Below are 121896 nucleotides of genomic sequence, written 5' to 3'. Positions count from 1 at the left end.
CTCAAGTCTCTCTTCTTAGCCTTACCTTTCCAGCTGGCATGTTGCTTTTCCCGCACCTTGATTTGTTGTGACTGAATGGTCCATGCTTTTGCTGATTGTATAAACCAGACTGAATCTCTGTCGCTAACTTGAATGGGCGGCTCACCACTTAAAAGCATAAGATGTAAAGGCCAGTTACTGCATTTATTCAAGTGGAGTAAAAAAGCAGGTTTTATTTGACACGTATAAATCTACTTTAATTGGCTTTCCCACTAGCTCTTTCATTAACGTATTAATTAGCCATCTCAGGGCTGTTAAATTCTTTGTTGCACCAGCATATTGAATATAATAATATAACATCTTCTATTTTTTTAATGCCCTTAATATTTTCTGCTGAGATATGTCCATAAATATCTAGTGCTACCTTTAAAAAACAAAACAAAACCAAAAAGTAGGCCGGGATGTTTTGATGTACCAGGGAAGAAAGCAGCCATCCTACTTCGGAGTGACTCACCTTCCTTTCAGTTTGTTGAATTGAGCACTTTAATAACAGACAGGCTTTTAAAGAAATGTGCTTGGAAAAGGAAGGGGGAGGGGAGAGAAATGATTAGATAAAGGAAGCGCTGCTTTGTCTACCGAATGTCTTTGCTTAGAATTCAACCCCAGAGATGAGAAGACTTAAGCAAGTCAGGCTATTAATAGCAATGAAGCAGTCGATTTTACAGTTCCCCAGACAGCCAAGAATGGACTAAACCAATTCACATTTCTTAGAAAAGAAATTTTAATTGACATAATTTACAACAAAAATAAAGTTTAAACACAAGCCACAGACTTCTCAATTTTGCCAACTGTTTGAAATTATTACTACCCTGAAAGGGACTCTGTTCCTCTTTCAGTGAAATTACTATGCCTGAATCGAAAAAAGCCTGGTGTAACTTGTAATTGCCGACTTGTAACAGGCAGCGTAAACACTTCACAAATTTGTCCCCAGTTGAATTTCTGTTTTGGGATTGGAAGACCATATTTGATGTTGTGGCTATAATCTCAGGTGTTTTGAGAAGCCTGAATGTTGGACTGGCTCCAAATCAGAAATGTCGTTGCTGCAGTGACCTTTTCTCCCTTGATGTAATGTATAGCCTCTGGTGGGCTCCCCACAGTAACTAATGTCCAAATGGAGCATTGGATAAATATAAGGGAAAAAAAGAAAGCAACATTTGGAAGAAGATCTAGGACAATTGGGAAGATCTGGGAATGATGCTTTTCCTAGGCTGATTATTTCTGCAGCTAGAACTATGGTATTCTATTTTTATTCCCTCACTTTTTCAAGTGTTGCAAGAATCTTTAGGTAAAGGGCAGGCTTGTGGAATGTGCATTATCCAGCCTGGCTGGTCTGTGATCTCACACAGCATCAATCACTAAGAAAACACTAATTAAGAGAGGAATCGGATGAATTCTGAATTTCCTTTCACAAACTATTCCGTTAATGCCCCTCATAAAATGCAATCAGTTTTCCATAAACTCTTGTTTTACAGCTAATCTTATGCAATGCGGCAACATATGAGCAATAACTGTATTTGAGCATATGAGCAATGACAGGCACTCTTATTCTTCCACACTGACATCTTGCTCACTGCACCAATACTCTGCCTTTATGTTTGAGAGACAAGTCTGGTAGAACTTGACTCCCAAGCCTGTTCCTAGTTTTATGTTCTGGTCCCTGATTATTTCCCCACTTGGGATCTCACTGAAATGTAGTTCTTGGCTCACGTTTATCAGATTTGCCTGTTCATTTGATGCAGCTACCAATGTCTCTCTTCTCAAAATGGGTGAGAGGAATTTTAAGCTGCAAAATGCCTGATGATATTAAGGGAAGTCAGAAAGCTAGCTCCTGCCATGCTGCTGGCTGCTCTACCAGTGATCAGCTGAAGTGAATATGGAGGTCAGTAGGAGGGTGACAGTTGTACATACAACTCCCTCTACCAGTTTTGTTTGTGAGACGACAGTCCCTTCCCAACTTCTCAGCATCGGTATTAATCTTTACCATCAGCAGCAGAAGTAAATTTAATAATCTGTAAGGCATGGTCTGCCCCTGTTATTTGTGCCCTGCCTCTCAGAACTGACGGTCTCAGTGAATACTCAACACAGCTCTCATGTACATGTACAAAGCCAATTTTTTACTTATCGGTGTTTATTATATCATTAGTAGTGAAGAATGAAGATGATACTTCCTTGCCACAGGGAGCAAGACTGTGACTAGTGCATAATCTTTCAGGATAAGAAGTTACATGCTTACGTCCTTTGTAACCAGCTGGGCCCTGCCCCTTCTCTCACCTGTGACTCTGTGCACAGTAAGTAAAGGCCACTGGAATGCACCTGCTAGCCTTTCACATGCGTGGTCCTTCCCAAAGTGCCAACCACTTGTCCTCTGTGCTGTTTGGTCCGTTAGCTATTTAGAATATGAAGGGGCTGAACAGAACCAGTTCAGAATGGGTGTTTTCCAAATGGAAAAGGAAATAACCGGAGGTCGCTTTTAAATATGAACATACCTCACATTAAAAGAAACCATGCCCTTGCAGAATAGCTGCCTGAGGTATAACTATTAGTAGTTCATACACTTGCATGGGATCCGTCCTAATCCCCTGTAGGTGCATTTGGATGTTTTAGATTAAGAACGAGAATTTCCTTCAAAAGAGGGCATCTACTCTGCAACCTCCTGACCACTCACCTAACACAAAAGGGTGGAGGAGTTTGGCTAGTGGGATAAATACTAAGAGATTCCAAACCTTGTATCCAGTTAAAGACCACAAGAAAGATGCATTTTAGGGCATATCTACGCAGGAACATATATTACTCTGATATGAATATATTCATATAGTTACATCAGTGAAGCTCTCCATGAGGATACACTTACTCTGCAATAACTATAGCAATATAATTATTTATACTAAGGCTTACTTAAAATGATAGAAATTGTGTGGATTATAAATTACACCTGTAAATGTTTTTCTTGAGGGCTTTTCATGCCTCATTTGCCTCATTGCATGCTCTTAAATATTATCTGTACCTGATATAATAATTTTTCAGCTGAATAAAAAAATAATTTAGGATAAAGTATTTTAGCAAGCTGTACAGTACTGCTAGATGTTATGCACTTGGTTTATTTCCTGGGGGAGTATTCTTTCTTTAAATGCAAAACTCATTTAAAACGTGGTTTTGCCACACTCGAGAATTCTTAAAGTAGACCTCTGTATGCAAAGAGAGTTGTATTTGTACCTAAGGTTTCTATAAGAGGAAAAAAATCTCAACTCTCAATTTGTATTCCTGTTCTTCAAGGTATTTCCATTTTGTTCTAAGACAAGCAGTGTGTTCAGCGTCTCTGCTAATGTGCCCTTATCTTCATCATCACTAAACGTAACCCAGTGACTGAAATCTGAGCCGGGGAGTTTCAGATCTTTGGGAGTGTGGACTGGAGGAGTACTTGGTACAGATGGTGTGGGATGAGGACAGGGAAAATCAGTGTCCAGGTCCAGAAGATTGGTATCCTCTGTAAGGGAGCTGGTGTCTAAGAGTGGTGGCTGCTGACTGCTTGTGGCAGGAGGGCCCTGTAGGTCAGCAATCAAGTCTGAAGGTGTTGGTGTCACACACTTGGTGCCATCGTTTTGAGGGCTGGCCATGGCCATCAGGGCTGAAAAATCGGACTGCCTGGGAGAGAGGATGTCTGAATCCTGGATGGCAGAAGGACTGTTGTTGTTGTTGAAATTGAGTGATAAGCCCCTGAGAAGCAGACTGTTACTACTCTGGAGCACGTGCAGGTGGATAGCAGCAGGGGCAGACTTCTTCCTTCTTGGTGGGATCTTCGGGGCAAAGGAGGAGTTGGGTGAATGCAGCATGTCTGCCTCCAGACTGTCTGGCGAGGGAGGTGGCCTCTCACTGCTCTTCCTTCTCTGAAGAATTTTCCCAGGCTGTGTTGTTCTTGGCTTAGGGACTGGAGTGACTCTTGTGGGGCTTGTGATGGTGCTGGCTTCGAGACAAGGATCTGGCAAGCCAAAGGGAGGGTGGTTTGTCTGCTGGTCAGACTGCTCTTCTGGAGACATGGTCTGAGAATGGAGAACAAAAGAAAGAGCAGTGTTTTAAATTCAGGCTTGGTGACAGCATGAGACCTGCCCTGGGGTTGGGAGGTTAATCCAACAGGGAGTGCAGTAGAAAAGACCTGAGTTCTACTGAGTGACTTACTGGGGGAAGCAGGGGAGGTTGAAGACACTGAAAAAGATATGGACCCAGAGCAGGCAAAACAGCAACTGCTTTAGAACAGATGCTGCTCAGTTCTCTTCTTCAGCATCACTCTAGCGTACCAGTATTTAATGTTTTATGTGGGGAATTAGGAACGTATGTCCTGTTCACTCTGTGTTAAAAATACATCCCTTTGTGACCATTCTCTTTCATGTTAAGTTTTGCTTGGGGGCCAGATCTTTAGTCCCTACAATTCTGATGCACTCTAAATGTCAGATCCTTTTACTGGCTCTACTATTGAAGTGCTAAATCATAAGTAAGGCTGAATTAATGGGCATTAGCACAGGCCCTCATGGGTCTCAAGATATGTGAGGCTTAAGGGCAATTAGTTTCATCTAACCCAGAGAGTGCATCAGTGGCTCCTCGTAATTCTGATGCTAGGGTTTAAATCTAAAAATACATTCTCGATGTGGAGTTTATCACTTTTTTCAATACCACATATCCCTCTTAGATAAAACCTCAAGCCCAAATTACTTTAGTTCCAGCTAATTACATCAGGATAGCTATTATTTCAGACTTCCCAGTCTCGATGTTGCTAAGTGAAACCACTTTAACTCTTAACTAGTCTCCTGCTGCATAGAAGGGCATGAACTCAGATGTTGTAATGTGATTCGAAATGCATCTTACATTGAATTCAGGATAGTTCTCCTTTGCTATTACATTGCTGTATTTGACTCGATGCGTTTCCTCCTTGGGTAGAAATGGGGAAGGGGGGAGATCCCTTTATAGTAGTGTAGGTGCTTTCACATAACTAACCTTGAAATACCGGAAGCTTCTCTCTGTGCTCTTTCAACAATGCTTGGTTGATGGGGACATGGGGAAACAAGACTGTTCCTTAAAATGTATGCATAGGGGAAAGGGGATGTCTGTTTCGTTTCCACTTCTTTTTTTTCTCTGTGGCTGTGTGCAGTGGAAAGCTGTTTGAATTCCATCTCTTAGGGGATGCTGTATGGTATCCTTCAGTGTGAGGTGAAATAGGAGCCTAAAGACTAACTTTCTGGCAGTGGGCCAGAGAGAAGATTGTGAAGGAATCTACCAGTCCAGGGGTTGGCAGCACTTTTGGCTGGATTGGCCAAAAACACCCCAAACTTGACCCACCTCAACTTGATGTGCCAGAGGCAGACGGTGGGAGAGCCGCGAGGGGCCTGATTCTCAATGCTGGATGTGGGTGCACGCGTGCCTCCGGGTGGATGGCACAGGAGGAGCCAGGGTTGTGCTGCCCCAGCCCCTTCCCTGCCATGCACCCCGAGTCATGTGTGCATCTGCTACTGCTACGGAGCTGGTGCTTGGGCTCTGGACCCTGGTGTGGGTGTTTGCAGCCTACCTGCTGCAACTGCCCAGAGCCCATGCCGACTGTGGCAGGCAGCTAGGAGGCTGCAAATAACTGCACCAGGCTCTACAGCCCTAGCACCAGCTCTGTGGTGGCAGCAGCTGCACACACACCTTGGAGCGGATGGTGGGGGAGGGACTGGGGTTGTGCTGCCCAGGGCCTTTCTCAGCTGTCTCCCCCAAGGCACGCATGCAGCTGCAGTCACCACACAGCCTGGTTGGGGTTCTGGAGCCTGGTGCAGCTGCCTGCCAGTGGGCAGCTGCTGCCTGCCACAGACACTGGACTGCTTGCAGCAGGGCTTGCAGCCTCCCACCTGCCTGCTGCAAACAGCCTGGGCTCTGTGGCTGGTGGCAGCTGCCTGGGGCGTAGGTCAGCTGTGGTGTGTCAAACAAAATGACCCCATGTACCATGTTCTGGCACACGTCCTGGGGGTTGCTGACCCCTGTACCAACCTATAGTATTTATACTGTCTTAATTAGTGTGGCATCAGGGCACACTCTCATGCTTTAATAGTCCTCTCAACAATGCTGTGAGGTGAGTGGGCATGTTTTATCCCCTTTTATGCTATTTTACAGGTGCAGGTCTGGGGTACAGCTAGCCTATGCAGCAGCTTCAATAAACCCTGGAGCCCAGGCTCCTTATATGGTGCATGGGGACAGTTAAATCCAGAATGGCCAATACGTGAGGCAAAGAGCTTCAGGGCAGCATAGTCAGCGAGTGGGTCCCTACAACTAGTTAACAGGGAACTACCAGGGATAGGGATAAGTGTTTACATCCCATCTCCTAGGTACCTCAGTCAGGGTTTCTAGGAGGTGCTGCCACCCACAGGGGGCCCACAGCTCAGAGGGCAAACCCACCCTTTCAAAAGACTAAGAGCAACTCTCTTCTTCCTTTTAAAAAGGTGGTGGCTGGGGAACCTGCCGCTTGTATAAAAGCCTCATAGCTCCTAGAGCACTTGCTGGGAAACTCTAGCCTCATGTTTAGGGTATTTGCCATGGGACAGTAGCCCTGGTTTCCTATCCCCTGTTGTTCAGGGTTCAGACCCAACCCACAGAGTCTTGTTTTGAAAGGGACCCTTTTCCTTACACAAGAACAAAATTAGTTGTGAGAGCTTTATTTTGAAAGCACCTTCTGCCAAAAATCCTCCGAAGATTTCCAAGCACCTTTGTCTTCACTTTGCATAGAGGTGAGAACTATTAAGATAAGATTCTTCATATGCCTCAAAACCCCCCTAAATCTCACTATTTTAACAGACTGAGAATTTCCTCCTGGTCTGTCTGAAAGAAATGCACTTATGGGGTGTTTCCAGATGTGGTGTGATCAGTAGAGCAAAATCTAGAAATGAACACAGGAATGAGGAGTCACTGCTTTGGGAGCTGGATCCTAATGGATTACCTCTGAAAATAAAATAGGGAAATGCAGAGGTGATGTAATGTCAGAGAGGACAGCAACAAAAAGAGGGGGATGGACTGAGGAAGAGCTTAATAAGGGTAGCTCCATTTAGTGACAGCTTGTCGAAGTGCCTGATGCTGGTCTATGAATATCTCTTTTATATGGGGTTCATTTATTGTGTATCTAGGTCACAGTGACTGCAATATGCAATGACAGTTTGGCAACATCTGGCAAGAATCAGTTTGAGCTCAAATGACAGGACTTCATGCAAACTGTTAAACAGCCTCCCTCTCCTGTGCATAACAAAAAGCGGGATGAGCTCTGCTGCAGCTGTCTTACATTTTCCGATTTGACTCCTGTCCTTTGCAGAGACACTGGCTTCTTAGCAGTTGGAACTTTGGGTGGTGGGCGATGGGGCACCAGTGCTGGTCCTGGTTGTGACCCCTGAAAGGATGCTGACTTTGCAATGCTGGGAAGGGGTTTTGGTTTAATGACAGTTTGGGTTCTTAGTGGAACAGGCTTCAGTGCTTCCTCTTGTACTCCTGAAATGGAAAAAAAGACAGCCAGTTGTTTGAAGCCGTCTGGAGTGTAGCATGAAGAGCTTTTTCTTTGATATGTGTGTGTGTGTGTGTGTGTCCCCTCACTATTAAAGGCTTGTTCTTCAGTCTGAAGATGAAAGTTTTGGAAATTAATGTGTAACTTTACCATGCACATCAATAGGAGGTTTAAATTCATGAAACCAGTTAGCAAAAAGCTTGTGTGTCCCTGCCCACAGTACTTCAAGCCCACACATTGTGTTATGCTGGTGTGTGTTGTAGCACTTAAGATGTTGCAGCTCGGGAGAGCTAGGCTCAATACCAGAGTCTGCCCCAACCTTGGTAGGTGACACTGAGCAAACAGCTTCTCCTTGTGCCTTAGCTTCTGCAGGAGATAATTCGAAAGCATGTGGAGATCTATGGATGAAAAGCCCTGTGTAAGAGGTAAGTGGTTGTAGAGCATGAAAATCCTAAAGTGAAGCCAGACAATTTAGTTCTCTTATCCAAGCCCAGGCAAAATAAAAAAGACTTCTTTTAACTTAAATGACAACCCTGTTCTGACCAGTCCACATGCCAGCAGCATCACAAGGTTCCACGACAGTGGTCTCTCAGTGACTGCAGATTACATTTGCTCAGTTTTACAAATGGGGAAATTCTCACTGCCAGCAATGCATATGGAGGACAGGATCTGGGAGTCATGCTGGAATCCTTCTGGTTTATGCTTCCTCAGCAATGGAAGCCTTTCACTTGCAAAGGACTTAGTTAATACTTTAGTTGCTGCGTGAGCTCCCTTAAGGGTGTGCTGGCTTTGCACTGCTGCCTGGCACAGTGAATAATCCTGTGATTTAAACCCCTCTGTGAATTCCAAGTTGCAGGTAATGCAGCTGTTGAGGAGGAAGGTGCCACTGGTACCCAGCCATTTCTCTGAGGACAGCTGGACTTAAAGACAGCAAACATGAAACAACTGTGTCCCAATCAATCACATGTTGTTTCTACAGTGCAGTTTCTTTCCAGACATCAAAAGGGAATGGGGAGCATAACAACTCAGGAGTGCATATCAGTTGTGACTGTTACCTATAGGAGCATGTAGAGGTCACAGTTAGAGTATACAGTTATTGATTGCCTAGAATAACAGAGAAGTAAGGCTGGGAGGGATCTGAGGCAGTCACTTGCTCAGGCCCTTGCTGAAGGCAGGATCATCTCTATCCACCTCCCTATCCAAACCTCCCCATACAAGTGCTTGTCTATCCTACTCCTAAAACTACATAACCTTGCTTTGCAATTACTAGGCATGTTGCCAAAAACATCAAGAACGCTCTCCCTGCCACAGGTAATGCAGGGGAGATGGGCATTGCCAATGTCCCACTGCTGCAAGGGCTGTTAAAATACACTTGAGAGATCCAAAGAAGAGGGCCATGTCCCCTATGTCCCCCTTACAGGAAGCAAAAACCCTTGCAGTCCAACCCAATCTGACCATGGGACAAAATCCTTCTTGACCCCAAGATGCGGTGATTGGTCTGAACTGGACAGGGTGAAATGCTGACCGGGAACATTGGGGCTTTAGTCCCAGCAGAGGGATTGGCAGAAAATCCCCAGCCTTGGCTGCAGCCGACACCCAATGTTTCTGATGAAGATGAAAAAAATACCCTTGACACCTGTAGTAACAGGAGGGGGGAAAAATTCCTTCCTGGCCCCATCTGGCAACCAGCAAGACCTCCACATCTTCCTAACCACAAAGGGGTGGGACCTGATTAGTTTGGCTCACTGGCATTCAACTATACATATCTAAGGTGTTCTTATCTACAGATACTGCAAGGAGATATTTTAAAGAGTAGATCAGGTCACTTTATACAGAAATAACTAAATCACCTTGAAACCAAAAAGGCTCATGTTATTGAAACAGACAATAACCCTTCCAAGGGAAATCTCACTATAACCCAAAGGCAGGGTTTTTTGTTTGATTTCAGCTTTTGAAAGGAAATGAGTCTCTTATCTGGGTGGTAGTTGAGGGAGGATGGAATAAACCTGGAGTTTTTGTTCTTTGGTGATTTTAAATTCCTGTTGGATAGCTCTGCTCACCTCCTTTTGCTTCCATTAGACATCTAATAGCTTCTTCTGCTTCCTGAGCTGTGGTGGTTTTGATCTGCTTGACATTATAAGGCTTGCTTATTCCAGTCCGGACTTTGGGCTTATGAGAATAAAGAGAGGAAAAAGAATTAGAGTCATCCTGCTGGAAAACAATGGTTCCGGGGCAACCCTCAGATCTGCAAGCTGTGCACTGTAGTGTGCCGTGGACCAGGGATCAAAGCAGGGTGTTTTTCTTTTTGGCACAGAAAATCAGCTTCCCTGCTTGATACATGCACCCCAATTTTGGGAGTCTGATTGGGGGGGGGTGCATGTTGTATGTGAAAAATACAGTATTGAAGTACAACTTCATCATGCCAAACTCAGGCTGCATCAGTTGTAAGTGATATAAAACTTACCTGTCCTGTATGGGTTTTAACCATGCTCACCCTCTACTTCCCCAGCCATCTGAACCATTGGGATTTCAGTACAATAACAAGTTAATTTGGGCCAGCTGGCCTCACAGCCCCCACCTGCTGTGGCCTCTCTGTTGGATGATTTGCAGGGGTGCCGTGTCTTGTCTATAGAGGCTAAATGTCTGCACAAAAGAGAAGCCACTGGCAAAAGGTTGCAGTGACTAAATCCAGCTAGTAGCAGGTAGTATAAGCATTTTAAGGACAGGAATGTTTGGTTTTTGTAATGTATGAATCTTCAAGTTGTGAAGGAACCCATCATTTTAACAGCATGTGGCCTGCATGTGGTGTGCATATGCATGTGCAACATGCTTTCTCTGGGGTCTCTGATTCTATCTCAGAGTTTCTGGGTCATCCCAAAACTCCACCTTTGCTGCTTTGCTCAGCCCACCTGCCTTAAGTTACATCACCTGCTGGCTGGTGTGATCAGACTATCTTTAGCAGATCATCCCCTTCTAACTGAGGTGTTTGGAGCTGTGATGATGGAGGACTCACTGGTTGCTGAGGTGCCCCTGGGAGAAGTTTTGCTGTTGCCAAGATGGAGCATAGGGAGTGTCCTCTTGAAGAGGTGGGACTGTCAGATGGTGATTTTTTGACAGATGTTCCAGCTGCAAGGAGAACATGAATGAATTTTCAAACTTGGGAGCCAGTGTGGTGCTTTCTCTGTAATGGGATGAAGTGTGTACCTCGTTTTAAACAGAGAATGAAAGAACCTCTCACCCTAGAATGACCTAACTTAACACCAAGAAGACAAGAAAAGCTCTGTTTCATTCAGTTTTATTCCAAACATGGAGAAGGGGGTGAAAACGTTCCCTGCCAAGTGGAAAAGGGTAAGATCAGACAGCACAAAATCCTTTTAAAATATCCAATAGGAATAGTGCGCACTAAAGTTAAAACTAGCAAGTGCCATGGGAAATGCCCAACAGATCATTTTCTTAAAACATTAAATCACTGAGAATAAATATGAGGATACCTAATAAATACTAGCCCCCAGGAAGCCAATGCATTGGTAAGGAACTTTGTATGCCATTAGGATTTGATTAAAGCTAAGAAAGGACTTTCATTTCAAGCATACCTTTCATTCCAGCCTATTTCACCTGTCATCGTACTGCAGCCACCTCCAGGGGGGAAATGCAGAAAGTGAAGGCAAATATGCCGCTTGTCTTAAAAATAAAAAAACACGGGCCTGCGTATTCATTGGTTTGACACTGGCAGCAACAGTGTGGCCACTGGGTTGTGCTGACAGAGGGGTGACTTTAAAAAAGAACGTGAAATCTTACCAGGAGGGGGAGGGCGCTGTGGGGGCGGTGGTGGGCGAAGCCTGTTTGGAACAGACAGAGATCTGATGGGAGAACGATGCCGGAAATCCCCACCCTCTTCCAACTCCTGCTTTAATTCAGCCAAGTCAGCATCGTCTAGGGGACAGTTCATAACAAGAAAAGGCTGTTTTTTAACCATCTGAAAAACTATGGTAGAGATGACCTAACTTGAAGGGTCAGGAAAAAGAGAACTGTGATTCAGATGCAAGACATGGTTACCCAACTAGAAGGCTCCACCTTAACAAGCCAGTATGACGCCCCTCTTTCATCTCTCTGTTTCTTTCTGTGATGCTTGCCCCAGGCAGCACACTCTCCACCTTAGAAACCCCCCCACTCCTCTTCTCAAATATGTTCCTGTCACTGTAACTAGTGCCATTAATAGCTCAAGCTGAAACAACCCACCTCTGACTTCAGGGTTGTTCACCCTACTAGCCTGGGTGCCCTCTAGGCAAAGCCTTTAGTGCCACTATAGCACACTGCCAGCTCCCAAGAGCCAGCCACACTGATACACTGTGATTCGCACACTCTGATGAGCCGTTAGTGATGACTGCAGGGATCCTGGTTTTCTCTGATAAAAAAAAATCCCCAATTTTCAGGTTAAAAAAGTAATCCAAAATCCACATTTTTCTGTGACTGAAATGAAACACCACTAATATACAGATAGCTATATAGTGGTGTTTTGTTTTAATCATGGAAAAATGTGAATTTTGGGTTACTTTTTTAAACCAAAAATTGGGGATTTTTTTTTTTTTAAATCAGAGAAAACTAGGATCCCTGGTAATGAGGACTAGTCACAGGCCAGTTCCTATGGCCTTTCCCAAGCACCTGAAGGCAGTCATGCTCTCAGGAAAGGCAAACTTGCCCCACTTGCTAAGTGGTGACAGAGCTTTCTCTGGCACAGAAGCAGGCCAGTCTCGTGGCTAACATGGAAGAGAACAACTGTCTGTTTTTTGGCTCTGTGCTTTTTAGCAGTGCTTTGGGCCTAGCATGTCTGCCTCTGCTTTATGTCCTTGGACTCTGCTATCAACGCCTGGCCTATTAGACCATCTTTCATCCCGCCTTGGCCTCTCTTTGACAGCTAGAAAGGTCAGAAGCAGAAACTGACTTTGTCCTGCAGGGAACAGCTAGCAGAAGCAGGAGCTTTCATTTCACTTTCCCTGTTTTTCTTTCTTGCCCAGTCAGGCAGCCAGTCCCAAAAGCTTTTGGTCTTCAAGGGGCATCTGGTTCAGTTTTGCCTTTGCTGGCTGCAGATGTGGGGGGAGGAGAGGAGGGGAAGAAACAAAGCAGAAAGTGCTCTCTCTTCAGGCATTTCTGCACAAACCTAACCTCCTTTTGTTTTACAGAGCCCTGCTCTGCAGGGAATATTGAGCTTCCTCGTGATTTCTTGTACCCATGCAATACCAGAGAGCAGCCTCAGCGACACGGCTGGGAAGCTGTGCTATCTTGCCAGATGTTCAGAGCCAAGACCTGAATAAGGAAGGGCTTGCCTGGGGAAGACAGAGGTATGTACCAGTACCGTGACTGAGGACAAAAGGCATGGTGGGGAATTTTGGCAATAATCTTCAGGCAAGACAATCACTCAGCAAAAATAAGATGATGGCCAATACTTTTTATTGGGCAGGCTTAAGTGAGATCAGGCTGTGCCTTTGCTGACCTCAAAAACACAGACTGCACTGGTGCTTCCACTGTTGCTTTGGTTTCCATCTGTTTCCATAGTACTTGTATACTGTTGGCATCCACTGCATTAGGAGCAGCACAAGCATACTTGGGAGACCTTTGAAATGTCAGAGGCTTTCAACCCACATGTAATGTGTAGCCAGCCTGGATTTGGAGAGAGTCGGGACCCACAAAGCCCCAGCTGCAACCACCTTCCCATCAAACTGTGCTTTGTTTACTTCATGAGTTAGTCAAGTGTGCCTTTGTATGGTTGAAAAGAATTACTGTGGTTCCCTGTGGTTTAATGAATCACCTGCACGCTGACCAGGACAACTCCCCGTGCAATGTGAAATGTCTGGTTTGATGGCATTTAATACATTGAGGCTATTTCTTGGCTCTAGGTCAGGTCACTAGGACTGACCAAGCTGCACTCAAGATAAGTGAAGAGAGCTATAAATCACTGAGCACTTAGAGCCCTGGTCAGCATGAAGTTATGAATTTCATTTGATTTTTATTAACTCTTTCTGACTGTCTTTAGCATAGATTAAAACTCCCATTTTATACTGGAAGACAGACCATGCCTCTGTAGCTGAAAGATCATCCTCTTCAAATGAATAGTAAAGAGGGGGACAGAAGAGAGGCAATGACCAGACTGTTTACTGCTGCACTGAAGTGTTCAACTTCTGGCCCAGTCTTACTGTGCTTGGCCACTAAAGTGAAGCCAGATCACAATCCAGGAGAGCAGCATTACCAGCAAGGCTAGGTCCAGATGTAATTGAGACCAGTGTTTTCATAGCTTCATATGGTTCATTTTAAAGACTTATTGCATTATAACATTACAACAAAACAGATGGACAGGAAGAAAAATACTGCACATTTGCGACGCTGCCTAAGGTGATCACTCCAAAAGCAAACAGACACAGAGCATCTGTAATTTTACATCAGGATGGTTATCCTTTAAATCAGTCACTAAGATAAATTTACCAAGTTATGTCAATAGCTTTAGGATCCCAACACTATGAAGGAAGAATACTGCACATATCCAAGGTAACACTGTAGTTATCTTGGGCAATGCGCAGGATTTTAAAGCTCACCATGCTTAACGTCAGAGGGTGACTGAGCCTCAAAATTGCCCCAAATAAGTAAAATGGGAGTGAAGCAGGGCAAAGAGGTTGGCTAGTCTTTGAGGTGACAGGAACTCCTTTGCAAGAGTTCATTGACTATATTTCCATTTTTTCTGGAAAGTGCAGATTCTATTGGCTGTTGTGGGGTACATAGGTCTTTGTAGAGATGGAGAAAAGTCTTGAGGTTCCCCCTTGCCCTGGATGTGGGACACATGAGTAGGTACATATTTGATAGTCCCAGAGCAAATGGTGACCTGGGGCAATCACACTTCCTGCCCATTGTGGATCTTCCCTGACTGTTAGCCATGCCTATTGCATTAGGGCCTGTTCTAAAGCCCACTAAAGTTAAAGGAAACCTGTCAAATGCCTCCCAGATCAGGCCACCATTAACAAGAACATAAAGGACAATAGGGACAATTCTGTGGAGTATGCTTTAGTTCTATGTGATACAAGACCAATTTAAAAATGGCAGTAAGCCTACCTCTGTCTAATATGTAATACAGATAGCAAGGCACCCCTTTGAGGCACAGCTACCCTGTCCCAAACAGGACAGAGCAAAGGTGGCTAAAGTTCCTAACCCCTTCTCGGCACAAACTAAAACTTTGACACGGTCAAGAGCTTCAGGACATATAACTTGTGAGATAAATACCCCGGAGTCCATAACATGAGTACAGTGCTAAAATTCACATAATTTGTCATTAAATTACTTTTTTTAGGAGCCACATACATATAAACTGCCCGGGAGCTACCTTGCAGCTTGCAATCTGCAGGTTGGCCACTCCTGGCATACAGAAAAGTTCAGACTAAAGCTTTATTAACTACTACTTGTATTGCCATAGTGCTTGGGAGTCTCAATCAAGGACCATGGTTCCATTGTCCCCGATGCTATTTGAATACACAACAGAAAGGTGGTCTCCACCCTGGAGGGCTTACAGGTTAAACACAAGAGATGATGTAACAGGTCAACAGGGCAATGCCCATAGAGAGAAACAAGAAAATAATCTTTCAGGCCTGCTTTAAAGAAGCCATGTGAGTTACCTTTACACAGATGTGAATTCCTTCCCGTCAGCATCAGAGATTTGTTTGAAAGTACTACAGAGGCAAAATGTTCAGGGCCCTCAGGAAAGTCTTCTGATATCTCTGTTACTAGATGCTGAGGCAGCACATCATCCAAATACTCCTCCTCATCATCTAATATATCACCTGAAAAAGATTTGGCCATAGATATTATGAAAGGCACAGTCTCTCTTTCTTTTTACTTCAATTAAAATGATTTTACTATGCAGGAGAGTTAAAGCTGAGCAAACTTCTAACTGATTACACGTTTTCACTGTTCTTTGTTTTGTATAGGGATCGTTCTAATGTACAGTGACTTTGATAGTTCATATTATAACACTGAGCACATGTGGCCAGGTGATATCCTCTCTCATCATCAAGGCTCTGTGTGATACAATGCAGGGTGAGGGTTTTAGCTATGAATGTGTTGTTTAGAGTTATTGTTTCATTAGAAATCATACAGGTCTGTGTCCCCTCCCACAAAATGAGAAAGCTGAATTCTCTTAACTCAGACTATAATTGTGCTGCTGACCTTCTGATTCGTAGTCTAGACTTGAGAAGTCAAAGTTTTCCTCTAACAGACAGGAGTTTGCTGTAGGTGACATGGGTACAAAACTGTCTCGTTTTCGAGTGATTTCCTCCTGAAGACCCTTCAGCCAATCTTTAGTCTTGGGCCGGATCTTCACAGCTCTACCTTTAACCTAAAGCCAAGAAGGAATTGTTTCATTTTTAAGGAAATAAGAATAATGCAGAAATCTAGATGGCCTCATATTTACTTCAGAAGCTCAATGAAAAGGAAGCATTTCCCCTAGCATCATCAGGAAAAAGACCATCCTCTAGTCTTACGAATTAACCTTCCATGTATTGACTGAAGAACTCTGTTTTTTATTGGGCACACACTTACATTGTGGCTGCCTTTCTTCAAAGCATTTGTGTTGACATAAACCTTGCAATTTCTAGTGGCTCAGCACATTATTTATCATCTGAGAGCAAAATATAAAATATCAGAGAAATGATACTATACAGCTTTTAAAATGACTACAGAGATGGAATTTTCAAAACTGCTTCAGTGTCTTGAAGCACAAAGCGTGTGTTCATGCAAACATTTTGGAAATCTCACCCGAGACCTTGTAGTCTGATAACTAATGATAAAGGAGCACCCCAACTACCAGAAAAAAAACAAAGCAAACCAAATGAAAACTAAATGCCCAGCTAACAAAAAAATGCAGCTACAGTCTTTATGGAAATATGTCATGAAGTAGATTAGAATTGTTGCTACTGATCCATTTCATACTCAAATCACAATGGCACCATGATGCTTGATGCCAAAGAGGTTTTGTACTATATTAAAGAAGCATAAAGAGGACTTGGCAAAGGTGTTCCCCAGAGTACTACTTCAAATGACTAAATAGTCATAAAGTCCACATGTTCTGTAGCGATATCGCAGACTGGCTCCAGAACTTTGTTTCTGAGGGAGCTCCATAAGAAGCAATGTCCTGTCTTCCTAATAAAGGACAATCTGCAAAATGCTAAGCCTCATGGCTATGGGATCCATGAGCACTGGAAGTCTTCAGTTTCCTTGAAAACAAAACTACCAATTTATAGTGCCTCACTATAATCTTAGAAACCCACCTTTACATACAATGCATGCAAATTCATTAAAACAAACATGATATAGTTGTACCTTGATGCCATCTATATCCAAAACATTAAGAGCTGACTTGCTGTCTGCAAATGTTATCAGCATCTGTCCTCCATTTATCCTAACAGGAACAGACAGAGAAAACAACAGTATAGTTTGTGTTCCAGAAATACATAGTAGGCTTCACAGTGATGCCAATAATTTTACATAGACAATTTTTTTTGCATTTAGCTTTTACTTACAAGTATGTTTTCTTTGTAGCAGGTAACACTATGTTGCCCAGCATTGTCTCTGTCTTTATACCCCCACCTCCCTCATAAAGACCCAGAGTGCATTTTAATGGTACACTGTTCCTGAGACAAAGGTTCATTGGTATGAGCAGAGGTTTAGCAAATATTGCATCCATCCTTTCATCTGCACCATTTCCCCCTTCTCTCTGCTTCAGCTGCTCTGGGTTAACACTACATAGACTGCATCAGAAAAAGCATGCATTCTCCTCAACCATTACTACAATGTCCTAAAGGTAACCACAGTGTCCTAAAGGTAAGGATTTCTGTGATATCTTTTATGGGACCAGTTGTATAGTTGGGAGAGCTGGTGAACAAGCTTTAGGGCACAAAGTGCCTTTCCTGTGGCCTGAGAGACAGTCTACAGTGTTTTGTGAGCTACACAGAGGTGTGAAAAAGAGAAGCCTGCTGCTTTCTCACTCTTTGCTGCAGCTGTGTAACACATCAAGCCTTCACAGGTCATGTGGTCCTGAGGTCCTAAGACCACTCCAGAACACTTTTCTGCCTCTGGGGAATGTGTGAAGCTATAAAGCAGTGTCAAGATGATAGATAATGTTTACCAAAAATATTCCCAATCACAAATAGCTCAACTGCCAGGCAACTTATTTCCAGGACCTGGTGTCCAACCATGTGCACTGTCACCAGGAGATTAGATTTGTTATATTCCACTATGGATGACAGCTTTTGGTGACCCAGCATGATCCTAGTTAATTGTACTCTGTAGCTGAAAAGTACTGTGTAAAAAGCCTTCCATTTCAATGGCACCATGCAATCCTGCTAGCCTTCTCAAGTTTCTGCTGGGTTCTTTTCTCCTGTTGTCTTTCACAAAAGGTGCTGCGAATAAGGTAGTGCCAAGCTATGGCTGTTTTCCTTAACAAAGAAGTCCAATTGCTACCCTGTGCCCTTAAAGTGACGCCACTGGATTGAAACAAAACTTCCAGCAGGGTGCAGAATTAAACACCTGGCTTCAAGTTTAGTAGGTTGAGGGGTCACAAAAGCCAGTCCCCAAAGACGAGCTAGTCCTCTGTTTTGGGCAATTTTTTTAGTGGGACAGTAGGAAACTGAGAGGTATCTGGCAAGTAATTATTCATCTCTTCTACTAATGATAAGACATTACAGTTTGAAATTGTTGTCTTTTTCCCCAGAGTTGATTTTATTTTAATTAGGATTTTTTTAAACAGACTGAATGCATCACAGAGTAAACACTTACCTGACAAGAACAATGATGCCATAATTCTCAAATATCTGCATAAGCTCTGTACGCAAGTCTTCAGGAAATTCGTTTTTCTCTTCAGGGGTTGGTGTCTGGAGATTGACCACAACGGTGGCATCCAGTGGTCCCTGGAAGGATGACACTTCCTGGAAAACACTCTCACGGGCAGCCACATTCACTTCTTGGACTTCCACTTCTACAATAGCTAACACGGGCCTAGATTTTGTACACATGTACACACACATACGCACAGATATTTACTTTTGCATTATTTCAAATAAACTTCAAACCACAGGATGTGCAAATGTTTGGGTGTATGGACATTAACAAAACCCCCTTTGATGTGGGTAATCCCCACATTATACAGCCTGTCCAAGGTCACACAGTAAGGACCTCTCACAACTCACTTGCCTCTGAGGGCAGTAGTTCTAGCACCAGGTAGTATTTGCCATGACCCGGCAGTGATAGGGCACAGCCAAATCTATGCTTCTGGGAGCTCCTCCTCACCAGCTGTGCTGCCCAAATGCCAAGCGCACCCTTGGGAGGTACCAGCTGTAATGGTGCCAGGGTAGCTGACAGAAAGCATGGGAGTACCTACATGTGCCCAAGCACCCTGACTCCCAGTTCATTGCTCCATGGGATTATTATACCTTTTTTCCAGCAACAGATGAACCTGCCTCATGTGATCTCCCAGATACTAATTCCCACAATACTTAGCTAAAATAGAGTTATGACAACGTGCTGGAAGAGAGAGATCACCTGAAAGATCATCCATCTAAAAGGCACCAGAATGCTTAATACAATCGATTTTCCCACAACATTCCTGCGTAGTATGAGAATGCAGTTATTTCCCATTAGGATTAATGGAGGTTAAGTGTTACATGATTCAAGGTCATGAACAATGTTTTTCTTTCTGGCTCCTAGTTTTTTTGCTGTAGCCCCAAGAGCAAATACCAAGAGGACAATATACCTTTAAGTATGGGCAGCTCTAGGATTTTGAGAAGGAAGGTACGGATGGTATGGTGCATCATCACATATAACACAACAAACAATTATCTCCAGGTAAAAAGAAACTAGAAGCTTTACTAATGTGCTAGGGGCCTAGAGCTATATTATTCAGTTTAAGATCAAAGCAAAAACAAATGCCAATTTATTGGCATGTGCATTAATTTGCTATATCTTACAAATAAAAAAAATACAACAAACGAGGCAAAAAATAATCAAAAGATGTCCTGTTGTAATTAAATGCATAAAGTAAAATCTGGCCTTGAACGTCTTAACAGTACATCCAATGCTTCCTGAAAGTTATTTCCATACCTGAGTTGATGTTCACCTGAGTTTAATTTTTGAAGCCTGACTTAACCTTTTTAGTTAGACTTAAAAACAGCCTGCGGTGCTGTGAAACAGGAGCTACATAAAGAGGAGCAGCTAAGGGACAGCAGAACTGCAGAAGGGTAGTTTGACTAGTGGAACATCAAGACTATTTAAACAGGAGAGTGGTATTAACACCTGAGGAATGAAGAGTTTAGATGGAATCAGGTAGATTATAATGAGTCATGAAGTCAGGTGATTTCCTCACTGCTGCCTCAATAGAAATGTTGCTGCCTCTGCCAAGCAGTTGGTTTTAAATTTTTGATGGACCACAAATCAAAGGGGGGAGGGGGTGCAACTGCACCATTCCACCCCCCCCCACTCCCCCTCACCCCCGCCTTTAAGTATAAAGTGCTTATGTAGTACAGACATATCAACCATATGCTCTTTGGTCATGAATCATTTCTTATGAGCTAGCTCTCCCTGTGTCATACTTAAGTTAACCAGAACACGCTGTCAAAAGGGCCAAGGCTTCACTTCTCTTTGTAGATGCAATCTGCATCCTCGAGATTATCCCTACAAATAAACTGTGGGCAGTAATTAGAACACTTGCACTTCTAGGAATTGCCACCTGCTACTTGCAATGTGGCAGGGGCTGTAATGTGCATTGCCAGCATGTAGAAAGAACACAAAAGTTGAGATAAAGGGAGTAGCGAAAAGGAAAAAAACCCAAAACCTTTCTGCAGGAAACGTTAATTATTTCTGAAAACAACGTTGATTAGCGTATTTTGGTATGCTGAAAAGATACCGTGGAGCCTCTTTTGATAACATAAGCTTCAGAAAGTAAGCCTACTGAGAGTAATTAAAAAGTGGTGTTAAAAGCCTAGTTATTGTAGTAAGGTTTGCTGTAATTGGGAACTAAGGTACAACAGCCTTGCTTCAAAGAACACTGCATCAGATTCTTTTATAACGAGTGTGGCAGTTCCATTGCGAGCTGGAGACCCCCGCGGTGCCAATGCCTTGACACAGAGAAGTTGTTTGTACGAAGAATGTTCTTCCATTGCTGGAGGAAAGCAAAGCAGCTCTCCTGTGTAACAATGCTGAGGAAGCACAGGGTCGGCTACTGTGATTCACTGAACACTGCTTGTTCAACAGTCTCTGCAAAGAGCATGCTTGGATACTGACAGAAGCTTGTTTCAAAACAGACAAGCTTTTGAGGCACATTTAACATAGCGAAATAATACCAAGACACCGAGCAAAGGAAGGTGATCTGCAATCACGCTGACTCCTCTGAAGAAAAGTTAATAGTGTAGACCAAAGAGCGGAATTCGCTGTTGCTTCCTCTCTCTTCCCTTCTTCCCTTTTGCAGAGAAGCAGGGAAGATGAGGTCCTTCAGGGTGCCACTGCGTTCATTCACATCCACATCCCCAGCGTCCTGGCCAGATACAATGTAAGCCTCCCAGGCTACACATCTCAGTTGCCTTCATTTTAGCAGAACGCTGGATTGGAGCCTTTCAGCAATGTGCCTTTAATTGACCAGAACTGTCAAAAAAATCCACTATCTGCTGTCTCTGCAGCTCTTCCTCACAATCACAGTACAGAGCAGAATTAGAATCAGGCCATTGGCATTGCCACCCTCCTATCAGAGTAAGCACATACCATTCATCAAAAGGAACTGTTTGCCTTTCACATCAAAGAGGCATTTCAGCATGTCACACGCTAATCGGAGAAAGCTCATCTTAACTTAAGCCCTTACCTGTGATCGGAAGCCTGAAGCTCTGCTCTTCCATAATACATCAGGGCACCAGGAGTCCAAGTGTGTTTGATTTTAGTTTCAACACTCAGATCGCTGTCTAGGAGATTGATCTCTCCAGCTATATAGCACAAAACATCATTAGAGTTTACATTGCTGTAATAATGATTCAACCAATTTCAGAAAGCTGCATTTCACATAACTCCTGAGTCCTCTACCTAAAGGATGGCTTCTACCCTCAAGACCTGAGTTACAAAATATGAAAAAAAAAAGAAAGTGAAAAAACAAACAAACAAAAACTATTAACTTGAACAAGACAAGGATAAAGCAGTAACTCAAGGGTCAGCTGATAAGAGACCTTTATAACTAGGTGTGAGAGTGTCTTATTAAAATATGACCTTTTTCCTCATTCTATCTAGCAAATGGAAACAGACCTAGTACCTATGAAGAATCTGTATTTTCTAACAATACACATGTAGTTAAGGGACACAAAAGAGAAATCCTGTGTGGCCCTAAATGCTGGTTGCTTCCTCAAATGTTTTCAGGAATAAAAATAAGCGCTCAAGACAGGACAAGTACAGTGAAGAACAGTGAGTCTGAGATAAGAATTTATGCAGAATGAGGAGGGTAAGGAGATGGAGCCCCTAGTTGAGTTACAAGTCTTTTACAGCTAGTCCAAATGTTGGATTGATTGTGTAAGCAAATTGTAATATACCTGTGTGACAGCAGGGGGAGCTGCTCTACTAGCTGTATTGAACTGTAAAAACTGCTGGCTGTATGAAAACTACAGCTTCTGGAGATTGTGGGAGCTGAGAGACAAAGGAGGAAACTGGAAGTGGCAGAAATCACAGGAGCATGGGCTGAACATGGGGGAAGCTGCAGCAGAACAAAGACACAGTAGCAGAGGCTAGCGTGGCAAAAGTGTAACAGAACCAGGACTGTTGAACTTAGCAGCAGAACTCGGACGTGCGAACAGCAGTTGAGCGCTCTCAGGACTGGAAGCTGGTTTGAGGCACTTCTGTAGGTATGGGAGGGTACCAGTTTCTTTGAGTGAAGATACCACAATGCTATTACTTGTTATCTGTTATTTGGCCATTAAGTGCATGCACTTTAATCTTAATGTGTATCTATTTGTATTTATCTCTCCGTATCCCATTGACTTGTGACCCCCAACATTTAATATATGAAATTGGGAATTCTCCTTTTTGCTTCCTATGCCAGTTTCTGAAGTTGCAGAGTTCAGTACACAAGTGTTAAGATTTTAAAAAGGGCATTTGACTTCATTCCTATCTACAACAAACTCTTTGGCCCCTGGCAGACGTTACATTTGTAGCACACTATTTGCGAATATCACACAACAAATCATAACATGCCAATTGGTCACGTTAAAAATATTGCCAGATACATCTGCACCACAAAGAAATTGCTGTTCAGTGTACACTACAACTTGAAAGAAGGGGAAAAGGAAATTTTTGAAAGAGTTGAGGGACAGTTTTTGCAGTCCCTCCATCTCTCCATAATTGAAATGATATAGCAGTTATTTGATAGTCTGCAATAATCCTAAAATGGCTGGAAAGTATGGAAGGAGTTATTAAACATATACAGGAATGTAGAAATATGGAAAAAAGGCTGAAAGGATGAGAGGTAGGCTCCTAAAGCAGGGATGAGTTTACGAAAGGTAGATAATACTAGATTAATAGCTGTCTTGGACAAGATAGCTGATTCTCTAGCTACAGGAAGGCCTCTCTCATCTATGTGGAGTTTACCAAAACATCTAATATGCTGCAACATGGGAAACTACTACAGAAGCTCAAGAAAGTGAGGATTTACTAGAGGAACAGTAAAGTGTTACAGGGGGAGACAGAAAAAGGTAGTTATGGAAAAGGAAGGATGAGGCTGGAGTAAAGTTACTAGTGGGTCTCCTCAAAGAACTGTCTTGGGTGGGCAAGATTATGTTTAGTATTTTCATTAATGACCTTGGTGCAGAGTATAGGAGGCTGCTGATAAAATTTGCTGATGATATGAAGTTGGGGGCTTCACTCACCCATAAGAGGATCAGCATAACATACAGAAAGGAATGGAGGCTGTTGAGGATTGGATTAACAGACACAGCATGAAATTTAGTAGCATAATATGGAAGGTCATGTACTTGAGGCCTAACAACAAAATCTTCTATCAGCTGAGGTGGAGAAAGACCTCAGATAATCAAAGGATGATAATATGAGCCTCCAATGTAATGCTGTGAATGAAAAAGGCAAATGCAATCCTAGAGTGCATCAGAAGAGGGACTTCCAGTAGAGGGAGATAACAATGACACTGCATAAGGTCCTGGGATACCCCCTCTAGAACAGTGTGTGCAGTGCTGGTCACCCGTGTTCACAGAAGATGAATTCAAACTGTAACACGGGTAGAGAGGGCTACTAGGATGAGAAGAAGAATGGCAAGCCTGTAAGATAAGAGGCTACAAGTACTTGTTTAGTGTAAAAAAACAAAGGCTAAGAAGGGGTAAGATTGCCAGCTATAAAGTCATTAGTGGGAATGGTGAACAAGGGACAGAAAAGAACAACCCTTTAAGCTCAAGGACAAAAGTGGTGCAAACTAACCAGGAAGAAAATCAGGCTGGAAATGAGGAGGAACTTCCTAATCATTAGAGCACTCAGTTTTCAAGGCAGCCTTCTAGTCGGAGCTGCAGGGGCAAAAAATCCAAATGCTTATAAGACGGAACTCATTAAGACTGTAAAAGGTGCTCTGTGACATGATGCCTGACTTAGGAGCAAAAGGTCTGGAAGCAACTATCAGGGTTTCTGGGGCACATTGGCTCCTTTCTCCTCTAATCCAAGTGCTATTTACCTGCTATCTATTTTTTGACATTTCCAGGAGGGCACTTTATGCTCAAAACTTGTCTAACATCTCTCCTGACTATAAAGTCAATCTAATAATTTGTGTGGTAATAAAGGTTATTACCACACAAATCATGCTTCTTGCAGGTGCCCTGCATTGTGCAATTACAACAAAACTACAATACAACAATTACAAAACCTCAATTCCTAGGTGTAGGCAGCCTTGCCAGTATTTGATCTTATCTCTCTCTCAAACTGAAGTTCACATCTCACTACCCCTTGTTTTTAGCCTTACTACAGTTGAATTGCTTTATAAGACCATGTCTCTATTTACTGTTCAAGTTCTTATTTATTATACTACCAATTTTTCAAGTAAACAGGAACTCTGTGATGTTACAATGAAGTGAACTTTCTCAGTAACCTAGCTTTGCTTCATGCTATTCACCTTGAGTTGAACCTTGTACTTCACACAGGCACAGTTCACCTTTGCATGTACAAATTGGAAGGCGTCTCCTGCCACACCTTCTTTTGCAGTGCACATGTAGTTTTTACAAATACTAATGGATACATATGCAGATTTAGAGTCTGGCAAAAAAATATGGCTCTGAAGGCAAAGAGGTTATTCGTTTACTGCCTTAGTTATTACAGCTTTTAAATAGCAGGCAAAATAATGTGTGGTATTTCTATGGTACTTTCCACTCAAGGACCATGAAGTACTTTACAAGCATGAATTAATGAAGCCTCACAACATTCAGTAATTATTATGTATTCCCTGTTAATTTATGGAAAAATCTGAGGCATGAAAAGCTTTAAGCTTGCTCACAGTCCACACTGAAATAAATAGGAAGAGGAGCAAGTTATGCTTAAGGAGGTATCTGCAGTGTTATGGAGAGATATCTGAATCAGCTTTCAATAAGCTACCTCAGGTACCATAAGCAGTCTAGCTGTGGCAGCACAGAGCTCACCTTTGGCTAATTTACCCTGCTTCTGGATTTTGCAATGTATGGTGAGTCTTTGCTGCTGTGGCTAGGCTACTTGGTTATCTCTATGCTAAGCCTCAGTCAGAAGTTCAGACATACCCAACATAGTATGTTTAGGACTAATTACAAAGAATTTCTTTGCTCATAGATGCCAAAAGCAGTACCTGACCTGCACAAATGAGGTGTCTGTACTTTGAAGAAGGAAAGAATGAAGAGAAGAACCAGGAATCAAGCCTCTACTTCTTCTTTAGCTACTTTACTAAACTCTCCCCCACTTAGGTCCTGTATGGTCCAGCTACTCAGGAAAAGTAAAAAGCTAAAAATGAGAAAGACCCTACACACCTGTTTTATCAAAAGGCAGTTTCTTTCTCCACCAAAGCACTCGGTCTGTCCAAGCAGGGGTTCTGCACTTATCGCTTGTATCATAAGCTTCTGAGCCAACATCATATTTATAGGTTGGTCCAAAATTGATTGTTCCTTCATGAAAATCTTTAAAAATCTATGAAAAGAAATAGGTTCCTGCTTATGGAAGTGTTGTTATGACATAGTTACTTGCAGGAGTGTACTATTTTGATTTTTTTTTAAATGAATATGTATGTCCACAAGCAGACATCTGAAAATTCCCTCATTCTCATTCTTAAAGCCAATTAGCTATTGACTTGGATACTGAGAAAAATGGTGATATTGACAGTAGAGCAAATGGACAAAGCCCCTTACTCTTCCACTGGATTTCTGCTGTTGTAGTTGATCAAATTCAAGGAGTGTTTTCCAATCTTGTCGTTTAAGAAAATAAAAGACTTCTTCATATGTCAAATCAATGCGATAGTTGAAATCACCACACCAGAACACGTAGTCATGGGAGAACACATTTCTTCCCTAGATAGGAAAGAAATCATGTTAAAGTCATTATTTTGTACATTTTTGTTTATCAATTGTATGCAATTTGTATACGTTTTATACAACTGAAATAAAGAAACCCAGTCTTCTTGAAGTAGTAAATATTAGACTGCTTACCAAATGTTGTTTGTTACATGAAATTCATGCTAAAGAAGTGGTGCCTATATTTCTTACTGTGTTCCTTTACCTTGAAATTTATAGATCAGATTTTCAAATTACAGCCTTTATTTTTGCAGGCACAAATGGGGTTTTCTGAAAATTTCAGCCACACTTTATTAGATTTACATATAGGTATTCTAGATGTTGAATCCTCTGGTTTTCTAAGACATTCAGGGACTGATGTGCCTAATTATCTAGACTGCAAATGCAAAATGCTCTTGCTATTGTATGAACCCAATGAAATGGACATCTTAGTTAAGGCCAGGCTAAAACATCTCTTCCATATCTATATATCATATTTTTATAAATGTTTAAGATGTATTATAGGTAACTGCATTTTTTCCAATCAAGTTATAAACCTTGTATATGGAGATTCATAAAGAAAATGCTCCAAACCTGTAGATATAGTATCACTAGAGGGCACTGTTTATATATATATAAAACACAGTGTGCACAAACACTGTAAACGTACAAGATATAAAACAGTTAACAAGCTATTAGAAGTAAGGACACTATAAGCATGACTTTATGGCTATTTAGAATGGATATTCTATGCAGAGCTTCAATACCATCAGTATTATTTCTAACATAAACTGAAACTGATTGATATGCTATGAGCGTGAGGCTTTTTAAACCTTGGAAACAACAGGGAGTTAAATTTTATGCTCTTCTACCTAAATGCTTTGCTGACTTAACAGAATGAATAAACACTCTCACAAACTGGTCTTCTCTCCCTGGCTTATGGCTTCTCTGGAGATGCCTGAGAGAAACAGCAGTTATGGAAATCTAAAGCAACCAATACTAATACTGGAAACAAAGAAGCACAGTGACAAAAATCTCACAGATCACTTCCTGGCCTTCGACAAAGGCAAGTATAAAGTACTAGTGTGACGGATGGATAAAATACCCAGCCAGAGAAGATCATATTCAATATTAATTGTCCAACTGTCTTCGAACATCTGCTTTTTTTCACCTTCTGGCGGCCTGATCCTGCCACACCTAGTTCTCTAAATATAACCATGGCAAACCAACGTCTGGTGAAGTATGCTTTCAACCTTGTTTGCTTTCTTTTTCTAATTAAGTTCTTTTATGTGGCTAGTCCATGACTTTGAACCGAGTCCTGAAGAAACCTGCCAAGACAGTATAGACCGCAATTGACTCTCACACGGAAGAACTTAAGGACATGGTTTTTGCTTCTTGTTGGGATCAATTCTGGTGTAGAGTCAGCCTGGTCCTTACCATTGGGAAGCTGAGTTTTTGTGTGATCTCTTTGTAGTCTTCATTCCTCTCTTTCACTTGAGACTGTCCAGCAGTTAAGTGACTGCAGATGAAGCAAAAGCTGGTACTGTAGAACTGGAAGCGGATGCCAACTGCCCCTTTATTTCCAGCTTTCCCTCCCATCCCTGTCTTTACTGTGTCTATTGCTATGTCCCTGGATTTAAAAAAAAAATAGGGGGGAGGGGAAGGGAAGGAAATGTTAGTTCATCTTCAGTTAAAAGTGGAAAGGAAAACGTTGTCTTAGTAAGAACAATGACTTTCTCTCCATTTACTGAAGAACGTAAAGGGAAGAGAGCGTGGTGGTGTCCAATGAATCTGTTAGTAAGCTTTTTGTTCTGATAATACTCTCAACTTAGATCCACGTCCTGTTGTTTCAGACCACCAGTTAGACATTAATGAAGAAATACAATAATAGCTTTTAAGTAACTTTTCTCTTACCATCCCTCTTGTGAGACAGCATACTCTGCATGACCACCTGCCTGGATCTTTCGTAAGATTTACCTTTAACATTTGCTTTTATTGCTAGCTTTAAAATGGCGACAGTAATTAATGTTTACATTCCAGTACTAACAAGAATCTATATGGCACAGTCATCAATTCAAGCAGCATTACTAAGGGTCTACTCCATTTGAGATTTTGCAGAAACAACAAAATCCAGAATTGCCTGCAAAAATGATTTAAAAAAAACTTAATAAAAATAACATGCTGGATCCCCAGTGGGAGCCAGCAGTCCTCTCTGCCATGGACCAGCCTACTAGCCTGCCTGGGGTGTCAGGGGGAAGGCACCAGCTGGTAGGGCAGCGCAAAGGGCAGCAGATGAGATGGTGGTTGCCCCCTCATCCCTCCCCTCAACAGAGCCTCTCCCCGAATCAGCGCCAAGGGGCAGGGCCGCACAAAGGGCAGCCAGCAGATAAGATGGCAGCTGAACCCACACCCCTCTTCCCCTGCCAGGACCTCTCCACCAGTCAGTGCTGAGGGGCTTGGCTGACAGAGTAAATCCAGGAAATATTGGTGAAATTTGCTCTTTATGCCATGACCAATAAAAAATGTTTAGTCTCAACACAATTTAAGTAGGTCCCTAAGCATTAGCATGCCTTGAAATAAAGCTTTTTGGTGGATACAAAGTTCATGCATCAATGAAAGTATCTATCTAGCTAGCTGGGTGCAATAAAATTGTAGATGGTTTCACAAAAAAAATACATGTTGTATGTGAGAAAATATGGTATCTTCTCCCCCAGAAACAGCTGCTGGGAATTGGAGAGCACATTATATGCAAGTAACATGGTAATAGAAGATTTTGCTGCTTACTGTGTAAAACCACAAGTAAAATCTCCAGCGATTCAGATGGAGCAGAAGAATGAGCAGGCCTTACTCCCTAGCTGCTGCTACTCAGTTAATAGCTACAAGGAATTATCGTTTTTTTCATTCTGCCTTTCAAAAATAAGGCGCACATTATATTCCAGGGCATTGTCTTTTCTCACATACAGTACTCATACCTTGTCTACTGAACTGACTTCTGTTTTGATGACATAACCAGCTTGTTGCATCCATATTGTTAACTATATGGTATTTCAACTGGTCCATTGGTGTACCATTGTTTTACATTAATCTTCAAAGGGTCAACCTACTGGGCAAAATAACCACCTACTAGCCAGATAATTACACCCAGAAACACAGTCTCCTCTGAGAATATTCTACCACTATCTGGTCAGATAAGTAAATGGTGAGGTCACAGGTCATGTGGTCATTCTTCACTCTAAAAAGAATCCCTTTGATACCACCGATCTATTGCATTATTGACTTGTATCCATCTAATATTCCATTTTTAGCTAAGGTCATGGGAAAGGATGTTAAGACAAACCTCAGTGTATTTTGATGCCTCAGATTTCCCTGACCTGCTTATTGCTTCAATATAGCTCAGTTATATATATAATATAGTGTTAGTCCTCTCCTCTCTAACTCAAGTCCTAATCTTTTTCATCTCTTTAGCAAAGAAGCCTTTTTATACTCTGGACCTGTTTAAACTGCAAAAGCACGTGGCTAAGTTTGGCTGTGCTCACATATCCTGTAACAGCACATTAGCATTAAATAATGAAATCAGCCACCAGAATCAAAACCCTCCCTTCCTTTCCTGATTTTCAAAAGGCCGCTGCTCTATAGCGGAGTGCTAACAGGTTGACAGCTGCAAATGAGCCAGTTTGCTGACTAATTCTGCTTTTGATGCCTATTTAATCACACACTTCCTCCTGGATTACTTCAATTTCTAGGTCATGGAACCCATAATCCAGGTGGCAAGTCAAATAATAAAAGACATATTCTTCTCTGAACTATTTCTCACTAACAGAGAGTATAACTGGAGGAAAAAAACAAGAATGTACTTTCTTCCATTTTGAAAAAAGATTACTGAGAAGATTGCAGCAAGGAAACATTTATGTCATCTGCCTGCCTGCAGAATTTAGTATGACATGAACTGATCTTTTAGGTGGATATCAAGGTAGTGGCAGAGAAAAGGTAAGCATCCCACCAATCTTTGACAGCTGGACTTAGGTACCTAGGCTAGGTCAGTCCCTTCGTGCAAAAAGAAGAGGCAGGGGTGCCCATAAACAGCCAATGCCTGGTGATTAGAGCAGTCACAGGTGACCTGCGAGATCCAGTATCAACTCACTCCTTTCGCTGATTTGGAGAAGGATTTGAACCCAGATCTGCTACCACCTAGGAGTGTGCCCTAAACCCTTGGCAGCAGAGCTATTTATGGGCAGGTCTCTCTCAGTGTCTCCTGTTGAAACTATTCCTTTTTGTATCAAATAATGAAATATTGACTGGAGCAAGGAATGGGACCCAGGTTTCCCAGGCAAATGCACAAACTACCAGGCTTTAAAACAATTCATGCTGGCCACACACCATAATTAGTCATTTGTGAAGGTGTCACACTTTTGTACCTGATAAAAGGAACATGATAAGGTCGCACAAAGATGAAGAGACAAACACCAACAAGCTGTGCTGACGTCAGCTGGATGTACCGGTGAGTCCTAGAAATTGCTTTCTGAAGCTGCTCCCCCCACATCTTCTTATTAGTTGTACTAGAACAAAAACAATTACTGAATGGGCTAGACAGAATCTATTACATAGAATAATGATAGTAAAAAATACTTTAAAGTCGCTTTCTTTACAATGTTTCTTCTCTCTATTCTTACACCATGAGGCAACAAGATGAAAGCCAGAACAGACTTTCTGAGTAGGAGGTGAGAGAGAACCAATGGATAAGCTTCTGCCACTCTCAGTTGATGGTGAGGTTGCTGCATGTACAAAGACTTTTCTCTCCAGACACCCTTATTTTTCTTGCCCTCAAGGTCAGTTGATACATGCAGATGAATAGCTAGCTCACCAACCATGTTAAATGCAACTGTAGCTTTATCTCTCCTAAAAAAGACATCTCACTGGTATGCCAGAAGAATCATTAAGTGAAACACCACCTTCCTGAGGTCATTTTTGTTCCTTTCCCCTTGAGCCCTCCTTCAGATTTAAACAGGCCTATCATTGACAAAAGCCAACCTACATATACTGACAAGCAAAGTTCAATCCCTGCCTTTACCCTAACAATACTGCTCATGAATACACACATATGTACATACATACTTAATCACTGAGAGAGAGAGAGAGAGAGAGAGAGAGGGGAGAGAGAGAGAGAGAGAGAGAGATGAGCTCCCATTATAAAATTCCACACTAACATTTTAATTAAATGTACAAACTACAAGAATTTAGCATTCCAATATGAGAGAGGGATATCAAAAGCAGTGTTAAAATAGTGCCCTGCACAGGAGTCCAGTTCTGTTATTCCAGATATTGTCCTAAAAGGCTTAGAAACACAGAAATACATGCTATACACATATACATACACACACACACATATATACACACACACATTATATATAGAAAAGAGAGAGAGAGAGAGCGCGTGTGCGTACGCATTTTAGCAGTGATCACTTCAATTGTTAATGCTGAACACATCTGCATGCATAATGCCTATATACAAAGGTCTCAGAAGGAAGTAAACAGCAGAAGACATAAAGCATCACTCTGCTTTTACCTACCTGGCATTTACAATATTCCCTGCACTTAGTTCCACCATCTCTTCAAATCCCACAGCAAATATATCAGGAGGGCAGGACTCGTCATCTGTAGGGAGCGAAGCAAAAATCATAGAAGATATGTTACTTTCTTTCATTGTGTCATCTAATTGCATGCTTTCCATTTCTAATTAATATCAAGAAAATCCTACAGTTCATCTTCTGTATCCCCCACCAAACCATGTGTATTTATAGCTCTTTTATTCTATCCTAACAAGGAAGCCCCTGCAGTTCCTTTATCCTTATTTTGCTTTTTTCCCTTCAGTGGGTCTTCCTTCTTGGGGAAGGGCCTCTGAACAGAACACTATGCCCTCAGGGTGGTCTCAGCAATGCTAAGCCAAAGGAGACAGTCGTCCCTGATCTATCAGAAGGTAACAATTGTGCATGAATCCAAAGAGTTAATAATGGCTCACCATACTCAAGAAAATCTTACACATTGTAGGATAATACCCTTAGGTCTTTATCCAGCTGTTCCTATTGTACAGAGCAGTATGCTCCTTCCTCCTCCCAATCCTCTGGTAAACTTTTCCAGTACTTTCAGAAAATCTTAGGAGATTCTTTGCTAACTTCTTCTGCCCTCTCAAGAACTTGCATCAAGGCTCTCCATATTGCCACCATCAATTTGTGAAAGAAAGAACATATGGATGAACCCTTACCATTATGCTCTATGTCCCATAATGTTCTCTAAGTACATGAGCTGAAGGGGAAAGCAGCAGTGCTAAACAACGTACCATATTTACTCAAATCCAAGATGAATCGTCTCCCTTCCTCCCATTTAACACAGTGGCACACACACACACACACACCCACCCACACACCCTTGTCTTGGATTCGAGTACAAGTGGGGAAGCAGGCAGCTGCTGCAGCTCTGACTCTAGCCCTGACCTAAGGCTGGAATCAGAGCTCCAGCTGCAACCTATGCTACTGGCTGCCTCTGCCCTCTCACTGCCTCCCCACCCACACCTGCTTGCCCTCTTGCTATAGCCCCACTCCAGCCTAGAGCACAAAGCATGTGGTTCCTCCAGCCTCAGCTCTGGCACCTGGTTGGAGCTGCTGCTGATGCAACAGCTGCTGCATGGCTGGCCTAAGGCCTGACCAGACAGATACTCTGGAGGTAAGGGGGGAAGGCAAAAGGGAGGCATAGGCGGTGAGGAGGTGGCAGGGGGCTGAAGTGCTAGAGGGGTAGACATAGGGAAAAGGCACCAGAGAGAAGGTGGGGGCGGCAGGAGAGTGCAGACATGGCGGGGGGGGAGGGGAGGGTGTCACTTGCCAGGGTGTGCAGGTGTGGGGGTGAGGGGGAAGGCCACTTAATTCCTCCACCACCTGCCTGCCGATCCCCTACCCCCTTCCAATGCTTGTCCCACTGCAGTAGTTAGGGGACAAATTTAAGACAACCCTTCAATAATTGGATTCTATACCCAGAACATTATAACAAATTTATAAATTTTCCATGTCTAGAGTCTAATTATGGGGTGGTCATCCTAACTTTAGTGTTCTCTTGGATTCAGGTAAATACAATAATATCACTTCTCTTATCACCCAAATTCTGATACAACTCAAAAAGTCAAACAGTTATTTCTCATATGGTAGCACAGGGTGCATGCACCTGAACACCAGGTTCATCCTATGTTTAAAAGGTTTTCATCTATCACTTAGCTACAGAGACCAAAACACTCAGGCTGCTTATTTTATAGCCACAGAGATGTCTATGACCTCCTATGTCGGGGCAACAGATGAAGGCAAGATAAGGACAAGCGGGGGGCAGATTCAGCTCCCTTAAAATTCAGAGAAAATTCCTTATCAGATGAGGTAACAATTTTGAAAGGTGTGGCTGGCCCAACTTGGAGTCTAAAGGGATGGACAGTTACTACAATCAAAGCATTTCAAACATGTGAAATATTTCAAGGGCCTTTAAAACATACTAAAAATGGCTGAAACATTGCAAAACAGACCCCCTGGAAATGAAATACTATTTCAGAGTGGTTCACTTTTGGTTTCATCAGCACAAGGATGATGCCAGGCAGGGAGAGGGAGCGGGTGGACAGCCTGCCTGCTGTCCAGTCGCTGTTCCTGCTTTGGGGAAGCCAGGTCCCCACTGGCAGCCCATCACACCCAGAGTCAAGCTTACCTCTTCCTCTCCTAGACACCAGAGGACTCCAGAGACCTCCAGCCCATCCCCTCTACCTCTTCTTTCTTCCTCTCAAACAAGTCCCCTCTATCTCTTCATGTGGCTGAGAGGAGAAAAGAAGAGGTAGAGGGGAGCGGAGCTGGAGTGTCAAACTTCTGGCAGCTGGACTGCGAAGCACACTCCCACCCCTCCACTCGCCTATCCCCTCTCCTCCACCTCCCATCCCTGAGGTGAGGGGGAAGGCAAAGGGAGAGAGGGGAGCAAAGAGCAGAGCCACAGGTCACTGCAGTCTGTTCTAGCTTCCTATGCATCTCAGCCAGGCAACATTTCAGCCAGAGTTGTACAGGTGTCCCCTGGCTGAAAAGGTTCTTTTATGAAATGTTTCCAGGCGTGTTTCACTTGGAAATGTTTCAGTGGATACATCTGTCTGCCTCCTAAGCTACCTGGCAGTTCCTTTAAGACATCAGCAAATAATACCTATTTAAACACACAAGCACTGCCACTCCAAGTCTTACCCTGAAATTCGGAAACTCCAGAGAGCTTGGGAGAATCCAGCAACCAGTCTGTTAATTCACTGGTACCCAGGATGTTGCTTCTAAACTGCTTGCCTCCATTCACATTCCAGGTCCCCATGGCAACACGAATCCGCTTGAAGTTTGTAAATTCAAACTGACGCTCTGACATGGCCTTCAAAATACTGGGGGTCACTGATGGAGAGAAGTGGCAAAAAAAAAAAAAAAAGGGATTTGCTGCAATGGAATAAAAGGGACTACAGACCACAGCCACACGCAGAGTCACTGTGAAATAATGGAAATCACCCTAGTGGCACCAATGCAATACCTAAATAGTAACTCCAGTGGAAACAAGCATAATTGCGTGGTAACTGGAGTTGACACCATTGATTGCTCTTCTGATAACTGTTCAGTCACTGAAACTACTGTTTACACATGGAGGTAAACAGAGGGGGAAGGGAGATCAGGCCTTTAGCAGTTACAACTTCGAAAGCAAGAATATGTACACAAAGTCCTTCAACATTTCCCAACACCTCCCCTAATAAATAATAGTATATTAATAATAGTGTCAGATTTTTCTTCCTCAGGATTTTTAGTTTGATCCATAGTGATGGACACAAATCCAGGGCTAAATCCAAATCTCGTGTGTTCTTTTTTTCGGTGCAGCTACACACCAGTTTAGCACCAACATTGCTCTATTCCATTTGGGACCCCTCTTAAGATCCCAGCATGTTGTTTATTCCTACGGATCTCCATTTCAGCCTGACTTTACCCTGCTTTTCCTGGTGAGTGCAAGTAATTATGAATGTAATTTGCACAACCAACGTAATTTGCAGGAGTTGCAATTTGCAGCTGCAATCAGATACTTGGAAATACAGGCAGCTCCCACTTAGCGCTCTTAATTGTTTCCTGAAAAAAAGAGCATCGAGTGAAACCAAAAGTTTTTGATGACCCACGATGGTGACTGCCAGTGTTTTTAATGACCCAAAATGGAAACCACGAGCATTATAACAAAACTTGCTGAGTGCTAAGTAGTATCAATTTAAAATGAGCGATATAGTGAAACAGCACTAAGGAGGGGTTGCCTATGTATTTACATGCCTCAGCAAATCACAAACCAAAAGTGGAGGTCATTTTTTTTTTTTAACGTTGACCTCTTAAGAATTGCCTAAATTCACAGAACTAATGAGGGCCACAGCTGAGAATTTTCTTCTCCCATCGACTCCTTTAAGAGAAAATAACAATTTCCTTCAGCTCAGCCCTTCAATAAATGAACAAACATTCTAAGCAAGCTGATGCAATATTTTGGGGAAATAAAACCAGTGGAATGAAAACACACTGACATATGCTATGCTGGCTTGAAAGCACTGCTTCTAAACACCAACACATTGGTGCAACCATCAGTTATTTCTTGGTTTTTTCAACGAATGAGATTGGGTACTGCATCTAGAATATTTGGTAACAAGCAGAACAGTAAGATAACAGATTTACATCTGACCTACCCAGCAATGCAGTGTTGTCCATAAGCATCTTTCCTTTGTCTGCATACTCCTCACTGAAAAAATCACCCATGAGCAGCAATTTGATGGCTTCCTGTTTCACACTGTCAAAGAAATTTGACTGAATGGTACGTGACACTGAACGGGCTCCATCCTTCAGTTTTCCTACCTGTATGGAGAAAAGGTATCAGCACAAATGACACCTTGAATAACAGCCTATAGGCTTCTGTCACTTACACATGAACAAACAGATCTTACATTCTCCTTTACCTTGTGTTTTCCCTCCAGGGCACGACTGCCTGTGAAAACTCTACTCAGATTGTGACCGTTGACAGTCCACATTGCTTTGTAGGACTCCACAAAGCGCTCCACTATAGGCTTTGAGTTCAACCCTAGGCTCTCTAGCTGCGTGTGAAGAACCTGAATTGGACACAGGAAGAAGAGACCTGAAAAAATACTTTCCATATTTCCTCTTCTTTCCCCATTTAGGAATTTCACCTGGCCATTGTTTGAAAATTCAACAAGTGAAAATATCTTAATGCTGGCAAGACAGAACTACATCACCCAGAACCCCCCACTTGCTTTTTCCTGCAGGATATAAACTAGGTGGTAGAAGACTGTATTTAGAAAAGGCCTTTGATAAACTTACCTCAAGTGCAATGAAGGACTGCACACTATTAGTACGATCCAGACAATCCAGGCAATTCAATCGGAAGGTACCTGTTTGCAGACTTTGGTAACCAAACAAAGAATAAAGAGATGTATGGCAGGTTATTAGGAGTCCCCATGTCAAACAAATACTGACAAACTTTCTTATTTGCCAAGGGAAAGCTTTACCAGTCAGCAGGTCGACAAAAATTGCATCTGACCTACACGTAAATGAGGCCAGGTTCTCTAACACTCTGCCTGCATTTTTCCACCCACACTTTGCATATGTGAGTACTTGCCAACATGATTTATCTCATTTAGATGTCTGAGGAGCTGACTATAACTGCAAAACCACACCAGCAATTACTTATGCTAGAAATTTTCCAGGTTCAAAAAATGGAAGCCTGGCTAAGGCCAGCAGCCAAAATTTGGCTCACAAATTGTACATGACCTCAAAACAGATTTCAAGGAGCCCTGTTAAATTCCCTATAATAATATATTCTATAAAAATACAAGAGCATATACAATGGGACCATTAGACCATGCATTCAATTTTGATTCCAACTGTGACCACCATTTCATGCTTTAAAAAAATATATGAAAAAGGCTACAAAACACCAGCAGAATAAATAGAGGAGGGAAATAGGGGTTAATTCTTCCTGAGTCCCAGCAATTAGCTTACACCCTTATACGCAACATTTGATTACACTTATTGTATTTTGCATACTCAGAAATGTTGTCAGTAGTCATGAAAAGAACCCAATACAGAAGATTAATTAAACAATGACATTTTTACTTCGGTTGATTTCTATCAAAATAGTTTCTTGCTCCTAAAATTGTGGTGGATTATTTATTAGAAGGCTAAATTCAATAGCTCACTCCCAGATCTGACTATATACCGAAGGCACTTCTTTTTTTGCAAACTCTCTTCACATAATCAACAAATTAATATTTTCAGCTGCATTTGCAACAAATGCTTTCACATCTAGGTGGATCTTTCCTATCATGATAGCTAAATAGGTTCTATAAAAGGTAAAACAATTCAATGGACAGGAAATGAATGCCCTAATAGAAGCAAATCAAACCTGAAATGAATATGGTGCTAAGTCATCTAATGAAAATGATTGTGAAGAAGAGAACACTGCCTATGCATAGATTGTGAGAATCAAAATTCTAAGAAATCGTTTTAAAGGTGGGAAAAAAACCGAGATCTTAAGTTATCAAATGGTCTACGTAGTCTGGATATAGAAAAATTGGCATAGAAAGGCAACATATTGGTACAAAGGGAAGTCACATGAAAATCTTGAATCAACACCTTTTAAAATGTAAATAGCAGAGGAAAGTTAAAGCAGCTGCCAAACAAGGGGATAAATGCAGTTCAGCATGTGACACAATCTGTGCCTCCAAAGGGAGTGAGGGGCAGGAACACTCACCGTGGACTTACATTCTTGCTCTTGGTGAAGATGCCAAATTCATCCCAGTGCAACTTTAGCTGAGGCCCCAACAAATTTTCCAGCTTCTCTATTTTTCCACCTTTTGCAAACTGATGATAGTCAAAATTGATCATGGGTGTGTCTGCTGCATGGGAAGAAGCCCACAGCAATTTCTATTTGGAAAAGGAGACGAGGAAAGCAAAGTTATGGCTGACACAACACCTAAATCCACTGCACTGTTAGTAAAGTTAGAGAAACCTAGAAGGAAGTACACAATTTCACTCTTCTTTTTAAAATGTCAACTTCCTGTCCTTTCCTTTCTCAGAGTAAATTGGACTGTTAGAACCAAATTGCTATAGTGGAACCTCTGTGGCTGCAAAATAAAGGTGGGGGCCTGCTGGCATGTATAGATCAATGGCAAGGCATATAAATGCTCATTTATAGCTTCCCCTGCAGGAGTCAGACCATAGTGCATGCAGGGAGCTGACATGTAGTTACTGGAGTTCCATGCTGGCCAGCCCCAGAACTCAACAGAGCTTTGAGTGGGTCTAACCATGCAGCCAACATGAAACGAGATGCAAGACTGGGGCCATAAATTCACCAGAATAAAACCAGTCCACACTTCTATGTTACAGCTATCCCTATTACACATAGAAACGTGTAGCCCTGACAAGTTCAAATTTGAGAGAGGAAAAAATTGTGAAACTGTATCCTAAAACACACCATAAAGTGATGTTGGCAGTGAATAAAGCAAATGAGAGAACAGGCATGAAATGCCCTTCATTAATCTGATTACCTCAGATTTTACTAAAATAATTCCAATGTATAACACACATTGTTCAGAACTAAAGGGCAAAGCAGTGAACTAGAGAGTTACTGTTTTAACTGTCAAACACTTGGTCTACCTCTATCTCCTAGTATGAGGAATAAGAGTGCTTTTTTCCATTTGGCTTATGCCACTTAGGAAGGGGTTTTGGCTAAACTGAAAGAAGCCACTCAGATACCAGAATGCAAGTGGCTACATGGAGGCTGTGCCATTAAGACTAATATCAGTATGACCAGTATAACTTCTCCACATGGACAAAGCCAAAGCTGTTTTAGCTCAGTTAGGGATGTGTTTCACTGTATTGTTATCAGACTCAAACACTTACTTTCTGCTTTTCTATCCACACTGCAGGGCACATTTATAGCTGTATCAGGGACAAAATCTGCCCACTACCTCAGTGCACATCAATGTCAAAACTACTGAAACCTGGACAGCCGCCATGCTTTCATTATACACATAATTACAGTTAGTTATAGTGGTTATTGTAAGGCTTGCAAGATGAACAGCTTTACTGGGAACAATACTTATTTCCATCTTCCTGTTCCAGGTAACAGTGGAAGTTCAGAAGCACATTACTAAATTAATAACAAAAAACCCCTCCTTCATACACTAACAGTGTTGGTAACTGACCTACTTGGTCAAAATGAACCAGCACTGACACCAGCAACTGTAATGAACATATTTTAAATCAATTTCAAGAAAACTTCAAGACTGCAGCAAGAGATCGAAGAAATTAACATAGGAAATTAAATTGAAGGGAGATGAAAAGAAGTAAACTTAAGAAAGAGGAGGAATAAGGGAAGAGTTCCACAATTTACATCTTTCTTAACTGTTAGCCTATTTTTAACTTGAGCATTTTGAAATGCATCAAGTTAAAAACTATTCATACAAAAAGCAGTACAATGAAAATGATCCAAGATGTCACTGTTCTGGATAAATGTAATTTTTGATGGATAATACCAATTTCTAATGTCGTTAATCTAGTTCCGTTTACCTTCACAAAAATCACTTACAGTTTTATGAGAGGAATAAAGCTTAATAACAAAAATCCCAAAACAGCTCTTTATTGAAAATACATAAACAAACACACCAATGTTTATGTGATAGGTCCCTGAATTCTGATTTAGTTGCGATTCCCTGTTCTAAGATAATAAAAAAAATGACTACATTGAAAGGAATTCCCAGAGAGAGAGATTCCATACGAAAAATAAAATCTATTATTTCTGTGCCCAGGATAATAACAATGGTGAAAAGATCTCTGAGAATGTTGATATTTTAAGTAAACTACCTTGAATAATCAGTGCCAAAATTCATAAGGGACATCTGCTTTATATTTCTGTACTTAATACTTGACACTTGTGAGACAGTGTAATGTGATATAATTATAACTTTGTTCAGCTTTTATCCATAGGTTTCAAAGCACTTTATAAAAGGGAATGAACATCATTACTCAGGAATGAACATTATTATTTCAGTTTTACAGGCAATGGAACTAAAGGATTGAAGTCACACAGAAATTCAGTGGCTGAGCTGAGCATAAGCCAGGATGCCCAACTCCATTTCTGCGTGCCTTTTGTCTTGAACCACAAACTTGGGTTAGGACCAGCTACATTCCTACCAGGGGAGATTGTCACTTTGCCCCTTCTACTACCCGTTCAGTCCCTCTGCCACCAGGGGAGGAGAAAGGAGGGATTGGTTACCAAAAAGAATACAACTTCCCTAGTCTGTCTCTAGCACACTCTTTCCCCACACTGGCTCAGGACTGACAGAAGTAAACCAATGTGGGCTTTTTTTACACCCAACCAAACAGAAGCCTTTCACCTTGTCTAATTTTACATGATAAATATTTAAAAAGCTGAGCCATCAGGACTTTCACATCATTCTGACCTCTTGCTTGCTTGGTCAAAGCCTCTGTAGCATGACAACTAAAATGCATTAAACTTTACTAAGCATAAAAATATATATATTCAAAAGCATCCAAATGACTTTGGAATTAGAGTTCTTTTTTCCAAGTGACAGGCACTTATGAGCAAATTTCCCATTGACTTTCAGTGGGCACATCTACATGTGCAATTAATGGGCACAAATAATCTCTGGATCTTATTGCTCCAGAGTTTTTTGCTCCTGGGTATGCTGTTTGAACATACTCCTGGGAGCAAAAAACTCCAGACCATATTGTTCTGGAGTTTATTTGTGCACAGCACGTGGAGCCTGGTTGGAGTAACCTGGGCTGGCAGAGACGCCAGGGAGTCAGCCTGCCAGCCTGGACTGCCCTGACCAGGCTTCACATGCTGCAGAGGGACTGGCCGGGACACAAGGGTGCTTCAGTGCAGCAGGGCTAGCCAGCAAGCAGCCCCCATGTGGAAGCACCCTCGTGCCCCAGCCAGCACCCCCCACAGCACATGGAGCCCCATTAGAGAAGTCAGCCCAAGGTCCCCTTTCCGGCTCCACATGCTGTGGAGGGGACAGCTGGGGCACAAGGGTACTTCAGCATGAGGGCTGCCTGCTTGGCTAGCCCCACACTTAAGCACCCTTGTGCCCCAGCCAGGCCTATCTACATGTGTGCTGCAGAGCATGAAACAATGCCCCACTGGGTAGTACTTGTGTTTAGCTGGACTACCCTGCGGTGGCGTTTATTAGTCTACTGTGACCTAATAGGGTCACACATAATTAGTCAACTAAGACTAATTTTAGGTTTTTAAAAATTAAAAAGTCAACTGAGACTTAGGCCACATCTGGTCTAACAAACCAGTGGGGGCCAACATTTTTGGCAGGTGTGCCACAAATAAAGCCCCGTGACCTCCCCAAGTGCTAATCTGGGCCCTTCCCCCTGCCTGATCTGCCGCTCTGTTCCCTGCCCTGCCTGCTGCTATGCTCTCTGCCTGTTCCTAGTTCCATTTTTAAAGATAGGCATATTATATTTACTCTTTTCCTGCAGTCCAGGACTTTACTTATCTTTGATAACTAATTGAGGACAACAGACAATGGCTCTGCAATTACCTCAACCAATTCTTTGGAGTACTGTACAATGAATCGCATTCAGCCTTGCTGGTTTGAAAATATCCAGTTTTTAAGTAATATCTACCATCCTGATATTTTATTCATGAAATGTTACACAAAAAGGGAAAGAGACATGATAGTCTAAGAAATCAAACTATCTAGCTTCTTCAGATATGGTGCCTATTAACTAGCCTGAGAAGATTCTCCCTCCTTGAGAAACAAGACTGAATATCTCAGCAATTTAATTTGAATTGATGCTGGCTGTTTTTACCTTGAAAGCCCTGTTGAGTACCTCTTCTCCTCCTCTGCTTCCCAACAGGTTAACGATCACTTGTTTTCCATATTGCTCTTTCAGAAGCATCATATGCCTGCAACAGCAGCAGCAACATAGTTTGGTTTAATAACTCTTGCATAGCAACTAACCTTTCCAAAGTGCTTGCAGCACTTGCAGAGGTGGCTTACATGAAGGTCTCAGCACCAATAGCTGCACAAATATACCTTGGTTTCCTTTTAACAAACATTTAAAAAAACATGCAGTCTGTCACTCCATATTGTTGTCATAATAGTAACTGTAGAAATTGTAAGAATAATACTTTGCTTTTATTGAGTGTAAAGAATGGAGGCCCCAGTCAAGGAAACACAGCTTAGACTATTAATAACTTTGCAAGTTTTGATTTTGTAACATGTGCAGCTCTTTTATGGCTCTGACCCTGCAAGATCAATGGTAGGATAGGTATCTACCTAAATTGTGCTGGCTATGATTATTTTTAGGTGGCCACTGTGCTGGCAGCCACTGATTTCAGGTGCTTTTTGCATCAGTGGCCACTATTTTTTTTCGCTCCCCTTCATACCACTCATTGGCTGAGCCCAGCAGTGTCTCCGCCCCTCACTACTTTTTTTTTTTTTTTCTGGTAGCTGTGGGAACATTCAGTGCCCAGAAACAGCCACTGGAAAAGAAAATGAAAAAGAAAATCTTGCTAGGGTCAGGGGGCTAATCTGAAGCAGCAGGAGCTGGTGGGCAGGGCAGAGGAGATTGGGAGTGGGAGGCAGGACGACTGGGGACAGATTATGGGCATCAATTGCAAGGCACATGTGCAAGCATGTATATTATACAAGCTGTGTAGGCTTATCACAAGCCAGACATTGAAACTTCTGAATGCAAGAATATCCTGCAACAGTGAATGGTTTGTAATGGCAGGAAGGAACATGAAATGTGCTGCTAGGGCCTCTGCCCAGGGGGACAAGGCTACCCGGGGCAGGTCTGAGGCCTCCACCCAGACTGAGCCCATGGGGGAGCTGATGTCCCCCTACCTCCTGGCCTGTGGGGGATCCCCAGCAGGGCCAGGGGGGGAAGAGATTTGGGGCCCCCACACCTGTCCAGCAGGTGCCCGTCTTAGGGCTCTGGAGGCGCAGGTGAGGGAGCTCCGGGAGGAGGTTAGCAGGCTGAGGGGGATTAGGGAGGCGGAGGAGGAAATTGACAGTTATTTTCTTTCCCTGCAGGCCCAGGCACCCAAGGAAGAAGCAGCCCGGGGAGTGCCCTAAGCAGCAGAGTGGCAGACAGTCACAGCCAGGACCGGAGCAGCTCGCAGCGAACCAGTACCAGCTTCTCCAGTCCGACTGGTGAACAGGTACGAGGCCCTGGCGACCCTGCAGGAGATGGAAGGGGAGGAGGAAACCCTTGGGCAAGAAGAAACACCACGTTCTTCACACTCCGAACAGATCAAGAGATCCACGAGGACCCAGAGGAGGAGGAGATGAGTGCTCGTCATAGGCGACTCCATCCTGAGAGGTACGGAAGGACCCATCTGTTGCCAGGACCCCTCGGCACGAGATGTATGCTGCCTCCCTGGAGCAAAGATTCGGGATGTGACGGAGGTAATCCAGGCCAGGATCAAGCCCACCGATTACTACCCCATGGTCCTAGTCCATGTGGGTACTAATGATGCGGCCAGGAGAACCCCCGATCACCTGATGGCGGACTACAGTGCTCTGAGTGGCGTGCTGAAGGAGTTCGGTGCACAGGTGGTATTCTCTTCCATCCTACCAGTGACCGGACGAGGAAGACGGCAGGAGAACTGCATCCGAGAAACCAACTGGTGGCTTCGGCAGTGGTGTCTCAAGGCAGGCTTCGGCTTCCTGGACAATGACCCGCACATCACGACGAGGGACATGCTCAGCTGGGATGGGCTTCACCTGTCCCCCAAAGGTAAGCGTGTGTTTTCTACTAGGTTGGCGGATCTCCTCCGGCGGGCTTTAAACTAGGCTCATCAGGGGGAGGGGAGTACGAGGGCAGGGGAAGCTGTGGACCACCAAACCATGTGGCACCCACAAGGACAGCCCAGCCTGAAGAAGGAGAACATTGGAAACCTGAAAGCCATGGGGAGACCAGCACTACAGAACAGGTAAGAAACAAGAAGGTAAGAAACAATGGTCCCCTTGGGACTTGGAGCGGGGGGGCAGCAAAGGCACCAGTCACAGGGCTCAAGTGCCTATATACTAATGTTAGGAGCATGGGGAACAAGCAGGATGAACTAGCGCTCCTGCTTCCACTAAACACCTATGACTTAGTGGGGCTAACAGAGACCTGGTGGGATTCATCCCATGACTGGGCGGTACATATTGAGGGCTATAGATTGTATAGAAAGGACAGGTCGGGGAAGAAAGGGGGGGGGTTGCACTTTATGTCAGTGAGCAATATACATCAACCCTCATCAAGACAGAATCCGAGGTTGAGGAAGTAGAAGGATTGTGGGTTAGGCTACATGGGGGGCAAGGAGAAAGGGATTTGGTGGTAGGGGTCTGCTACAGACCCCCACACCAAGGGGAAGAAATAGATGCGGGGCTCCTGAGGCAACTCTCGGAGACCATAAAAGCTAAAGAGGCGGTAGTCATGGGGGACCTAAACTACCTGGACATCTGCTGGGAGACGCAGACAGCAAGGTCCCATCGCTCACGCAGGTTTCTAACCTGTGTACAGGACCTCCACCTGACACAGGAGGTGCATGGTCCCACTAGGGGGAATGCCATACTGGATCTGGTATTGGCAACAGGGGATGACATGATAGGGGACCTCCAGATCGGTAGCCATTTGCGAGACAGCGATCACCTAATAATAGAATTCAACATAAGACGTTGAGTGGGTAAGGTAACTAGTAGGGTGAAAGTGCTAGACTTTAGGAAAGCTGATCTCAATGCACTCAGGCGATTAGTCAAGGACACACTGCAGAGTAGGAGTTTTAAAGGGATGGGAGCCCAAGAAGGGTGGCTGTGCCTTAAGGAAACGATCCTTCGGGCACAAAGCAAGACGATCCCCGAGCGAGGCAAAAAAGGGAAAGGGGCCAGGAGGCTTCCATGGCTGACCAGAGAAATCCAGGGCAGCCTAAGGGCCAAAAGGGGAGCCCATAAAAAGTGGAAACAGGGTGAGATCACTGAAGATGAATATACCTCCTCTGCTTGTGCTTGTAGAGAGGCAGTTAGGCGGGCCAAAGCTACCATGGAGCTGAGGATGGCAACCCAAGTAAAAGACAACAAGAAATTGTTTTTTAGATATATTGGGAGTAAAAGGAAGGCCCAGGGAGGAATAGGACCCCTGCTAAATGGGCAGAAACAATTGGTGACAGACAGGGGGGACAAGGCTGAACTCCTCAACGAGTTCTTTGCCTCAGTGTTCCTAAGTGAGGGGCACAACAAGTCTCTCACTGGGGTTGTAGAGAGGCAGCAGCAAGGCGCCAGACTTCCATACGTAGATCCTGAGGTGGTGCAGAGTCACTTGGAAGAACTGGATGCCTTTAAGTCGGCAGGCCCGGATGAGCTCCATCCCAGGGTGCTGAAGGCACTGGCCGACATCATTGCAGAGCCACTGGCAGGAATATTCGAACACTCGTGGCGCATGGGCCAAGTCCCAGAGGATTGGAAAAGGGCTAACGTAGTCCCCATTTTCAAGAAGGGGAGGAAGGAGGACCCGGGCAACTATAGGCCAGTCAGTCTCACCTCCATCCTTGGTAAAGTCTTTGAAAAAATTATCAAGGCTCACATTTGTGAGAGCCCGGCAGGGCAAATTATGCTGAGGGGAAACCAGCACGGGTTTGTGGCAGGCAGATCGTGCCTGACCAATCTAGTCTCCTTCTATGACCAGGTTACGAAACGCCTGGACACAGAAGGAGGGGTGGATGTCGTATACTTAGACTTCAGGAAGGCCTTCGATACGGTATCCCACCCCATACTGGTGAACAAGTTAAGAGGCTGTGATGTGGATGACTACACAGTCCGGTGGGTGGCGAATTGGCTGGAGGGTCGCACCCAAAGAGTCGTGGTGGATGGGTCGGTCTCGACCTGGAAGGGTGTGGGCAGTGGGGTCCCGCAGGGCTCAGTCCTTGGACTGATACTGTTTAATGTCTTCATCAGTGACTTGGACAAGGCAGTCAAATGTACTCTGTCCAAGTTTGCAGATGACACAAAGCTATGGAGAGAAGTGGACACACCGGAGGGCAGGGAACAGCTGCAGGCAGACCTGGATAGGTTGGACAAGTGGGCAGAAAACAACAGAATGCAGTTCAACAAGGAGAAATGCAAAGTGCTGCACCTAGGGAGGAAAAATGTCCAGCACACCTACAGCCTAGGGAATGACCTGCTGGGTGGCACAGAGGTGGAAAGGGATCTTGGAGTCCTAGTGGACTCCAAGATGAACATGAGCCGGCAGTGTGACGAAGCCATCAGAAAAGCCAATGGCACTTTATCGTGCATCAGCAGATGCATGACGAATAGGTCCAGGGAGGTGATACTTCCCCTCTATAGGGCGCTGGTCAGACCGCAGTTGGAGTACTGCGTGCAATTCTGGGTGCCACACTTCAAGAAGGATGCGGATAACCTGGAGAGGGTCCAGAGAAGGGCCACTCGTATGGTCTAGGGCCTGCAGACCAAGCCCTATGAGGAGAGACTAGAGAAACTGGACCTTTTCAGCCTCCGCAAAAGAAGGTTGAGAGGCGACCTTGTGGCTGCCTAGAAGTTCATCACGGGGGCACAGAAGGGAATTGGTGAGTATTTACTCACCAAGGCGCCCCCAGGGGTCACAAGAAACAATGGCCACAAGCTAGCAGAGAGCAGATTTAGATTGGACATTAGGAAGAACTTCTTCACAGTTCGAGTGGCCAAGGTCTGGAACGGGCTCCCAAGGGAGGTGGTGCTCTCCCCTACCCTGGGGGTCTTCAAGAGGAGGTTAGATGAGCATCTAGCTGGGGTCATCTAGACCCAGCACTCTTTCCTGCTTATGCAGGGGGTCGGACTCGATGATCTATTGAGGTCCCTTCCGACCCTAACATCTATGAATCTATGAGTCTACGAAAATTAACGAACAGCACCAATGATAGGTTTGCTTCTGCTGCCTGTTTTGCCATGCCCCAAGAATGGTGCTGAAAAGTGACAGTAAACCATCAACACAAGTCACAGACTGCATTAGTGAGACCCATCAGCAAGAAATCAGCCACACTGTAAAACACAGTATACATTTCACAGCCCTGCCTTCAAGAAACCTGGCTATAAATCCAGATCAGCTGGGTAACAAGCTACGGCCCCCAATTCTGCAACTGGATTTGTTCAGGCAAAACCCTGCCCAATGCAAATAGCCCTTTCATTTAAGTGAAGCTAGTTGCAGCAATAAGGCCTATTTTTGTACTAATATTGTTCTTTTTATCAATAATTGGAAGAATAATTAAAAAGGAAAAAAAACAAGGGCCTTGTCCACAGAAAACAGGATTTTTTAAAAACAAAGAATCGAAACACTAAAGTTAAGGCTTGCCATGTGAACACTGCACTGGGATTTCTCAGAGAAAATAAGGTTTAAAAAAAAGGTAAATTTGTATTCACTTCTCTCAGTGCCTTTTCAACATGTCAAAGCATCAGGTGTGAAAAAGAAACAGACTGTGGCCACTCCAAAACAGATAGAAAAGCAGCTGTGACTTGTTAGGCTCCAGTGACTTTTTCTGCACACGTATTTGATTGCCTCTTGTCAAAGAGCCTCTTAATACAGTCCTTTAAAGATCTAGTTTGGGATGGATGGTCTTGCACAATTCTGGCAGCAGAGAAAACCTGACATCTGGACTGTGATGTGCATAAGGAAGAGGGACAGCTCCAAGCCATTCCATACCTCCTTTGTGCTTGTGAAAAAGCTGCTTGGTAGCTCTTGGGATAATGACTACAGATTCTGTTGGGTAGGTGAGACGGTGAGCTTACTTCCCCCTGGCTGCATCTACACAAAATGTTGACTGCATAGTAGCTCCTTACTACTGCACAGTAGCATTGTGTGGTAAAAAGTGTGATGTGACGCTACCGCACAATAGTAATGAGCTACTGCACTGTCAGCATTATCAAGAAGCCATAGGGGGATGCTACTGCACAGTAACTCCAAGCATTTAGTATTTGTGTATGCAAGTACTAAATTACTGCGCAGTAACAACTACACAGTCAGCATTACGTGTAGACATGGCCCTTGACACCTTGGGGGTTGCACAACATAAGGTGATGTTGACTGAGCTGTGATTATATGTGCAGATTCCTTCTCTGCTGAGCAAAAACCCACAAATGTGAAGGAGGTTCAAGATAGTTGGGCACAGCTCTGCCAGGAAGCCGGAAGACAGCAAGCCCCAGAATCTCACAAGTGTTCATGTATTTAAAATCAATGGGATTTAGGCACCTTTAAGAATCTACCCCCAAATTCTCTGGGGTATGGACTCCTTATGAACAACGAAGCCCTAATTCCCAATCATTGACCAAAATTATCAGTAACGGCCATTTTTTAGGAAAAGCACAATAAATAACACAAATAAAATACAAATACCTACAGACAAGCAGGCATTTTGCTTGAACATAAGTTTTAATTTGTTAACAAAAGTCACATGATTAGGTTAGTCAAGGGCTTGGAAATTCACAAAACAAACCCCATCATATTATTCTGAGACAGTGTTCCTGCTGAAGTCAATGAGAGTTTGCCCAAAGAGGACAACAAGATCTGGCAACCCTTGAAGATCAAGAACTGAAAGCAATCAAGTGGCCATGGACTTTTGGCAGGTTTTAGCAGAGCTATAGCATCTTATGGGGTTAGTCTCTGGATAAGGGCAAAGAAAGTCACCCCCACAGAATCTTCCTGTGTAATAGAGTCGCATGCTGGCAGTTTGGTAGAGTAACATGAACATGGAAAGGAAAAGAAATCCAGATTGTAAAGCTCTGATATTTTATTTTACTTGAACAAAAAGTGAAGAAAAGTTATGAAGAGTCTAATGTCAGTGATTCTCAACCAGGGTGTTGCAGTACTCTGAGGTACTATGGGATTCTTTTAAAAGTGTCAGAGGATGCTGAACAATATTAGCAGTTTTAGGAATGCAAACATCTGCACTGGATTCACAAGATAAACCCAGTGATTTCAAGTAGGAAGCCATAGTGTCAAAAACATTCCAACCTGTTGTGGTCTTTCTGAGTTCTTTGCAACAGAAGAATTGCTGTGTTATTTTTTCTGTAGCCAAAAATTAGCGAAATTTAAGAGCTGACATTTTCCAGGGGGGTGCCTTATGTCTAACAAGGGGTGCTGAAAATCTCAAAAGGTTGGGATCCACTGGTTTATGTGCAAGTACGTTTTCAGCCCTCAAAGAGCTAATTTGGATTTTAACTATTTTAAGCAGCATTCAGAAGTTCTTAATTCCTTTACAAACAGGCTGAGAGATCATTTTAATCCAATTGCCACTGAAACAAGAATGGGCAAAGCACTAAAAAAAATTGATGGGAAGGAACAATTCTGCAACAGCAGGTCTAGGTCTAATAGGTGCTTTTTGTCTCTAACACCACACCTGTGGTTCACTGACACGGTATAAAGCTGTGGAACTTTGGTTAAATGCCTAGGGGTTGTGCTACTATCACAGTCAGATGCAGCCTACCTGTCAAAAGCAGGAGCATTAGCTTCCAAGCCTCTGTTAAGTCTCAGATGATGGGAACCAACCTAAAAAAAAATAGAAGGAAAAATATGAAGTAATTCTCTAAGCTACTGAAATCCTAAATCACTAGATGTCTCCCTCTCTCCCTCAGAAAAAATGCCTGCTTACTAGCACCACACACCTACACATAGAATGTCCTTGCGTACAAAGGCTGCGGCTCTTATGAGAGAGCAATATTTACAATTACAATTGAAAACATGAACAACATTAATTAACAAGATACCTCCACCCCTTTTATGGCCAAACAAATCTTTATCCAAATCTCTAGCCAATACTCTCTTTCAAGTGTCTCATAAGCTATACCACATGAGTGCACTGTGTACCCAACCTTCTTTTCTCCCTTAGATAGTCAGAAAGCATTGGGGAACTGCCAATTCCAGGGAGAAAGCAGCCTGACTTGTTTGATCTTTTGTTATGCAGATTAGCTGATTAATACAGTGCTTTGTTTTTTTTCAAGGACTAAATCCTGCACCACTAAACTGAATGGGAGTTGTAACACTGGCCCCAGTGGCACTGGGTTCAACCTCTTACTAAGTGCTAAGTATTGTTATTGCCTTACAGTGTTGAAGACTGTGCTGAATATTTTGCCCAGCGAATGTCTGGCTCCTGTAGAAAGAGCATTAATGACATTTTCAAAACACATCACGTGTTCCTTCCTGTTCTTCTTTTTCTTTCCTTGTTTTTCTGCCCAGGGTAGATTGTGCAACCCTTTCAACAGCAGTGCCAGAGCATGCACATCCAAGGAGTAAGTGCTCCTGTGAGCAAGCCTCCGTTATGGTGAGTAAAGTTTGCGTAATCTAGCCCCAAAGAAACAAAAATATATGCCACTGTCTTCTTGAGAGAGGAGAGTATGTCCAGTTAGAAATGATGCCCGTTAGCCATAAATATTTGGTTCAGGGATAATCCCTATGGTTTCACAAATACAGGTCTGCTAGTATTTTTGTCCAATGAAAACTTTAGGGATTTATTGAATTTCAAGAGAATATTAAAAAAAGAAAGCTTTGTTTCAATTATAAAAGCTATTGCATGACATATACATGCAATGCACACATATTCATAGGTACGTGCATTCAAATATACACTCTGATTGTCTTCCCCTATTCTGAGAATGCAAATCTATCGGGCTGCCTCTTGCCTGAACTCTTCCATGATGTCTCACTGAGGGGGCAGCCAGAATGAACAGCTGAGTAGAAACAGGTTTAAAAGACAAAACAGTCATCTGAAGATGTGGCCTGTGAGTTCTCTGATTGGACTTGCCAGGCTAAATCCTACTTGAATGATTTATAAATGATTCCCAATGTAAGCCTGGCATGATGAGGGCAGATAAGTTCTGACCCAAATGTTGAGAGCTGTTCTTAGTTGACAGCTGTCTGATGCTGTTACTCAGGGCTATGCTAAGCAGAAGAACTTGAGGATAGTTTGGAAGTAAAAAAAAAGTCCTGTAGACTGAAAGGAAAGTGTGTAGAGTGAGAGGGTAGACAACATAGCATTTATAGGTTGTATTCACCTTACTAGACAATGCAATAATCATTTGGTAAAATTCTATGGTCTAAGCTGTGCACTAGATCAGAGTAGGTGATGATAATGTTCCCTTCTGACCTTGAGATTGAGCACATACACTGCACACCAAACATGCTTCCTTTTAAGTTAAAGAGCACAAGATCTAGATCCTAGGTACAAGTAGTGAGAGAACACTTAATTTTTCATTTTATTTACCTGAAGTCCTGGTTGCTCCCAAAACAGTGGAACGGACCCTCTGATCTGAACAAACGAAGAGATGTCATTGTCCAAATAAATTGTCTGCAGCAACATCAATAAAGGGAAAGAGATTCTTCAGTTAAATGTGCTATCCTGTCACTCTTCAATCAGGCAAGTGAATTTAAGGCAAATCCCAAAGAAATAAGTGAACCATAGACATCAATTCATCCTCAAAGACTTAGCTCCATAGGAAGGGAAACAAAACATGGCTTGCTTGCTTCCATGCCACCTCCCCAGGTTTAATTTCCTACTACTCACTAGAAATAAAACAGAGGGTGTTTAAGCTACCACCAGCAATCAGACAGAGCCTTTCAGTCACACTGAAGATGCAATAGCTGGACTGGCAGATCCACTCAAACAGGCCTCTCTCTCTCAAGAGATTTAACTAGGGGAAATGTCACTGCTCCTTGTGACAAATGATGGCTAATGCCAGGTGTGGAGTAAACTTATCTGCTACTTCATTAACTATTTTTCTTTGACCACACATTGTGTCTTGCCAGAGTGTCCGATGAAAGCACTGCAAAACCTTCAGCTTCACCACACTCCTTAGGAGATGCAATGAATTGTCCTGTGAATTCTATTTCTTTTCCAGGAGGTTCATAGTAAAATCTCTCTGGTTCTCCATTGCTGCCCTATCCTGCCCTCCCATGTTTTTAATCTGTGCAAACACTAATAGCAAGCAATCTTACAGCAAACCACTGTTGGTGCATTAGAAATACAAAGGGTGCGTTCCCTCCTGTCCCTGGCCCCAAGAGAAATGTTATATTTTAAATATGCTGAGGGTAAAAAGTGTTATCTTCAGACACAGTATGACCACGCAGCAACTGTCTAAAGCCAAGCTCACCAAATTGGCCTATGCTTAGCAATGGAATCCTGGCTCTTTTCCAGCTGTGATATATAATACAAGTCTCCATTATCTCATACATCAAAATGAGCCCTCCATAGCCCAGCAGAGGGATGGTTTAAGGTAGGTCATCCAGGTAACTGCTTTTTTAACTGCACTGTATCATTTAGCATATCAATTGCCTGGTTGGGAATAATCCCAAAATGGAAGGAACAGAAGGGATACAGAACAAAGCTGTATAAGAAAGATCAGCAGGGAGTATGGCATTCTATACCCTGCCCTGCCACTGGCCTGCTGGACAACCTTTGGAAAGTCACTTTACCTTCCCCAATTCTAAAATTGTCTATTCTAGAAAGCGCTAAGTGATCAGCACAGGAAAGTCACTAGATAAGAGCTTGGTATTATTGTTATTATTTTATTTTTTCAGGGTCAAATATTAACTAATTAATCCTCATGACCCTTTTGCAAAGCAGGTCTCCCTTTTTGCTGACTGAGAGGAGGTAAGCGGCTTCACCGAGACCACAGAAAGACTTAGTGCTAGAATTAGAGTTAAGCTGATGACATGAGATCATGATGTAAAATACACCTTGACAAAGGTTTTCAATCAATGCCCTTAATCATCTGCAATGTTTAGTTACCATGGTGACAGGGACTATATAAAACCTAAGATAGTTGCTGCTTCCTTTCTGTTCCTGCCACAGGAGCTGCTTGTTGCTATGTGGTAGAAGCCACTCCTTGCTCCATCTTTCTCTTTTCTCCCAGTGTGTTATAATATCAGGTGAGTCAACTCGAGCCCCCCAATTATACATTAAAATCACAAATCCAGAGCGCCCGAATTGAGTCTGGTGTAAACTTCACTGACCTCTGTGAAGCTAGATTGACTCACACTAGCAGATAACCTGGCTCAGATTCTGAAAGGAAACTTGGAGTCTAATTTTGACTCATTTTAAGATTTTGGAGGAAAAAAGTGATTGAGCAATAAACAAGAGAAGTTAGGGAGTGCCATATACTGAAATGAAATGTCACAGCTCTGCAAGGTCACTAAAAATCAAGACTCCCATGCCGGGTCAGGATTTTAAGAGGGGTATGTTGTAATCTTAACTGGCACTGCAAGGGTGGCTACACCCCCAACCACCACTCCCATCTTTCCCCCCAGCCCCCATCACCTGGGCAGGCTGACTGCCCCAGGGGAGCAGCAGATGGGGACCATTTTGAAGTCCTTCAGTTAGGTAAAAATCTTACCTTCTCCCTTTCATCCCCTCTCCCTTCCTCTCCATGCTCAGCTGCACACATCTCATCCCCTACCCTCCGTGGGGAGGCTCCAGAGCCATTCCTGTTGTGCTCCACCTGGGCTGCACGGGCTCAGCAGTGCACAGGTTCCTCCTCCCTGAGCCTACTCCTTGAGTTGGTAAGGAGTGCTTGTGGGGTGGGGCAAGGAGAAGAAACCTGCCCGCTGCCACTATCTCCAGCTAAGCCTGGCTCCCTGTGGTGCCCAGCTGGAGCACAACAGGAGCAACTTTGGAGCCTCCCCCTGGATAGTTGAGGACAGCAGCAGTGGTGGGTGGGGGAGCAGGGTGGTGGGAGGGGGAGGTGCTGCTGAGCACAGAGGGGAAAGGGTGGGGGGTGGAATTCTTGCTTTGGTGATTTTAAAAAGTCCCCAACTGTGACATCACTTGAAAGAGGGGGCTCTGGATCCACCCCCCCTTGCATGTATAGGGGAGTCACATATATCTAATATTACATGTACAGGCTAGGCAGTCTGAACATATGAACAGCTTTACACTGTTTATAGGAGGCAGAGACTCTGCTTAGAATACTAACGTTAAGATTATGCTATGCCACAGGATGTTTTGTCCTCCATAAATTGCTCCTAAACTACTTTCTCTTGGGCTATTAAGGAGTTCAAGGTCATGCCACACTCTTGAAAAAAAATTTCCCCTAAGGGTGCAGACAGAAGTTACATTGTTCATGTGATCAGGCTCCTGAAAGCATGCTGCAGCCATGCTGTGACACACATGCATGCCTGCAGAGTGCTTTTAACGTGGCCAATTGCATGAAAAATTAACCCTCCTCAAATGAGGTATCAGATGAAGGCATTCTGCTTTAGAGCACCTTAGGGAACTTGTGTTCCCTAGTGTTAATTTTTTCCTTGTTAGGGGCTGGGGCTGTCAGCAGGGAGGGAAGTGGAAGCCAGCAGCAGCAAGCTGCTGCTGGGGGCTTTGCCTGGCCTGAGCTGGGGGGGAGAAGAAAGGTGGGGAGGTGTGGATCAGAGCCCCCTTGCTTAGCAGTCTTGGCCTGGTTGCCCCCAGTACCCCAGCAAGAGGGGCTGAGGGAGGATCCACAAGGCAGAGGAGCTCCAATCCACCCGCCCCCCCTCCAGTTTAGGGTGGCAAAGCCCAGAGGCAGCTCACTGTTGCTTGCTTTCCACTCCCTCCCTGCTGACAGCTCCCCCCTGGGGAGAGGGGCAGCCCCTGCCTGCTGGACAGGAGGTCAGTACAGGCAGGCTCAATCCCCCCCAGCCCCCCAACCCAATAGGTGAAATGTCTGCTGGGTTGGGGTGGGAGGGAGGAGCTCTAACTTGGGACCCTTTATGTAAAGTGCCATGAGTTAGAGCAAGGGCTTGAATGCCTATCTGTGCCCTAAGTGTTGCAACAATGTCTCTGACTTCCCTGAAAACTGGCAAAAATTATTTACCTGTAAACCCACCATGACCCCACCCAAGTCGTTTTACAAGTTTTCTGGGAAGCAAAAACTCTTAAGTAGGGGCTTGCAGTCTTCATTCCTAGACAAATGTTTTACTTAACCTCAATAAAGCACATAGTGCTTGACTTCCATCCAATTTACCAAGCAGCTCAGGCCTATGATCAGTCTTTATCGTTATTTGCCCCCCTACAATCTGTGTATCATCTACAGACTTATAATCTTATGTTTTCTTCCTGGCCATTGAAAAAGCAAAGAAATAAGGCCAAGATTATAGTGGAATCTTGCAGGGATTGAAAAGAACCCATTTAATGACACTTTACCACTTCAAAGTACATTTTAAAACTAGGCATTTTTAAACAGCTTAATATGATCTGTGTTGGATTTGTAACATTCCAGTTTCTTAATCAAAATACTATGTGATATCAAATCAAATATCTTATACAAGTCTCAGCATATTGTATTCAGTCTATTACTTTTTAAATCAATCAAACTTGTAGTTTAATTTTTTTAAAAAAGGGATTAAGCTAGTTTGACGAGATGAATTTTCCACAGATCCATACTGACTGGCATCATTCTCCTCTTTATTCTTTGCTAAAAGTCTTATATCAAATGATCTGCTATTTTTCCTGGGATTGATGCAAGCTTTATATGTCTCTAATCACCCACCCTTTTCCCAGTAGGTGGGTGATTTTTACCTGTTTTAATTTTAGGCATGACATTTACCTTTGTACAATCTCAGGCAATTCCTGCCTTCCAGGACTTATTTAAAATTAATGCAAACAGTCTAGATCAATAGTTTTCAAACTTTTTTCATTTGTGGGCCCCTAAAACATTTTGAATGGAGCTGCAGACCCCTTTGGAAATTTCAAATGGAGGTACAGATCCCTCTGAATTGTAAATGTGGGTATTCACATACTTTTGATTGATAATAAGTCATCTTTTGAGAACCCTCCAGGGGTCCACAGACCACAGGTGGAAAACCGCTGGTCTAGATTAGTGGTGTTCAACCATTTTCCCCAGGATGCTGGATGGGCAGTGTCCAGTTGATCTGTGGGCTAGATCTGACCAATGGTCCCAATCTGGTGCCTGGAGCAGACTTAATGAGCACCATCCCGGCCCCTTAGGGGAAGTGGGTTTGACCTGGCCCTGCAGGATGAGGAAAGGGGCATGGTTTTTCCCTTTGAGGGGAAGAGGGTGTGGCCTGGCCCTAACCCAGCCTTGTGGAGGGAAAGTGGGCATGGCATGGCCCCAAGTGGGGAAGGGGAGTAATGGGTCTAGCTCCACTCTAGCCTAGCCCTGCATAGGGGGCAAAGGGGTGTGGTCCGACCCTGCAGGAAAAGGTAAAGGATAAGGATGTGGCTCCACCCCACAGGTAGGAGGGAGTGCGGGCTGGCCTCAATACAGCTGTGGGGTGAGAAGACGTGGCCCAGCTACATGGGGCTTGGGGTTTGGGAATTTGACAGGGGGGACGGTGGCTGTATTAATGGCCACCCCTCCCCTGCCACCAAAATTTCCTGACCTCCAGGGAATCCCGTGGGCCAGATGTGATGGCTCTACTGGTCAGATATGGCCCATGGGCCAAAGTTTGAGCACCCCAGGTCTAGACCATTCTTGGCTAACTCTCAGGCGCAAATCATTAAGATGTACTGACTTAAAAATAATTTTGGCAGCTGCTATTTAACATCCACCTGAGTTCCTACTGGAAGTGAGAATATTTCATCACAATCAGTGTATGAATTTACCTTTCACCTTTCCATCTAGTAATGAACCAATGCATTATTAAGGTTCATCAGTTCTACTCCTCCCACACGTCACACTACAGCCGTGGTGGTTCTACAGAGGCACATTCGGTCCCCTTCCCCCCCCCCGCCCTCCTGCCAACTGCCCTCTGGCACTGAGCAGCACAAGGTGTGGGTGATCACGCCAGTATGGAGAGCGTGCGTCTGGCTCCGCCACTGCAGCTGGTGATGCAGAGAAACCAGAAGAGCAGCTGGACTAGATGATCTCCTGAGATCACTTCTCACCCTTACTTTCTATGATCGTGTTCCTAATATACCATATCTATTTGCATACCACATGCAGCTTTCCCCCCAAAATTAGTCCTCCAAACTCAGAGGGAGCATGTCTTAGGTAGGGAGGATGATTTTTGCACTAAAATAGAAGCATGGAGATGATGCCAAGACCTGTGCTTCTCTCTGGCTAGCATTTAGCAGGGGCAGAGTCCAGTTTTAACTCTGTTTAAAACTAACTTTCCTCTCAAGACCAGCGAGTCATTCCATGCAATCAACTTTCAGCTATGACTGTGGAAAAACCATTTTTCTTCATTCCGCCTTCCCAAAACAATGTGCTGGTCTTGGTGGAGGGAAGAGGAGGCATGTGGTATGTGAGAAAATACAGTACTAGGAAAACTGTTTTATTGTCCTTAACTCTCCTGGCTACTGACTTTCCATTCTGTAGTTTCCCATCCCAATTTCCTACAAGTAATAGCTACTAATCTATACTCTATTAACATTTCTTCTTCCCATTTGCCAGACATTTCAGTTTTATAACTGTTTTTGCTTCCTTCCTAAACCAGACTGGTTATTTAACCAGCATAGCTTACCCTCTCAAGTGCAGGTTATGGATTTGTAGGTATTTAGTAGGATATTTTTAAACAGTTCTCAATCATCATTCACATTTTTCTGTTCAAATTCTCTCCCCCACATAACTTTGCTCATAAGTGTTTTCAGTTTGTGAAATTGGCTTGTTCATAGCATCCAATATAAATATATTACCAGTTTGAATTTTAACCTATTTGTACATAATTTACATAATCAACTAAGAATCACTTGCATCTAAGCAACTACTTATTTTTAGTTCTGTGATCAATTCCTTTGCATCTGGCAAAGTTAGGTCTAACACAGAATTCCCCCATGTTAGATGCAACACTGAGTTAAGAAATTGTCATTTATATTTTTTTTTAGGAATTCAGAGGTTGACAACATAAGCTTTCCAGCATGTCATCTAGACTGAAGTCCCCCAAGATGATGCAATTTATTTCCAACACAAGGAATAGGTGCTTATGGAACTGGTTGTCCTGGCCTCTAGTAAGATTATGTGGTCTACAACAAACCAATTAGTACCCTATGTCTGGACACTGACATGGTAACTTTCAAGATAATTTTCTTCCAATATCTCAGTGACTTGAAAACACAGTAATGGGGCACTGGGGCAGATCCCCAGTCCCCATTCTGCAATCTACCCAGGCAACCACATTGACCTGGGAATCCACAGGGCTCACTCCTTAAAGGACATCTAACCTGAAGCCAGGCTCAATCAGGAATGAGAATCCTCCCCCATCTGAGCTGGCTTCCCCTTTTATACCACTCTTCCAAGCCTGACATTAGCTGCAAGCATACCAGGGTGGGGCAAACACAACCCAGCAACTCTTTAACCCCTTCCTCATCAGAGACTAGCTAGTCCAGGCCATCACAAACATGTAATGCTTCCCCTCTTTTATACCATGTATATTGTGTGTGTGTACGGTGGGGTGGGGTATGTGTGTGTGTGTGTATGGTGGGGCATGGGGGCTGTATATGCAGGGGTTGTGAAGGGGTGTGGTTGTGTGTGGGGGGCATAGGGTATGTTGGGGGGGTTGTAGGGGCAGGGTATGGGCGTGTGGGGCCCCTCCTCCCCACACTCCTCCCATGGTGTTCAGTCCCCGCAGGGGCAGCAGCAGCAGGCAGGTGCTCATGCCCACCAAAGGTGTTCGTGCCCACCAGCGTGTAGCTCCGGTCAGCACTGCACACTGCGGGAAGAAGCACAGCCTCTATTCCCAGCATGCGCAGCCCCCACAATTTCGCGCCAGAGGGAAGCTGCATGTGCTGGAGCCGGCTGCCTGCGCTGCTGCCTGCCATGCAGGTCCCCAGACTCCATGGGAAAGCAGGGGCCAGGACTCCCCTCCACTTCTGGTGGAGTCCCAGGACCTGCGCAGAAGGGAGTGGAGTAGGCAGCCAGCTCCAGCACGTGCAGCTTCCCTCCAGTGGCACGCGAGTGCAGAGGATGCATGTGCACAGTGGGAACCACTGGTAATAGAGGCAGGCTGCGTAGGCTGCGCTCCCTGGCACAATGTGCAGTGCTGGCCAAAGCTATGCGCCACCAGGCACCAGCACTTACACCAGGCATGAGCTCCCCGAGCACCCACTTGCTGCTGCTGCTGCTGCTGCCGCCACCGCCTGCAGGGACTGTGTGCCGGGGAAGGAGTGTGTGTGTGGGGAGGTCCCCACAACCCTGTTGTGAAGTAGGAATTTTTTTTGAGTCAAGGTCCAACACTATTTTTTCCCTTCTGCTGAAAAAAAGGGAAGATTAATCCAGAAAGGCCCAACTCCCTTTGATATCCTGTAAGGTTTTAACTTTAAACAGATCAGTCAGAAGTTATAATGAGAAAACTATCAAAACCTTTGATTTATTTTATTGGTAACCATTCTCATTTAAAAACAGCCAAAAAATCATATTCCAAAGGTTTAATACTGAAAATAAAGAAAAAAGAATGCTAATGTTCCTTGGGAGGAGTTCAAATGTAAACACTGAGGAGCATATAAACTAAATAAGGAAAGCATGCTTGCTTCTCATTGCTATCTGGAAAAAAGAATTAAAGGAATGTGGGGGAGTTCCAGCTACAAGGCAGGGGGAGAAAGGCTGGACAAAGTTAACTTTTGTTCTCTTTAGAGATCCCCCAAACAATGTTTTACTTTTTTCCCTCAATATATGAAATACTGTGAACAAAGCAAAAATGTATGAATTAGGCTCCCTCTGGGGAACAAAGCATAATATAAAACCTTTGCCAAAGATGATGGGTAGCGCTGTGAGTAGGAAGGAGTGCCCCTCCCTTTGCAACATGCTGGAATAATATTCCATGTACACATGTCCAGAGAGTTTTTTCAGGAAGGGTCACCTTCTCTCTTTGCTTCTGACGCTTAAACCTTTCCTACTGTTTTTTATCTTTCTTGTAAAAAGCGAACTCAATGATCGCACAACTAAAAGACTGACCGGCGGCTTGGTTTTGAAAAGCAAAACTCAAGCAAGATACTTAGCTTTCCTCCCTCCTGCTCCTTCTGCACAGTGAGTCACAGCAGTTAAGTGAGCCCACAAAAAATGACTCATTGCAGAGCTGAAATGCCACAAGGCTAACTCAGTGGGAGACAAAAGAATACCATCTATGCATGAAACAGCTGCCTGGAGATAAAACTAATTGTTTCTTCCTCTTCTTAAAACAGAAAAATGTTAGAACTAATTCACTGTAAAGGGGAGAAAAGTCCTGCCTTTTTGGAATCCTAGGGTGCTATTTATTCAGGAAAGCACAGAGCCAGCATGCCATTATACTGTACAAACTGTTGCAAATGGAAACAAAATGTTATTCAGCCAAGATATTACCTCACAGCCGATTAGTCAGTAGCCTACTATGAAAGCAGGAGAGTTTACTCTAGGGCTTTTGCTTCCTAAGTATAAGTGGATGCCAGCTTCAAATCAGACAAGGTTCTTTGGGTAAATCTGATCTCTTTTATTAGACCAACTCAAATAGTTGGAAAATTTCTCTTTTGCAAGTTTCGGGTACAAATACCCTGCGTTGGGCTGAGGAAGCACCTGCAGTTGCTTCAAATCAGGCATCCTGTTAGCCCAATTTAATTTTCTTAGGACAGTCAATCTGGCAAAAATTATGTACATTATCATTCATGATAAGAGCTTTTTTCTTTTTTTTAAAAACAAATGCTACAATAGTTATCAGCTTATTCAAATCTTAAAAACTTATTGACACTTCAACCCTGTACTCATTTCCAAAAGCTTTCGGGGCTTTTGCTTTTCTAGTTTTCAGTTCCTTTTCTCCTCCAGCTCCTAGATGACTAGTGGCTGAACTGGAATGGAAGCATGACAGATCCTTTGAACAACATGCAGCTCCAGACACATCCCATCCATTTCAACCATCAGTCACCTATCAGCATTTTGCTGTTCCATCAGGAACTTAAATTTATTTATTTATTTTTGCCATGAGATAAATCAGCATTATATGTGTGTGAGAATCATTTCCAGGACAGTATGCTGGAAGAGCATAACCAAATAAGCTAAGTCATCTCTGACAGAAATGGCTGGAATACCAAGAAATAGTGGGAGTTGGACTAGATGACCGCCCAAGGTCCTTTCCAACTTTAATTTTCTATGATTCATAGCAGACTGGCAACTGTGCTGCTGGGAAGCAGTATCACAAATTTGAAAGTTGACAACCCATCTCAGTATCTCCTTTTTCTTTATAATGGCAAGGCCCTTCCAGTCCTACCCTACAAAGACAGAAGTTCACTCCCCTCCCAGTAATTTTGGTCATTCATTCATTACATTTGTACAAGTGACATGAAGCAATGGTATCAGTGGCATTAGAAGAGTTGCAGAGCACAAGTAATCTGATACAGCTTCTAGAGTTTCATCATCCTCCACTTGGATTCCACACTTTCTCCTTGGGCCCCACAGAAGGAAACTGAGTTGCTCGAAGTCACCCAAAGTGTCAGTGGCAAGACAAGGAATGGAACCTGTGTTTGCCAGGCTCCCAGCAAATTCTTTTACCACTGAGTCACCCTTTCTCCTGATAACTCTAGTGAGATTGGAGAAAGTGCTGCACTTAATGTGGTGCAGTCTCGTAGGAAGGGGTGACCAACCTGTGGCACACTTACACAAGTGGCACGTGCAACCACTATGTTTCCACGCAACAGATCAAGGAACAACGGTAAACAATGAAAATAAGGCAAGGAGGAGATAGCAGAGCAACAGATTGGGTAGGGAAGATAGAAGAGCAATGGATCTGGCAAGAGAAAGGGATCAGAGTGGCATTTGCGGAAGGGTTAGGGCTTACTTTGTGACACTCTGGCCAAAAAAGTTATCCACCACTAGGCACGTCTACATGAGACGCTTTACTACATGGTAGAGATAATTACTGTGCAGTAATTGGATCTAATTGCAAGTAAATTTGCTACCTGCAAATACAAGTAGCAAATTTACTTGTGATTAGTAACTGCGCAGTCGTGCACATGTAGACGCCTGACCAGCAGTAAATGTGCTCCCGGTCAGCCGGGCAGCAGGGGGTGGGAGATTGCTCCCTGCCCCCAGGCACTGCCTGCTGTTGGGGTAGGCTCTGCCACCCAAGCCTGGGTGAGAACAATGTCCCCCAGCCCCAGCAGCAGAGAGCTACCAGCCCCAGCTATGCAATCCATGTCTCCCAGTGCCAGCTCCATGGTCATGGACCCAGATTGGGAGATCTGTAATCATAGGACCAAGACTGGAAGGTCCTTATCTCCCAGTGCCAGCTCCACAGTTGCAGGGCCGGTACTGGGCAGTCCTCATCTCCCAGCCTGAGCCCTGTGGTCATGGGACCTGAGCTAAGATCCTTATCTCCCAGTGCCAGCTCCACAGTCATGGGGCTGGTGCTGGGAGAACCTTATCTCCCAGTCCAGGTCCTGCGGTCATGGGACCAGGGCATCTTTATCTCCCAGCCCGAGCCTTGTGGTCATGGAACCTGGGCTGGGACACCTTTATCTCCCAGCCTGAGTCCTGAAGTTGCAGGACCTGAGTTGCGAGATCCTTATCTCCCAGCACCAGCTCCATGGTTGCAGGGCCAGTGCTGGGAGATCCTTGTCTCCCAGCACCAGCTCTGTGGTCGTGGGCCTGGCTCTGGGAGATATTTATCTCCCAGCGTCAGCCCTGTGACTGCAGGGATTGAGCTGGGATATAAGGAGCTCTTAGCCCTGGTCCTATGATCATGGAGTGTGAGCTGGGAGCTCCCTACTGCTAGGGTAGGGGGACATTGTCTCCGCCTGGGCTCTGGTGGCAGAGCCCGCCATGGCAGCAGGCAGCTCCTAGGGGCAGGGAGAAATGTCCTTGCCCCCGCCAGGGGACAGCTGTCTCCTGACCCCTAGGCTAGCACCCAGTGAGAGCCTAGAGCTCCTGTTGGCTGCTGCAGGGCTGCAGGGATGGGAGCAGTCTGCTAGGAGCAGCAATTCTACTCCCATGTCCCTGCATGTGTAGACATGTGCCTGGAAGAATTTACTCTTGAGTAGTTTACTCAAGAGTAAACTGCTTCCAGATTGTAGAGACACCCACTGTTTAGGACGTATGGCTTTAGAAGGCACACATTTCAGCCATCTCTCCCCACTTTTGCTTTCCTCACAAATCTGCAGCCAAACACAATTATTTTCCAATACACTAGAGCCTAGGTTCACATGGGGAACTTAGGTCTTTCAAATCTCAAATTTTAGGTGTCTTGCCCCATAGGGAAAGCAGGGAGAGCCTGTCCTCAGAAACCCTATAGACCAGGGGTTAGGAAACTTGCTGGAGAGGTGGGAGACTGGTCCGCCATATCCCAGCTGAATGTTGTAACCAGTAGGCTACTGCATATAAAAAGGGCTTTCCCTTTTTACTATTTTATGCTTTGAGCATAATGACTTGCCTACACCCTGTAAGGGACCAGTTGTTTTTTTAATCCTCTGGGTCTTAAGACTGAGCTAGGCCCTGAACATCTTGGCAGTGTCAAGACTAAGGTGGTTCTGTGAAAGCCCTCAGCAGAAAATAGGGAGCTCAAACAATGGAAACATTGACATTTACAGGGTCTAGGATCAGCTAAGAAGGGATTCTGTACATGCCTGTGGTACCTAAATGATGGACTAAGGGGGCATGCCTACACTTGCACTTTAATGCACATTAGCCTATTAGTGTCACAAAAAACAGTGCTCTTTCACTAATGCACATTAAAATAGGCGAAACACATAGTTCTAGTACTTCACAATGGAGATACTAGAAGTAACACACATTACCTAAAGTTCATTAATGAACATGTAGACATGCACAGAGAGAAGTTAGGTGTCCTATTGTGCATCTAGCTTTTGGCATCTAACTTGCACTGTCCAAAAAAAACCCAAACAAATTCTGAATTGGGTGCTCAGTGTTGCATGTTTGCCCCTAAAAATGTTGAAATCTGCTGACCCAGGCTAGGGGTGGCAGTTCTGTCACACACTGAAAGCTACTGCTTATTAGGGGTGTGCGAAGCGGGCCCTATTTGATTTGATCCGAATCAGGGACAGTGATTCGATTCGTTGATTTGGATCACTGTCCCTAATTTGATTCAGCTGAATCCGAAGCTGAAGATTCAGTGCTGATTGGGAGAATCAGTGATTGAGACAGACACAGCTTTAAAAGTTTTTTCTACGTACCTCGAGATACCAGTGCGCAGGGCCCCCCCATGTCCCCCTGACTCACCGATCTGCCGCGGGGGGACCCTGAGTGCCCTCCCCCCAGACCCAGGAGGCACCAGTCGCCAAGCTGGGGAGGCGTGGGGGCCCCGCAGCGCACTCCCCGGTGGACCTGGAAGTCAACCGGAAGTGCTTCTGGTCCACTTCCGGGTCTGCTGCTGAGCGCACTGGGGAGCCCCCTGCGCTTCTGTGGGACGCTCCATGAGCCTCAGCATCGCAGCACTCACGAGCTGCCTCCTACCTAGAGGTATGTAGAAAAAAACATTTAAAGCTGCGTCTATATCCGAATCTCCGAATCGATTTGGAGGGTTCCAATTTGATGCAGAAAGATTAAAGGATCCTCTGATTTGATTTGGATTTGGAGATTCGGCCTCTGAATCGGGCCAAATCTCCGCTAGAATCAGATCAGGGACTGAAGCTTCACACAGCCCTACTGCCTATTCAATTATCTGTGTTCTTCCTTACAGATGCACTTACTTTAGAACCCTAATGTTGCTGCTTTCTTGGCTTCCTGCTCAGAAAGAACACCTGAGTAAAAAGTGTTTATTTCATCTGCCATTGGAGATATCAGGTTGTTGAGCTCCAGTGCTTTTTTTTAACCAGCAAAGGTGATAATATAAACAGAATTAAACTAGCAATTTTTTTTTTTTCTGAAATCATTTATTTAATTTGGGGAACTGATAAGATACAGGTTACAGCACATTACTGATGGTGAAAACTGTGTGAATGCTAGGAAAGCTTGTTGACAAACCCACTTTTGTATCATCTTCTATAGGCTAGAAAAGGTGTGTTTTTTAGAAGTACTTTCAAATGAGACTGAAATTTACTCTCAAATATTTTTTTCTTTTTGTAACACACTGACCTCTTGGTTGATCAGTTTCAATAAATATTGAGAACCTGGTGGTTTGTGTGTTGAGTTCATGAGTCAAGTGTGCTCTAGACACAGGAATTTCTGAACCCATTTAAAAATATACATTTATATTCTGATGTCACATTAGAGCCAAGAATTTCACACTGGGGAATAAATCAAAGTGCATGTGCCAAGAAGCTAGAAGCCCAGAAAGAGAACAGACTGTGAAGAAATGTTCCATGGGAAAGAATGAAGAGACACTTTATGCATAAAACTGTCTATACTTGCTGACCTTCTCAAGTTCTTGGTGTACAAGGTGCTCCACTTATGCACAAACATACTGAATTATTTAAGGCCGTGGGATCCATTCAGGCATTTACCTGCTCTGTCTCAACAAAGTTAGACACGTGTCCATCATCATTGACCCCTCGTATGTGAAACCTGGCACCCGCTCGCTCACAGCTGATCCGGGAAATGAGGCAGGCTTTGGCCTTCTTGTGAGAGGCATAAACAGTACGGATGTCCACAACACCACAGATCACTTTCAGTAGCCAGTCTGAGCAGTTCACCTGGTAGTGTTTAAAGGGCACATGTAGTAGCTGGTTCCTGTAAAATTCAACAGTGTGTAGATGCATTACTCAATAAGCATGCAAGACAGATGTCTTTTACTAATAAAAGCATGTGATGTGATGTGATGACATTATTTATTTATTTATTTCACCTCAACTTAACCAGAAAAATAACTAACAATTTACGTGATGGCCAGAATTTGTAGAAGCTGGCTGGTTTTAATAGTGTGACCATCTCCATACTGTTGCTCGTGTGCCTGGAAGACTGGGACCCTCCTCATCCACCTCCAAATCCAAATTCCCTTTTTCCTATTTTTCTGATCTTGAGAAACATGTCGATCTTTAACAGACTCTTTCCTGAAGTACACTGCAAACTAACACTTTCAAGCAGGGCTGCTTACAGACTGGCCTATTCAAGAACTCCAACCAAACCTACTGGAATTTTGGAGGACATTTCCCAAGCACTGGACCAGAAACATGACAAAGTTCTGTCCGAACAAAGGGAATCTGACTTATTTTAAAATCCACAATTTGGACAACACATCTGACCTGGTTTATAAAGGTGCTATTTTCTTTTTATGGCTCGTTTTGTTTTAGTCAACTTCACCTAAATAAGACCTAGTCGGAGACTGTAGCTCTGAGGCACACCTCGCCTCCCCATCAGTGTCACTGGCAGTTCCCTAAAACCCCAGTAGGATGACTATACCGATGGAATCCCACCACCAATTTGCTCTTCAGAGAGTACAGCATTTCTCTGAAAAACTAAAGGCTTGTTTACCTATTGTTAATAAAAATATAGCTAAATACAACTACAAAAGCACTGCATTTCTCTACTACCTCTACCCAAAAGGGGCATCCTCCCAGCAAGGCAAACTTTATTAGGCATTCTTTGTTGCAGTACACATTATAGCCAGTGTCTAAAATGAAGGCTGCCTGACACTTTCAAATAACTTCCCCACCCTCTCCTTTTTATTGCTTTTAATTTTTCCTAACTTTAACCAGTGGAGCTGAAATGATCAATGCCAGTTGTCTGACTCAGACTGAATATTTTGGGAAATTTTCATTATACAGGAAGGATGTTTCATCCATTCACCTTAGCAAAAAAAAAAAAAGGCTTCTACATCAATGGACTAACAAGCAGCAGTAAACTGATCCAGAGAGCAAGTGAATCATTGAGTTTTAAATACAGTTTTCCTCTCAGAAAACAGCCTTTAAACAACCATTCATATCATACTGCTTCTATATTAAAAATAGGCCTCCATCTTAGCTCTTGTATCCTGCTGGATCAGAATTCATTTACTCTAAGTGTCACATGCACTTTTTCCTAAGAGGAAAGCATACATTAATGCAGGTGAAACTGGGTTTTATATTCCCATCTTCTGACTTAAACACCAGAACTTATCAGGTGAAATCACATCCCAGCTAGAGAGATTACTTACCAAATTGAATTGCTCTCCCTTATTACTCATCTATTATGACCCTGCCTGGCTATTAATATTTACCTACTGTGGGACACAAGAAGTCTCTAACACTGTACCAGCACATGCAGATGTATGTGTGCCAAAGTATTATTTTCCACAAGTGTTATATAACTTTTATTTCCAGTACATTTTTGTTTCCTGTGTAACTGTCTATTCGTTAAAAAAGAATGGAGATTGTAGTATCTATCATAAGTGGTAAGAGCAAACAAAGTAAACTCCTTTTTCTTTAAAGTGGGCCCGTGCAGGAAGGACGTATCTTTTCCATTCATCCCAGCTTGGAAGTTTTGCATTTGTTTTACAAATGCCAAGTACAGTATAATAAAACAAGTGCAGGGCTACATATTACAAGAGTTAGCATATACACAAAGATTTGCTTATCATGAGCTGTAAATATATTGATTACCATAGACGCATTCAGCGTAAACAGCTAGGGCACATTATGCAATATTAAAGAATTTAAACTTTCAAGCACTAGGATATATAATAGAATGCAGCTAAGGCTTTGTGAGAGTAGACAAATATAAAATTCTACCATGTTCAGTGTGGTTTAAAAATAAATAATGAAAACTAACCAGAGCAAACCACTGATTACATGCAAAAAAATGTATATTTGTACCGTGGACAGTAAATATAGCAAATATTTTTTTCTTCCTAGAAAACCAGAAACTCCAATTACTAAGACTGCTTTTTTCAGGCAGATTATGTTAATTACATTACACAGATGTTTTCTGTTTGTTCCTGATTTAACACAAATCTGCCATGGCACATGCCCTAGAAAATAAAATGTTAGTTAAGCAAAAAGTGACTGTGCTAAAATCCATAGTTATAGTCATCTCCAATGAGTTTGAGATGATTGAGGTAGAGGTGAAGTTAGCTAAAAACTTTGATATAATGTGCAGTACTAACCAGAAGAAGGAGTTACCAGATTCATAGCTGTTATCACCCTGCTTCTGGGCCCGGACAGTCAGGTCAAAGTCTGAGCCTGCATTTGGCAAGGAGAAATAAAACATCCCAGAGTTCAAGATTTTTTTAAGGGCAGTAACACGATCCTCTTCCTTGGTTTCTTCCTGGAGAGGACAGAAATCTGTTCCAGTGATTTTGTATACTTCGGCATCCAGGATTTTTCCCACTGACGTACATCCTGTTACCAGGACCAGGAAACGAAGCCGAGCACTACCTGGAAGGTAATAGTTATAGAGAGTTATGCAGGCATACAGCCCATTCCAAACCAGCCAAGGGATCTGGCATATCTGTGCTATCTCTTCCAGTAGAGGACCAACACCCCCTGCTTCAGGAGAGAACAAGTGAAACCCATACAGCATATGGCAACCATGAAATGTTCTATGGCAGTGGTATCCAACCTTTTCACTCTACAGGCCAGATTGACAGCACCAAGTCCAGCTGTGGGCCAGATCTGGCTGGTGGGTTCAATCTGGCATGTAGGGCCACCATGGCAGGGCCCCATCTGGCCATGAGATGGGTACACAGCCCAACCCCAATCCATCCACTGTGGTGAAAGCAAGGTGCAGGTTGTCCCTATCTGGACACTTGTGGGACGATTCAGTTATGCAGGTTGGGGGAACAGGGCAGTGCAGTCCCCATCTGGACACACAACAGGGAGGGGCAGGGTGGGGCAGGGAAGAGTAAACCCAATCTGGATGCCTGGGTTGGGGCCAGTGGGGCAGAGTGGCCCTGATTCAGACATGTCTGAGGACCAGGGAGCAGCCTAGTAGATGGATTGGGGTTGGGCTGTGCACCCTCCCCATGGCTGGATGCATATGCTATTTTGGAAAGAAAAGGCTGAGTGCAATCTACCTGTTCTGAAGATGCTGTTCTGAAGTCAGACCAGGTCAGCAGGATGACACAGCTCTACCCATTCTGTGATTTCCAGAAACACTAATCAACACTGCAAGATTTTGTAATCATTAATATAACTGCATTTCTTACCACAGTCTGATGCCACTTTTTAATGGTGACCATCCAATGCTGAAATGCCCTCCATATGCCTCATGCCCTTTGTCAGCTGCCTCTTTCCAAAATAGCAGATGCATGTAATAACATCAGCATCTGGCCTAGGTCACTGCTTAGATTGGGATCTGGGCCTTGTTGCTGGTTAGAAGGAAGGCTGAGGCCTGAAACCTGGATGTTGCCCAGTCCTAAGTGATTTCCTTGTATGAGCACTCCAGTTCACAGCTGTACCAAGAGCCATGAGACATGCTCAGAAGTTTAAGCACCACGCACCAGCACAAATGCAGGATGCAACACAAACTCAGGTGTTACTAGACAGTGGGACCACTCCCCACTCCTTATTAGTTTCTAAGCATTATGAAATGAGAATCTCATGATCATGAGAAACAACTCAAGGATAGACCACTCTGCCCTCAGAAAAAATGAAGAGTCCCAAAAGCAGAAGCAAATCTTACTGAAAAAAGTGCAGGTCAGCTGAGGGAACCTGGTCTCAGGGTGATTTTCAGAGCATGCAAAACATCTGTGTAGATAGTCAGGAGGCAAAATTTGAGGGTAGGGCAGAGACTGAATCATTTCATGCTGTTCTGCAGTTTACTTCTGCATAAAGGCTAGTGTAGGTGGTTTTTTATAAGAAGCTATTTTCATAGTGCTTCCTTCTGTAATAAGTGTACACTGTGTTCTCATTTTTAATGTTTTTTAAGCACCTGTCATATGTCTTCTTAGATGATACTGTAGCTCTGAGAAATGGTTTATTACCTTATATTTTATCACCCCTTTTCAACTAACTATGCAGAATTATAAAGGACTATAACCAGGAGGGGAGAGCATTTAGCTTAAGGTGGATCCCTACTTGAGCACACAGTTCTCTTTAACAACTAAAGGAAAAGCAATCTAGGAAATATTCCTTGTCCTGGGCAGTTTATGGGCTGTCTGCTCAGCTGGTGTAATTTCAGTGAGCTTCACAAAGCCAACTGGCACCAGCAGAGTGCTTGGGCCGCAGGAGTTAGGTGACAATATTAAATGACCTTATAAAGAAACTATTGTTATCATCAGCGTCAATGAAAGAAAAGTATCACTGACAAACTAGGGTGGGAATGTTGAGGAAAATTACAAACGTTACATTGAAAAGAATCTCATGCAAAAGACTGCACTGGCTTCAGTGACCCTACTCTTTTCAGTGGGTTCATACCAGAAGAGATGTAGGGAGTGATGGGGGAAACACTATTCAATTAGCCAAAAGGAATTAAAAATCTAATGTTACCTTGAGAACAAGGATAGAGGGCCCCTGCCCATAGCAGTTTGTTATTAAAATTTCTGCCCACTTGAAGAAGATAGACCTTGTAGCCAGGTCACACACTGCCTGGACACGGGAGCCGAGGCTGATGTCATCTTCCTGGACTTTAGGAAGGCCTTCGACACGGTTTCGCACCCTATCCTCATTGGGAAGCTAGCAGACTGTGGAGTGGACGCCTACATGGTCAGGTGGGTGGCCAACTGGCTTAGGGACCGCACCCAGAGAGTGGTGGTGGATGGTTCCTTCTCAGCCTGGAGGGAGGTGGGCAGTGGGGTCCCGCAGGGTTCAGTCCTTGGATCGATATTATTTAATATCTTCATCAGCGATTTGGATGAGGGCGTGGAGAGCACCCTCTCCAAGTTCGCGGATGATACCAAGTTATGGGGCAAAGTTAGTACACCAGAAGGCAAGGAGCAGATTCAGGCCAACCCGGACAGGTTGGATCAATGGGCAGAGAGAAATAGGATGCAATTTAATAAAGATAAATGTAAGGTACTCCACCTGGGAAGGAGGAATCCCCAGCACACCTATAGGTTTGGGAGTGTCCTTCTAAGCAGCTCAGAGGCAGAGAGGGATTTTGGAGTCATAATTGACTCCAAGACGAACATGAGCCGGCAATGTAATGAGGCCATCAACAAGGCCAATCACACCTTGTCCTGCATTAGCAGGTGCATGACTAACAGATCAAAGGAGGTGATGCTCCCCCTCTATGTGGCACTGGTCAGGCCACAGCTGGAGTACTGTGTCCAGTTTTGGGTGCTGCACTTCAAGAGGGAAGCAGAGAATCTGGAGAGGATCCAGAGGAGGGCCATGCACATGATCAGTGGCCTTTGTGATAGACCCTATGGGAGGAGGTTGAGAGAGCTGAATCTCTTCAGCCTTCACAAGAGATGGCTGAGGGGAGATCTTGTGGCCGCCTATAAATTTATTAGGGGAGGTCAACGGGGAACAGGGGACACGCTGTTTACTAAGGCGCCCCAGGGAGTGACTAGGAATAACGGGTGTAAACTAGTTGAGTGGATTTAGGTTAGATATTAGGAAGACATTTTTCACAGTAAGGGTGGCCAGGATCTGGAATGGGCTTCCAAGAGAGGTGGTGCTATCACCTATCTTGGAGGTCTTCAAGAAGAGGCTAGATAGTCACCTGGCTGGGGTCATCTGACCTTGGTCCTCTTTCCTGCCAGGGGCAGGGGGTCAGACACGATGATCCATTGTGGTCCCTTCCGACTCTACAATCTATGAATCTATGAACTGAGATATTTAAAGTGTTATCACTGGGAGCTGTTTGCCACTCATTAAAGTCAACAGATGACCCAATGTACCAGCTTGGCCCCATGCACCAGATCCGGCTGTGGAATGACCCCGTGCATGGGGCTGTCATCCAGCCCCCAAAGTTCCCCACAAGTCTGGAAATTTGGCAGTGGTAGAGTGGTAACAGCATTAATTGCTGCAATTTCCAATTAATGCTGCCACCACTCCCCCGCCACCAAATTTCCAGACCTATAGGGGGCCCCGGGTCAGATTTGCCCTGTTGGCCAGAGGTTGAAAGCCACTGTTTTAGACCACATCTAGGCTCAGAGAAGACATTGTTAACCAGCACGATTCTCAGTGTGACATGGAACCTACTGTAGGCATTGCAAGTTAGTTTTAAAGATACACTAGCTGACTGTCATCAACTACAGGTCTCGAGTGTTGACCATGATCATGACATACTGTCTTTGTGTCAGTGATTTTATCAAGGTGAGAAGTCCAACAGCTGTCAGGGAGGGAAAGCCAGTGTCCTCTTTTGTATTTATGAGAAGTAACCCTTGTATGCATGTAATCAACCCCTTTAGAGCAGTGGTTTTCAGCCTGTGGTCCCCGGATCCCTGGGGGTCCACAGACCATGTCTAAGGGATGACAAAAGATGACTATGATCAATTAATAAAATGTAAATACCCACACTTACAATTCAAAGGGGTCCACACCTCTATCCAAAGTTTTTTGGGGGTCTGCAAATAAAAAAAGGCTGAAAACCACTGCTTTAGAGAAATCGGACAACAACACAGAACTTACAGTATTTATAAAGGCTTGCAGAGCTGTTTTAGAACAGTCAAGTTGACAAAGTAGAGCCCTTGCTCTGATCCTTTCCCATGTAAAAAGGGCAAACATCTCTAGCACAGAAGTTGCAGAACATCTTGGGTAACATCCTGTGCTATGCCTTAGCCCCCTGGCAGATATTACACTTAAGACATGATTAACCACTTAATGACCTCTTAAACAGTAACCCAGCCACATGTTAAAACAGGAAATAAGCTACAAAGTTATTACAGAAAAAATGCATAACTTTATGACTCATTCCTATCATGTCATAAATTAAACGTGTGGCCACCCTGAGGGTTCAGCTTCGTTCTCGTGCCTGGGAGTCTCAATCAACTGATAGGGGCTCCCAGCCAGAGGCACATGGAGCCTTTGGCTCAGATGGGCTCTCATAGTTGGGAGCCTGATCAGCTGACTGGTGCTCTCAGCCATGGGGGCGCTAGCAATATAGTGTGATTGGAATCTGTTACCACAGTCGCACCTCCTGCCATACACATGTAGCATGGGAGAAGGTACAATTGCTGGGATTGCGATTCAGATCCCACTGAACATCTGCCAGGGTCCTTAAACTTACAAAACAGAGGTAGCAAGGTACATGCTGGCCTCAGGTCCTTTTTTCACACTTCCCCCTGCTAAGTTGTTCTAGGAGCTGCATAGCCTTCAATGTAACACTCAGTGCCTCCCTTTTACTGTACCCTCCTACAGCAGGGGTGTCAAACATCTGGCCCATGGGTCATATCCAGCCCACAGAGCCCTATCTGGCCCCTGGTGCTGCCCGAGGGTCTCAAGCAGACCCATAGGCAGCACATGGGGTACACTGAATGGCCCTACATGCCACAGGCAGTGCCCGCTGTGCCTGCTCCAGGACCACACTGCACAAGGTCCCCACTCCAAAATGTATCCTGGACCACCCAGATGAGGTGCTGCATGCAGCGTGAACCCCATGTGGCTACAGTGGGTCCCGCATGTAGCACAGTCCTAGACTACTTGCATGCATCACATGCGGTGCCTGCTCTGAGATGTGGCACCTACTCTGTCATGTTCTAGATGTGGCATGTAGCAGACATGTGCTGATGCCCACTCCAGCCACTCTGGAACGCAAGCTGGATCTGGCTGGACCAGGCTGTGGGCCTGATCCAGCCCATTGATCGGCTGCACACAAATCATCCAGCCTGTAGGGCCAGATAAGTCTGACACAGCATGAGCTGCAACACTCCCCAGAGCCTCCAGTGCTGTGTTCCTGCCCCAGCATACCCCTGCCCCCAAACTACCCAGTACAACCCAGTCACCCTGAACCCTGGCTTGCAAAGTCTTGCTGGGAAGCAGCCTTGCACTCTCTGTTTTGCCTGAGCTGGGGGATATCCATCACCTAGTGGATATGGGACTTTCAGGGTCCAAGGCCACTCTGGCCCTTTTACAGAGCCAAGACTCTTCATCTCGGCAGCCTTTCAACTTCTCAGAAATATGCCCAGTAATGTGACCAAGATCAAAACAACACCATTCTCAAGGGGACAAGGCTGAACTCCTCAACGAGTTCTTTGCCTCAGTGTTCCTAAGTGAGGGGCACGACAAGTCTCTCACTGGGGTTGTAGAGAGGCAGCAGCAAGGCACCAGACTTCCATGCGTAGACCCTGAGATGGTGCAGAGTCACTTGGAAGAACTGGATGCCTTTAAGTCGGCAGGCCCGGATAAGCTCCATCCGAGGGTGCTGAAGGCACTGGCCGACATCATTGCAGAGCCACTGGCGGGAATATTTGAAAGCTCGTGGCGCACGGGCCAAGTCCCGGAGGACTGGAAAAGGGCTAACGTGGTCCCCATTTTCAAGAAGGGGAGGAAGGAGGACCCGGGCAACTATAGGCCAGTCAGTCTCACCTCCATCCTTGGTAAAGTCTTTGAAAAAATTATCAAGGCTCACATTTGTGAGAGCCCAGCAGGACAAATTATGCTGAGGGGAAATCAGCACGGGTTCATAGCAGGCAGATCGTGCCTGACCAATCTAGTTTCTTTCTATGACCAGGTTACGAAATGTCTGGACACAGGAGGAGGGGTGGATGTCGTATACTTAGACTTCAGGAAGGCCTTCGATACGGTATCCCACCCCACACTGGTGAACAAGTTAAGAGGCTGTGGCTTGGATGACTACACAGTCCGGTGGGTGGCGAATTGGCTAGAGGGTCGCACCCAGAGAGTCGTGGTGGATGGGTCGGTTTCGACCTGGAAGGGTGTGGGCAGTGGGGTCCCGCAGGGTTCAGTCCTTGGACCGATACTCTTTAATGTCTTCATCAGTGACTTGGACGAGGGAGTGAAATGTACTCTGTCCAAGTTTGCAGATGACACAAAGCTATGGGGAGAAGTGGACACGTCGGAGGGCAGGGAACAGCTGCAAGCAGATCTGGACAGGTTGGACAAGTGGGCAGAAAACAACAGGATGCAGTTCAACAAGGAGAAATGCAAAGTGCTGCACCTAGGGAGGAAAAATGTCCAGCACACCTACAGCCTAGGGAATGACCTGCTGGGTGGCACGGAAGTAGAAAGGGATCTTGGAGTCCTAGTGGACTCCAAGATGAACATGAGTCGGCAGTGTGACGAAGCCATCAAAAAAGCCAATGGCACTTTATCGTGCATCAGCAGATGCATGACGAATAGGTCCAAGGAGGTGATACTTCCCCTCTATCGGGCGCTGGTCAGACCGCAGTTGGAGTACTGCGTGCAATTCTGGCCTCCGCAATTCAAGAGGGATGCGGATAACCTGGAGAGGGTCCAGAGAAGGGCCACTCGTATGGTTAAGGGCCTACAGACCAAGCCCTACGAGGAGAGACTAGAGAAACTGGATCTTTTCAGCCTCCGCAAGAGAAGGTTGAGAGGCGACCTTGTGGCCACCTATAAATTCATCGCGGGGGCACAGAAGGGAATTGGTGAGTATTTATTCACCAAGGCGCCCCCAGGGGTTACCAGAAATAATGGCCACAAGCTAGCAGAGAGCAGATTTAGATTGGACATTAGGAAGAACTTCTTCACAGTTCGAGTGGCCAAGGTCTGGAACGGGCTCCCAAGGGAAGTGGTGCTCTCCCCTACCCTGGGGGTCTTCAAGAGGAGGTTAGATGAGCATCTAGCTGGGGTCATCTAGACCCAGCACTCTTTCCTGCTTATGCAGGGGGTCGGACTCGATGATCTATTGAGGTCCCTTCTGACCCTAACATCTATGAATCTATGAACCTGTTTGTCACAACTCCATTCATGACCAGAGTGGGGTGTGGCCTCAAAGTCATCTGATAATCTTCATTCACAAGAGCCAGCTGTCAGAGACAGAATGATTGCACTCTCTGCCCTTAAATAATATTAAGCTCTTCTTTTCAGAGCTGGATGCTTGGTGGCCCACAACCAATATTCCCCTGGGGCGCAACAGAGACAGCCACTTAAAACAAGGCCATAGCAGTACACTTGCTTCCTTCTTTCCCTTGCCTTTTTGCCAACAATCTCAGTTTAGCCTTGGAAACCCTGTCCTCTCAGGTCTCAGACTAGATCTCCATGTAATTTCAATCCTGAGCCTTTCCACAAGCACAAGCTCCCAATATTTTTTTAAGAGTGGTCTACAATTACGTCTGCTGAGTTCATGATGGGAGCCAGGCCTGAGCTATGCTCACTTGTCATTTTGGGTGGACATTTTGTTGGATCAATAACACAGTCCTGGGGAACAGAACAAAAGCGTTATTTACCCAGAGATACTGAGATACTGTTTGAAATCCTATCTTGTGTGTGGAAATATCCTAATGTTACCAGCTGTGGGGCCAACACCTTTATTTACTTTATTTGCCAGTAGCAGTTAAGACCTGTCTGATTAGGACACATTGCATCCTAAGGCTAACATTCAATTATAATTCAATTTCCCTTAATTCTAATTAAAATATTTTTTAAATTTACTCTCTCTTCTAGTCTGTCATTCTAAACAGCCAGAAAGTATTCTGTTGCGAGTAGCTGCTTAAAGATGACAGTGATGACAAAGTCTGGGTCCTGAACCTGGTAATATCTGATTGATTAGGTGGAAATAAAGCATTCAGCTAACAAGAGATTACAAGTGGCCTTTTCTAGTCTCTAACAATTTCACTTTTATTATGTAGAGAATTAGTTACAAAAAGGAAAAAAAAAAGCTTCCTGTTTAAGAGAGTCAGCTGCTCCTGGTCACAAGACAGAATATTTTCTACATTGTGTGAATAGAGGGAACCCACAACTCTCAGGGGGCCAAGGCATAAACTCTGTTTTTAGTCACAGACTGGCTATATAGTACAACATTAATAAAACAAATAGAAGAGAAGGGCTTCATGCCACTAAACTTATACTGACAAAGAAAAAATATACAGCAGCTTCTGTACTCATGAGAGGAGAGAACTAAACATGTTAAACACATCAACATCCCTTAAGGGCTGTATGGTATTTCTCTCTCATATTTATATTTAAAATAAAGGGATACTGTTAGTGCCACTAGCCTTAACTTTTCACAACTGCAGATTTCTTATCATGTGATTTCTGTACTTGTTTTCCAGATGCTTAAATGTTGCAACTCAGAGGCTTCCACATAAAACCATTTTTTTAAACAAATGCAAATCATGGGAATGACCAGTCCACATCTCAAGAGTGATTGGCTTCCTCCAATCAGAGACCCAACAAAGAATGTTTTGCATTCGAAAGCTGGTCTAACTCTATCCTAAGGACACAGTTGATCCAACAAAAGAGATCACCCTAAGAAATCCTTGCCTCTTGCAACAGCAGTAGAAAGCCCATTACATGCAGCTTATACAGCTGCAAATGCCTGACAAAGAGCCAGCAGAAAGACCAATTAAAAGCCACCCAGGAAAAGAAACTTGAAGAGTGAATGATCAAAGTTCAGGTCTTAATTCACACTTCAGACTTGCACAGAAACAAGGCCAGTGGTAGATCATTTACAGTAGCACTCACTTCAGAAACCATGAATCTCCACTTTTGTAAAATTAGGCCTTGCAAGTCAATCTGATATTATCTATCCTTTTTCACTCGACCACGCACAAGTACAAGGGCATTACTGCAAACAGCTCTTTGGGAACAAAGGAGCAGCTATACAGGATCAGAGCTGAAGTCCTGTATCCTTGTTTCCACAATGGTCAGCACCAGATGCACAAGACACAGGAAAAATAAAACATCCTTACCAGGACCCTGAGCCAAGTTCTAATACCAGATATGCCGGTGCACACACTGAGATATAGTAACTGGAGATTACCATCCAGCCCTGTGGGTGCCACAACAATCATACTTGACTTTAAAGATGACTTTTCAAGCAGTGTGAAAAGTGAATTATACACAGAAATATGCCCTGAATTCCCCTCTTAACAGAGTGTGGGTGACTGAGGTTGGGAGGGAATTCAGCACAAGATAAAATTAACTTTTGTACAGTTTAAAACTCCTGTGAAAACAGCTGTCTTGATCAAAGTTTAGTAAGGAAGCCCCAGGGAACATAAAACTGGATAACTGCAGAGTATGACAAGCATGGCTGCTGTATTGTACCTGCCTATATGAGTCAAAGGCATTATTCTCCCAACAAAGCCTGGCACAGTTCCCAAAGCTGCCTGCTATGAAACCCTGTAAAAGAGAAATATTTTCATAGGATAGAGTGGAATTGACTAGCCTCAATCATGTCTTCTCTTCCCTTTTGTAAGTGAAATCCTTCTCACCGGGCAGGTCTCTACATGCAAATACTCCTAGGCATAGGTGATGTGTAGGGAGGGCAAGGGGGTGGCTGCTGCCAAAGCTGCTGGCAGCTTCTTTGGGCAGTCACCACTCGTACCTGTCCCCCCTTGCTGCTGACACCACCGCCGGCAGCTGCGGGTGGTCCCTGTTTTCTGCCATGGTGCCCCTCCAGCCCCTCGTTCATGCTCCCAGGTCAGTTTATACAAGCAGTGGTTTTCAACCTTTTTTGTACCAGGATGCATTTGTAAACATCAACAGCCAGTCTCAACCCAGTGCCCCTCACTCCCTACCCAGTGCCCCCTGTTCCTAGCACCCCAGTGTTTGGGGCAGGGGTGAGTGTTTGGGGCAGGGGAGGGGCCACAAGCAGCCTCAAACAACCCCTTGCAGGCTGGAACTCTGACAGCTTGTAAGAGAAAAGCCACAGTTTCCCATGTTTTTTTCCTTTAAAAGAGAATCCATTTTTTAAATTTGTTTGCGACCCTTTCATATATTCTTCAACCCACTTTTGGGTAACGACCCATGGGTTGAGTAAACTGACCCAGGCAGGCATCTACACGTGCATGGATGCAGGAACAGATTGACTGCTAGTGGCAGAAATCTGCTCCCGCTGCCACTGGCCTTGCACCGGCTACCTGAAGCAGCCAGGGGGAGCTTTAAGCTCCCCCTGAGGCTAGCCCAGGGACTTGCAGGGAGCATGGGACCAGGAGACAACTGGGAGATTGCTCCCTACGCCTGGAAGCTGCCTACTTGCCACCACAGCCCAGGCAGGAACAATGTCTCCCTGCCCCAGTAGCAGAGAGGTCCCAGCCCCTGCTCCACGATCTTGGTGAATTACTGCGCAGTAAGAAGTACTGCACATGTAGATGGTAACGTTTACTTCACAGTAATTTGCTCTAAATTTGAGTATAATGTCTTGTGTAAATGCAGCCATTATATAGAATTCCCACCAACTCCCTATCACTATATTTCAAGTGAAAGTGACCAAAACTAGACATAGGCAGACAAGGTTCTTTGGGTAAATCTGATATCTTTTATTAGACCAACTAAATAGTTGGAAAAATAATTCTTAGCAAGCTTTTGGGTTTAAAAACCCTTAATCAGGCTGAGGAAGCATCTGCAATTGGTGTGTGCTCCTCCTGGATGGAATGAATAGTAAAGAAACCAGAAACTGGACATGGCATTCTTAATGTGAGTATGGATCACTTTTCAACACAATATTGTATTTTTCAGGGTTTTTTAATCTCTGTTATTACATACAAGTAAATTTGTAAATTTATGTTGTGTATTGCACTTTGTTAAGCCGTCTGTATTGGCATTACATACAGGAACTAATTCTGAACAGTTCTATTACTGTATTTTTCAGTGTATAAGAGGTGTTTATTTTCTTCCATGGAAAAAGAAAAGCATGTCCTATGCACCAAGGCTTTTTAACAAAAGTTGGTCAAAATTCAATCAAATTTATGTTAATATCTTTTTCTCACAATTTTATCCCCTTTTTGGGGAAGTGTATTTTATACACAAGTGTGTCACATACAAAGGAAAATACAGACATCTGTTTCTAGGGGTGTCAAATTTAATTTTTAAATTAAAAAAAAAAATCTGCATTGTACAAATATGCTCCCTAGCCATGGCATCCAAGCACCCTGCAATGGAAACCAGCATATCAGCACCATGCCTCTGTGAAATACAGAGTGAGAGCTGAGGCTCATAGTGTAAAGATTTGGATATTCAAAGGAATGTAGGCATCTCACTTTTATTAAAACCAACCGGACTTAGGTATGTAAATACTTTTGAGGACCTGCACCTAGTGATGTGTGCAAAAATCACATGGGATTCTTGGCAGAAACACCAGAAGAACCAAGATCTTCCAAATCTCTCTTCAGGATCCTAACCAGAAAAATTCTCTTCTCCCCTTCTAAGCATGGCAAGACTTTAAGATGTTTAAAGGCATAAATGAAAGCTAGACAAGGTTCCTTGGGTGAATTTGATATCTTTTATTAGACCAACCCAAATGGTTGGAGAATAGTTATTAAGCAAGCTTTCGGGTTCAAAAACCCTTCGTCAGGCTCAGGAAGCTTCAGCAGTTGGTGTGTGCTCTTCCTGGATGTAAATGAAAGCTAGGCACTTAACTACTCATTTGAACACACATATGCAAACTCAGAGCACATTTCTCTAAACATGGCAATGTCATCAAATGAAGGAATCCACATGGTTGATGATATCCAGGTATCATCTCATACATGTATCTTTTAATGGCACTGCTGCATCTGAACAGTGTGCTGAACAACACAAGCCCAATCCCAACATACTGCTGAAAATAAATTTATCGCTACTAAACCCGCTTCAACAAGCAAAACCTTGGCTAAAAAATGCCTCAGAAATACTCTTCTGTTTGTTCTGCTGCAACCCTTCCTAGCAAAAACAAGCAGGGGAACCTAGTGAGTCATTTTGACTGACATATGGGCAAGCAAGTGAACACAATCCTTTCCAGGAAGCATTAACTTTGCAAGTGGCTTCAGAGAATACAACAGTATTTTTATGCAAATGCAAAGCAAGGTGAAAAGTAGGACTCTATTCCATGGGTGGGCAAAATACGGCTCACGGGCTGTGCCAGACACTTACATCTAGCCCACAGCGCCTACCAACAAATTGTACCCCGCCTAGCCCTTCTGCCCATGAGGGTGGGAGCGAGGCGCCCACATATACATCCCCCGTTCCCAACATACCCTATTGTATCTCACTCCCACCCTCCTGGGCGGAAGGACCCAGCCCAGCCAGCACGCAGCTTCTGGGCAGGGCTACTGTTCCACTGCTGCAGCTTCCAGAGACCTGCTCCCATGGGCAACTGGTGCTGCCTTAGTTAGGGGGACACATGCCCCACCTGCAACCAGTTTTGCTGCCCAGGGGGTGGGGAGGGGCCTGTGGCAGATCTCACTGCTCAGGGGGAGTTACCCCATGGCTGATCACTGCAGCCACTTCCGGGACTGACTGCAGCCGCTTCTGGGAGCAGCTGCAGTGATCAGCCACCACCTCCGAGGGGGCACAGGTGCTCCCGCCTACCCCCCCGCCCATCACCTAAGCAGTGAGTGCGGCTGATATGGGGGAGCACCGGTGCTCTCAGGGGGCGCACGTGAACACCCATACACCCCCTATGCGTCGTCATTGCCTGCTCCACTTCCCCGGTGTCCTGCTCGCTCTGGTCACAATGTAGGGAAGCAGTGGGGGTGGGGGTGAAGCTGCAGCTGGACAGAAGTGCGGGGCTGGGCCTGATGGCAGCAGCAGCATGGAGCTTGGGCAGGCAGTGTGCGAGTGTAAAGGAGAGTGGGGGGAATGGGGACCCCCCCACACACACACTACCCCCATGGCGTGCAGCCCTGGCAGAAGGTGGCAGCAACAGCAGCAGACAGGGCACTTGGGTGCTCATGCCCGATGTAGGCACTGGTGTCCGACATGTGGTTCTGGCCAGCACTGCACATTGTGGCGAGGACTGCAGCCCCCACCAGCCTGTCTGTATCACTGGTGATCCCTGCTGCACAAGCACAACCCCTGTACTTGCACGGCATGGGAGGGAAGCCCCACCCACTGGAGCCACCTGCCTTCCCCACCCCTAGACCTGTGCAGCAGGGGGCAGGGAAGGCAGCCAGCTCCAGTGCATGGGGCTCCCCTCCCATGCCACATGAGTGCAGGAGCTGAGTGTGTGCAGCAGGGAGTGCAGGTGATAGAGACGGCCAAGCAATGGTTGTGCTCCTTGCTACAATGTGCATTGCTGGCCAGTCCTGCAGGCTGCTGGGCACCAGCACCTGGCCCTGGACACGAGAACCCCGAGCACCGCTGCCTGCTGTTGTGCCATGGGGTAGGGGGAAGTGTCAGGGGGTCCCCCACATCTCCTCACCCTCCCTCACACCCCATAATTGCTACACACCCACACCCTGCCCCCACAACCCCCCACGTATACACAGCCTCTCAGCATACCCTATGCATCCCACATCCCCCCCCACACACACTGCCCCAACCACACCCCCCCACACAATATACAAGATTAAGAATTTATTTTTGCGTTATTATGCAAATCACCTCTATATACAGTACGGGCAAGGGGGGGACTTCCAGTGGCAAAGGTTAGGGGTGGGACTTCCGATCTCAAGATGGTCCCAAGATAGCAAGGGGTGGGGCTTCCCATGCAGCCCTCAAAAGCTCAAAACTCGTTAAGTGGCCCTCCACCTGAAGTAATTGCCTGCCCCTACTCTATTCTGTCTTCTTTGGCAGGAGGAATTGGGGGGGAAAAGATTTTTGAAGCCAGGTGAGATGGGGCCTTTTTGGATTTCTAAGTACTGGTATTTATGCGTGGATTGAATGCGCAGGGAATTCCCAGAGAAATTTCTTATTTTCTATGAACAACACTTAACCCTGCAACTACGTCTTTTGTGTTCCCCACTGGAATACTACTTAAAATATCTTTAGCTAATTTGATGCTCACGCAAGGTGCCAATTTGTCTGCTGGTCTCCAGCCACAGGAAGACCTCTCTGTCACCATCTGAACTGAAGTCTGTACAAGACTGGTGATTAGTAGAGAACCAGCTGGCCTAATAGTGATGGCATGCCTCCTTGTTTCCAGCTGCTAAAATGCATTAAAACCAAAAGATATATATAAGAACCAAAATATCTATATTAAATACCTTCTTAACGTTACTTTTTAATGCAAGCAATGTCTGTATGTTGAATGAGCGGGAAGGTAAGCCACATAATTGTGACTGAGACATGGTCTACTTAACTACCAATGGGAGAACAGGAGAACACACAACTTTCTCTCTTTAGTCTACATAGTGGGAAATACTTGAGAACCTTTTGGCTGTACAATTTCCACACAACTCTTTCTTTGGTTTCCTTTTAAAGGAGCTAGGCAAAAACAATTACCTGTTGGTCCTTCTCCTCAAAGCATTAATAGAATTTTTGACACTCTCTTTGTAAGTGGTCTTGAACAGAAAGAGCAGAGACATCATATTGGGATAAAACAGAAGGTGTGCTGACAGAGCTCTGAAGGCGAAATTTATGACTACTGAAATGAACACAAGGTTGTCAAAAAAATAAAATAGTGGAGAAACCATAGCAATACAATCCTACAGAAAGGAAAAGTAGGCTGTAAAGCACAATAGTTATGTGTTTATCCCTTATAAAACTATTACTAATACAACTTTTAATATGAAAGCTGGTTTAGTTCCCATCCACACACAGGGAACCAGCTTTAGCTGTGGCTTGAACAGCTTGTATTCATTAGCCAAATCCCTGAACTGTCACAACAATGGGTTTAATTGAAGCACAGTTTCATGTGCCAAGAAAAACGGATCATATGCTCTCTGTTTTATTTTTAATTGCATGAACAAAACTAGCACTGAGTTCCATTGAAATTCCTAATGACTCCACAAGCAGTAGAACCAGAACAAAAACTTCTCATCTTGCTTTGAGTAAGCAGGTGGATCTGCAGATTTTCACTGAGAAAGAGAGAGAGAAAATATTTCACCTCTAAATCATCAATTCAAATTTACCCCAAGCCAAAATGGACAGCAGTCATTACTGCTTGTCAGCCATTTAGTCTAGGAACAGGCGTTACAAATAAACTGGTATAAGTGATTGGAAGCAATTCAATTCAGTAACACACTAGGGCTAGGGACAGACATTTAAAAAGTCTGAGCCTGAATGGATTCAATCTTTGCAGGTTAGTCTAACCTGACTAGGCTGAACTGGCTTGAACAGCCATTCTCTCTGGACTGAGGAAATTCAGGCACATGCCTTCAGTGGCTCAGGCTACAAGCTGGGGGGCACTACAGCAGCTCTCCCTTCCCTTCTGCAGGGAGCTGAGCTGAGCCCGGGCAGGACTCTCTCATTAGGTACGTCTGCCTGAATGTTCCCAGACTTTTCCCTGCTGGCTGCTCAAGGGGTGGGAGTGTTGCCAGTCCCAGGGGCCCGGGCTAGCACTCTGAGCCAAGGTGGGGTGGTGTTCAGTGCATGCATCTGTTGATGACATGGAGGTTTTCAATCTCCCTCCCTGCTTCGCCATACTGTCTGCAGCAAACTGACAGGTGAGCAAGCCAGCAGGGGGCCAGGGGGCTGATAACAGTCTTTATCACCCAATTAGCAAAACAATAGCCTCTCTCCACATTACTTCTTAAACAGCTTACTGGCTGACCTGTTGATTAGCTGCAAAAGCCCTAAGTGGTCACTGTACTGTCTGCCAAACCCAGTGAAATTGGAGAGAGACACACACACAGACACCTCTCGGCATTAGCTAGCATACTACATGCTAGCTACAGTCTCTGCCGTGGCAGAGAGAAGGAAGGGATCTCTGCTTAAGCAGCGAGGGGCAGGGAAACCAGCAGTTCCTGCTGTGCCTGAAAGTCTGTGCTGAGCTCCAGCCAGGGAGCGGAGGGGAGGAGCCAGCCCTGCTGTGGAGCAGAGAGCCCCACCCAGCCCAGAGAGCATACCGGGGTGCTGGGGGACTCTGATTTAACTTAAACCGGCAAAGGGTCTGGGACAGACATTGCATAAACCAGTTGGAGCCAAATCAGTTAAGTCTAATACTACATTCAACCAGGTTTATTTTAAACTGTTTTCAGCCATTTTCAAACTGGATTATACGCACTGAACATTAGGGCTGTGCAAAATTTCACCAGGTGTTTTGTTTTGACACTGTTTCAACTTGTTTTGAGCTCAAAACAGTGACATCAAAATGAAATGAAAGGCTTCCAAACAGCCTTGGAATGAAAGGAGGGCGCTCAAAACATTTTAAAAGTTTTGAAATGTTTCAAGTTTCAAAGCTGGGCTTGCTTGCAGGGAAACAGAAACTAAAGAGAGGGAGGGGGAAGAGAGGGGAAGAACTGCTCTGATACTGACATGTGTAGCTGGCCTGTAACTGTGATCCTTCCCTGAGGTCTATTCCAATCCTAGTGCACTGGGGGAGGGACAGAAAAACAGCATAAAAAACATCATTGTTTGAACTGAGCTTTTTGCCTTGAGGTCAGTTACTGAGCTGCGTCTTCCAGCAGCTCACCAACCTCAGAGAAAGGCTTCCTACTTCCTAGCCTCTTACTAGCAAGTGGGATTCAATACCTTTTGCTTTCTGTACCCCTTTATTTTATTATTATATTTATTCATTCCTTTCAATTTATTCCTTTCAATTTATTAGGGAAGCAAGAGGCCTCATTGGGGCACACTACTGTGTCATGTGGAGGCCCCAGCGCCAGTAAGAGCATGCCTTAACACACATGCAGTCACACGTCATGAGTTTTGCTTGTCAGCAGCTTGAGGTACAGTTTCCCAGAAACCTCTGCACCCATCTCCTTGAAACCTGGTAGGCTTCATGGCCTCAGCAGGGGCTACCATGCCTGATGTTTTCACCTCCCTATGACTTCACACTTACAAGTGACACGAGTTTTCCTCTGAACAGCTCAAGGTGCAGTTTCCCAGAAACCCCCACACCTATCTCCTTGAAACTTGACAGGCTTTGTGGCCTCAGCAGGGGCTACCCTCCTGCTGTTTTCATTTGAATCAGGCACGAAATGACAAAGTTATAGGCATTTTTGTGATTTCCCATTATAGCCTATGGGTGAAATGTCAAAACGTGTTGAAATAGCAAAACAGTTTTGACAAAACGAAATGGAACAGTGCTTCGAAACTAAACAAAATGTCAAAAGGAAACACTGTCCCTTTGAAATGGCGAAATGGAAGTCAAAACAAAACGGTGATGTTTCACGCAGCCCTACACTGAACACCTGTACTGTTACAGGTTTAAACCAGTGTCTGATCACTTAAACTGGTTTATGTGTAATGTCTGTCTCTAGCCAGAAGTTCAATGCACATAAACCACTTTCAAAATGGCCAAAACCAGTTTAAGATAAATCTGGATCAATGTAGTATTAAACGTAACTGATTTAGGCAAATTGGTTTATTGAACTTCTGTCCAAGATCCCCTTCAGATTCAAGCATCCCAGGATGCTTTGCACCTCCCTTGCAAGCCCTGCCTTGCAAGGCAGACAATCTAGCCTTGGCTCAAGCTGTTTGCTCCAGCCAAGCACAGAGGTGTGCTCTTGCACTCCCCAGCATTTGGCCTGGGCCACTCAAGGCATGTGGCTGCCTTTCTGGAATCAAAAGTGAATGTCTGTTCACTTGTTTGTCAATTCAGTCTATGCAGTTGAGACTAATCTGCGAAGATTGAATCAAATCAGCCTCAGGCTTTTTGACTGTCTATACGTAGCCTTAGTGTTCTATGAGAAACAAGTTACATAGTCTCATACAGGTACCTAGTGCACCAATCATCACTCCTCCACCGTGTTTAGTGCTGTTGTTGGCAGTATCGTCAAAGAGGCCTAATGATTGAACTGAAGTGGAAAATGAAATATCCTCACACCTACAAGTCAAGTTTGAGGCACACTGCCAAAGCAGTGGCAGGGGGGAGTTTTTACAGGCAGTGCAAAGAGAATTTCAGTCTCAAAACTTGTAAATGTGGCAAGTTTTAAAAGCATATAAATTGACTTAAATATTTGTGGTTAGCCTACATTTTTAATCACTGAATTAAAGCATACTTTTTACTGGGCCCAGTTCTAAAAGGTATTAAATGTCATTTCAGGCTCTCTTCATATAGCACAACAAAAATTCCTTTTATACTTCTGCAGACAGCGCAGCAGAAGTACCAACTTTACTAAATCAAAGATTTCCAAAAGTATATGAAAACATATAGCAATGTTGAGGAACAACACTATTCTGGACTAATGTTTGTTGAAGTTAAAAGCCCTGATACTGCAAACACTTATGCAGCAGAACAGCTCACCTGAAGCCAATGGAACTTTCATGCAAGTAATAGGTAGTTGTAAGACTGGGCCTTGATTAGTCACAACCAGTCATTCCTAAAACTAGCTCTTTCAGAAGCCATGGGGAACCAGCATTTCCCCTGGACAAAACTGGTAGGAAAGAACACAGAATCACAGAAAATTAGGGCTTGAAGGAATTAAGGTTGGAATGGACCTCAGGAGGTCACCTAGTCTAGCATTTCTCAACCCATGGGTCGTGACCCTAAGGTAGGTTGCAAGAATATATGAAAGGGTCGCAAACGATCTTTAAAAATATATTCTCTTTTAAAGGAGACAATCATGGGAAACTGTGCCTTTTCCTTTCAAGGCTGGCAGAGTTCCAGCCTGTGAGGGGCTGCTTGGGGGCCCCCTTGCCCCGTCCCACACACCCACCCCCTGCCCCACACACTGTGGGGGCTGTGCCGGGCCAGGCGGTGGGAGGCAGCAGGTCATGAGTGAGGGACACTAGGTCAGGACTGGACATAGATGTTTACAAATGGGTCCGGACATAAAAAAGGTTGAGAACTACTGATCTACTCCAACCCCTTGCTCAAAGCAGGACTATCCTCAGCTATCTCATGCCAGCCAACGCTTTTTCTAGTTGGGTCTTAAAAACTTCCAAGGATGGAGATTCTACAACCTTGGAGGTTTTCAAGACAACAACTGTTAAGATAAGAATTACATTCAAGCTGCTAACACAGTCCCTTGAAGTTAAAGAAGCTAAAAAACAAAATCCAAAGATGTTACTGGACAGTGTGTTTTTAATCACAAACACAGCACATAAATATGGCTTGTGTAGGTAGAATATCTTTTTAACAAGACCCAAGGCCACGTCTAGACAAGCACAGACATGCGGTATGTGGTGCCGCAGACCTGTCTGTGGTGCCACAATGCACACTCAGGTGTGCCCCGTGCTGCTACCTTGCAGCCTGGGGAGAGGGGGTGGGGGAGGGCTTTCACCTGGGAGATCTACAGTTGCTGGCCTAAGCCTCCCCTACTTCACCCAGGGCAACCTGCCACATGCAAAAGCGTGCATGGCACAGGCATTCCCTGGGGACTAGTAGCAGCAGCACACATCGTGCCACTGCTACTGGTCCCCAGGGAAACAAATGGCCGTACTCATCTGGATGCGGTCCAAATGTCCTTCATCACTTAAATAAAATCAGACAACCTCAATCATTTTGCACAAAAGCTTGTCCGGGTAATTTTATCACTATGCCTAGCCCAATGGCTACTTACCACATTTTAGCTGGAGCTCCCCCAAGCAACCATAGGCATCCATGAGCTTTTCATATTGCCCTTTAATTGCCTCTTTTTCTTCAGGAGCTGAAAAAAAAAACACAAAAAGACATCAAACCTTAGTTTACCAGTTCTTATTTTTTCGTGCTGTTACAGTCTTATACCAGAACCCTCCCAAGGAATCTCACTCTATTAACAAGACAGTTACATGAATAAGCACATGGGAAACACAGACTTTAAAAGGCAAGGGAACATCCTTTTAGAAGACCAAGTGTTCTAAAGTGCAGAAAAAACTGTGCAAACATGAAACACAGGAAAAAGGGTAAATCCTCAGATAGGTCATGCTTTCACATGCCTATTCATTCACCCAGCAGATATAAGCAGATGCTATATCATAATCAAAATATGCCGTACATACTCTTCATTCAATTTTAAAATAAGAGATTGAAAAAGTTGTGATTTATTATTTGTCTGGCTAATACCCACAATGTGATAAATATTTTCCAGACATACCAGAAGGGACAGTCTAAGTACAGAAAGACAAAGATCATGGGATACCAACCAGGAATTTTTATACAAGGTAACAAAATTCAGTACAACTAGTATTTCAAAAGTCAGTTTGCAAGAAGGACTAAAACTATACATCACTGAAATAAAAAAGACCTGGTAAAAAGAAATCAGTTTAAACATGTATTATAGAGCAGATGTCTCAAACATACAGGCTGTAGGCTAGATCCAGCCCATGGAGCCCTATGACCCAGCCTGTGGTTCTTTGACCAACCCCACATGCCAAGCTGGTCTGGTGGACTCACTCTGTACAGGGCGCACTGAGTAGGCAAGGTGCATGCGCTGTATATGACAGCCTGCCAGACTGACCCTGCACATTAGTTCTGGTGCGCACAGAGGGCCCAGGATTCAATCTGGACCACCCCCAGAACCAGCGCACAGGGCCGGTCCAGTGTAAGTACCATATGCAGTACAAACCCTGGAGCAGGGCCAGCATATACTTCATTAAGGACATGGGGCTGGATTAGCCACACACTGCACACAGCACAGGGGAGCCACTACAGAGCTGCACGTGTGGCCCTGCTAGCTGGCTCCAGTATGTGGTCCTGATCTAGCCCACAGACCCTCATCCAACCCACAAGACCAGATGACTTGAACACCCCTGTGGCAGAATATAAAGGGACACACCTGACCTCCACTGTGCCAGTGACTGATGTAGAGTAACTCCACTGAAGTCTGAAGTGGAGTTGCTTCAGATTCACAGCAATATAACCATCAATATAAATCTGGAGGCTCACCCAAACTTGGAGCTAGTCACCTTAACATCAAAATAAAGTTGTGACCATGTTTTTGAGCATTAGTTGTTGAGTATACTAGTTTTAATATTAATTTAATGTAATATAAATGCAGTCTATAACACAATGTGTGTTTATATCTTGTAAATATTTCCATATTAGAACTAAATTTAGCCCTAAAAGTTTTGGCAGTGGTAACCACCAAATGGGATCATATGAAAGTAGGGTCAGAAAGGACGCTACAAGGTCATCTAGTCCAGCCCCCTGCTCAAGGCAGGATCATCCCTGACTAAAGCCATCGCCATCCAAGTGTCTGTCTAACCTGCTTCTGAAATTTTCCAAGGATGGAGATTCCAGTTTCTCTAGGTAGCCTATTCCAATGCTTAACCACCTTCCATCAGAAAGTTGCTCCTAACTGCCAATGTAAATATGTGGTTACTTCTTAAGTGGCAGGTAAACAGAGACATGGCATTTCTAGAATTCAGCAAATACTTTAGGATCTTGTGCTCCTGGAAAATCTTTACAGTTAAAAAACATTGAAACCCGCTGGTGAAAAAATGAGACAAACTGAACTGTCTGTGACTGGTGATAAAACAGAAATCAAAGCAGCAGCCTTCTCTTTGTAAATTCAAGAGAAAAGCTAAGTGAGCAGCATGGAAAATGAATAATGAACCATTCATTTGACATTTCGAAGTGAAAGGGTGGATACTTTCACTGGCAGAATTCCCTTAAAACTCTTAGAGGTGACCTGCGAAAGAAATAAAGAAATATTTGCCCTGACTTCTGTATCTATGATGCATAAAGATGCCTGGATTCCTTCTTTTTTTTTCCCAACATTAAATGTTCAGGCCCTATCCACTTTTTTTTGTCTGAACTATTTTAATGGATGATGAGGAACCAGTAAGTTGTTGACATCAAAGGTACAAAGCAGGTGAAACCTAAACCATTGAACCACCATTATCTCAATTTCTGTTCAGATAATTTAAAAATCTATCGTTTATTCAATTCAGTTCATAAATAGAAGAAACAGTTGAAAGAAAACATCATGGCTTAAAAATTCAGCACCACTGTCCTTTCTCTTAATGTCTGAGAAGGCTGCTAGCCCAGTTCTCTACTCCTTCAGAGAGAACTCTAGCAAAAGGATAAAAGAGCTGATATTTCTGATGATTCTAAAGTTGAAAAACAATATGTATCTATATCTTTATCTATATCACTAGCTAGCTACCTAGCTAGCTAGAAAGATAGAGTTCTCAGGCCATCTTCACATATCATAAGAAAAGCCTCATTTTCCTCCCAATCTAACAATAGCAGCAGCATCCCATTTTAATTTTCTTACTATATTTGTTCTCTCTCTTAAAAACTTCTCCATTTCATCTTTAACATAAAATTAAATCCTTACCCCAAACATCCCAACTCTCATAACCTTTAGGAAAAGAGAAGGTAATAGAAGCAGACAAAGAAATGAAAACAATAAATTGATGGGGGTCTTATGAACTGGCTGGCTGTGGACACACCGTTAAAACCTTCGAAAGACAGCAGGAAGAGGAGATATTTGTATAAAATATGAGGGGCTGGAAAGTCTCACTTCATATGTGTTTCTTAAAGGTATGATCTAAAATAAGGAGTGAAGTGAATGGAATGTGTTTCAATGCAAGTGTTTCAGCTGCAATGAATTGCAGCTAATGGCAAGAAACAACTGGTATTGTTATGTGTGTACAGAAGGCAGAGAAGTTGCCAAATCAAGCCAACACATTGCATGCTGAAGAACAGAGCCCTGAACCAGATGAAAATTTAACCAGGAGATAGCCTGATGATCCACGCAATTCTGCAGATTGACCCATTTGCCTTGGCCAGTAGAGTGATCCCAATAAGACATGATCTTTTATACTGGCAAAGCCTTATTTAAATATAGTTATACTGGGAAAAACCTGATACCTGAAGCTGATGGAGAGGAGCTGCAGAAAGATCTCACCAAGCCAGGTAAGTGGGCAAAAAATGGCAGATGAACATCAGTGTCAACAAATGCAAGGTAATGCACCTGAGGAAAAATAACCTAAACTTTACATACACATAGCTGGGTTCTGAGCTAGCCGTTATGACTCAGGAAAGAGACCTTGGAGTCACTGCAGATAGTTCTCTAAAAACATCAGCTTAATGTGCAGTGGCGACCAAAAAAGCCAATAAAATGTTGGGCATCATTAAGAATAGGACTGAAAACAAAATGGAGAACATTATCAGGCCATTATACAAATCCATGGTTCGTCCACGTCTTGAACATTGTGTGCAGTTCTGGTCCCCACATCTCAAAAAGTAGAATTAGAAAAGGTACAGAGAAGGGCAGCCAAAGTGATCAGGGGCACGAAGCAATTGCCACATCAGAAGAGACTAAAAGGCTAGGACTCTTCAGTTTGGAAAGGAGAAGGTTGAGGGTGGGTATAATAGAGGTCTACACAATCATGAACGGTGTGGACCACATGAACAGGGAACTATTATTTACCAAAGTCACCGAATACTAGAACTAGGGGCCACCCATTGAAATTTGTAGGAAAAAGGTTTGAAACAACAAAAGAAAGTACTTTTTTATGCAATACATAATTCACTTGTGGAATTCATTGCCACAGTAGGTGGAGGAGGCAGACAACATAGCCTGGTTCAAAAAGAGACCAAATAAATGAATGGACAGTAGCTCAATTAATGGCTACTGAACAGAATGGTTGGAGATGTTTCCTCTGGCATTTCTAAACCAATAATGGTGGATGCTAGGGGGAGTTTGAATATGGGATAGACTATTCTAGAGATATCCAGTTTAGTGCTCTCCATCTACTTCTGTCACTGGGCTGGATGGACCATTGGTCTGAGCCAGTATGGCACTTCTAATGTTCTTAATACAATGCTCCTCCCTTCACAGCCCTCAGTGCAGGGGTTATACAGGCCAGGTAAGCCTGTATAACCCCTGCACTGATCCACCATCTACTGCATGACTTTCTGGGGGTTATATCTTGTGTGACAAACCAAAAACATCCTAGGGTGGGCTGCCATGTATTTTACCAAGTGACAGCTGCTTCAGCTTATGCTATTATTCATTTTGTCCCCAGGAAAATCTCCAAATCCAGGAAGCAGAAATAAGATATACATTCTTCACTGCCCATCCTCCTCACCTGGGGTGCATCTTCTGTGACTCACCTTCTGGAGATGCTGCGCAGGACTAGACCCCGCATGTTTGTAAGGAAGCAGCAACAGGGAATACAGTATTCTCCACTCGCATGAATACTAGGTAAGTGGGCTATTCACTTAACTGTACACAGTGCCAGTCCCCATTTGTTACCTACTGCTTAAATTGCAAGCAATTGCATGCTGGACAAAGTGCTTAACCCCCCCTAAGTGCATAGCACTTTTCAGCCTCGCTGCCTACGCGGTAACTGAGTATGGCCTGTCACTTTCAAGGCTGCCATTAGAGACATAACTCAGAGAAGCAAGATAAGGAGCCTGATGTGCAAAAAAGCTTCTAGTAAGCTGTTCCTGTAGTTAATAAGCACTGTTTGCACTGAGGTGGTAAATGCATACTACAGGTATTCACATGCCCGTTTTTTCAGGCCTAAGGCTCTGCACTTAAAACAGAATAGGTTGTACAAGATCTTGTGCCAACGCCTCATTATTTACTATTTGTATTGTGGTAAGGTCTATAGGAGCCAGCCCCATTGTACTGGGCACTGTGCAAACTCACAACAACGGAGCTGATAGTTCAAGTAATTGCTTAGTCCAGGATCAAAAAAGGTATTTTGTTCCCCATGGTGGGGGGGAAAGAGGGGAGGTAGAAAAAGGATCAGAAGAAAACACACATTTTGGACAAGTAGAACATGAATTTAAATCAAAAGGCTAACTGAAGAGCAAACTAGACTCAGAACCTAATTCTCCACTGGGCACTGATATACCCATGGGCTCTGCTCCAAGTTGCATCCTCTACCATTGACTAACAGGCTCAAAAGTGTTATTCGAAACCTAGATTCTGCCTCTGGGACAGCCTGTGACTGGCTCTTAATGCGGTCGTAGCAGCCCTTCCCTGCTCCAAGTCATCTGCATGGGCCACCCACAATGGCATTCCCTGTATACAGGGATAAGCAGAGAGGCTGGTCATTATGCCTATCCTCTCACACAGCATCTCACCTCCTTCATGCCAGCCTACAAATCAGACCAGTGTGTAAGGCAGGGGCGGGCAATTATTTCAGGCGGAGGACCGCTTGATGAGTTTTGGCGAGCTGTCAAGGGCCACATGGGTAGCCCCGCCCCTTCAGTTGCCCCACCCCCTTGTTGCCATCTTGGGACTGGAAATCCTGCCCCCTGACCTTTGCCACCAGAAACCCCGCCCCTGACCCCTGACCTTTGCCACCAGAAGTCCCTCCCCTTGCATAACTTACCAGGTAGCAAGGGGTTGTGACCCCTCTAACATCCTGCCCCTGCAGTGGGGTTTCAGGGGCATCAGACCTCCCCCAGAACTTTCCCCCTACTTGTGCCAGCTGGTCCCAAAAGGAGGAGGCTCTGCCGCTGCTTCTGCTGGCCAGTACCAACCCAGTTGGGCTCACCCTGTCCCCAGCAGCACTTAGTAGGCTAGATTCAGCCGCATGCTGCTCTGGATGGGACGGACCCAGCCGGGTCTGCACCGGCCAAGAAAGGCGGCATACAGATGAAGTTGGCTCCTCACGTGCTGCTGGGGATGGGAGGAGCCCGGCCGGGTCTGCACTCGGGATGTGATGAGCCTGGCTGGAGCAGCAGGGGCTCAGCTGCATTTTCCCCCTGCCTGCACCTGCTGGGGACGGGAGGAGCCCAGCCAGGTCTGCACTGGCCAGCAGAAGCGGTGGCGGAGCCATGTACCATTCGGGACTGACCAGCGCAGGTAGGGGGAAAATGCAGCTGAGCCCCTGCCACTCTGGCCAGGCTCATCCTGTCCTGAGCGGCACACGGCTCGGCCCCCACCTCTCCTCCCTGGTGCTGACTGGGCCGGGGCTGCGGCCCAGCTGCTGCTTCCCCTCCCCAGTGCCGACCCAGCCCAACCCTGCACAGCCCAAGCGGCATGGCACGGGGAAAGCCTGATCAGCCGCCACATTCCTGGGCTTAACTGCAGGGCATGGGCCTTTTCAGTCCCATGCAGGAGGCAGATACTGGCCCAGACACTGTTTCCCCTCACCAGCACCACAGGTTCTGGCCAAGCCCCCCGGCCCTTCTCAAGCTGCAAATGTGGCCTGAGCCGGGGTGGGGTGGGGTAAGGCCAGCTGGGTCAGGCTGAGGTCAGGGCTGGTTGCCTCACAACCAGAACCCAAGTAAACAGCCTGAGGTGCTGCAGCCAGCGGCTCATGGCGCCAGAAGCTTTTAGAGAGGCAGCCACCATTACATGGGTTTTGAAGGGGCTCTGCAGGCCGGAGGGAAGTGCTTGGCGGGCCGCATCCGGCCCGCGGGCCGTATTTTGCCCACCCCTGGTGCAAGGAGTAACATGCAATACCCCAGAAGGGGTGTGGAATAAATATGCACCCTCTGCCCCCGAGCAAGCACTAGAAGGAATTCTGTCAGAGCCAGACTTTGACCTGCTTTTTGCAACATGATTATCACAGTGGGGAAAAGGTCTCCAACCACTCTGTTTAGGCAATATCCATACTGTAGGTCTGGACATATAACAGGATAGACATCATGCTTGGGTGCCAAAGAACAATAGTAAAGGGTAGTTTAGGTCCAATATTTATATGAAGATTCTAATTAAATTCAAATACATGTTAAAAAAGCAGGTTTCTGCATCTGCATTGAAACATTTGCCAGAGTCTTTGCAACTCATGCCAGGACATTAGAAATAGAATCAATGTACAAACTGTAAATAAAAGTAAAACTAACTTTTCTATGGCTCCTGCTACATGTTATGTGTCACATCAGATCCTATCACTAGGGAACTACTGAATTCAGGGCAGCTGATTTTTGCAGACCAAGCATGGCGCTTGTCGCCATTTTCACGGTGGAGTGTGGCAGCGCCCCCCCTTCCCATGCCTCTGATTAACAGAGGGGCCTTGGAAGTCCTGCCCCTCTCCAGAGATTCACAGATGGTGATCTATGACTATACAGGCATGTCACATCTTATGCGCATTTAACTTGTGCAAATTCAACTATACGTGGGGTGGGGGGGCAGGGCTTGGGTTTGCACGCGGTGCTGCTGCTTACCTGGAGGCCCATTATGGCGGTGACAGCCACTGCCTCCAAAACCTCCCGCTGTTGCCATGGAGCCATGCCTGGAGCTGTGTGGCTAACCCCTGGGTGGCAGCAGCAGTGTCGTGGTGGCCGGGAGGCATGCAGCCATCCCCACCACCACCCCGCGCTGCGCTGCTACCGCCGGCTGCACAGCACTAAGCATGGTGCCGCGTGCAAACTCAAGCCCTGCCCCCCTCCCACCCCATGTATAGTTGCCAATTTTCACCTTACGTGCTGACTTCAAAACCTAACCCCCGCGTAAGATGCGATTTCACTGTATATACAACATATATGTAATTAACTGGTTAATCACACAATAAATTTAGACTGGTCACACCTGCAAAGTAACTATTATACCATAAAAATGTCCATCCAGCTATAAACAGAGCCAACCAGTTACAAAGTTAGCACTTAACCAGCTATAGAGTTTTTAGACATTTTTATTATCCAACTTTAAGTCGAATGCATAGCAGAAGCCTACTGCATATAAACTGCATGAAGAGCAAGAAGGAAGTAGCAGTAGTGGAAAGAAAACTACGGAGAATGCAATTCAGTTAAAAAGAACTGAATTTAATTGTAAAACATGATGGTATCATGGAATAACAAAGAAAAGGTCATTTTTCCTTGCCGTTTGTTATTTTTGACTTGGAAGAAACTTTTAAATACCAGATTTTTTTTTCTTTTACTAAACCACATGATGCCTTCAAAGTCTTCTAGCCTCCATTCTTTCCTTTAGTTAGAGTGCTTGAGAACTGTCCATGAACAACATGCCCCTACCAGCTCCTCCTTGAATACAGGCTTACATATAAATGAACGCTTCACAACTCCAACACCACCCCACCTCATAACAGAAATATAACTTAGTACTAGGACTGGATTACTAGTAGCAGATATATGATTTTACAAGTTTCACCCATATTTGAAAAACAATATTTTTTCTCTCTCTCCCCCTCTCCCTTGTCTTTTGGATTCCAATTTCTCTCCTTCTTATACTCTGGTTTTTGCATGTCTTTTCACATCTAATGAAGTGAGCTTCAGCTCACAAAAGCTTGATGAAAGCTCACTTCATTAGCTGCTGTGAAAGGACACACAGCATACACTCACTCACTCACTCTTTGGTTAGTCTATAGAGTGCAAATCTACCCAGTCTCCTTTTAAACCAGTGATTTACAACCAGGGAGGTGGGACACCCTGTGGTGCCCCCAGATCATTTGAAAGGGGCTGGGAGGTGTTGGGAGATAATAAGCAAGGTGTGAAGAGATAAGCAGATAAGCTAAGTAGATAAGCACAGGCTCAGGCTTGAACCTTGCCTGAATGATCCCCCATCCCCACTGCCTAGCCCCTCTACAAGGAGGTAAGCACTGTAAAATATACATAACTTCTGTGAATTGAATGGTACTCAGTTTCAAGAAGTTATGGAGGGATGCCTTGAGTGGAATGAAGGGTGTTGTGAGTCCAAAAAGGTTGAGAAACTAAACAAATATTTGCCATAATATTTGTCCAGATAAAGAGGTCCAAAATGCTAAGAGCTTTTCCAATGAGCAACAACATAAAATCAACTTGATTTGTGTGGTCCCTGCCACGTGTAACACTTAAGACATGTTAATTGTATCTTACGTTGTAACGCAGCCACATGTTATAGCAATCAATGACATCATGAAGCAAGGAATGTGTGGCTAGGTGCACTCCTGTGGCTGAGAGCCCTATCAGCTGCAGGCACTTGCTACTTGCTGGAGCAAGGGGAAGCCTAGGATCATGATCCCAGGACTCCCCCTGCACTGGCAGTAAGGCATGACAGGATGTGATGCTCAAGCCCACAATCACACTTTCTGCCATGCATGTGACATGGCAGGAAGCATGATTATGTGGATCACACCTCAGATCCTATCACTAGGGAACTACTAAATTTGGTGTACCTGCCCCCAGATGTTTGCAGTCCAAGCCTGGTGCTGGTTTGGCAGACCCCCTTCCATCTCTCTGATTCGCAGAGGTGCCCTGGAAGTCCTGCCCCTCCCCAGAGATTCAAAGTTGGTGATCTGTGAATCTCAGGGGAGGGGCAGGACTTCCAGGGCCAGATGGCCATCTGTCAATCTCCAGGGAGGGATGGTACTTCCAGGGGCCTTTGGCCAATCAAAGACCTGGGGGGAACCCACTGCGCTCCACTGTAAAAATCTCCTTCCCCATCTCCCTCTCCCTTCCCCCATGCTTCAGGACTGTACCCAGTTACAGCAGAACATGAGGTGCCTTGCTACTCAGGATTGTACCGCCCTAGCCTGGCATCTTCCTTGCTCGCGCGTCAAGGTATGTCAAGCGACCCATTGTGAAGGACCGAAGGATACTCACCTAGGGTGTTCCCTCAGCCACGGGCATGGGCCCGACAAGAATAGAACCTCACACTATAGTGGGAGCTCCCGGTTCGCCCCAGCTCAGCTTTATCACCTTGGCAGGTGAGGCGGATTGGTGCGGATCTGCAGCCAAGGCAATATCTGGAGGCCGTGGGCAGAACCAGGACACCAGGGAAAGGGAAGATGGAAGACAGGATGGAGGCTGGGAAGGCTCAACCTGAGACTGATGTCCCCGGGAGGAGGGTAAGAGCCTGATCGGGTCTTGGAGGCTCAGGGGAGCCCACGCTAAAAGAGTGAAAGAAGAAAGGACGGTGAACAAGAAGAAAAGAAAAAGAGAAAAGAGAGTGAGATAAAAGGGCCAGATGCTCCCGAGCCATTTGCTTGTTTGTTTTCAGAAGTCCTGATTAATCACCACGGGCTGCCAATTAAGCCGGGTGCGGCCGTGATAAAAAGGAAAAAAAAGGAGAGACTGTAAAGAAAAAACAAAACCCCATTTGTTGGTGGCGTCGGACGTCAGGCATCTGGGGAGGAAGGAAGCTACTACCTGGTAGAGAGAGAGGGAAGAAGGCGACACTCTCCCACATCTTACCTTTTTATTTAGTTTGTTTACATTGACTTTTTATCGGCTGCGGGCTGCCAATTAAGCTGGGTGCGGCTGCAATCAGCAAGGAGGAAAAAAAAGAGACTCCTCATTTGCCTGCAAGCGCGGAAGAGTCAACGCCGGAGAGGCAACAAATTAGCCAAGGGGTCATCCAGGACTCAGTCCCTGGAGAGGAAATTTGATGTGCATCATAATAAAAAAAAAGGGGGGGGGAGAAAAAAAGAAAAGAACCTTTTTCATCTGGTCATTTTGTCGTTCCCTCTGTTTTTTTTTTTATTGACATGGAGCTCGCGGCAGGAACCAACCATTGTGGTGGAGGTGGGGTAGTTACCACCCCTCCCTTTCGTTAACAACTTCAAAAAAATAAAAACATCCAAGTCATGACAGGCGGTAAGAGAGAGAGAGAGTAAGAGCCCCACCCAGACTGACCGGGGGTTGTGGTGTCCCTGGAGGAGACCGGTGAATGTCAACTGGACGTAAGGGCATGAGCCCATACCCGGTGACTACCCGACACCCATCCATGGGAGGTTTCCCTTAAGTAAAAGAGAGGATCCTAGGATGGTACAGACAGCCTGTGGGCATGCTCCTATGGTTGGTGCTTTCTAGGGCTCCTCTTCCCCTACACCCCATCCACTCAGCAACCAAGGTCATTGATGTTCTTGCCCTGAGGTGGACACAGTCAGATCTTCCAGACCCCCTTGGATGAGCAGGGGTGTTGGACCCATAAGTGACTCTGGGGTTCTGGTAACAGTTTTGGAGGGCGTTTGAATATGGTTAGCCTTGCCTAGGTATTATATGCATTTTGCTAAACTAACTCAGTCCATCATTCTCAAACTCATGGAGTCAATTCATAGACTCACATGAATGAATACATAAATAAATAAAATATTCAATTAATTCAATCTTCTTAACCAAATATATCAAATTCAGTGTCAATTCACTGTGTCTGCTAGTCCAGCATCATTCCCCAATCAACTCTGAGATGTTCAGTCTTCCTGGCTTCAATTAATTCTCCTGCTTACATCAGTATTTGGAGCTCTCCTCTCCCTCAGAGCCAGGACTCCATATCCACATTACAACAGGCTAAGTCTTTCAAATTAACCTTGACCTAACTAATTAAACTAGCCCATCAAGGAAAATAATTTTAAAAATGACTTAAGAATGCCCACAACTTCACTGTGCCCAGAATCCTGCTGTGCCTCCCAGGGCCCTCCCACGGCAGAGCCAGCACACGCAGCATGCCACTCTGTGACAAGGATGCCAGGGCTTCACGCCTGTTCTTGTTTTTGCAGCACTCTTTTTTACTTTTTTCCCTGCCCGGTGGCAATTTTTGCACCTTTTCACCATCCCTATGTTTTTTCGCAGGGGACTTACCAATTTCATGGTTTCCATGAAAATCATGAAATCACAAATTGTGTAGGTCCCTACACCTAACCTGTGAGTTTCAGTACTGCCCACAGAGTTCTCAGGAATCTATTTGTACTTTATTGCAATTTACAGAAGCTCAGAGCTGCCAAAATACTAAGAGCTGTCTGCTTACAAACTTAGGAAACCGTGTTTGCATGGGGTTACTCTCTGTTCACATTTGAAAACTTCTTTTCAACCAGAAGGGTTAGAAATATATATATTTTTAATGGAAGCTTAGAGGCCACAAAAGTGGATAGAACTGGCCCAGGAAGCTTTCTACTCAGCTGGATGAGTAAGCAAGTGGTAGTTTTCAATTAGATATTACATTTGTTTATTATTAAATAACAGAGGAACCAGACCATACTTTTTGTAACTGGCAAGCCCAGAAACTACCCACTAGTGTTAATTAGGTCTCTTTCTGCACTAATTGGCATAACTTTATTCTGTGTTCTTAATGAGTTTACTGATCTGCATGCCATGTACATTCCTTAAGAATGTTTCTTAGCATCAAATATTTAGAAGCTCTGGATCTAAATTATATATCAGATTGTCTCTTTCCTCAAGACTTTAACCCCAGCAAAGCCACAAGCTCGTAACCTGAAATAATGCAATTAGCCTTTAATAAATCCAGTGGAAAGGGACCCCAAATATAATATATTATTTCAGAAAATAATCATAAGCATCATCAAAACTCATGCATCTTAACAATCAAAAAGACACTTATGAATCACGAGTTTTCTCTAAATTACATTCTTCATGTAATAGTGCCCAATTTAGGTGTCAGAAAGCACTGCCCTTTATACAAGTTCTTTTTTATTCCTTCAAAGGCTTTAGTCTATACCTGCTAGTTTTCAGTGACAGCAGAACCAAACCTTAAATAGATATTGTCTTGAGACCCTAGCAATCTAAACTTTACAAATGTCTAGAAAGAAAAGCAGTTCTTCAGCCCAATTAAAGAAGAAGTAGGGAACTATTTCCTAAAACCATTACTGACACAGAGGCAGCACCTCTTCCAGAAAGCAGTAGCAGGAAAAGAGCTGGCATTCAATGAGCTGGAGCTGGCTCCTTTCTAAGCCTTCATTCTGCAAACACCTGAATACCTGCTTAACATGTGTGCTATTCATACGTCTAAATGTCAGAGTATATGTACGTGGCAGCTGGACCAAGTTTTAACATGATGGTAGGGACAACAGTTTTATCTCATTATCTGAGGTTTCCCTACTGCTATCAGAATATAGTTTGCTATATAATATAGATCAGGCAATATGTAAATCTGTCACGTGATTTTTGGGGCCAGGGTTACCATTAGTGTGGTAGGCCACAGGTCGACAAGCTTAAGGAACAGCAGCCAAAATATAGCAGCTGGGTCCAAAGGCAGGGCCCCGTTTGCAACTCAGTCACTGCCTCTGATCCAAGCCACCTGCTGCCACCCCAGCCCTCCCTGCTATGTGCCGTGGGCTACTCTCTCACTCTCATGCCCCTTTACTGCAGTCACCATTGCTGCTGCCCCTTACCCCTCACCACTAATTCCTGTCACCGCCAACTGCCAAGAGTGACAAATCTGGCAGCAAGAGAAGGGCAGCTGCAAGGTGGGTATGAGATACAGAGCAAAGAGTTGTGGCAGCAGTGCTTTGGAAAAAATAGAGCAGGGTGGTAAAGCAGGGTGCACAGATGGTACCCCCGCTGCCTACCCCTACTGCACCGTTGACCAGGTCCAGCTCATGGGCTGTAGGTTGCTGACCCCTGTGGTAGACTGTTAAATAAACAAAATCAATTTATTTCTCAATTTTCTAGAAGCCAGATTCAAGAGAAGCTTTGAGAATGAAATTTCAGAGAGGCTAGTTTAGAGTTAGGGCTTTCAGTATTAGATTAGAAACATCCAGTCTCTAGCAAGCTGATGATGTTCTTAAACTTAAGCTCACCCAAGCCTGTTACATTTTCTTTGTTCTTTTAACACTCCAACCAAAGAGGAATAATGGAATCATGAATAACAAAGTCTGTAAAAAGTAGCCTGGCTTTGTCTATATGTTGAAAGAGGGAGTTAGCCATATTAGTCTAAAGTCAGGCAGAAGGCAGGGTAGATTTGCACCTCATAAACCCATGAATCCCAGCCAGGGTGCCACAGCACCCTGGGGTGCCTTGAGATTCTTTCAAGGGTGCTTTGGGGTACCAAGCAATGTTAGCATTGTTAGGTATGCAAGCATGATTCACATGATAAACAGAGATTTCATATAGGAATCCATGGTGTTAAAAACATTCTGACCTGTTGTAGTTTTTTTGAGTTCTTGAAACAAAAATCGCTTTTTTTTCCCCCTGGAATCAAAAAAATGATCGAAAACCAAGACCTGGCATTTTCCAAGAGGTGCCTTGAGTCTAACAAGGTTGATAACTACTGTTACAGACTAACTAAATCAGAGATGCATTGCATTATCTTTCATGAGCCTGAGCTCACTACATCAGATGCTGTCACAGTAGCGTAAATAGCAAGAACCTGCCCTAAGTTCTCCAGAGACTTAAAACCAGCATTTTGTAAAACAGAAATTCTAACTCATCCACCATGATCACAGGTGATGTATCTTGATATGGCTCCTTGTGCCACCATAGATATTATTTTAATATCTAACTTACTGTCTATGCCCAGCAGGCACAATTTATACATAATTAACATAAACAGTGTCCTAGCAGAGGATAACTATGGTGTGTACTCATCAGCGATCACTATTGTACCTTCTCCCTTCACTATATATTTTCAATAATTTGTTTTCCACAATGCAACACACTGATGTGCAGTATATAACACATTTAAAAAATAAACAGAAAACTTGATGTTTAAGAATGTAAACAAAGTGTTAAGCCTGCAAACAGAATTTTGGTATATAAATAATATCAAATAAATGTGTCTGCATGGAAGAAAATTAGTCACATTGTGGGGTTTATTTCTGTTGATCAGTAGATATAAATAAACATGTTCCAAATAGTATGCCATTCAATACACAGCAGTCAAACTGACAACAAATAGCTGCAAAAAAAATTTGACTGCTGTCCACTGAATTTCATGCTTCAGCAAGTTATCCTACAAGGACGGAGCAATGCAAAGGGTCAATTCTGTTTATATAGGTAATTACAAAACTAAGTTAAAATAGCAAATGTATATGTGTATACAAAATGTATACATTTATCTTTATTATTCCTAAAGTTGTGACTGAAAACCACAAATAAATTGGGATCCCCCCCTTGCACAAAGCACTGTACCAATATGAGATAAATGTAAAGCTCTTTGGGTCAGGGACAGCAAACTGACTCTTCCTTAGAATCAGAAAGCGATAGAAAAATAGGGCTGGAAGGGATCTCACACGTCATACAGTCCAACCCCCTGCCTGAGGCAGGATCACCTCTATCCAAACCATCCCAAGCAAATGCTTGTCTAACCTGTTAATAAACTACACAGGCAATGCTGTCACACAGCCACAAAGCATGGCACCCCAATCTGCCACAGCTAAAGCAGGGGGAAAACAGGAACTGGGAAAGACTGTGAACACCCTGGATGACAGGAGCATAATTCAGAAGGATTTTGACAGATTGGAAAGGTGGGCTGGAGCTAGCTGGATGAAGTTAACTGCTGATAAATCCAAGGTGCTACACCTCAGGAAGAATAATCCAAAACACAAATACAAAATGGATGATAACAACTATGGGAAAGGTTCTAGGAGTTCTGGTGAATCAGACACAGCATGATCCATATTTTTCCATGATTAAAATGAAACACCACTATATATATATACATATATATTTATTTGTGGCATTTCATTTTAATCACAGACAAAAGTGGTTTTGGGGTTACTTTTTTATATCTGAAAATTGAGGATTTTTTTTTTTAAATCATAAAAAATTAGGATCCCTGGTCAACAGTGTGATGCAGCCACAAAAAGGCAAATGTGATTTTGGGCAGCAGCAATAGAAGCAATAGGTGCAAGACACAGAAGGTGATAGCGCCTCTTGACTCAGCACTAGTTAGGCCTCATGTAGAGCAGTGTTTCTCAACCTGTGGGTCACGGCCCAAAAGTGGGTTGCAAGAATATTTCAAAGGGTTGTGAGCTGCGGCAAGGCAGAGGGGTGATGGGAAAGCGCCTGCCCCTTCCAGGGGGGGAAGGTGGCAGGGGGGAAGTGGGCTGGAGGCACTGGGGCTGGTGCCTATGTTCACAGGGGCAGGGCAGCCAGGAGACACTGCTCAGGGGGTGCAGCACGGCAGCCCCAGCCCGGGGTGGGTGCCACAGCCTCACTTCCTCCTCCCTCTAGCCTGCACCAGGGCTGGACTCGCTCCACTGCTGCCCGCATGAGCCAGAGCCACTGCAGCCACCCAGCCACCACACTCTGGCCCAAGCAGGATGGGGGCAGTCAGGGGCTCCGGGTCATGAGTGAGGGACACCAGCATGGCCTGGGAGGGGGCAGGGGTTTGGGAGGCAGACACCAGCAGGTTCAGAGGGGTGTGGATCAGGACAGGCCATGGATCTTTGCAAATGGGTAGAAAAAAGATTGAGAACCACTGGTCTGGAGCATTGTGTACAGTTTGGGGCTCTGCATTTTAAAAAGCACATGAAGAAGCCAGAGAGGATCCAAAGGTGGGCAGCAAAAAATGATATAGGGTTTAGAAGGCAAGCCATAAGAGGAGAGGTTAAAAGAAACAGGCAAGTGCCTTTTCCATAAGCTGAATGTACATAAGAGGGGACATGGTAGCAGTCTCCAAATATCTGAAGGGCTCCCATGAAGACAAGGGAGAATGCCTTTTCTCTCTAGGTGCAGAGAGCAGGATGTGGACCAATGACTTGAAGTTGCAGCAAAGCAAGTTTAGATTGGATATCAGTTAAAAAAAAACAAACCCTTCTTCACTGTTAAAACAGTGAGGGAGTAGAAGAGACTGCCTAGGGAAGTTGTAGACTCACCATCACTGGAGGTATTCAAGAAGAGGTTGGATAAGCGTTGGTCAGGGATGATCTAGGTATAGTAATGCCTATGCTATACTCTGGGTAGTTCCCATGCTTTTGGGCTTGGTTGGTTGGTGCGTGCAGCTGGGATGGAATGATTTTCCCCTCCTGTTGCTATACTTGTCCGAGTTTTTTTGTCTCTGAAACACACTGGATGTTGGGCGTATGCTTTTCAGCTCTGATCTAAAAATGGCTTGTACCTTTATTATTGGAGGATGTGCACAGACATCATTTCAAAGGGACCACTCAGAAAAACACAGCTAAATAATTATGCATGTGCTTCCAAAACTGAAGCACATGCATAAGTTTTTCTTAATTAGCAGTTAATTAATGTATTGTTCTTCCTAACGGAGAAAGTGTCTTTTTCAGTACTTCATGATATAACAAATTATATTCTCTTACAGGAAATTCTATGACAAACTGTTCTCTTTCAAAATGGCTGCTGTTGACATTATTCTTATTAGCCCCATTTACACAAGAAGCTGACTGCACAACAGCCTATGATTACTGCATAGTAGTGTCGCATGGCAGGAAGCGTGATGCAACGCTACAGCACAGCAGTTCACAAGCCACTGCGCAGCCAGCATCATGAAACAGCCATTCGTAGGCGCGACTGCGCAGTAACTCCAGTTACTGAGCAGTCATTTAGTACTTGTTTATACAAGTACTAAATGACTGCACAGCCAGCATCTCATGTAGATGTGGCCATTGGGAGTAGAGCTGTAGGACTGCCATTAGCAAGTCATCATCTTGCAAAATACAGTTATTGCTCTGAAAAACTTTAGCATCCTAGAATAAGACCACAATGAAGATGAAAATCTATTACACCCTTAAAACAAATCTGTTTGATCTCATATGGTGCCCTTATTGCATACTGTACAAACATTATTTCATACTAATCATAAATGTGTGAGCCTTTGAATGGCATTGCTCTGAGGGAGAGGTAAGTGGTTTCAGCAATTCCAATTGAATTTCTATTGTTAACCTTTTTCCCATCCCCCCCCAACATTTACTCTTTACCGACTTCCTTTGGTGTTTTTGCTGCTTTCCTGGAAAACTACAGCAACCCTACTATCTTTCCTATTGCTAATATGTACTGCCAAAATTAACTCCTTCTTAAGGTACTTTTTAGGCAGAAATATGACAAAATTATTGTATGACATATAATACTTTTGAACTACAGAAAGAAAAAAGGAGGACTGAAATCTGATCCCTCAGAGGTCTGAAGGAAAAAGTATAAAACCTTTGTTTTCAACACTATATACAGTTTTTTACAAAATGTAAAGTAGTGTGGTGGTTAAAAATTTACAGGCTGAAAAAGTAGGTGTAGATCAACTTCAGCTTTTAAACTTCTTGTTTTAAAAATCTTGTTTGCAAAATCTCATTTCCCCATGTTTGCTCTAATTGCATTCTCCGTGAGGTGGATGGCAGGGAGGGGAAACTGCTTATGCTTCTATCATTTTAAAAAATAATTTTTTGGCCTCTTTTTGTGCATCAAGAAGATGGAAGCAACCAAACTCAAAAAAAATTGTGTGGCTCATGAGACTGGTCCTTGAGGACAAACTATACAAAAGATGTAAATAAAATTAGAGATTTAAATTTGTTTTATCCATTTTTAGCAAACAGTTCCTTATAATTGTACTTACATAAGCTACTACTCAACAAGAGTTACACAACTGGAGTGCTGCAGATGTATGTTTTTCCTCTGTGTGTTATCAATGGGTGTTTAAGCAGCTATGAAGTGAGACTGCAGAACCCTTGTTCCACGTGTACAGTGCTTTCTGAAAATTTCCTTTACGTGTAGGAAAATTAAATAACCAAACCAAAACTAACAAAGCCTTAAGATTATAAATTGAAACCCCCACAAAAAGATCAGCAAACAGAACAGTTATGCTGACATGTAGTCAATTTTTTAATGAATGAAGATTGTTAAAGGGAGTACATCTGTCCCTGAATCCCCTGCCAATTCCTGTGCTTTTACTATCACAATTGCCTATTGTTAAGGTTTTCTTCCTGTGTGAGAACACTCATATAGATAACAGGGGATACGAATTAAACTGGCTCTACTGGGTAAACCCGCTCTCTCAAAAGTCTCCAGACCTGAAAAACTAATATAAATGAGGGGAATAAAAGGTATATTTATGTGAACGACTATCAGTATAGTGAGATTGCAGGACAGGGCCTGAGTTAATTTGTTTTCCTAAAGCAAGGTATACAGCTCTTCAAAGTTTTGAACATGCTGAAATAGAGAATAATGCCAGCTGCAACAAGTTACTGCTAAATTCAGAAAATATACATTAAAAAGCACATTCTTATTTTATCATTTTCAATTACAGTAATTTCAAATGTTGCTTCTAACCACAACAAATGTTGCTTTGTGGAAGAAGGTTGTTTTTAAGTTTGCATGTCTTTAAATTAACCTTTCCAATGACTTCTTACACAGACTATTCAATGTATAACTTGATATTGTCAGTCAGTCAAATTTTGCTTTCAGTTACACTATTGTACATGGACTTCAATGAAGTTGCTCTGGATATGCTCCAGCAAAACCAAGTACCCATAAATGCCAATGGAAGACTTTCTATAGACTTCAGTGGGCTTTGGATCAGGACCTAAGACAAGAAAATGGGGCAATATATCTAGTATACCCAAATTTGAATTTATTTTTCTATTTTTAAGACATTGCACTGAAATATCAGTTAATTGAAAGCAGATAAGCACTAGAAAAAAAAGATTTCTTTACTGCACGTTGACATCCAATGGTATATAGCAAGGTTTCCCAATGAACTCCACCAGAAATGGATCATGTAAAGATGAAGAATCCTGTGACATAAATATTCCAATATATACTAGAGTAAGCAGATAAAAACCTGTGTGTGGCTGATCAGCAACTTTCCAACAAAACAAGGTTTTTTTTTTCATGAGAGATGTCTGCTTGCTGCCTAAGATTTAGATTTTTCATCAAAAGAGAGGAAAACCAGTCAAAAAATGAAATATTTCGACTATGGTGTCCTGGCATAACGTATGATAGAAACTGAAATTCAGATTCCTCCTTATGTCCTATTTTCCTTAGTAAGCCTAACTTCAATTTTAATTTATCTCCCAAGACACATCTCAAGATACATCACATCTTTACCAAAACACTGGAGACCCTGGCACATTTTGGGAGATACAATCTAACTGGGAATTCCCTTCACCATTACTAAGCAGAATGGGAGCATAATTTTAAGTCAAACTACAACTCTCAGAAGGGACTTCAGCAGTATTTCAAAATCTAAATATTTTTCATTTTCTTCTGAAACATTATACAACTAAAAAGTCAAAATTTTCAAAAGATTATTTTTCTTTTCTCAATCAGCTCTGTTTGTTACATATAATGTTAAAACTCTTAATGGCTGCAACATAAACTTAGTCACACTCCAGACACTGTGTGGTTGCTTATATGTACAGTGAAATCTATCACTACAGTCCTATTAGTAAGAAGCGCTGCTATAGCCCCTTCGATTTGGCACAAAACACTTTCGCTAATTCATCATTTAAACACAGGGATTTCCAAATGTACATGCAACTAAATCATAATGGAATTTGTTCCTGATAATTAGCTGAAAAGGTGCTTGTCACATGACCTCTCAAACCAGCTGATGCTCATAAAAGCATCTGACACTTCAGTTTTCCTCATCTCAAGAGACAGAGAGGATCAACTTTCCAATTTTGCACTATTCTCTTCTATTTTGGCAATGAGCAGGTATAAGTGTGCAAAGCAAAAATCTTTTATTATTTTTGTTCATAATCACATAATTCATATATAGCAAGCGCACTGAATTTTTGTAGTAAGATTTTATACATTAAGCATTTTTTGTACAAACACAGAATTGTCTAGTAACAAGCCAGAGTGCCAACAATTTGGATTCAGGATATAAATAACAATCTGAGTGTATATTACATATATAATATATAATGTATACAGTATGCACATATATACATATACATATAATACATACACATACATATATTCTTCATTATAAATATTGAAGATCATCCTTTACTGGCTGTCCATATGACATGAAAAATACCTGTCATGAAAAGCATAAGTGGATAACTGCTGATAATCAGTTATTCATGGGTAATCAGCATTACCAATCCTCTTAGACTGAAGAATTAATACAACAGTAAAATCAGGCTATTATTTTTCAAATGCTGAAAATGCCACTGAGGCTGCAGAAAGCACAAAATACACACAGTTCTTACTCTAAAGATTTTAAAATTTAAGGTCCCCTTCCTCTGAGCTGCTCTGAATCTGCAGACTGCCTGCAATGCCCAGGCAGAATCACACTGAAGACAGTGGACTCCAAATATGCCTATATTCCTGGCATGGACAGACTAAACAACTCTTACACACTTATAAGTCTAACTACTAGTAACAGTGTAATAACCAAGATAGTAAACAAAATCCAACATTTGTGCATCAAGGCTATGTTAAAGTTAGTAACGCAACTTAACTCTCCAAGTGTTCAATGATTTTTTTGTGACCAGTTTTCACCCTTAATGTAGGCTTTAATGTAAGCTTTGACATTTAACATACATAGAACTTAAGTACAGATGTGTTCATTGCTGCTCTACCTCTAGATGAGACTGAGGGCCTGTCCACATGAAGCAGACTCACACTGTTGCAACAACGTATGATGCAACTAGAGATACACCGCTGTTTGTCAATGTACTGTACCAAAACAAATCCCACCAGGCTAAGTAAACTCTGCTTTCAGCTGGTACTGGAGCATCTCCACATACAGCTTCATAAAGCCTACCTCCCCAGTGTACACCAGGACTCAGGCCCTTTATTTTGGAAAATATTTTTTATTTTTTTCTTCCCCTTGAAGTCTCCCAGCAGCGGTAGCCCTGCACAGAAGGCAAGATGGTCCATCTGCAGGTAGGCCTCACAACAGCTCTCCCACTCCTGGCTGAGGCTGCAGCCACAATGGAGGAGAGAAAGCCACAGAAATGAAGAAGTCAAGCACAGGTGCAGCAGTGCCGTCCTACCATGAGGGATTTTCTACCAAGCCCCAGGGCAACCACTGCTTTGGGCAGCCTTTTCTGGCAGGTGTGCCACAAACAGGCCCTGCATCCTCCTTGAGCTCCGCTCTGATCCACTTCCCTGCCTGACCTGCTACTCTGCTCTCTACCCGACCTCCTGCTTTGCTTCCAGCTCCCTGCCCTGCTCTTTCTGTTCCCCAGCCCTGTACTCCCTGTCCAATCTGTTGCTTTGCTCTCTGCTTCTATGCCTGTGCTCCCTGCATGATCTGCTGTTCGGCTTTTTACTCCCACCTCTGTGCTCCCTCCTGATCTGCTGTTCTGCCTTCTGCTCCCTGCCCTACCTGCTGCTCTACTCCCACCCCTCTTCTTCCTGCTTGGTCTGCTGCTCTGCTCTCTACTCCCTGCCCTATCTGCTGCTTTGCCCCAACCCCAGCGATCCCTGGCCAGTCTGCACCTTTGCTTTCTGCTCTCGGGCCTGTTCTCCCTGGCCAGCCCACTCCGCTACTTTCTGCTCCCCTCCCTATTTGCTGCTCTGCTCTCATCCCTGTTCTCCCCGCCTGGTCTCCTGCTCTGCTGTCTACTCCCCTCCCCATCTGCTGCTTTGCTCCCACCCCTGTTCTCCCTGACCCATCTGCTCCTCTGCTTTCCGCTCCCCACCGTTTGCTGCTCTGCTCCCACCACTATTCTCCTTGCTTGCCCTGCTGCTCCGCTTTCTTCTTCCTACCCTACCTACTGCTCCGCCCCCGCCCCTGTACTCCCTGGCCGGTCTGCTCCTCTGCTCCCCACCCATTCTCCCTGCCTGCTCTGCTGCTCCGCTTTCCGCTCCCAGCCCCACTGGCGGCGGGCTGCACCCGCTCTCCCTTTCCCCGTCCTCCCGCCCTCGCCTCAGGGGGCCCGCGCCCGGCGCCTCACCCAGCGCGGCCAGCGTGCCGGCCTCCAGCAGCAGGCAGTCGGGGCGGCTCCGCGCCTCCAGCAGGGCGCTGGGCACCGGCTCCCGCTTCCACAGCAGCCGCAGCCCCTTGCTCAGAGCCATGCTCCGGCCCGGCCCGGCCCGGCCCCGCCAGCCGCTCCCCGCCCGCAAACTTCCCTGAATTGACTTTGTCCCGCAGCTCCGCCTCCCGCGGGGCAGAGCCGCCCCTCGCCTCGCCCCGCCCCGCCCCGCCCCGCGCCTGAGGGGAGCTCCAGGCTGCCAGGTGGACGGCCATGGTCACTTTCCGACTTTCCCTTCACCCCTTCTAGGATGTAGGATCCCTAACAGTAAAAGAAAGGGTTGAGCCTCCCACAAGAAACCAAAGCCCCCCTGTAAGGTTTAAAAGAAAATTACCTGGAGGGGTGGGGGGGTCTCTGATTTTATATGGGCATCTATCTAATGGGCTACCTAATTTTCTTTGCAGACCCCCGGCAAGAGGCAAAGTGTGATTCGAACCCGGAGTAACAGTGCTCAGGATGTATGAAATGCACAAATCGAGAACTCCCGGTTCTGAAATGGGACCTTTCATTAGACCAACTGGGCAATGGCAAAAAAATATCCTTTTCTGCAAGTCTTCAGGCTCAAAGGCCTTTCATCAGGCTCTGGGAAGTGAGGCAGCTCATTTCCAATCATTTCCCAAATTATTTCCATCCCTGTGTTACTGTTTTTAATGAGTTAAGCAGAGTCTGCAGGGCAGTGAGGCAGCAGCTGAGGGACAGCAGGGTGGCAGAAGAAAAAATAGATCGATTAGTGGAACATCAAGGCTGTTAGAAAGGAGAGAGGGGTGTTCAGGCCTATGCAATGAAGCATTGGCGATGTGTAGGGGGTGCACGTGGCAATCCAGTTAGAGAATGGAGATAGGTAAGGTGAGGTCATAGCCTTTTATGGACCAGTTGCTAGGAGAGGTAGGAGAGACTGCAAAAAGATGTGACCTCCCCTCACAAATCTTCCTCTCCCTTCATCAATGTTCTGTCTCACTTCCAATCTTGAATAGTCATGTAGCCCCCTTAAAAAGCTCCCACACTCCTCCTCAGGGTGGCTATAGTTCACTGATGAGGTACAGCTGTTCCTTGCTTAATCAAAGTTCCTGCTGACTTCACTGAGAGTTTTGCCAACTGGAGCTGGCCCTCACTTTGAGAAATGCTTTCAGCTGAAAGGAGCTGTGTACATATAAGTTATTTTATAATTAATACACCTCTCACCTTTATCAATAGCCAGGAACCAGCTTTCCCCAAGTCGCTACTGAGGCAAATGCTAGATTTTTCTTGGGTCAGGTTTCTAGGCTGTAGCTGTAGTGGTCTAGAGATAAAAGGAATGAGAACTCATTGTAGAGGTGATATCTTTTATTAGACCAACTAGATTTTTGCAAAAAAACCCATGCCTTTAATTGCAAGCTTTCAGGCACAAGCACCCTTCTTCAGGCATAGGAGAAAAGATTGTAAAAGTTCTCCTAGTTAGAAATTAAAGTTCATATTTCATAGGAGAGTTAAAGGTGTGATAAAATCTCCTGTTTGGCACAGTTCATTTTATGTAGGTTAGGCTCAGAGAAAAGTTGGAAGAGTCTGTTTACTTCAAAGTTGTTTGGGATCAAGCAGGATGTAGCCATATTTCCTTCTGGTTATAGTGTTTCATATTTCACAGAAGAGTAAAAGATGGAATGCTCTTCTGGGCAGGAATTTCTTGTGTGGGGAGGTTTTCCTTGGGGCACAATAGCAAGGTAGATGTGGATGAGCGAATACAGCTCTGATGGCAGAAAAGCTGCATCTCAGATGCAAATACTTCTAATTAGTTAGAGTGAACATGACTTTAGCTAGCTACACAATCACAGTTGTGGCTGTACTGGGGATGAACCCTAATTTGCTAAGTGGACAGAGAAAAACACAAAATACCCTGAATATTTCCTATTATTGTTGTTGTGATGTTGTTTGTCTTGCACACTGCCAAGGGACATCGTCCAAGGTTATATCAGGCTAGGCAGTGTACAGACATACATATAGCACAGTTCCTGCTTCAGAAAGCTCAAAGTAAACAACTCTCAGGAAAACAGATTTGTATGCTCTCTGTGAATCTGTTTCCAGAATCTATAATATTCCTAGTAGCAAAAGCTTTTCAAAGGGCAGAAAAATGTGATTTTTTTTTCAAGTTTATGATGCTTTTAAAACAGAAGAAATGATAAAGGGGTTTGTGGCAGGAAAGTGTGTCAGTGCATATATTTGGCACTTTGATTCAGATCAATATGGGACAGTGTGGAAAGTCAGGGAGAGAGAACCTAGAAGAAATCACCTAGAAAAGTATTCAAATGATAACAGGAGAAGAAGGCATAAGAGTAAGCTCAACATTTGTTTTTCAATGGATATAAACCCCCCCACAGAGAATAATGTAAACATTTCACATCCTAATCAGAACAAGGACATACCGGTTACAATGAGTTTCCTATAGACATGGAGGCAGGACAGGGATTAGGGCTGTGTGAGGCTTTGGACCGTGCTTCAGATCCAGAGAAGCTTCAGACGCTTTGGTGTCCAAAGCAGCATGTTCGGATCAAAGCGCTGGCTTCGTTAGGCTTTCTGACGTGGTTCAGAGCTTCCGAACTGCTTTGGAAAAGCTTTGGAGCCGCTTCGGAGATCCGGCTGTAAGGTATAACGGGGAATCAAGGAAATATCTATAACTTTGTTGTTTTTTGTTTTATTTGGATGAAACTTGCAGGGGTGATAGCCTCTGATGAGAGCATGAAGCCTGCCAAGTTTCAAGAAGATCGGTGCAGGGCTATGGGGGAACTGCACCCCAAATTCTTGAAAGCAAAACGCATGTCACGGCTATGTGTTACACCACAGGGGGGTGAAAACTGCAGGGGTTCCTCTTTCCCTAGAAGAAAATACCTAGCTGAGATTAAGTGGCAGGAGTCCTACACTAGTAAGCCCAGGGTTGTCTAATGCAGCCAGTACTGGAGAGATGACTTGAGAAGGGTTGGTTTATGGTAACATTCTCCCCTGCGAATCTGGTGGTGTGTCATTCACTTACATATAAAAATATCCAAATCCCTCTTTTGAGCATCTGTTGCCTTTTGAAGAATGATTGCTGTAGCACCTTGTGCTCATGATAAGTTTTTCTAATGCATCATCAGAGCTTACTGTCACTTGGAGGACAAAGCCATCTCAATGATTCTGTACTTTCTGTGCATATAATTCATTTGTACTTGTAATTTGCAGCAAAAGACACTAAAGACATAAATACAAGAGTCAGGATAATTAATAGAGAGCTCAGTGCTTGAATTGTCAAACAAAATATTCACCTAGCAGGGAACAGGGCTGCCTATGATAAACTTTCTTTTAAGCACAGCAACTTAGGTGCAGGGAACAAGATATAAATGGCTTGTCAGAGGTGAGGGAAAGTGGGAGATTAGAAACATTTAGCATACTGTAATAAAATTAAACACTTTCTGCAAACTTTAAAAAATGATGTCCTTGTGACTTTTCTGGGTTGGTGACATAGAACAAACTGCCTGTCTGAGAAGTCCTCCTTTAACACATTCTCTCACTTAAGGGCTATGTTCTTTTTAATATTAGAACCTCATGTGTTTTTTCGATAATGGAAAAAAGTTTGTCCATGAAAGGTACTCTGTGCTTCATGGTGGCTGCCATGAGCATAGAAGTACCATCCCAGATCAGACCAGTGGTCCATCAGATTAAATATCCTATTTCCCAGTATTGGCAAGTGGCAAGTAGTAGATATTTCAGAGCAGGAGTGTCAAATTCATGCCTCCTCGCTGGCTGGATCCAGACCATGGGGCTTCTTATGGGCCTCATCCAGATTTGATGGAGGAACAAGTAGCAGTAGGATGACCATCTGTCTCTAATTGGGCAGCAATTAGTCCTGGAATGGGAACCTCAAGTCCTGGTCCCAGGCTGCACGACTTTGGGACAGCATTTATCCTGGATTTTCAGTGTCATACAGGGATCTGCAGGAAATGGCGGGTTTCATTTTGCAGGCTGGCAGGGTTTCAGCCTACAAGGGGCTGATTGGGGTTGCCAGGAGCAGGACGCAGGGGTGCCACGTGCATGCATGTGCCTGCACACATGCACATAGCCAGGAACATAGCCAGGCAGCCTGGAGAGCAGCTCCCTGTAGGTAAGTTTATGAGGAAAAGGCATATCCAGGCAGAAAGGGGGGGGGGTGCAGATTGAGGCCCCTTATAGTTTCATAGTTGGTAGGGTCAGAAGGGACCTGAGTAGATCATCAAGTCCGACTCCCTGCCATGGCAGGAAAAAGTACTGGGGTCAAACAACCTCAGCAAGGTGTTCGCCTAACCTCCTCTTAAAGATCCCCAGGGTAGGAGCCAGCACCACTTCTCTTGGAAGTTGGTTCCAGGTCCTAGCTGCCCTGACAGTGAAGTAGTGCCTCCTGATGTCTAGCCTGAATCTACCCTCTGCCAGCCTATGACCGTTATTTCTCGTCACTCCTGGTAGCGCTCGGGGGAACAGGGACTCCCCCAATGCCTGCTGGTCCCCCCTGACTAGTTTGTAAATGGCTACTAGATCCCCCCTCAGCCTTCTCTTGTGGAGGCTGAACAGGTTCAGGTCCCTTAGCCTCTCCTTGTAGGGCCTGCCCTGCTGCCTCCTGATCATGCGGGTGGCCCTCCTCCGGACCCTCTCAATGTTGTCCACATCCCTCCTGAAGTGCAGCGCCCAGAACTGGACTCAGTACTCTAACTGTGGCCTGACCAGTGCCGCATGGAGGGGGAGGATCACCTCCTTGGATCTGCTTGAGATGCAACTGTTAATTCATGACAAGGTGTGGTTAGCCTTCCTGAAAGCGTCCCCACACTGTCGGACAATGTTCATTTTGGCATCAATAATATTCCAAGATCCTTTTCTGCCTCTGCACTGACGTGAAGGGAGTTCCCCAGCCTGTAGGTATGCTGCTGGTTCTTCCTCCCCAGGTGCAGCAGCTTGCACTTGTCAGCATTGAAACCGATCCTGTTCTCATCTGCCCACCCCTGTAACCTGTCTAGGTCTGATTGCAGCCTATTCCTCCCTTCTAGCATGCCCACATCCCCCCACATCTTAGTGTCCTCAGCAAATTTGAATAGGGTGCTTTTTACCCCCTCCTCCAAATCACTGATGAAGATGTTGAACAGTGCGGGTCTGAGAACTGAGCCCTGGGGGACCCCACTGCCCACGTCCCTCCAGGTCAAAAATGACCCGTCCACCACCACTCTCTGGGTGCAGCCCTCCAGCCAATTAGTGACCCATTTGACTGTGTAGGCATTGACTCCACAGTCCCCTAGTTTTTTAATGAGAATGGGGTGAGAGACAGTGTCAAAGGCCTTCCTGAAGTCCAGAAAGACTACGTCCACTGCTACCCCTGCGTCTAAGGATTTGGTGACTGGGTCATACAAGGCCACCAGGCTGGTCTGACAGGACCTGCCTCTAATGAACCCATGTTGGTTGCCCCTAAACATAACCTTCCCTGCTGGCCCCTCGTAGACATGCGCCAGGATAATTCTCTCAAAAAGCTTACCCAGGACTGAGGTAACGCTAACTGGCCTATAGTTCCCTGGGTCCTCCTTTCTCCCTTTTTTGAAAATGGGAACCACATTGGCCCTTTTCCAGTCCTCTGGCACCTCACCATAGCACCACGAGTGCTCGTAAAGCTGTGCCAGGGGTCCCGCAATGACCTCTGCTAATTCCCTCAGCGTTCTGGGGTGGAGGTCGTCAGGACCTGCTGATTTAATTACATCCAGTCCCTCCAGAAGTTCCCTGACTAGATCCTAACTGACCCTAGGCCTGGGTGCGCCTCCCCCGGGGCCTGAGGGGGTCCCAGAGGACAGACTGTTTTGGTCCCTGCTCAGGAAAATGGAGGCAAAGAAATCATTAAATAGGTTAGCTTTGTTGTCTGGTGCGACAACCAGATTTCCTAGCATGTCTTGCAGAGGTCCCACATTACCCAGTGCCTTCTTTTTGCCCCCTATGTATTTAAAAAAGGACTTCTTGTTGTCCTTGATCTGGGTAGCTAGTCCCAGTTCCATCTCTGCCTTGGCATTCCTGACCACCCCCCTGCAGCCCTGAGCAACCGAGGTATAGTCTTCCGGCCCCTCCCTTCCATTGGGTGTATGCTTTCCTTTAGCTAGGAGATGTTCCTGTATGCTTTTGGTGAGCCATGGGGGCTTTTGCACCTTCTTGCCCCCTTTGATCCTTGTTGGGATTACCTCCCTTTGGGCTTGGAGGATTGTCTCCTTAAGGAACGACCACTCTTCTTGGACACCCAGCTCCTTTCCCCTCTGGGACCTCAGTACTTCCCCAACTAGTCTCCTTAGCTCAATGAAATCCACCCTCCTGAAGTCCAGGGCCGCTGCCTTGCTGCAGGCTTTTGCCACCTTGCGCTGGATGGTGAATTCCAGCAGGCAATGATCACTGTCATCTAGGTGGTCAAGCACCCGCAGCCCCGTCACGAGGTCGTCGCCTGTGGCTGGTGAGGCTGTGCACCTCCTGAGTTAGATGGAGGTCCTGTATCTTGGTTAGGAACCTACGTGAGTGGTCAGACCTGTCTGACTGCTCTTCCCAGCAGATGTCTGGAAAGTTCAGGTCACCCATGATGACCATGTCTTCTGACCTAACTACCTCCGTGAGCTGACTTAAGAATTCCCAGTCTAGCTCTTCTCCTTGGTTGGGTGGCTGTAGTAAACCCCCACCATTAAGTCCCTTTCCCCTTGACTCCCTTGTATTCTAACCCAGAGCACTTCAGTGTGCCCCTCATCTGACCTTATGCTACTAGATGAAGATGTGTATTCCTCCTTGATGTAGAGTGCCACACCCCAACCTTTCCTCCCTGTCCTGTCCCTCCTGTACAGCCTATAGCCCTTGACATTCACCGCCCAGTCGTGTGTTGGGTCTCACTATGTTTCTGTGAGCCCCACTATGTCTGGTTTGGTGTCAGCTAGCAGGAGGGTAAGTTCCTCCTGCTTGTTCCCCATACTATGAGCGTTTGTGTAGAGGCATTTGAGGCCTCCTGAAGATGTGTGCACTGGCCCCCTAATATCAGTACTGCCCGGGCCCCAGTTGCTTACCTGGGTATTCATTCTGCTCGTTGTTGGTCCAGGCTGGGCTGTTCTTGTGGGTGTCTCTTGGTTTACTGGTTCAAGGCTTCCTCTGCCTTCATCTTCCCCATCCCCCGACGAGCCTAGTTTAAAGCCCGCCAAAGGAGATCCACCAACCTAGAAGAGAACACACGCTTACCTTTGGGGGAAAGGTGAAGCCCATCCCACTCGAGCATGTCTCTCATTGTGATGTGCGGGTCGCTGTCTAGGAAGCCGAAGCCTGCCTTGAGACACCATTCCCGAAGCCGCCATTTGGTCTCTCTGATGCAGGTCTCGTGTCGTCTTCCACGTCTGCTCACTGGTAGGACAGAAGAGAATACCACCTGCAGAAAAGAATACTGCATCATGGTGAAGGAGGGAGTGGGGCAGAGGCTGGGGGCACTGCCCAGCCAGGGTGGTGCATGGGGCTGGAGCATGGAGTGGGACAGAGCCAGAGGTAACTTGTCCAGGGAGTTGGAAGCATGGGGAGCGCATGCCCCCCCAGATTTATGCACAGATTGAGAGCAGATGCAGGCTGCCTGCTGTAGGCCTCAGGGCTCCCTGCTTTGCTGCCCTGCCTCTGGGGGTCCCACACTACACTGCCACCACCACACTGCCATGGTCAGGTGCCCCCTGCCTGGCCAGCAGCAGTAGGGGTGGCAGTAGAGGCATGGAATTGTGCCCCTGGTGCTGCCAGGCGAGCAGGGGGTATGCAGCTGATGTAGGGCCCCCAGAGGAAAGGCAGCAGGGCAGGGAGCCCCAAGCCTGCAGTAGGCATCCCACATCTACCCCCCACTTGGCTCTGGTCCTGGGGGCATGGAGAAAGCAGGCATGTGTCCCACCTTTCCCTTTTGAAAAGGTGATCACCCTAAGTAGCAGCAGCAGCAGCAGCAGCAGCAGTATGGAGCTTAACACAGCTGTCACTCACCATCTGCTGCCACCTCACATTCCCAAAGGGGCTCTGTACCCCAGATTTCTTCAGAGGACCTCATTCTCAAATTCCCAGCCCCACTGGGAGCCCCATAGGCCAGATGGCATGGCTCCATGGGCTGGATCTGGCCTGCAGGCTGTATGTTTGACATTCCTGCTTTACAGGGAGAATATATGAACTGGGCACATCTGTCCCATGTTATATCGTCCCTGACATCAACCATCGTTGGTCTGGAAATATCATGGTAATGTACAATGCTAACATACAATGCTGAGACAACAGCTAACAGCAGCTGGTTAAAGGAAGAAGTGCTGAAAAATATCTGGAGAATTTTGCAATTTGACCTCATATACAAATTTACCAAAATACACTTGGAGTATTAGCTGGTTTCCTAAGATTTTTCTGTCTTTATTTCATAGGAGACAATGTTAGAATATCTAAAACCCCAAACACATTCTCATGCACTGCATGTATATCCATTTTTCACATAATGTAATTGAATTCCCTAAGGTATGAAGCTTGCCTCCTAACTGAGATTGCTACGCAGCCCATCCTTGATGGTAAGCCAATTAATATGGGCATTGTGGTACATAATTTCTTTCCATAGTCAATATAAATCTTCTCTGTGACTTTCTTCATCTAAACATGCATTCTCTAGCCACACCATCCTCAAGGGCTCTCATCTTTTCCCTTGTCTTTGTTTCTCTATCACTCTATTCCCTTCAGTGTATCCCCAGATATTTGGCTTTGAAAAGAAGCCTTGTAGTCTGCATGCTGACAGTTGACTGGAGTCTAGCTGCCTTTGCTACACTAAAGCTATCTCAGGCAGAGAGAGAGAAAAAACAAGTGTCCAATTTTAGGCAGGCAATATATGCCATCTTGTATGCCTGCATGAGGCATGTGTGTGTAAGAAATGCACTCCTACGTAGGAGTAATATGTATGTGTGGATGCATGCACATGTGTGTGTTTACATGCATGTTTCCCCCACTCCAGCTCCCCCTCCCTCTCCTTCTCCCCTCCCCCCCACATGCCTCCCTCTCTAGCTCTGTCCCTGCTAGAAACTTAGAGGAAAAGTGACCAACTCCTCAAGGCCCTGTGTTCAGCGATGATGGAACCACATGGAAACACCTCCAACAGGATTACAGCACAAAAAATTGGTAGGATGCTGGGGGCAGCCAGCATGGTAAGAGGACACAGTGCTAAATCGACGTTATTAAAAATAGTCTTTGGCATGCATTTTAGAGCACAGTGTGGCCTCCATTCACTCACCTGTGTTATACATAATTTTTCTGCAGATGGGTTTGTACTGTTGTTTAAATAGATCTTTGGCTACTGCTGAAAATGCCACTGTCACTTCTGTTATGAAAACAAAGTTTTCTCTGGAACAGTGTATTTTATACTTTTTCATGTTCCTCTGGGTTATTCTTTCCCTATGGGTTCACATTTCTGGTCCCCTTATGGTGCACCTGTAAGGCAAGTAGTGCATTGTATAGATTCCCGTTCCATAGCCCCATGGCAGTGGAGGTTCACAGAATCTTCTGGCTCTGCTGATGAGTCACTGAAGAAATACTACCTTTAATCAAAAAAGTCAAATTTGCTGATCTTAGCTAATAGTGTCGTTCACTTACTGAGGGGGAGCGGGAGGAATCAGACTGCTGACAGATGTTAAGGCAGGAGTGTGGTTGGGGTCTGAGGAATGCTATGCCCCATTCCCCAAATCACACAACTTGCCATGCCAGAAATGCATAATCAGTCATGTGATTCTGGCAAAGGGCATCAAATTCCTCCAACTCCAATTGTGTGGCTGCCACCAAGGAGAATCCTACATCATGCAGCTAGGGAGCCAGAAACTCCTGTTCCCCAGTTGCATCCACCACTCACATGGAAGCAGCAGCTGGAGAGCCAGGAGCTCCCCACTCGCCAGCCACGTGCTGCCTCCACAGGCACCCAAGAATTTAAAAAAAGAGTGCACCTGGAAGCCCCAGCTGAAAGACCCAACCCCATTTTTTCCTGGGTGCTGTAAACCCAATATGGGGAAGAGGCTCCCCCAAGTTGGGCTCATTATGGCCCCCACAGTGTAGCTGGGGATGAGGGCATGTGTAGTACAGATGGGAGAGGCTCCCCCATCCCCAGCTGCACACGCATAGATTCATAGATGTTAGGGTCGGAAGGGACCTCAATAGATCATCGAGTCCGACCCCCTGCATAAGCAGGAAAGAGTGCTGGGTCTAGATGACCCCAGCTAGATACTCATCTAACCTCCTCTTGAAGACCCCCAGGGTAGGGGAGAGCACCACCTCCCTTGGGAGCCCGTTCCAGACCTTGGCCACTCGAACTGTGAAGAAGTTCTTCCTAATGTCCAATCTAAATCTGCTCTCTGCTAGCTTGTGGCCATTATTTCTGGTAACCCCTGGGGGCGCCTTGGTGAATAAATACTCACCAATTCCCTTCTGTGCCCCCGTGATGAACTTATAGGCAGCCACAAGGTCACCTCTCAACCTTCTCTTGCGGAGGCTGAAAAGATCCAGTTTCTCTAGTCTCTCCTCACAGGGCTTGGTCTGCAGGCCCTTGACCATACGAGTTGCCCTTCTCTGGACCCTCTCCAGGTTATCCGCATCCTTCTTGAAGTGTGGCGCCCAGAATTGCACGCAGTACTCCAACTGCAGTCTGACCAGCGCCCGATAGAG

At 44.6% G+C, this 121896-nt stretch overlaps 1 protein-coding gene across 4 annotated transcripts; it reads right to left on the bottom strand.

Moving 5' to 3' along the window:
• Nucleotides 1-736: 736 nt before the first annotated feature.
• On the bottom strand, nt 737-111313 carry SYNJ2 (synaptojanin 2). Of its 4 annotated transcripts, none has more exons than XM_014596818.3 (27): nt 111145-111313; nt 88341-88427; nt 68109-68379; nt 65533-65758; nt 51448-51531; nt 49675-49736; nt 42024-42120; nt 37927-38099; nt 36495-36576; nt 36116-36265; nt 35849-36014; nt 34350-34541; nt 31671-31755; nt 30519-30659; nt 27541-27733; nt 25963-26121; nt 25588-25744; nt 21429-21546; nt 18359-18577; nt 16904-16982; nt 15752-15920; nt 15202-15366; nt 11345-11479; nt 10560-10672; nt 9607-9715; nt 7331-7533; nt 737-4076 (listed from the first exon to the last, which is right to left on the bottom strand). In XM_014596818.3, exons 1-27 carry the CDS (start codon nt 111263-111265, stop codon nt 3288-3290), a joined length of 4545 nt encoding a protein of 1514 aa, XP_014452304.2. In that variant the 5' UTR covers nt 111266-111313; the 3' UTR covers nt 737-3287. The 4 variants fall into 4 exon arrangements, with proteins under 4 accessions (XP_014452304.2, XP_019335345.1, XP_014452305.2 ...); XM_019479800.2 differs by having other exon boundaries at nt 51448-51492; XM_014596819.3 differs by lacking the exon at nt 11345-11479.
• Between the last annotated feature and the right edge of the window lie 10583 nt (nt 111314-121896).

This window comes from Alligator mississippiensis, chromosome 1, assembly GCF_030867095.1.
Source record: "Alligator mississippiensis isolate rAllMis1 chromosome 1, rAllMis1, whole genome shotgun sequence".
Classification (NCBI taxonomy): Eukaryota; Metazoa; Chordata; order Crocodylia; family Alligatoridae; genus Alligator; species Alligator mississippiensis.
This window is presented reverse-complemented; position numbering and strand designations above follow the sequence as displayed.

Coding starts and splice junctions, on each gene's coding strand:
- SYNJ2 (XM_014596818.3), bottom strand. CDS start 111,265: ATGGCTCTGAGCAAGGGGCTGCGGCTGCTGTGGAAGCGGGAGCCGGTG. Junction 49,737..51,447: donor GGGAGCAACCAGGACTTCAG/GTAAATAAAATG, acceptor ATTTTTTTTTAG/GTTGGTTCCCATCATCTGAG. Junction 42,121..49,674: donor AATGCTCCTGCTTTTGACAG/GTAGGCTGCATC, acceptor CTGCTGTTGCAG/GCATATGATGCTTCTGAAAG.